We start from the raw sequence: 117,765 nt of genomic DNA on the forward strand, positions 1-117,765 counted from the left end.
CCAGTTTATTTATAAAGCACTTTACAAGACCCAGCACAGGAACAAAGTGCTGTACAGAAAGTACATTAAAACAATTGACTAGAAAGAAAACAGCAAAGATAAATAAAACACATGATACATAAAATTAAACTAGCCCTATATTAAAAATAAAAACTTGATAAAACTTGATAAAACCGCATTTGAATCACCTAAAACAGCTAAAATAAAATAAAAAATAGAAACCAACATCTCACAAGGTATTAAAAGCCAGGGTAAAGAGGTGTGTTTTCAGGAGTGCCTTAAAAGCAGATAAGGAACTGGCCTGTCTTATCTCTAAAGGAAGTTCGTTCCACAGTTTTGGGGCTGCAACAGCAAAAGCACGATCTCCTCTAAATTTACGCTCAGTCCTGGGTACAATCAGGAGCAGCTGATCAGCAGACCTGAGAGAGCGGGAGGGAGTGTAAGGCTGTATCAGATCAGAGAGATAAGAGGGGGCAAGGCCATGAAGACCTTTAAAAGCAAATAAAAGAATTTTAAAATGAATCCTAAAAGAAATGGGCAGCCAGTGAAGTGAAGCTAAAACAGGGGAAATGTGCTCAAACTTTCGAGTGCCAGTTAAAAGACGAGCTGCGGCATTTTGCACTCTCTGTAGCTGACTAATACATGATGCACTGACCCCAATGTAGAGTGCGTTACAGTAATCCAGCCGAGTGGTTACAACGGCGTGGATCACTGTCTCAAAGTGCTGCCGTGAAAGAATTGGCTTTATTTTTGCCAGCTGCCTGAGGTGAAAGAAGCCAGATTTTACCACCGCCTTAATCTGATGTTCAAACTTCAGATCACAGTCCACTTTGACCCCCAAGTTGGTGACAGTTGGTTTAACACACTGGGCCAAGGAATCTTGTCAGAATCAGTGTTGGTTTATTTAGATGATATAATCATCTACTCACCTGATTTCTCTACTCACCTGCAACAGTTGGAGAGTGTCCTGCAGAAACTGTGGCAACATAGGCTGAGACTGAGGTTGGACAAATGTAAGCTGCTTCAGCGGCAGGTAAAGTACCTCGGGCATCTTGTTGATCAACATGGGGTGAGACCAGATCCCGAGAAAATCCAGGCTGTCCAGGACTGGCCTGTTCCATCTACCACCCGTCAGGTCAGAGCCTTTTTAGGCCTAGCAGGTTATTACAGGTGATTTGTCCCCGGATTTGCCAAGTTGGCTCAACCTCTGCATGCCCTTCTAATAGGGCGTCCTTGCCATAAAAGATCAGACACGCAGATTCAGTGGTCCGCCAAATGTCAAGAAGCATTCGAAATTTTGAAGGCTGCCCTCGTGAGACCCCCCATTTTGGCCTATGCTGATTTCTCCAAGCCGTTTGTACTTTACACTGATGCTAGTAACCAAGGTTTGGGCGCTGTGTTAGCCCAGGTACGAGATGGCAAGGAACATGTGGTTGCATATGCCAGTAGGAGTCTACACCCCACAGAGCGGAATGACGCCAACTACAGCTCGTTCAAATTGGAACTTTTAGCCCTAAAATGGGCAATTACAGAGAAGTTCAAGGACTATTTGACAGGGGCAAAGTTTGTGGCGTATACAGATAACAATCCAGTTGCCCACATCCATACTGCCAGACTGGGGGCAGCAGAACAACGCTGGGTGGCACAACTGGCTTCCTTTGATTTTGAAATCAAGTACAGGGCGGGAAAAGAAAATATTAATGCTGATGCCCTTTCCAGGTTTCCAGCAGATTGCCAAGCAGCCCGTGCAACCACCTGTAACGCCCTCTCAAGTGAGCGACAGGAGCCTTTGCCACAGATGGATGACTGGAAGGACGCTCAAGAACAAGATGGGGAACTACAAATACTGAAGCAGTACGTGGTTCAGGAGACACTCCCTGATGCGGGGGTGAGAAGACCGCTGCCCAAGTGCAGAAGTGGTTGCACCAGTGGAGAAGGCTTCGGCTTCGTGGGGAAGTGCTCTGTAGGGAGGTAATGGACACCAACACCAATGAAACATTGTTCCAAGTCCTCTGCCCTGTAGGAAAGCGGGAAGAGGTGTGGAGGAAATACCATGAGGCGGCTGCACATGCAGGTGTGGAGAAGACGCTGTCCAGAATATGTTGTTTCTTTTTCTGGCCCGGCATGGAGAATGAGGTGCGTGGGTTCCATCTAGGTTGTGCTGCCTGTAGCCTGCGAAATAGAGATCAGCCTAGAGCCCCACTAAAGCCTATTGTGGTCTCGTATCCTCTGGAGGTTGTGGCCCTGGACTACCTCACATTAGGGAGGCCCACAGACCGATATCAGAACATTTTGGTTATGACTGATCTTTTCACACACTATGCTTGGGCAGTTCCCACTAAAGATCAGACCGCACAGACGACAGTACATGCCCTATGAACTCATGTGATCCAGCCTTTTGGCTGTCCTGCCAGGCTACATTCAGATAGAGGGGCTAGTTTTGAGTCTGCACTAATGTATCAGTTATGCAGGTGTTATGGCATCACAAAGAGTAAAACCACACCATATCATCCTGCTGGAAATGGAGGGGTTGAACGACTGAACCAGACACTACTGCATATGTTGCGTTCACTTGAGGCAGAGAGACAGCAGAGGTGGCCAGAACTCCTCCCCGAGCTGTTGCAGGCATACAATAACACAGTTCATAGCGCCACAGGGTACGCTCCATCATACTTAATGTTTGGGCGGCATTTGAGACAGCCAGTGGATGTTAACCTAGGAGTGGAACAGGGATCACTTTGTAATGATCTTGGAGGATGGGTTAGAGACCACCACCAAAAATTGTCTTTTGCTTATGAAACAGCAAGGAAAAATATGGCAGCTGCTGTCAACCAAAACAAGAAGGTCTATGACAAAAGGGCACAGGCTCTGCCATTAGCACCAGGAGAGAGGGTTTGGATTAGGGACAGGAACAGGCAGGGGCAAGGAAAGTTGCACCCAGGTTAGGCCTCAGAACCACATGTTGTAGTGGAAAGAGTCGGGGATACAGGTGTGGTGTATAAAGTGCAGCCAGAGAAAGGGGCAAGAGAGAGAGTCCTTCACCGAAATGCATTAAAGTTATGCACCACCCCAGCAGTGGACAGTATCCAACCGATAGATGAGGTAGGCCCAGGGGTTGAAACGGTAATTGAGCCTCCATTCTATTGTGTTATGCCCAACGTGCCTATTTTGCAGCCTGAAGGACTGCCAGAACTTCGGCGTTCCGCAAGGTCTAACCTTGGTCAGCCACCAGCACGTTATCGGCCACTGGAGTGATGTATCAGGGACTGTCACAGTTAAAATGTGGGGGGATGTCACACAGTGGAATGTGTGTTTTTCTGTTGCTTTAAATTCTTTTATTAATTGTTGGAATTTCTTAACAGTTTTGTGTTATTGCATGATTTTGTCGTGTGTTGTTGGTTTTATGTGCCTGTTTAGTTTAGATTGTTTTTGCCACTGTTGACATGACAGTCACCTGAAGAGGTGGGCGTGACTGGGAGAGCGCACCAGGTGCGCATAGTTAGCGGGCTGATAAAGGGACGAAGCTGCAGAACTGCAGGAGGACAGAGGAAAAAGAGACCAAAGAAACCTGAAGGCAGAGGGACTGGACTAATAGGTGGACGTAGCACGGAACGCGTTGGATCGCAGGAGGACCGGTTCATCCCTGGCGTGCAGCGACAACGAGTGGGAGCAACGCCTTTGAATGACAGCAGGGCAGAGGTTGGACCTCTGCCTGCATCCGTGAGTAAACGGCTTCCTCTGTTGTAGGCTGGGTGACGCGCCGTATGGGCCGATCCTACGAGAAAGAGATTGCACTGCGCCAGTACAGACAAAAGTTCTGCCCCAGTGTTCTGTCCTTGTCAGGGAGGAGCGGCGAGAGCCCCCGGGAGAGCACGCCTGAGACGAGTGCTTGCTGAGAGCGGGACCAGAGACTGCTGGAGTCGGACGCTGAAGCCGGGATGCCGCCTTTCCCATCCTGTTCGTGACGTTGTGGATCTGGGAGGAGCCCAACTATCTTTTGGGGTCTTTTTGAAGAACGTTTTAAACTGTTTTTATGGACTCAAACTTTTAGTTGTATATTTTTAGACGGACTTTTATTTAGTTAATAAAAGAGATTGCAGGCAAACTTCTGCTCTCTGGTGTCTCTGTCCCTCTGGTTTTGCACCCTCGCTCCCCACCTGTGTCGTTGTGAACCCCTGTGTGACGCTGGAGCTCTGCCGCTCCGGCGTTGCCTAGGTTACATCTGCTCTAAAACTAGTATTGATTTAATTTTTACTAATATGGCTGAATTGTGTTCTGAGGCAATTTCTGTTCCAGTTGGTTGCAGTGACCATAATTTGGTTGCTATTAAAAGAAAAGTCAAGGTGCCAAAAGGTCAACAATTTATATATAAAAGAATTTTTTAAAACTTTAAAGATTGATTTTGTAGAAGAAATAAGAAACATAGATAGGAAAGATGTAACAAAGGAGCAGGATCCGGGTAAAGCTGTAGAGATCTTTGACAGTTTGTTAACAAAGGTGATTGCTCGCCTCGCAATCGGAAGGTTGCAGGTTCGAGCCCCGCTCAGTCTGTCGCTGTCGTTGTGTCCTTGGGCAAGGCACTTAACCCACCTTGCCTGCTGGTGGTGGTCGGAGGGACCGGTGGCGCCAGTGCTCGGCAGCCTCGCCTCTGTCAGTGCGCCCCAGGGCAGCTGTGGCTACATTGTAGCTCATCCCCACCTGTGTGTGAATGTGTGTGTGAATGGATGAATGACTGATTGTGTTGTAAAGCGCCTTGGGGGGGTTCCAGGACTCTAGAAGGCGCTATATCAAATACAGGCCATTTACCATAAATAAACATGCACCGATGAGGAAACAGGCAGTAAGAAATGTAGCTTCTCCATGGCTGGATAAAGAACTTCAGGAACGTATACGAGGCAGAGGGACAAATTAAAATTAGAAGCAATAAAAACCAATCAGTTGGAAACATGGTGCGAATATCGCAAAATAAGGAACATTGTAACCAAACTGAATAAAAACAAAAAACAATTATATTATCATGGAAGAATCATAGAAGCTAAATTCGATAATGCAAAGGTGTGGGGTACATTAAACAAACTTATGGGGGTTACAAAGAGGAAGGCACCTACTGTTCTAGAGGCAGATGGAGTTTTTTTTAACCAAACCAAAAGAAATAGCTGATTATTTAAAACTGCTTCTTATCAATAAAATTAAAACATTGAATAATACCAGGGAGGAGAGAAAAGATGAAAATACATCTTATCAAAGAATTAAGGATGATATAATGCAAATGAAAGACTGAGTTTAAGTTTATGGAGGTGTCAGAGGATGACATTAAAACATTAATCTTAAATAGTAAATATAACCCCCTGGAATGGACAATATTGACATAAGATTGCTAAAATTGGTGGTAGATTATATTTTACTGCCAGTTTCACATATTATTAACATAAGTTTTAATCAAAGTATTTTTCCAGCCCAATGGAAAAAGGCAAAAGTAATTCCATTAATCAAAAATAACAGAACCACTGTCTGGTAAAAATAGTCGGCCAATAAGTTTGTTACCAGCATTAAGCAAAATTTTGGAAAGAGTAGCATATGAACAAATACAAGAATATTTTATAACTAATAGATTAAACACAATTTATCAACATGCATAGAAGGCGGGTCACTCCACTACTACTGCACTTGCTCAGATTACTGATCATTGGTGAGAAGAAATAGATGATAAAAAGTTAGTTGGTACTATATTTTTAGATTTGAGCGCAGCTTTTGATGTGATTGATCATAAAATCTTATTAAAAAAATTAGAACGTTATAGATTTCAGTCGTCCGCCATTAAGTGGACAGAAAGTTATTTAACAAATCTAAATTCAACTTCTATTTTAATGGCAGTTATTCTGAAACAGGTCAGTTAGATTGTGGAGTGCCACAGGGCAGTTGTTTGGGCCCTCTTTTGTTTTCTATTTTTATTAATGACTTACCTTTGATTTTAAAACATTCAACCATGGCTATATATGCAGATGACACTACATTATTTGCATCAGAGAAAACAGAGGCCAATGAAATGATATTTTTAAAAAGGAGTTGGATTTAGTTACACAATGGATTCGAATGAACAAACTAGAAATCAATGCAGAAAAACTAAATGCATGATAGTTGGAAATACATATACACTACAGATGACACCTAGACTGCATTTGAAGCTAGGTAACATAGAGATAGATCAGGTAGAAGAAGCAAGATTGTTGGGGGTAATTGTGGATTCTAGATTGTCATGGACTAGTCACATAAATACTGTCCTGCTGAAACTTGGAAGAAGTATGGGCACAATCAAATATTGTTGTAAATTTATTCCGCATTTGCAGATAAAAACTTTAGTTCAAGCATTAGTACTGTCTCATTTAGATTATGCATCAGTTATTTGGTCTAATATAAGTGAAATGAATTTAAATAAGTTACAAGTGGCACAAAATAAAGCTGCACGAATTGTTCTGGGTTGTAATTATAGAACAAATGTAAGTATGATGCACGATAGGTTGGCCTGGTTAACAGTGAAATGTAGATTAAAGTATTCACTGATCACATTTATACGAAACATAATAACTACAAAAATACCTAAAATAATTTATGACAAATTATCATTTTTTTCGGACAATCATGATTACATGACGAGACAGACAAGTGACATAAGTTGCGCACTACCGCGCTGCAGAACTAATCAAAGGCAATGAGCGGTTTATTACAGAGCCATGGTTGCATGGAATGCCATACCGAGATTTTTGTTATTAGAGAATAACAGATGTTTTCAAAAGAAGTTAAAGCTTTTTTTGTTTACACAACAGTAAGTTTTGCACAGTGAATTGTAAATGTGACTGATAAGACAGCTTCTATAATTTTTGTTTGTTATGGATGTGATGTGATGTGATTTTTGATTCTTGGATATAGTTATTTATCGCTCTGTGTAAACTCTCTGTATTTACTTATTTAGATTTTTCATGAACGCTGAAGTGTGTGGTAACTTACTGGTATATCATTATTGCAATTGAGCTGGTATGATTATAATGAGCTCCTGGAGTTTGTTGTTGTTGGGTGTGTGTGTGTGTGTGTGGGGGGGGGGGGGGGTGTTTGTAAAATATTTGTAATGAAATTGAAAGAGACCTCAGGAAGAATAGCTCCACACTATGGTGGGAGCTAATGAGGTTCTCAATAAATAAAATAAAAATAAATAAAATGATCCTGTGTTCTTCATTAATGCTACTTACAAATCCACGAGTCTGTAGAATTGCCTTGTCCTTTTAGTTAAACTCCTGATTAACAGTAACAAACTATAAAACTAAACTAGCTGCAAGGCATCTTCCATCTGCTTAACTAGCACCTAACAAAAAACCTTGTCTTCAGCAGGAGGCACTTTCTTCTTCAAAATATGTTGCATATAAAATGGTAAAGGTATATAACATATAATGTAAAAAATATATAGTAATAGGTCAAATTATATTAAGTGTAGGGCTGCACAATGTAGCCACAGCTGCCCTAGGGCACACTGACAGACCGTTTCCTCTTATTGTATCCCAGTCACTATTGTAGTTGTTTCACTCATATGAGGACTCCAGAAATGATAGGCCAGTGATTAGTTCCATACCATGATTCCCTCTAGGGCCACTTAGTGGATTAAACTGTGCTACAACTTGCTCCATGACATCATCCTCCACAGTATATTCAATGTTTGGCACAGTAATTCTCTCTGGCCAGTCAACAAGCAATGCCAAGTCATCTGTCCCATGAACACCTCCACCAGCAGCAGCCTTTAGACCTCCACCAGCAGCAGCGTTTAGACCTCCACCAGCAGAAGCGTTTAGACCTCCACCAGCAGCAGCGTTTAGACCTCCACCAGCAGAAGCGTTTAGACCTCCACCAGCAGCAGCGTTTAGACCTCCACCAGCAGAAGCGTTTAGACCTCCACCAGCAGCAGCGTTTAGACCTCCACCAGCAGCAGCGTTTACACCTCCACCAGCAGCAGCAGCATTTAGACCTCCACCAGCAGCAGCAGCGTTTAGACCTCCACCAGCAGAAGCGTTTAGACCTCCACCAGCAGCAGCATTTACACCTCCACCACCAGCAGCGTTTAGACCTCCACCACCAGCAGCAGCAGCGTTTACACTCCACCAGCAGAAGCGTTTAGACCTCCACCAGCAGCAGCGTTTAGACCTCCACCAGCAGCAGCGTTTACACCTCCACCAGCAGCAGCAGCATTTAGACCTCCACCAGCAGCAGCAGCATTTAGACCTCCACCAGCAGCAGCAGCATTTAGACCTCCACCAGCAGCAGCAGTCTTTAGACCTCCACCAGCAGCAGCAGCATTTAGACCTCCACCAGCACCACCAGCAGCAGCAGTCTTTAGACCTCCACCAGCAGCAGCAGTCTTTAGACCTCCACCAGCAGCAGCGTTTAGACCTCCACCAGCAGCGGCAGCGTTTAGACCTCCACCAGCAGCAGCAGTCTTTAGACCTCCACCAGCAGCAGCAGCATTTAGACCTCCACCAGCAGCAGCGTTTAGACCTCCACCAGCAGCAGCAGCATTTAGACCTCCACCAGCAGCAGCGTTTAGACCTCCACCAGCAGCAGCAACATTTAGACCTCCAACAGCACCACCAGCAGCAGCAGTCTTTAGACCTCCACCAGCAGCAGCAGTCTTTAGACCTCCACCAGCACCACCAGCAGCAGCAGTCTTTAGACCTCCACCAGCAGCAGCAGCGTTTAGACCTCCACCAGCAGCAGCAGTCTTTAGACCTCCACCAGCAGCAGCAGTCTTTAGACCTCCACCAGCAGCAGCAGTCTTTAGACCTCCACCAGCAGCAGCAGCGTTTAGACCTCCACCAGCACCACCAGCAGCAGCAGTCTTTAGACCTCCACCAGAAGCAGCAGTCTTTAGACCTCCACCAGCAGCAGCAGCGTTTAGACCTCCACCAGCACCACCAGCAGCAGCGTTTAGACCTCCAGCAGCAGCATGTGAGTGGAACACTCATTCACTTTACAATGTATTCCTTCTGCATGCATGTGTCTATGTGTCAAATCCAGATTCTGATTTTCTAATGTCTCAAACATTTTACCTGGTAAAATAATGGTTGAAGACAGTCTTTTTTACTTTACAATTAAAAGATCTAAGATTAGTTAAGTTTTTCTCTGTTATTAAATCTCATCGTCAGTACATAAGATGATCATATTAAATGTGATATATGTATAAAATTAAACTGCACGTATACTTTGTATGACCAATATTTATTTTGGTTAAAATTGAAGTTCGTGAAATCTTTTTGCTTGTTTACCTCATCAGCTTGTGATTTCCTTCAATGTGCCATAATGAGTTAGGGTCAGCCACCCGATATGACCTTCGTTCAGGTCACCGCATAACTGCTCTAAGTGCAGCTGCTCCAGGATTTATCCGTAGCATGCTCGCTCGAACCCTCCTTCTTTGTACACTTAGTCCTTGTGCTCGAAGGGATGCTCTGACAGCCTCTGGTCCAGCTAGTTCATTGCCAGCAACAATGTCCTGCACAACCGCATCCAAGGCACTGTCTGTCATTTCAGCATATGTTGATGCACGAGTCAGGTGAAACTGTCTGAAGAAAAATAAATTCACAAAAACAAATACATTTAAACACCTACACAAATACACACACGCACACGTGCACAAGCGTGTGTGTCCACATCTAGACCTTTGCGATATAATTATATAGTGTGTTATAGTGTCCCTCCCTGGGCTGCCACCTTACCGTGGTGGAGGGGTTTGAGTATCCAAATGATCCTAGGAGCTAAGTTATGTGAGGCTTTATGCCTCTGGTAGGGCTACCCATGGCAAACAGGTCCTAGGTGAGGGGTCAGACAAAGAGCAGCACAAATACAGTGGGGCAAAAAAGTATTTAGTCAGCCACCGATTGTGCAAGTTCTCCCACTTAAAATGATGACAGAGGTCAGTAATTTACATCATAGGTACACTTCAACTGTGAGAGACAGAATGTGAAAAAAAATCCGTGAATTCACATGGCAGGATTTTTAAAGAATTTATTTGTAAATCAGGGTGGAAAATAAGTATTTGGTCAATAACAAAAATTCAACTCAATACTTTGTAACATATCCTTTGGTTGCAATAACAGAGGTCAAACGATTGCTATAGGTCTTTACCAGGTTTGCACACACAGTAGCTGGTATTTTGGCCCATTCCTCCATGCAGATCTTCTCGAGAGCAGTGATGTTTTGGGGCTGTCGCCGAGCAACACAGACTTTCAACTCCCTCCACAGATTTTCTATGGGGTTGAGGTCTGGAGACTGGCTAGGCCACTCCAGGACTTTCAAATGCTTCTTACGGAGCCACTCCTTTGTTGCCCGGGCGGTGTGTTTGGGATCATTGTCGTGTTGGAAGACCCAGCCATGTTTCATCTTCAAATCTCTCACTGATGGAAGGAGGTTTTGGCTCAGAATCTCACGATACATGGCCCCATTCATTCTGTCCTTAACACGGATCAGTCGTCCTGTCCCCTTAGCAGAAAAACAGCCCCAAAGCATGATGTTCCCACCCCCATGTTTCGCAGTAGGTATGGTGTTCTTGAGATGCAACTCAGTATTCTTCCTTCAAACACGACGAGTTGAGTTCATACCAAAAGGTTCTACTTTGACCACATGACATTCTCCCAATCCTCTGCTGTATCATCCATGTGCTCCTGGCAAACATCAGACGGGCCTGGACATGCACTGGCTTCAGCAGCGGAACACGTCTGGCACTGCAGGATTTGATTGCCTGCCGTTGTAGTGTGTTACTGATGGTGACCTTTGTTACTGTGGTCCCAGCTCTCTGCAGGTCATTCACCAGGTCCCCCCGTGTGGTTCTGGGATTCTTGCTCACCGTTCTCATGATCATTTTGACCCCACAGGATGAGATCTTGCGTGGAGCCCCAGATCGAGGGAGATTATCAGTGGTCTTGTATGTCTTCCATTTTCTGATAATTGCTCCCACAGTTGATTTTTTCACACCAAACTGCTTGCCTATTGTAGATTCACTCTTCCCAGTCTGGTGCAGGTCTACAATTCTTTTCCTGGTGTCCTTAGAAAGCTCTTTGGTCTTGGCCATAGTGGAGTTTGGAGTCTGACTGTTTGAGGCTGTGGACAGGTGTCTTTTATTCAATTCAATTCAAGTTTATTTATATACCGCCAAATCACGACAAGAGTCGTCTCAAGGCACTTCACATAATAAACATTCCAATTCAGGTCAGTTCATTAAGCCAATCAGAAATTATGTTTCCTATATATGGAACCCAGCAAATTGCATCAAGTTACAGCAATCCTCATACTAAGCAAGCATAAAGAGACAGTGGAGAGGAAAACTCCCTTTTAACAGGAAGAAACCTCCAGATGATCCTGGCTCAGTATAAGCAGCCATCCTCCACGACTCACTGGGGATCGAGAAGACAGAGCAGGCAGACACACACACACACACAAAGACAAGTAATGTGTCTATAGTTACATTGTGATTTCTTAGTAAATATTCTATTTGGTGAGAGATAAACTTTATTGTATTTATCCTAGTGGATCTATAATTAAACGACTAAACTAGTATTAGCACATCCAACGTCAAGGAAAGCAAAAGTTATTATCAGGAGAGAGAGAATGTATTAGTGGTTAGCAGCAGTGTGCTAGTCGATGGCCCCCTCCATGAGGCCACCACAGCTCAGCAGAACATCGTTGTAGCTTCTTCTGGGGAGAAAAACACTTAGAGAAAAAAAAGTTAACAGCTGAAATAGCAGGAAATAGTACAGTTAAAGAGCAGATTGTAGAAGAAAGCAGTAGAGTGTGAAAAGTGGTCAGTGTATCCTCCAGCAGTCTAAGCCTATAGCAGCATAACTACAGAGAAAACTCAGGATAATCTATCCTAATTAGATGGAGGCATGTTGGAGGCAGGGCAAGGGAGAGCCGTCTTTACCGACTGTACACTCCACCTCCCTGTACTGCCCAACTTGTCCAGATTTAGGCTAACATCAGATTTTAACCATAGGCCCTATCAAATAAAAATGTTTTAAGCCTATTCTTAAAAGTAGACGAAGTGTCTGCCTCACGGACTAAGGCTGGGATCTGGTTCCACAGGAGAGGAGCCTGATAACTAAAAGATCTGCCTCCCATCCTAAATTTAGATGTTCTGGGAACCACCAGTAGACCTGCAGTCTGAGAGCGAAGTGCTCGGTTAGGAACATATGGAACAATCTGATCACTGATGTATGATGGCGCTTGATTATTAAGAGCTTTATATGTGAGAAGAAGGATCTTAAAATCTATTCTGAATTTAACAGGTAGCCAATGTAGGGAAGCTAAGACAGGAGAGATATGATCTCTCTTTTTAATTCTTATCAGAACTCTAGCTGCAGCATTTTGGACAAGCTGAAGACTTTTAACTACATTCTGTGGACTTCCTGAGAGTAATGAATTACAGTAATGCAGTCTTGATGTAATAAAAGCATGAACTAGTTTTTCAGCATCACTCCTGGAAAGGATGCTTCTAATCTTAGCAATATTCCGAAGGTGGAAAAAAGAAATCCTACAAACTTGTGAAACCTGGGATTTGAATGACATGTCCTGGTCAAAAATAACACCAAGGTTCCTTACTTTGTTCTCAGAGATTAATGTAATGCCATTCAGGTCAAGTGACTGGCTAAGCATGGTGGCGCAGTGGTTAGCACTGTTGCCTCGCAGCAGGAAGGTCGCAGGTTCGAAACTCGGCTGTAGCCTTTCTGCGTGGAGTTGTGTGTTCTCCCCATGCATGCGTGGGTTTCCTCCAGGTACTCCGGTTTCCTCCACAGATCACAACATGCCCTATAGGTTATAAATTGTAAGTCGCTTTGGATAAAAGCGTCTGCCAAATGAATAAACATAAGCAATTTCCTTTTCTGGATTTCTGGTCCAAAGATGAGAACTTCCGTCTTGTCTTGATTTAAAAGCAAAAAGTTTAGAGTCATCCAATTTTTTATATCCTCAAGACAAGCCTGTAATCTACCCAACCGATTAGGTTCATCAGGGTTAATGGATAAATATAACTGAGTATCATCAGCATAACAGTGAAAGTTTATCCCATGCTGTCTAATGATTTTACCAATTGGGAGCATATATATAGTAAAAAGAATTGGTCCAAGCACTGAACCCTGTGGTACTCCACAAGTAACCCTGGAGTATGAAGAAGATTTGTCATGTACATTTACAAAATGAAATCTGTCAGACAGGTAGGATTTAAACCAGCCTAACGCTGCTCCTTTGATCCCTACAACATGTTCAAGTCTTTCTACAAGAACATTGTGATCAACTGTGTCAAAGGCAGCACTGAGATCTAACAAGACTAGAACAGACACAAGATTCTTATCTGAGGCCATGAGAATATCATTTGTAACTCTCACTAACACAGTTTCAGTGCTGTGATACTCTCTAAAACCAGACTGAAATTCCTCAAACAGAGCATTAGTATTTAAATGCTCACATATTTGGATGGCCACTATTTTCTCCAGGACTTTGGATAAAAATGGAAGGTTAGATATTGGTCTATAATTCATTGGGTCATCTGGATCCAGAGAAGGCTTCTTAAGTGAAGGATTGATTACAGCAAACTTAAAATCCTGTGGTACATACCCATTTACTAAGGATAGATTGATTATATCTAGAATGGGGGCAGTAACCAAAGGAAATGTTTCTTTAAATAATTTGGTTGGGATTGGATCCAAAATGCAAGTTGAAGGTTTAGATGAAGCTAATATTTTTGATAAATCTGAAAGCTCAACTGGATCAAAACGGTTCAAGCACAGATGAGGTTCTACAGTTACCTCTGATGCTGCCTCACTTACTGAGGAAGAAGAAATCACATTAGGGAGGATGCTAAAGATTTTGTTTCTAATATAATTAATTTTACTTGTAAAAAATCCCATTAAGTCATTGCTGCTGAGGGCTAAGGGAATAGATGGCTCAGAGCTATGATTCTGTGTAAGTTTAGCAACTGTACTGAAAAGAAATTTAGGATTATTCTTATTCTCCTCAATTAATGCTGAGAAATAAGCAGTTCTAGTTTATACAGATAATGAGTTCAAACAGGTGCCATTAATACAGGTAATGAGTAGAGGACAGAAAAGCTTCTTAAAGAAGACGTTACAGGTCTGTGAGAGCCAGAGATTTTCCTTGTTTGAAGTGACCAAATACTTATTTTCCACCCTGATTTACAAATAAATTCTTTAAAAATCCTGCCATGTGAATTCATGGATTTTTTTTCACATTCTCTCAAAGTTGAAGTGTACCTATGATGTAAATTACTGACCTCTGTCATCATTTTAAGTGGGAGAACTTGCACAATCTGTGGCTGATTAAATACTTTTTTGCCCCACTGTGCGCCTTGTGACAAGTACCAAATATGAATACAGTGTTCCCTCGCCCAGACGTGGGTCACCAGGGCACACCTCTGGAGCCAGGCCTGGAGTTGTGGCATGTTGCCGAGAACCTGGTGGCCGGGCTGTCAGCCATGGAGCCCAACTGGACACAGCCTGATTGGGGGGGGGGGGGGGGGGGGGGGGGGGGCATACTATTTGCTCCCCATATTGATGCCTCCATATTGGAGTTTACCCCGGTGAATGAGAGGGTAGCCTCCCTTCGCCTATGTGTCGGGGAACGCGTCCTGACTGTGATTTGTGCTTATTCACCAAACTGCAGCTCAGACTACCCACCCTTTTTGGAGACCTTGGAGGGGGTGCTGGAGAGCGCTCCTTCTGGGGACTCCATCATTCTTCTGGGGGACATTAACACTTATGTAGGCAACGACAGAGAGACCTGGAGAGGTGTGGTGGGGAGGAATACCCCCCCGATCTGAATCTGAGCAGTGTTTTGTTATTGGACTTCTTGTCATGGGTTGGCCATAATGAACACCATGTTCAGGCAAAAGGCTGCATGTTTCTGCCGATGAAACAACTATTTATTCGCTCAAATGATCTAGTAAATATCTAGCAATGAACTAGTTAGACTAGAGGCGCTCAAATGATCACTTAATCTGGAGGTCCCGTTTGTGTACACAAATCTGGGGAAAAAAAGAGCTTTCGTTCACTTAGCTCCTTCTACATGGAACAAGCTTCAAAAAGATTGGACTTTAACTGAATTAATTTCACTGAATGCTTTCACATCCAGAGTGAGAGCATTCCAGTCGAACTCCTTACATTTTAATTGTTTTTCATGATGTGTATGTAATAGAATTTGAAACTGTTTTGCTGCCTCTTGGCCAGGACTCCGTTGGAACAGAGGTTTTTAATCTCAGCAGAACCATTCCTAGTTAAATTAAAACAATAATAATATGTGCTCTTGGCACCAGGATACCTTGGGCCGCAGCTCGATGATCAAGTTCATTGTCGACTCATCTGATCTGGGGCTGTATGCCTTGGACACTTGGGGGAAGAGAGGGGTGGAGCTGTCAACTAACCACTACCTGGTGATGATTTGGCTTCAATGGTAGGGGAGGACCGGTCAGGCCTAAATATGTTGTGAGCCAGTTGAGTTGGCTCTGGCATTAAGACAGGAAGCCTCCTGGACGCCTCCCTGGTGAGGATTTCCAGGCACGTCCAACCGGGAGGACACCCAAGACACATTGGAGGGACCATATTTCACAGCTGGCAAAGGAACGTCTTGGGAGGAGCTGGCCCAAGTGGCTGGGTAGACGGAACTCTGGGCCTCTCTACTTAGGTTGCTGCCCGCACAACCCAACACCGGATAAGCGGATGAGAATGGATGGATGGTTTTTATACAGTATGTATCTAAAATACCTATTGCAAAAAAATGCTTTGCAAGATATAGTTAGACAGATTTCTAAAGTCTCGTACCTCAGACATCTTTGGATTGTATGCACAGAAACCTTCAGAATGTCAGCTATCTGAGGTGCAGAGAAGCCACAAGATTTCAGAAATGGCAGCTGTTCCAGAGTTATACTGTAATGCGATTGACCCCTCCCTCTGCTTGAAACTAGCAGAATAATACTGTCTGAAATACAGTATTATTGTTATTTCCAGCAAGTGGTTTAAGGCATTATCCAAACTTGGATTAGCATTTTGATGAGCTAAATAATCATCAGAATAGGTGCTCACCTTGTTGGCCATGCTGAGTAGACCGTCTGATCTCTTGACTCAAATCATCCAAGTCAGTAATAAGTTCATCTGCTGCAGTCACTTCAAGCAATCTTCGTCTTGCCCAATGAAGGCTTCTCTGCACTGTTTGCAACCTAAGAACATTAAGCAGTTGTACTTTCTTAAAGTTATATTTTAAGGTCATTAGGCAAGACCACACAATTATTTAAGAATAACCATTGAAAATGTTGCTGTACTTTGTGTAATCATTTATCATGTTCTAAAGTGTTTTTGCAGTGCTTCAACTTATGCTAGAAATTATTGTGACGTAGAAAAATTTCAACATTCGAATTTTTAGCCAAAAAAAAAAACAAGCAAAACCTCCTGCAACACTTCCAACTTCTGATAAGCCTCCATAAAAAAAACTGACTTATGTTTACATTTTAGTGGACAATAACAAATTAGCCTGAACGATGTTTAGAACGAGGGAAGAAGCTAGAGAATAAAGAAATGAACGGAGATTACTGTTCACAAGCTGAGCCTGTTGTCTCTCATCAGTTTTTTATCTGAACTGAAGAAAATATGGAAAAGTATTGCTCTCAGTATGGAGAAATAACTAAATGTGATATTGTGGCTGTGGTGATAATATTTTAGGTGATATTACCCTCCCCGCCACCAGGAGGCAGGAGAGATGGCCCAGTGGATACGATGGATCAGCGTTGCCAGATGTACGATAATTATCGTATTTGTACCATAATTTTGGGCTCTGTACGATGTACGATCAATAGTTTCAAAAATCCTCAAATGTACGATAATTTCACATTGCATCTAGCAACACCGTCTTTTGCTGTGGCTTTCCCAAGTCAATTACATAATTTTAAACTGTTCTGAAGTCAGATTTCACCTCAGTTCTTACAGGTATATGCTATTGTGTCTATTACAAAAACTGACTCTGGATCTGTACAATGAATAGCCCAATCACATCGATAGGGCCTACTCTCGCGAGAAACTGTAAGTTTATATAATGTGGCAGTGTCCCGCCAGTTTTTGCTGTTTGCCCGCGAGCGCGCCGAGTTAAGTCTAATCTAGGAGGACAGAGCGACGAGACAATGGCTTCTAATCTTAAAAGAAAAACCAGAGAAGGGACGAATGAAGGTAAAGCAAAAGCAACACCGGACACAAGTTTATCCTCCTGCGTGGGAGTTGGACCCTATTTTCAAAGGATGGCTTGCACCTGCAGTGTTTCCCCTAGGAATTTTTCCAGCTGTGGTGGAGGTGGTCTTGGCGGGGGGGGGGGGGGGGGGCTATGACACGTCTCACCTTTATGTTAATATTGTTTTATTTGATGCACTCCACTTTGAACTGCACCAATCCAGCGACTGCTGCATTGTAATAACTAGTATTAAAGGTGAGTAAACCAATATTTGCACAATAATAATTTCTGTTTTAAACTCTCAGTGACACACTTTTTTGAGCAGATTTTCCACTCGTGCGAGAATCCACGACATTGGGGCGAGTTTTGCGCCGAGCGGTCGTGTAGTGTACAGGGGGTTACGAGAGGCGATTAACACCACGTGACCAGCTGCCGATCAGCAATCGTGAGGTCGCACGGACTTCTGGTGTGTTTAATATTTCGCTCGTCCCTCGTGAGGGTATCGCACTGTTGAAGCAGCGCTGCGAGCAGCTACGATCTAAAAAGTATCAGAACCACTCGCGGCGCATGCGCGCGCAATCCTGCATCAACGTTGGTCGCTCGCTATTTCCCTAATAACACACGCTGTTCGTTTTTGTTTCTACACGTTTTTTTACTCACAAAGATTGTCAAGAAAGCGTGTTTGTCGTGTTCATGTCAAATTAAACTGATCACTAAACACAGATTTACTCTATTTATTTCGTTTTCCTCATCCAACCCCCATAAATCCCTGTGTGTCCTCCTGCAGCACTCCCGAAGGACAACAGGCAAAACAAGACAAAGAAGTCTGATGTGTTGAGTAAAAACTGCTATTTTTAGCACATTTTTAGGGCCGACGTGTTGCTACCAGACGTACAGTGTGAGCAGTCAGGTCGCATGCGAGACCTGGGTCGTACAGTGTGAGCACACGACTCGTGAGATCTGCTCTGAGAGGAAGTCGTACAGTTTGAGCTGAAGCTGAACGCTGCGAGTGAAAAAGTCGCACAGTGTACGCCCGGCTTTACTGTCTGTGTGTGTGCGTTGATGCCTGGGCCGAGCTGACAGAGCTCCCGGCTGCAGTTTTGCGTGTAGGGAGGGGCGGGCGCTCTATCTGACTGGCCAATCACAGAGCGTGAAGACCGTCAGTTACCCAATGAGGATTTCATTCAGCACGATTACAGATATTTTCGAGTTTTACACTCGTTTCATGCTCGTATTCGTCAAAAATGCTTTATCCGTACGCTCATAGCTGTAACCACCCTGCCCTGCCTCCTCCTCCTTGCTACCTGCCAGCTGTGATCACAAGCAACAACACAGTAGTTACCGCTGCTTCTTAGGGAAACGGCGCAACAACAAAAAAAAACATCAATAAAACTTGGGATGTTGTAGGCGTGGCGGTGGGATTTCAGCCGTGGCGGCTCGCCACAGCTACGCCTATGTAAGGGAAACCCTGACCTGTTATGGGGAACGAAACCAAGGCTTTCTGTCGTTGCTGCAACATCTAGATGGTATCAGAAATCACGTTCTCAAGAATCACGCAAAGGGAGGAGTGGTGCCGACACACTCTGCACGTTTATAGGCATTATATTACTGGTTTTATAGATGTTTATTTAAACAGGGCAATATAAAACACCTTCTTTGTTATATTATATTGGAGTGAGAAGTCGTTTATAGAACGTTGTTATCAAATTTATAATGTACGATAATTTGTACTGAAAAACGATAATTTAGGCCTCTCTGTACGATATTGTGGGATTTTGGATCTGGCAACACTGCGATGGATAAACATATTCTAGAAATAAACTAACAAAAGTTCCACACCCTGCTTCAAGTTGATTTATTGTGATAGTGAAGATATAACAGATGATAATAATTATAGATTTGTAGCTTTTGTAACCTGGTAGAGCTGTATCACACTCGTGTGTGTGTGTGTGTAATTGATTTTTTTCTTACACAATTTAGTAAAAAATATTTTTTTACCATACATGTTTAGCTAGTCGTTCTAGCCATACTCAGAGATAGTCGATGACGGAAAAATACGGTAAAAAATGAATTACGGACAAAACTCACAGTGTGAATGCACAAAAGGTTAAATGTATGTCGTTTCACACGGCAGCCTGGCCTCTTCAGCACAGGGAGCCGGCTCTGCCCTGCAGCACCCAGGAACCAACCCCTCAGCTCCTCTTTGCTGCTGAGGGAGAACAGCTGATCTCACTCCTGTTTATGAGACAAACGAGAATAAAGGAGTGAGTCTGTCAGCAGCTGAGGAGACAACAGGGAGATAAATGGAGAGACCCAGAGAGACAACAGATTCTGGTTTTGTTCTTTAAACCTTGGTGTACGCGGTGGTAAATGATATTTGGACTTTGATTAAATCCCTTTCATTTGTTAACCGTGTTAACTCGTGGATCCTAGGGTGGTCCTGGTGAAAACTCAGTTCCCTGTTCAAGATTTTTAAGATCTTGGTAGCATAGGCGTCATTTTAACCGGGGATGCCGGGGACATGTCCCCGGCAAAATTTGTGATTGGCAGCTGTGTCCCCCCCACTTTCAAAAACGCCTGCTGATGAGGATTTTTGTTTTACCAGCTCAGATCTTATGGGTCGGCAACCTGTTCCCATCAAATAGCCATTATTACCCATTTCCCACAGTAATTTTGGACGGACCTTAATAAGCAGCGACTTAAGTGAAGCAGGCAGGTCGCGCTAGAAAATTTCATTTAAAAAGACGTCATAAATGTGTTCCCCCGTCCTTTTTATTTATAAAATATGAAGTAAAAACTCACAATTTAATTTACATTCATTTGTCATTAATATGTAGTCTACACCCGTGCGTTAAGTGGACCATCTTCCAGTAAACGCAAAGCATCCAGCCCACCTCTCCAAATGCGTAAAATGTGCATCACAGTCGTTAGGCGCGCCGCGCGCACCATCAGCGACGTCAGCCCAGACAAGAGCAGAGCAAATAGTCTAGAGAAAGAATAGAGGATAATTGTGTCTGGATGTGGATGGAGATTACATTTTACAGCAGCCTGATCATCATTTAAACACTAAACCATCACCTGTCTTCTAGTCCACGCTGTCAGCATTATTTTAATTGGTGTGTGTGTGTGTGTGTGTGTGTGTGTGTGTGTGTGTGTGTTTTCCACTTCAAACACTGGTCTAACAAACCAGACCAGCGTGTCCAGTAACACATTAATGTTACAATTAAACAGTTACACTTCATGTAGGCTAGGAACGTTTCACCTGCCGTGGCCCGACCGCTTCTGCTCCACATGAACTTTGTGCGTGATCAAATGTCTCTACGCGTCATGCGTCTCCATATTAGAGACGGGAACAAGCGCTGTTCAGCCAAAGTTTCATAATTTCATAAAAAGAACATTTTTCCAAGTGACACATCCCTCAGAGAGACCGGGTTTCCAGACTGTTTCAGTGGGAGGAAATCTTATCGCATGCGCCGTTCTGCACTGCGCTGCGAACCCCTCAGATCTTCATCCCACTGTCCACCGTGGGCGCTCCGAGCCGCGCTGAACACAGTGTCCAGTATAAAGCTCTGATGTTCTGATGGGAATATTTTACCTCCGCGATGTGCGTTAACGATTAAAATGTCAGCTCATCCATGCGCATCAGTGTGCGTCGGGGTGATTCTTTCAAACCAAGCAACATCCTTGAGTTCATCTGTCAAAATAAACAGTCAAATGGAAATATATGTAACCTGCCGTTTAACTGTTTTGCCTTCCTGTGAAGATTGTTGCAACGAGAAACAATTAAACTTGTTTAACCCCAGAGCCACCCAGAGCGCATGCGGGAAGATTCCTCCCACTGAAGCGAGTGTTTTCCAAACCCTGTCTCTCAGAGAGACTTGTCACTTAGAAAATGTTCCCTGATTATGAAACTTTGGCTGAATAGTGCTTGTTCCCGTCTCCAATGTGGCGACACATCCAGGAGCCATCTGAGGAGAATCCCAGAATCTCACATCCTCTTCAGCTCAGAAAGTGCCTATGATTACGCACAAGCGTGACGCGCCAACCCGGTCTCACAGTAAGACCGGGTTGGAACTGTTCAGGTTTACGCAGACAATCTTTACATTTAGAATTGGCTTACAGATGTAAAATTAATGCAGTAAAATATAAAGCATTTTATTTAAATATCCATTCATTATTTTACAAACAGAGAGCCGCATCAGATGGATGGAAGAGCCGCATGCGGCTCCAGAGCCGCGGGGTGCCGACCCCTGTGCTAGCCTACTTTATTGTCCCCAGAAATTTTTAAACCCCACCCAAGTGTATGGTTATTGTCCCCAGCAATTCTGAAAACAAACTGACGCCCTTGCTTGGTAGAGATGGACTGTGGCTGGTTAAGTATTGCCCTTTGGTTTTTGGTAACATTTGTTGTGGAATCCTTTTGGTTATCATTTTTATTTCATTTTAGACTGAAGGAAAAATAATCCCTTGTTGGAGGTTACTTAATATTTTTGTTTTTAAAGGTCACAATACAGACAATGGCTTCGTTCCACCTGCAGACATTTGTGGAGGCCCCATCCTGCAAGGCACAGAGGAGTTGCTGGAAAGCTTATCTGCTGCAAGTGGCCGACCACTTTGATATAGTTGGCCCCAAGCGAGTAATGAAGAATAATTAAAAGAATTAGTTATTGATTACCTGGTAGCCCAGAGTGTGCTCACTCTGCCTTAGAACCAGGCCAAAACAGAGCTACAAGACCAAAAAAAACTGATGACTAGTATTAGGTGTAATGTTGAATAAACAGTATGTTGGGTTAAGTAAATTGCTTTAAGAGCTATTTATTACTATTAACACTACTTGAGGCCAATAAGCTGTAATACTCTATATAGGATATCACCTTGCCTGGTCTTTGTTTGTTTTAGTCAGAAGATTCTAGGATTCTTTTATTCATTAAGGGGTCGCACACAACTCGTATGATTCAAGAAACAGTCAGGTTTCTAAAAATTAAGAATTTATTTTACAAACAGTAAAGACTTGACAAAATGTTTAAACTTATTTACTGTGAGTGTATGCAAACTAAAGGATGGTGTATGGAACTTATGTGTGAATATAATGTAATCAGAATCTCCGTATCTCAGAGAGCTGAGTTCTGGACATAAAAGAATTTGGTTTGCAAATAAGCTAAGTTGTTATTATCTAAACCACATACAGACGCTATCTCGCTGTGCTCTACCTCACCCGTTCTGGAGACCCCCGTTGGATCCGAGATGTCAAGGAGCCGACGACCCCACTGCACGTGGTTCGCAGAGAAACCTCGATGTGACCAAACCAGTCCTGAGATGTCTCCGGGTCACAACTATAGATGAAACCGAGCGTCTTAAAAATAACTCTGAAGGAGTTTGCGTCAGCTTGGTACTGCAGGTACTATCTTGTTGTTTCAGCTTTGCAGGTGCAAAAAGGTTTTGACAACGTGTCAAAATCTTTGCGGGTTAACGAGGCTTTCGCTCAGATGGCCGGTCTGAAGCTTTTCTCTAGAACCCTCGAACTGTTGAACTGTTCGAACTCTGAGGGAAAAACCAGAGTTACAGTTTTAATGGATTGATGTTATGAATTGGTTAGCCAACCAAAAGTTGACAAGTCTGAGGATATTACCACGCATCTCAGAGACACACCCTCTTTGATCTGGAGACTCTGAATCTGGGCAAAGGGTTATGTCATGCGTTAACTTTACTCTGTCTTTGTATGAGTGCAAATGGTGATGACCACATCCAGTAAACATGCTAAGCACATATCATTAAGCACAGATCAATGAACATTTAATTGCTTTATAATTATAAAATCTTCTTTCTTCTTCTGGGAATAAAAGAGTTTATTTTATGAGTTCCTCTGTAAAGGGGACCTTAGTAGGAGAGAATGTTATTGTTTATCTTTTATTATCTCTCAGAGCTGCAGTCCAGTTGGTGTGAGGAAGGCAGGCTCTGATTAAAGGGACTACGTGCAGCCTTCCAGTCTCCTGTGAGGGGAAAATATTGTAGGTTGTGTCAAAGCCAGGAGTAAGTTGACCTGGCTGTGGATCTGACCTGTGGGATCTCAAAATCAGGCCATTTGCGACGTTACGTATAGGCTCTCCAGAGGGATTTTATCATTACAACCATCATCTGATGCTTGGCACCTCGCTTCATGGTGTCAATCCCACCGAGCTCTCGAGCTACCCAGACCCACAGTTCACCTTCAGTTCTGCCCATGAAGAGTTCATCCAGAACCAGCAGGCTTTATCACCACCGCCACCACCCATCAGCCACCCCAAACATGAGGTGAACTCACCTGGACTGAAGGAGGAGGGAAGTCATTTGGGCACGTGGCTGTTTTGGAATGAAATTCTTTCAGAGCTGCAAAGTAAGCACCTGAGCCAGCATTTGGGAAAGGCCAAAGTCATGGCTGGAGCTTCAAGAGGAGCAGAGTAAGAGGAGAAAGAAACCAGAGGAGGGAGGAAAGGTCACAGAGGTTCTTATTCTGATTCAGAATCTGTTTCAGGCTCATCCTCAGAGCGGTCAGATAGCAGCTACGACAGTGAAGACAGTTGAGGACCTAGAAGGAGGTAGGTTTAAAAAAAAAGTTCATTAACAAAAACCAAATGTGTAGCTAAAGTTTGACTTTTCTTTCTTCCAGGAGGTATGAAGGGAGTTGAGGATGAAGATAACAGTTTACTCTCCATGACTCTTCAGGAGAGTATACCTGAACATGAAAAAAAGTCTCCTACACCAAACTTCTGCATTAACTTCTTATTGAAAATGGATGGAGAAACTTTAGAACTGGAATATTCTGAGAGATCTACGTCACACTGTCACTTAACAGTCATGGACTCACCTATCTTGACTCATGACAAGGAGGGCTGTTGGTCCAGAAAACAGCAGAGAACATCTAAGCTTGTAGAAGCTAACCGTTAGCATTAGCAACTCCACCACACAGCACTCCTTCGGGCTTGTGTTTGTGGAGAGGAGTGGAGTGGCGTAGCGCCACGGTTGATCCTATAGGGGCAACACTGCTGCTATAGACCACTGCACATGTATTGATGAAACATTTTCCACACCCTTAATGATGAACGGCTAACTCGGTTTTGTTGCTGTCTATGGACTGTGTGCTAATCAACCGCCTGAATAGTTAATGTCCTCTAGTGCTGACAGGTCAGTGGCCATTGGGGCGGTCTGAAGCTCAGGTTTACCCAGGCTAAGAGCTTGATGAAGAGATGTCCTACAGCAGGGTGATCTATAAACCCAGCAGCGCACCTAGCATCCTTGGAATGGATAGAGTTTACAGTAAAACTCCTCAAGGTAATCAAACCATAAAAAAATTGAGTTCATGCATTTATTACATCAAGACTGGATTACTGTAATTCATTACTCTCAGGAAGTCCACAGAATGTAGTTAAAAGTCTTCAGCTTGTCCAAAATGCTGCAGCTAGAGTTCTGATGAGAATTAAAAAGAGAGATCATATCTCTCCTGTCTTAGCTTCCCTACATTGGCTACCTGTTAAATTCAGAATAGATTTTAAGATCCTTCTGTCAGGCTGATCAGACTGGATGAAGGAGACGAACAAGGTGAGACGTTTAATAGTTTTATTAGTTCTCTGGTCGTATCTCTGTGAGGAAGAAACGATGACTGAGATGAGAAGCCGGTCACGGCGTCTTCCATATATAGCCTTGCTTGGCTGTGACGTGGAGGGAATCCCCGCAAGGAGCACGCTGGGAGCTCCCCACGAGGAGCATGTCGGGAGTTGTGGTCCGAAGGTCAGCCGGGAGATACCTGAGTCCTGACAGGACCCCCCGGTCCAGGGACGGCTCCAGAAGTCCCAGCGCGACCCCGGCAGACCCAGAAGTCGGAGATCAGGGAAGGGTCCAGGATGGACCGAGCCGGCTCCCAGGAGCGTTCCTCGGGGCCATAGTCCTTCCAGTCCACCAGGTACTGCCAGCCCCGACCCCTGCGGCGAGCGTCCAGGATGCGCCGGACGGTGTAGATAGGATCACCGTCGAGGAAGCGGGCAGGAGGCGGCGCCGGAGCCGGAGGCAGGAGAAGGGAGGACTCCACGTAGGGCTTGAGCCGGGAGGTATGGAAGGTGGGATGGATGCGGAGAGTAGCCGGCAGCCGCAACCGGTACGTGACCGGGTTGATGACCCTTTGGATGGGGTATGGGCCGAGGAACCGAGGGGCGAGTTTCTTGGACCCGGCACGGACCCGAAGGTCAGCCGTGGACACCCAGACCTTGTCCCCAGGAGCATAGGAGGGACCAGGACGGTGTCGACGGAGATGCTGGTGAGCATAGCTGGTGTTAGCTCTGGCTATGGAGGCTCGTGCTTTGATCCAGGCGTTCTTGCAGCGTCTCACCATGGCTTCCGCTGCCGGAACGGCTACCTCGGGTTCTTGGTGGGCAAAGACCGGGGGCTGGAAGCCATAGCAGACCTCGAAAGGGGACAGCCGAGTGGCAGATGAGGTGTGAAGATTGTGGGACAGCTCCGCCCAGAGGAGGTATTTAGGCCACTGCGAGGGTTGAGCCGAGACAAAACAACGAAGGTACCGACCCAGCTGTTGGTTAGCCCGCTCCGTCTGGCCATTGGTCTGCGGGTGGTAGCCTGAAGATAGACTGACCGATGCTCCCATCAGCCGACAGAAAGCTTTCCAAAACCGGGCCGTGAACTGGGGCCCCCGATCCGAGACCACGTCGACTGGGAACCCGTGGAGGCGCACCACGTTCTCCAGGAACAGTTCCGCTGTGCGTTGGGCTGAGGGGAGACCCGGAAGGGCGATGAAATGGACAGACTTGGAAAAGCGGTCCGTAACCGTCATGACAGTGTTGAGGTTATTGACCGGCGGGAGACCCGTGACGAAGTCCAGCCCCACGTGGGACCAGGGGCGGCTGGGCACCGGAAGAGGTCGGAGGGCACCAGCCGAGGCCTGGTTGGGGTTCTTGGAGCGGGCACAGACATCACAGGCGCTGGTGTATTCTTTCACATCCCTCGCCATGCCTGGCCACCAGAGGGCTCGCTGGAGGAATTTAAGAGTTCTGGAGAAACCAGCGTGGCCAGACAGGCGTGATGAGTGGGCCCAGGACAACGCCTCGCTGCGACAGGCCGTGGGGACATAGAGGCGACCCGCGGGGGTCTCTGGAGGCGCGGGGTCGTCCCGGAGGGCGTTCTGGATAGCTTCCTCCAACGGCCACCTCAGTTGGCCCAGGAAACGGTGTTCCGGGAGGATTGGCGCTGGCTCGGACGAGGGCGTGGAGTGGGTGAATTGACGGGAGAGGGCGTCCGCCTTCTGGTTCTTGGCTCCCGGGCGGTAGGCGAGATGGAAGTCGTAGGGTTCAAAGAAGAGGGCCCAGCGAGCCTGGCGAGGATTAAGCTGCTTGGCAGATTTAATGTGGGTCAGGTTCTGATGGTCAGTCCAGATCGTGAAAGGCCGAGTGGTGCGCAGAAGCCACTGCCTCCATTCCTCCAATGCCCATTTTATGGCCAGTAACTCACGGTCGCCCACACCGTACTTCTGCTGGGTGGTGGAAAACTTCCTGGAGAAGTAGGCGCAGGGATGGAGCCTGTCGTCGGGCCCGCCTTGAGACAGGATGGCGCCGGCGCCGACGTCAGAGGCGTCGACCTCGACCACAAAGGGAACTGCAGGATCTGGATGGCGGAGGATCGGGGCTGAGGTAAAGCGGGTGACCAGGTGGCGGAAGGCCCAAATGGCGTCTGGAGTTAGACGAAACAGCTGGCCAGGGGAGCCTGGTCGAGTGAGAGAAGTGAGAGGGGCTACGAGGGTGCTATAGTTCTTTATGAAACGGCGGTAAAAGTTGCAGAAACCCAGAAAACTCTGCAGTTGTTTCAGGCTGGTTGGCAAGGGCCAGTCCTTCACCGCCTGGATTTTCTGAGGGTCCATGGTTATGCCTTCATCCGAGATCATGTAGCCCAGGAAGGATATGGACTGCTGATGGAAGGAGCATTTCTCGGGTTTACAGTACAGGTTGTGGTCCAGGAGCCGGGTCAGGACGGCGCGAACATGATGGATGTGTTCGGCCTCGGATTTGGAGTAGATCAGTATATCGTCCAGATAGGCGAACACCCACCGTCCCAGCATGTCGCGGAGGACATCATTAATGAGACGTTGGAAGACAGCAGGGCTATTGCATAGTCCGAAGGGCATAACCAGGTACTCCCAGTGGCCGGTGGGTGTTATGAACGCGGTCTTCCACTCATCCCCGGCCTTTATACGGACCAGATTGTAGGCGCTCCGGAGATCCAGTTTCGTGAAGATCCGTGCCTGGGAGATGGCATCCAGAGCGGTAGTGAGGAGCGGCAGAGGATGGCGGTCCTTGACCGTGATCTTGTTCAGACCCCGATAGTCTATGCAGGGGCAAAGATTGCCTTCCTTTTTCTTCACGAAGAAGAAGCCAGCGGCACCCGGAGAGGAGGAGGGTCGGATGAACCCCTGCTGGAGGGCCTGGGCGATGTATTCTTCCATCGCTTTGGTCTCGGGAGGCGCGAGAGAGAAAAGGCGCCCGCGGGGAGGACTGGTTCCGGGTAGCAGCTTGATCTCCATATCATATGGCCGGTGAGGTGGCAGGGAGGTGGCGCGCCGCTTGTCGAACACCGCGGCCAGGTCCCGATAGGGCAGCGGCAGGTGGGGCGGTGTGGAGCCGGGGCCCCCGTCTGGAAGACCCGCCGAGGATGGAGGAGGAACGAGGTGGGTCTGGCACGAGGTCCCCCAGCCCAGCAGGCGGTTCTGGGACCAGGAAATATGAGGGTCGTGGAGACGGAGCCAGGGGTACCCCAGGATTAGAGGAGAAGAGGGAGCAGAAATGACCAGGAAATGGAGGGTCTCCTGGTGGCCTTGGGTGAGCATACGGAGTGACTGGGTTCGGTCTCGGACTGGGTAGGGTTGGAGAGGCCTACCGTCCACCGAGGTCACTGGTATAACTCTCTCCAGGGGTTGTAGGGGGATCCGTAGGCGTTTTGCCAGACCTAGGTCCATGAAATTGTCTGCGGCCCCTGAGTCCACCAATGCGTTTATGTGGAGTGAGGCCTCACCATGGAGGAGGGTGACAGGAATAAGGAGACGGTTAGTAGCGACAGGGGTAGAAGAAGACCCAGACTGAGCAACCCCAATACTCAGTGGGGCCCCCCGTTTCCCGATCGTAGCGGGCAGTCCAGGCGTCGGTGGTCGGGAAAGCCACAGTAGGCACAGAGGCCCTCGCGCCACCGTCGTTGTCTCTCCTCGGGGGGAAGGTGGCCGAGCTGCATGGGCTCCTCCGCCCGCATGGGTACAGGAGCTGGCGTGGGTGAACGAGGGCGAGGCACCGGCGTCCTGGGTGGACGTGTGGATAACTTGGGTCGAACCAGAACCCGCTGGTCGATGCGCAGCGCCAGATCAACCACCTCATCCAGGGTCTGAGGCAGCTCCCTTCCCGCCAACTCATCACGGATGTAGGGTGCCAGCCCCTCCAGGAAGGCGGCCCGCAGAGCGGAGTCATTCCACTGCAGCTTGGCGGAGATGGTGCGAAACTCCGACGCATAAGCGCACACCGAGCGCTCTCGCTGACGGAGTTTGAGAAGGCGTGTCTCTGCTCCCACTTCGCTGCTGGGGGGAACAAAGGTCTTCCGGAGAGCGGACACAAACGCAGCATAGTCGTTGCAGGCAGGGGATTTGGAATTGTAAAGCGCAGCAGCCCACTCCGCGGCGCGTCCGGAGAGCAGGGAGGTGAGATGCGCCACTCGGGAGCGCGCAGATGGGTAGCGTCCAGGTTGGCACTCGAACTGCATGTCCAGCGTGGCGAGCAGACCATCGGGGCTCCCCGTCTCTCCGTTCCACCTCTCCGGCAGGCTGAAGTGGGGCTCCTCCCTAGGAGCAGAGCGGGTTGGCTGCTGGAGCGCAGCGATCTGTTGCTGCTGATCGTTTGCCTGTTGTTGGAGAGCCGTGAGAGCCGTGGATAGACGCAGGGTGTGGTCGGACAAGGAGTTCACCTTGGTGTTGAGCTGATCTACCATGGAACGCAGCTGCACGTTCTCGTGGCGGAGACGATCGATCTCCGCCGAATCTATTCGGATCTCAGTCATCCTGTCAGGCTGATCAGACTGGATGAAGGAGACGAACAAGGTGAGACGTTTAATAGTTTTATTAGTTCTCTGGTCGTATCTCTGTGAGGAAGAAACGATGACTGAGATGAGAAGCCGGTCACGGCGTCTTCCATATATAGCCTTGCTTGGCTGTGACGTGGAGGGAATCCCCGCGAGGAGCACGCTGGGAGCTCCCCACGAGGAGCATGTCGGGAGTTGTGGTCCGAAGGTCAGCCGGGAGATACCTGAGTCCTGACACCTTCTCACATATAAAGCTCTTAATAATCAAGCTCCATCATACATCAGTGACCCGATTGTTCCATACGTTCCTAACCGAGTGTCATACCCTGTCCTGTCTCCCCACTCTGTTCAGTCCTGTGTCCTCTGATTACTCCCACCTGCCTCTCGTTTTCCAATCACCCAAGCTCCCAGCCCTCATGTATTTAAACCCTCTCAGTTCTGTGTGTCTTGTCGATTCATTGTTTCTATGTCCAGCATGCTCCTTATTAATAAAACCTTTAAAACGTTCCTGTCTACTTGTCTGCCTTCTTACCCTGCGCTTGGATCCTCACCACCGCTTCACTCACCTGCATCCTGTAACACAGAGCACTTTGCTCTCAGACTGCAGGTTTACTGGTGGTTCCCAGAATATCTAAAAATAGGATGGGAGGCAGATCTTTTAGCTATCAGGCTCCTCTCTTGTGGAACCAGCTCCCAGCTTTAGTCCGTGAGGCAGAAACCTTGTCTACTTTTAGGACTAGGCTTAAATTATTTTAGTTGATAAAGCCTATGGTTAAATTCTAATGTTAGCCCAGATCTGGGTGACTGGTGTAGGAGGTGGAGTGTACAGCAGGAAATTAAAATGCAGAGAACAAATTTCACCACTAATAAGACTTTAATCTCCTCCTTGAACCGTCACCTTATTGTGGTGGAGGAGTTTGAGCTCCCTAGGAGCTAGGTTGGTAGGGTCTCCCATGACAAATTGGTCTTAGGTGAAGGGTGAGACAAAGAACGGTTCAGAGGATCTTTCATGGATGTACAATCGAAGAGTCGGAGTACCCGGCCCGGAGGGTTACCGGAGTCCCACCCTGGAGTCAGGCCTGGGTTTGGGGCCCGTGGGCGAGCGCCTGGTGGCCAGGCTTTCGCTCATGGGGTCCGGCCGGACACAGCCCGAACCGGATAAATTGGCTCATCCAAATGTGGACCCACCACCCGCAAGAGGAACATGAAGGGTCCAGTGCAGTGTGGATGGGGTGGCAGACCGAGGCGGGAGCCTTGGAAGGCCGATCCCCAGACAAGGAAACTAGTTTTTGGGACATGGAACGTCACCTCGCTGGCGAGGAAGGAGCAGGAGCTTGTGGAAGAGGTTGAGCGGTACCGGCTAGATATAGTCGGACTCACCTCGACACATAGCATTGCCTCTGGAACCCAAGTCCTTGAGAGGGGTTGGACACTCTCCTTTGCTGGAGTTGCTCCGGGTGAGAGGCGGAGGGCTGGGGTTGGCTTTTTGTTAGCCCCAAGACTCTCTGCCTGTGTGTTGGGGTTTACCCCGGGGGACCAGAGGGTAGCTTCCCTGCGCCTTCGGGTCGGGGAACGGGTCCTGACTGTTGTTTGCGCTTATGGGCCAAATATCAGTTCAGAGTACCCACCCTTTTTGGAGTCCCTGGGACGAGTGCTAGATAGTGTTCCATCAGGGGACTCCATTGTCCTGCTGGGGGACTTCAATGCTCACGTGGGCAATGACAGCATGACCTGGAGGGGTGTGATTGGGAGGAACGGCCCGCCTGATCTGAACTCGAGTGGTGTTTTGTTATTGGACTTCTGTGCAAGCTGCAGTTTGGCCATAACGAACACCATGTTCGAACATAAGGATGCCCATCGGTACACTTGGTACCAGGGCAGCCTAGGTCGCAGGTCGATGATAGACTTTGTAGTCGTATCATCTGAGTGGCAGACTGGGGTGGTGGTCCCCATCTTTAAGAAGGGTGACCTGAAGGTGTGTTCCAACTATAGGGGGATCACACTACTCAGCCTCCCTGGAAAGGTCTACTCCAAGATACTGGAGAGGAGGGTCCCATCGATAGTTGAATCTCAGATAGAGGAGGAGCAATGTGGTTTTCGTCCTGGCCGTGGAACTGTGGACCAGCTCTATACCCTTGCAAGGGTGATGGAGGTGGCATGGGAGTTTGGGACATGTGTTTTGTGGATTTGGAGAAGGCTTATGACCGTGTCCCCAGGGGCACCCTGTGGAGGACGCTCCAGGAGTATGGGGTGGGTGGCTTTCTGTTAAGGGCCATTCAGTCCCTTTACCACAGGAGCGTGAGTTTGGTTGGACTGAGGTCTGTCGGACCGGTTCCCGGTGAGGGTTGGACTCCGCCAGGGCTGCCCTTTGTCACCGGCTCTGTTCATTACCTTTATGGACAGAATTTCTAGGCGCAGCCATGGTGTGGAGTGTGTCGAGTTTGGTGGCAGGAAAATCTCGTCTCTGCTTTATGTGGATGATGTGGTCCTCCTAGCTTCATCCAGCTTTGACCTTCAGCTTTTGCTGGGTTGGTTCGCGGCCGAGTGTGAAGCGGCTGGGATGAGGATCAGCACCTTCAAATCTGAGACCATGGTTCTCGACCGGAAAAGGGTGGCTTGCCAACTCCGGGTCGGGAAAGAGGTCCTACCTCAAGTGGAGGAGTTTAAGTATCTCGGGGTCTTGTTCACGAGTGAGGGTAGGAGGGATCGGGAGATCGACAGGCGGATTGGTTCAGCGTCTGCAGTGCTGCGGACGTTGAGCCGATCTGTCGTGGTGAAGAGGGAGCTGAGCCAGAAAGCTAGGCTCTCGATTTACCGGTCGATCTACGTCCCAATCCTCACCTATGGTCATGAGCTTTGGGTAATGACCGAAAGAACGAGATCGCGGTTACAAGCGGCCAAAATGAGTTCCCTCCGTAGGGTGGCCGGGCTCAGCCTTAGAGATAGGGTGAGGAGCTCGGACATTCGGGAGGGACTCAGAGTAGAACCGCTGCTCCTCCGGATCAAAAGGAGTCAGTTGAGGTTGTTTGGGCATCTGGTCAGGATGCTTCCTGGACGCCTCCCTGGGGAGGTGTTTCGGGCATGTCCTGCTGGCAGGAGGCCCCCGGGTCGACCCAGGACACGTTGGGGAGGTTACATCTCCAGTCTGGTCCGGGAACGCCTTGGGGTCCTACCAGAGGAGCTGGCGGAGAAGGCCGGGGAGAAGACAGTCTGGAGCTCCCTAGTTGGGATGCTGCCCCCGCGACCCGGACCCGGATAAGTGGAGGAAGACGAAGACGACGAGACGAAGACGACGATGAATAAGACTTGAATTTTAAATCTTATTTCATCTTCTCACTTATGACTTGATTTTCAGAATAAAAGTTTGTGTTAAACCAGGTTTAGTTGTGAGAAATCCTCTGCTAATGTTGCAGGCTGATTGTGTGTGCATAAGTTCAGTCATGTTTCAGAGGAAAATGAAAGTTTAAAATAAAGCAGTGTCTTTTTATTTTTCTTAAATGTGTAGAAAAGGCATTATTTCCTGTTTTCATAAACTGCTTCTATGTTGTACACGAGAATGAGCTGTCACCTTTGGTGTGTGTGTGTGTGTGTGTGTGTGTGTGTGTGTGTGTGTGTGTGTGTGTGTGTGTGTGTGTGTGTGTGTGTGTGTGTGTGTGTGTGTGTGTGTGTGTGTGTGTGTGTGTGAGAAAGAGAGAGAGATGTGTGAGATCTGATAAGTGGAGTAAAATGTGGTTACATAAGTTTGCACACCCTTAAAATAATACTTTGAAGCATATTTTAGATGTTAGTATCTAAAAGCACTCAGTCTTAAGGGTATGAGTCTATCAGCATGACACATTTTCTCTTTGGAAGATTTGCCCACTCTTGTTTGCAGAAACACTCCAAATCTGTCAAACTGCATGAAGGGCATCTCTTGTGTACAGCCCTCTTCAGGTCACCCCACAGATTTTCTATCGGATTCAGGTCTGGGTTCTGGCTGGGCCATTCCAAAACTAAAACCCAAATCCAAAATCATCTTCTGGTGAAGCCATTCCTTTACTGATTTGGATGTATACTTTGGACTGTTGTCATACTGAAAGATGAAGTTCCTCCTCATGTTCAGTTTTCTAGCAGAAGCCTGAAGGTTTTTAGCCAATACTGACTGGTATTTGGAACTGTTCCAAATTCCCTCTATCTTAATAAAGACCCCAGTTCAAGCTGAAGAAAAACAGCCCCATGACAGCATGATACTGCCACCACCATGCTTCACTGCAGCTACGGAGTTCTTTTGGTGATGTGCAGTATTGTTTTTGCGCCCAACATATTTTTTTGGAATTATGGCCAAAATGTTCCATCTTGGTTTCAGACCATAACGCTTTTCCCCATATGCTTTTGGGAGACTTCAAATGTGTTTTTGCAAGACGAAGCCTGGCTTGGATGTTTTTCTTTGTGAGAAAAGGCTTTCATTTTGCCTGGAGCCTCCAATATGTGCGAAAAACCCTCGTTAGTGGGCACCAACCCGTGGCTTCAAAAATTCCCTCCAAGATAACCTCTAAGTTGCTCTGGATCCAGCTCCCACAGTGGACTCTTCACATCAATATTGTGCTTTATGACTTGAGGCTCCGCAAGAAAAAGTCAGTCTGACCCATTTTTGTATCCGAGGTCAACCTCTGTCTTCCCAAGAGGAAGAAACTCTCCCTCAGCGGTCTGGCGTGTCTTGATTAACTTGGCTCTGACTTTTGCATTCACCATGTGGCTTTCTCTCAAGTCCCCCAGGCAAAGCATTAAGCACAGCCGGTCATCACGATTGGAAATGACACAAGTGTGACTGAAAAGAAGAGTCTCGGCTCGCTTCTTAGGCCGGATTATTTTCACAAACCTGCAACCCACCATGAGAGCGTCTTTCATGGAGCCAGCAATGCACTGCATCATGACCAGAAGCACACCCTTGTGACAGATGGGAGACACGGTGCGTGACCCATAACCGATCATACGTTGTGTCTCCACGGAGAAGAGAGGAGCAGAAATGAAGCCATCTATTCCAAAGTAACAGTGCTTTGGTTCTGCTCTGCTAGGTGGTTTTCTGCTGTGCCCAGAGGTAGCTCTTGTCCCAGGTCGCCTCGGAAATAAGCATTAGTGTAGTAGAGCCCAGCAAACAAGAACCAGGTGATGGTGTAGCACCGCATGAATACAAATAAAACCAGCGGTATCGGAGGTCCACAAAAGAGGTAAATATATCAGACAAAAAAAACGCCCCCTTTCATCAATGTGGCGCAGGTCAACACGACACTTTCCATCCTTGGACACATAGCGAAGCTGCTCTCTGGTTTCAGGGGAAATCTGGGGGTTTGGTGGGTTTCCCTCTCCAGGAGTTTGCTTCTGGCTTTGGCAAGCTTCTCCAGTTCCCTACCAGGGCTCGATATTTTGCTGTGCGCAGGTGAGAGGTGGCTGCTGTTCGTGAAAAGAAGGGGACTGGAGGAGCCCATGTTGGGAACACTGAGGGCATGGCGTCAGAAGCTTGAAACATGGCTGTTCTCTCTCAATGAGCAACAACGCCAAAGGTTTTGGTCTCTGTGAGCTCAGGACCGCATGGCGGGAGTAGCCAAGTGTTGCCTGGGCAAGAATTATCTGCTGTGCTTTTGTGGGATTTCCTGGATACTGCAACGTCAGCAGAAGTCTTTGGTATGTTTTCAATTAGTGGTGATACTTCTGCATCTGTCTGGGGGAAAGGACTTGGCATTGCTCCTTAGACAAACAACTAAAAGTTGATTTTTGTTCATGAACTGCTGTAATTCTGAACTTCTCAAGTGTGTTATCACATGTATTTCATACAGTTTATCTTAGATTGCAACTGGCCTGGTGACAAATATTTTAAAGACTTCCTGTAACCAGAATCCACAGAACATTTAAGCTTTTAGAAGTAAATACCAAAGCGATGAGAGCTGACTCTGTCATTCGTTTGTTTTCCTGATTGTTGAAACGAGAATGACTAACTATGTATTTGTTTACTCACACTCATTAGGTTTTCAGTTTACAATGGGAAACAAACACACTGCTGCAAGATTTAAAAACAAATGAACCTAAATAATGTTTTTAGTAGAAGACATCTTTACAACTTACATTTAAAGGGTAACTCTCACTGAATCTTCTCCTCTGAGGGTGTAGACCGGACCACCATGGTGGACTGTGGTTGATTACAAACGCGTTTTTATTTATTTTTTTGTCATTTTCTGTTGTTCCTGGGCCATAAATGGGGGGGCACCTCTCTTGAACCCACATACACCAAAGAAGGATAAACTCCAGCAACAGGATGCTAGCCTGGCAAGCCAGACAAAATAAATGTATTTTTGCAAAGCAAGAATTTGGTCTAGTTCTCTAGGCTAACAGGATGCAGCAATAATTGTTCTTCTTAGGGTTCTTGCTTTGATAAAAAAATCTAAAAACAAGGAAAGCCTGTCACACAACATGTGGAGGATCTCAGTGGGTGTAGTAAATAATCATATTCAAACTTGGTAAAGGAAATAACTTTAAAACCAAAACACTTTTCTATTATCACACCAAATATCACCTACTAACCTGGAGGAGGCGCCATCCTTCTTTGCAGAGTGGAGGAAGGCTTTAGAGAAATGACCTCTTCAGCTGGAGCTAAGCTCTTTCGTCCTGCTGCTTCAGCAGTAATGCCTCTGTACCCTTTAGAGTAGAACAGAGACCTAAACTATCCTGTCTGCTTTCATTTGTAACCAATAACTTACATGAATTCAAATATTCTAACTTCAGAAGGGATTGGCATTCCAGTGATTTGCAGTTGTAACCATAATTAATCATTGCAAATGTGCTTGTAACGGTCTAAATAAAAACTAAACACAGATCTTGCCCCAGTAAGTTCCAGTCAGTCCATCCATCCATCCATTTTCATCTGCTTATCCAGAGTCGGGTCGCGGTGGCAGTAGCCTAAGACGAGAGGCCCAGACGTCCCTCTCCCCAGGCACTTGGACCAGCTCCTCCGGGGGAATCCCAAGGTGTTCCCTGGCCAAGTGAGAGACATAGTCCCTCCACCGTGTCCTGGGTCTACCTTTAGGTCTTTTCCCGGTTGGACGTGCCCGGAAATCCTCACCAGGGAGGCATCCAGGAGGCATCCTGATCAGATGCCCGAGTCACCTCAACTGGCTCCTCTCGATGTGGAGGAGCAGCGGGTCTACTCTGAGCCCCTCCCAAATGTCCGAGCTTCCTACCCTATCTCTAATGGAGAGCCCAGCCACTCTTCAGAGATAACTTATTTCGGCCGCTTGTATCCGTGATCTCGTTCTTTCGGTCACTACCTAAAGCTCATGACCATAGGTGAGGGTAGGAACGTAGATCGACCGGTAAATCGAGAGCTTAGCCTTCTGACTCAGCTCTTGCTTCACCTCGACAGATCGGTACAACGCCCGCATCACTGCAGATGCAGCACCAATCCACCTATTGATCTCATGCCCTATCTTTCCCTCACTCTTGACCCCGAGATACTTAAACCCCTCCACTTGGGGCAGGACCTCATCCCTGACTCGGAGAAGGCATTCTACCCTTTTCCGAATCAAGACCATGGTCTCAGATTTAGAGGAGCTGATTCTCATCCCAACTGCTTCACACTCGGCTGTGAACCGCTCCAGCGAAAGCTGAAGATCACGTTCTGAAGAAGCCAACAGGACCACATCATCTGCAAAAAGCCGAGACCTCATCCTCAGGCCACCAAAACGGATACCCTCCACACCTTGGCTGCGCCTAGAAATCCTGTCCATAAAGGTTATGAACAGAATCGGTGACAGAGGGCAGCCTTGGCGGAGTCCAACTGTCACTGGGAACGAGCCTGACTTACTGCCGGCATTATGGACCAAGCTCTGACACCGGTCATACAGGGACCTAACAGCCCGTATCAGAGGGCCTGGTACCCCATACTCCCGGAGTACCCCCCACAGGGCCCCCCGAGGGACGCGGTCAAACGCCTTCTTCAAATCCACAAAACACATGTAGACTGGTTGGGCAAATTCCCACGCACCCTCCAGGATCCCCCTAAGGGTATAGAGCTGGTCCAGTGTTCCACAGCCAGGACGAGGACCACATTGCTCCTCATGAATCTGAGGTTCTACAATCCGACGGACCCTCCTCTCCAGAATCCCCAAATAGACCTTACCAGGAAGGCTCAGGAGTGTGATCCCCCGTAGTTGGAACACACCCTGCAGTCCCCCTCCTTAAATAAGGGGACCACCACCCCGGTCTGCCAGTCCAGTGGGACTGCCCCCGATGTCCACGCGATATTGCAGAGCCGCGTCAGCCAACACAGCCCCACAACATCCAGAGCCTTAAGGAACTCCGGGCGGATCTCATCCACCACTGGAGCCTTGCCACAGAGGAGTTTTTAACCACCTCAGTGACCTTAGCACCAGAGATTTGAGAGGCCAACCCAAAGTTCCCAGACTCTGCTTCCTCACTGGAAGACGTGTCGGTGGGATTGAGGAGGTCTTCGAAGTATTCTGCCCACCAATCCAGTATGAGTAAATGATAGATCATGTTGTAGTTACTGATAATTCCAGAGAGACCGTGGTTATGGATGATTCTTGAGCACTAATGCCAGTGAGACATCAGTAAATCATACTTTTGAAGCATGTTGACCACAGGCTCGGACTGGCCACAACAAAACTCCTCCAGGCCCATGACTGGAATATTTGCTTTGGTGTAGTCATCCAGCTCTGATGGCTTCTGCCCAAAAAGATGATTACTTGCTTTTAGCTTCCACTTGTGTTCTGTCAGGACGTTTAGCAAAATACGATCAATACTTCTTTCACAAAGTTAACAACAGATCCTTCTGCTGTCATCTCAGACACTTAAACTGCAGAACAGTTTTTCTATTCCGATTATTACCCCCAACCCCTTCTGATACTTCAGCTGGAAGGTTTCAGTAATTCATACACGACATGATCTAACCTGAACTACTATATGTATTAAATTCTCAGTGATGACTCTTGATTTTTCCGTACCCTCGTCACTTGAGCAGATGTGACAGGAACACAATCACTTCCTGTGCTATTCGTGGCTCATGCTGTCAGCGGCTGACATCTTTGATTTCTTCTTTGTACATTTAACTATTGAAACAGGGTGTGGAATTTTGAAAGCCACGTTTTTACCACTAATGTTTAAACATAAATCCAAAGAACAATGTTAAAAGTTATGTTTACAATCAGATCTAAAAAATACAGTTGCTTTGATGTTAAAGGAACTAGACTTTTTCACATTCTTAAACCATTTTCTTAAGTCCGTAGGTGCTTAAATGACCCTGTCCAGAGTGAATGATTGAAATACCACATTTGCAACTTGAGCCTCTCCAGACCTGAAGTCTTTCAAAGTCACGTATATTGCCAAAAGCAGTTATGCTTTTATGGTAATCCATGCAGGTTCATAAAGGCGAAGCCTCCAAAGAAACAGAGAGAATTTTTGTCCGATGAAGCTAGAGAGAGAGAATATCCAACCAAAGTAAGAGAAAAACAAAATTTAAAATCAGGAGCTCTCTGAACTGTGAGAACTCGGTGACAAATAATCATTCAAACTGGATGCAGATCCAGTGGCACCCCCAAGGGGTGGCCATGTCCAGCCCTAGAAAAATGCTGGCCACCCCCAGAGAAGAGCAGTGTTCTTTACTAAGTCATATTGATGCTCGCTCGCACAAACAATACATTTATTTATGTTTTTTTTTTTACGAAAATGAATTAAGGAGCATTTATTGCATCCGTACAGTCCAGTGGCGTAGCCAAAAACTCATTTGTGGGTGGGCCTAAGAAAAAAATGGGTGAGCCCAATAAATGCGATTGAAAACAAATATATTTTACCTTATATATATATATATATATATATATATATATATATATATATATATATATATATATATATATATATATATATACCTCTTGAAGCTCATCGCCTCTGTCAGTGCACCCCAGGGCAGCTGTGGCTACAGTGTAGCTCATCACCATCAGTATGTGAATGTGTGTGTGAATGGATGAATGATTGGGTTGCCTCGGGGGGTGGACTACTGGCGGTTGTGCGTGGGGCCCCCTAGGGGGTCTTGGCGGTGGCCTTGGGTTTCTGCCTAGTGGCTGCATTGCCCCTGGGTAGTTCTGGGTGGGGGCCTGGGGGCTCAGGGTGTGGGGGGGGGGGGCGGCCCCATGTGGGGATCTGGGCGGGGCCTTGGGGGTCGGGTCCTGACATGTATGCTGCCGGGAAGAAGGCGGGAACATGCGTCAGTGCCTGGCTCAGGGGCCTCGGGTAGACCTTGGCTCCTCTGCTGTTCCATCACAAGGGAGGGGGATGTCCAGGAGGGGGAGGACCCAAACTTACCTGGATGTCCTATGTCTTATATATTCTGGAAGCTGTGCAAATGCAGGGATGGGAGTAGATATTCTGCTGGGGTGGGGCTGGGTTGGTTCCCTCAGACTCTGTGGAGCTCTGCAATGCTGCTGCTTTGGGCCCTGGCAAGATGGGCTGGTGTCTCCATGACCTGGGTGGCATTTTGGCAACAGAGGTGCCAATTGGGGCCAGTGGGGGAGCTGGCTCCCTGGAGGGCTTAAGTCCAGCCAGCCATTCCTCCCCATCCCCACACATTTTTCTACTCCTGCTCCCTCACATCATCACACAAACATACACATAGGACATTGGGGGTGGATAAGTCAGGGGTGCGGGCCGGGTATGGACCCCATTTCTGCATTCCTGTGGCAACCTGCCCCCCAATTTTATTTGCACCTTAAACACTTCCACCAATGACATTCCAAATAAACACACATTTAGGGCCTTGGGAGTGAGCACATTCAACTGCATTTGGCAGGGGTATTTCTCAGCCTCCTCCCGAGTGCCGGTGCCCACTTCCAATTTTAAACTGCACTTAGACACTGAGGGTTGTGGGGGGAAGAGGGGTGGAGTGGTGGCATCAGCTGGCATCGGCCAGACGATACCCGCACTGCCCGCTCACCACAGCCATGGAATACACCTCATCAACACACACTAACACTATATTGGAGCAGGTGGATGGAGACTAGGGGTCTTAGCACACCTCTGTTGTCGCTTGGCCTCCTGGGGCTGGAGGCTAGGAGGGAGATCCGGCCATCTGGTTGGGGTCTGGGGTGGTGGATTGCTGTGCTCAGCGTTGGGCGGGGAGGCCTGCTCATCAGCACCCAAGCAGAAAGGGTCGAACTCTGGGAACCGGTAATGGTTGTACCCCATGTGCAGCAGTACCGGGACCAGAGTGAACAGGGTGTGTATGGGGAGCATGAATGGATGTCCGGCGTGTATTTTTGTAAGTCTTTGGTTGTATGTGTATGTGTGAGCATGAGGGAGGGAGTGTGTGACTGTGTTTGTGTATGACTGTATATGTCAGGTGGGGCCTTTGACTCCTCCCTTCTCCTGGGACTTCTTTTGATGATATAGATCTTCGCTTCCCCTCCCCCCTGCCACACTTGGCCCTATATATATATATATATACACTCAACAAAAATAAAAATGCAACACCTTTGTTTCTGCTCCAATTTCTGACCCTCATTTACACCAGGTGCAGACTGGATCAGGGTTGTTGATTGTGGCCTGTGGAATGTTGGTCCACTCCTCTTTGATAGCTGGGCGAAGTTGTTGATGCTGTCATATGTACCAATCCAGAGCATCCCAAATCTGCTCAAAGGGTGACATGTGCAGTGGGTATGCTGGCCATGCAAGAACTGGAATGTTTCCAGAATTTGTGTACAGTCTCACATAAACTACAAATTAAAAACCAAAGATAAGCTGAGAAGCTCGGATATCGTCTAATTCTCTCTCTCTCTCTCTCTCTCTCTCTCTCTCTCTCTCTCTCTCTCTCTCTGTGTGTGTGTGTGTGTGAGAGAGAGAGAGCGTGTTTATGTGGGAGTTAGAATAGAAAAAAACTCACACTACGCACTACAAGCTCTGAGATCGCTCTGCAGAAATGGTGTACTCAGAAATGTGTGGGAATTCCTCCACCTACTGGAATGGAAAGGAGTGTGTTCCATGTGATGTAAAGCCAGGTATGATTATATTATACTCATTTTGTTGATATTTATTAAGTAATATTTTGATTGCGTTATTTTTCTATTTTCATGAAATAGGGCATGATGTCACCCCTAATTGTGGCCGCAATGACCACGGTGGGTATCATGATGACGCTCACACAAAATGCAAACCCAACACTTTTAATGATGGCTCCGGTCCTTATTGTCGAAACTGCTCCTCGTGCAAACCTGGGAATTTCATCGAGAAAAACTGCACGACAACTACTGACACTGTGTGCTCTGAGTTAAGGTAAGCTGGTGATACTCTTCTGGAGAAAACACAGCTGAGATACGTACATTTCATTTATTTTTACTTGATGTTCACTCTCTTTCCTCTCCCGGGGTTTTCTGCAGAACCACAACGATTCCTGTCACAGTGAGTATTTTACAAAGATGATTAATATGTCATTGCACTCTTTTTTACGTTTGTTAAAACCAACAGTCAAACATGTTTCACCTATTGCATCAGTTAGTTATTTTCAGACGTGTGTGTGTGTGTGTGTGTGTGTGTGTGTGTGTGTGTGTGTGTGTGTGTGTGTGTGTGTGTGTGTGTGTGTGTGTGTGTGTGTGTGTGTGTGTGTGTGTGTGTGTGTGTGTGTGTGTGTGTGTGTGTGTGTGTGTGTGTGTGTGTGTGGTAGATGCACAGCGATAAGTATTTTGTCAGCTCTGTAAAGAGGAAATTCAAACACCTACGTGGGACTTTTCTAGCGTCTTGCACTCTGACATTTCTGACATTGAACTTATCTTTTCCCTCCAGTAGAAACTAAATACCCTACATTTAAAAACACAGCAGTAGATGCATTAGTTGTGGTTGTAATTAGATTTTTATTCAGAATCAAGGAGGCTGATTTAACAGCATGAAGATGGAAGGCTCAGATGTTTAAAGAAATAACACCTGAACTAGTTTTCTGTCTTCATTTCAGACTCAGACACACCAGAGCTTCCTGACATCGCAACAAGATAATGCGTCTCCAAAAGTTTCTGTTGCTTTTTGTGAGAAAACGGCATTTTGCATTGAGTTGTTTTTTTCTTCTTAGGTGTGCACTTATTGATCTGTGTGCTTTTACAGGGGCCTTACCTGTTGTTTTCTTCATGCTGCTCATCACATGTACGCTGTTAATCCTCAGAATGAAAGGAAAAAGAGGTTTGTATTCTACCTGTTGGAATGTGAGCCTGTAAAATGAAACGTGATATTGTAAATAATCGCATGGTTCTGTTTATTAAAGGTCAGTGCACAAAGATGTGCTTTAAAAAAAGACCCTCTTTTGCAAATCAAGCTTTCCATCCCATCGCCTTTGCAGCGGGGGACAATGATCTGGAAGACCTTCTCAGTAGGTGGAAACGGACCTTTCTCTATTCTCACCCAAACTTTTGGTTTAGTCTAAAACTTTTCTCCAGCTGGAAAACCCAGACTGCTTACCCAGGTTTAAAACAGTCAGACCTTGCTTATCTCGCAAATATCCATTTGTAAATGTTCACGTTTGAATTCACGTTTCACCATCTTATATATGCAGATTTCACTTTTTTCACTCAGATCGTTTTCAGTGACTTTACGGAGAAATAAATCATGTTTGAGAGTTTAGATGTTAGTCATGACGCTTTGTGGTCAAAGTCTCCGTTTCACAGCAAAGAAGAGCTGCAGCTTTATCCGCGTCTTCTCACTGGTCTATTCTAGAAAAGTTACTCTGAAATGGAGCATTTTTTCCTCCCAGTTCTGCAGCCATATTTGAATCGAACACATCCCTATGTTGTCCTTTAGATGAGAACATCCGGTCAGCACCTTTACAGACTGTGCTGGACAATCTGGATGTGCTGGAAGAGCTGGTGATTTTATTGGATCCAGACACTCGAGGACTGAAGAACACGAAGCACCTGGCCTCCCACTGCTCCTTCCCCTCCACTTGGATCACTTACACCTACTCTATGAAGGACAGTAAGAGCCCCCTGAGGGCTGTGCTGGAGGGGCTCACCAGCAGGAACCCTGACTGGACGGTGGGCCACCTGGCCAAGCTGCTCAGACAAATAGATCGCAATGACGCTGTTGTGGTTCTTGCCAAACTCAAGCCCAGTCCACATGTGCAACTGGTTCTTTAGAAGTTGTTTGCCCTCTCCCTATATCCAGGTAAAAGTTACGGGCTCTTTCCTTTTTTCTTTTACAAACTGCAGTGTTCAAAAGTACGTGACAAGTAAAATTCCCTTGCATGCGAGGTGGCAGCTAGTCGACGATCCTGTATGTGCTACTTTCACAGCCGGTTGTGCTTTGATTTCCATCACTGCCGCTTCCAGCTAAGTCAGCGAATGGCTTCACAAGAGCGTGCAGATGAACAAAGCTCCTTCAATGATAGAAGCAGAGCAGATTTATTTCTGCAGGCTGTCCATGATAAAAACATTAGTGCTACACATGGAGTGCTAAGAGTTTGGCCAAATGACTGTTGATACGGTGAAAAACAAGAAAGACTCAAAAGTTTAAACTCAATCAGTGGAAAAGGAAACATCCTGACCTGATAAGAAGAGACGCCCTGTTGGCTGTCCTGTCTAGTCTCGGTGGGAGGGTGAGATGGTTGTGGAAGCATGCTGCAGCCACTCGAAGAACAAACAAAAACAAAGTCGTATCGCACCAAAGATTAGAAACTTGAAATTGCTGGCAATTTGAAAAGTGGAAAAAAAAAACATTTCATTGGAAGAAAAGTATTTTAAGAGCCTGTGTGTGTTAAAAGTAACCATTAGATGACTTTTGTATTATGCAGAGGACACTCACTCAGAAATGAAATAAAGAATTTGACATATTAGCCAAAGGTTTTCATATTCATACATTTAATGGAATTTTTTGTCATCTAAATAATGACTTAAAATGTAAAAAAAAAAACTTGAGTTATAATGGGTTGTGTGTGTTTTATTACTTCTAAACTGTAGCAGTGACAGATCTCAAGTTGGCATTTTCCATGTTAATGAAAATACATGAAATGGCTTTTTTTTGTCTGATGGCATCAACAGCCTTCCATACATGACATGCAGTGAGAAATATTTTTCTCCTACACACACACACACACACACACACAGAAAGGTATGTTTTATATGTATGTTGCTTCCACCTCAGCAAAACAACCAAAGGGATCACATAATGTGAAAAGTTGATTTTTCCTCCACTGTGAAAGAGTATAAAGTATTATGCATACAGTATTATTTCAGGTTCTTGGTGCCTTTGTGTTTATCTAATTCCAACATGTTTGTTTTTACAGAATATTGCAAAGTTTTTATTGTCTTTTTAATTTTTTACAAATGTAAAAAGAACAAAACATTTTGTTCATAAAACTCTTCAGCAGTTTGATGACATGTTTGCTGTTTTGGCAGCACGAGGCTTCAGTAAATACCGGCGGTTACAGATGTTAACAGCTAGTGTAGGAGCTAAAAGCAGTGTTTTGTGTACGTGCATGTTGACATGTTGCTCATCAATGCCAGCCGGTTATCAGGCAGCCCAGCTGCTGAGTACATGCTCCAAAAACATGTTGATCTGCCCAGCTTATGTAAGTTTCAACTACTTTTGACCATATTAGGATGTGGAAGTAGCACCCCATCATTTCTCAGAATCAAAAGGGAGGTGGGGGTTGAATAGTATAACTGATGCTGCGTGGTGTAGGAGAGTGGGCTTTTGCAGAAGGATCTCCAGCCGAGGTGTTTAGATCGAAGCTGGACGCTGTCCCCTGTGAAGTGTTGGTGATGTATGGATGAGTTGTGTAAATAAATGCCCCCCGCTGAGTTTGGACAAAACCTGTCTCTTTCTTGTTTTTGATAAGGAAAAAGAACCACATTTGGCGACCACGAAGCGGGAAGTAGAGGTGTGCTCTTCGGATCGTTTCGCAGCCCACGGAATAAACTTCTGGGCCCTAGGTAAGAACAGTTTTTGTTCAATTTTGGAGTTATTCCGTGGACTGAGAACTGGTCTGAGAGAAAAAACATGCCCTTCTCATAAATTAGAAGTTATAATAACAAGAAGAGGCATTTGTCCAGAGCAGCGGTGAAATTATTCACACATGTGTGAAGTCAGCTGAGTCATTTTGATGACGGACAAAGTTTAAAGTGACAAATTAAAAGCTGGGACAGCGAGAATTGGAATAGAATTTGACAGCTGATAAAAAAAGTCCAGGGAGGACAAGTAATAGGTCGACAATTGAGATCCAGTATGCCCCGGTGAGGCCGGGATAAGATTGGGATCTGAGAAAAAGCGCTGAAGTTGTGACAGATAAGCTTGCCAGTAATTCGGTTGAATCCTCGGGGATTGGTAAATTTCATGAGTTTTTGGCAAAGATATGTTTGACGTCAGAGTTTGCAGCAAAGTGGCTGTAAACAACTCTAGAGCTCAGAAATTGTTTGTTTGTGTGAGTGTGTTTGTGAGAGAAGTTTTGTGGGTGGGACAGGCGTGTGAGATAAGCGTGTGTGTGTGGAGGAGATAAGAGTGTGTGCGAGTTGAGAAGTGGGTGCGTGAGTTGAGAAGGTGTGTCAGGCGCCAGAGAATTAGAGGAAAAAAGAAAAACAAAGGAGTAATACAGATCAATATTGTTCACTGCAGTGCTATATTTTGATGTTTAATGTTATACAAATTTCAAAGTCTGTGATCTTGTTCTGATTAGTCTTTAAACAGAAAACCAGAAGTTAAAATAATTAGTTTTAGAGTGACATATATATAAATAAAAATATATGCTGAAGTGCACAAGCATGATAACTATTTTTACCAGCTGGGTAATGTGAAATATGAGAAATATAGATTATGATTAATAAATAAATAATAATGTTTATGCGTGTTGAGTGTGTGGCATAAAATGATGCTTCGGTGTCAAATTGCTTTGAAGTGTGTTTTTCTTATCTCTATGCAAGTGTGAAAGCTTTGCTGTGTGTGGTTGTTTTACTCGTGAAAGGTCAAATACTCTGATCTTGTTAGGGCTGTTGCTTGGATGAACTGGAGAGAAGCTGATTCTTCTTCTGCTGATTCGGTCTCTCTTGTGGTTGACTTTTTCCTGTGTTGTGATGCTATAAAGCTGTATGAGAGTTGCTAAAATCTGAAGGCTGAATGCTCTTGGGTGTCGTCAGCGTGTTCGTTTCTCCGTAGACACCCTGAGCTGTCAGACCCAAGTTTAGACTGAGCAGAGGGGCCAGTCCAGAAGCGCAAAGCTCCACCTACAAGCTGTCCTCTCCATACACACGCACAGACACAGAAGTACAGAGGCGATCCCGCCTCTGACTCCACCTCTGTGTGTGGATAGGTTGGTGAGCCAGAGGGCGTAGAGAAACCCCACCCTGTGGGCTGAGTTTTGCTCACACACAAGCTTGAGATTCAGCATAAGGCTATTTTTAGCCTCCACCGTGTCCTGGGTCTACCTTTAGGTCTTTTCCCGGTTGGACGTGCCCGGAAATCCTCACCAGGGAGGCATCCAGGAGGCATCCTGATCAGATGCCCGAGTCACCTCAACTGGCTCCTCTCGATGTGGAGGAGCAGCGGGTCTACTCTGAGCCCCTCCCAAATGTCCGAGCTTCCTACCCTATCTCTAATGGAGAGCCCAGCCACTCTTCAGAGATAACTTATTTCGGCCGCTTGTATCCGTGATCTCGTTCTTTCGGTCACTACCTAAAGCTCATGACCATAGGTGAGGGTAGGAACGTAGATCGACCGGTAAATCGAGAGCTTAGCCTTCTGACTCAGCTCTTGCTTCACCTCGACAGATCGGTACAACGCCCGCATCACTGCAGATGCAGCACCAATCCACCTATTGATCTCATGCCCTATCTTTCCCTCACTCTTGACCCCGAGATACTTAAACCCCTCCACTTGGGGCAGGACCTCATCCCTGACTCGGAGAAGGCATTCTACCCTTTTCCGAATCAAGACCATGGTCTCAGATTTAGAGGAGCTGATTCTCATCCCAACTGCTTCACACTCGGCTGTGAACCGCTCCAGCGAAAGCTGAAGATCACGTTCTGAAGAAGCCAACAGGACCACATCATCTGCAAAAAGCCGAGACCTCATCCTCAGGCCACCAAAACGGATACCCTCCACACCTTGGCTGCGCCTAGAAATCCTGTCCATAAAGGTTATGAACAGAATCGGTGACAGAGGGCAGCCTTGGCGGAGTCCAACTGTCACTGGGAACGAGCCTGACTTACTGCCGGCATTATGGACCAAGCTCTGACACCGGTCATACAGGGACCTAACAGCCCGTATCAGAGGGCCTGGTACCCCATACTCCCGGAGTACCCCCCACAGGGCCCCCCGAGGGACGCGGTCAAACGCCTTCTTCAAATCCACAAAACACATGTAGACTGGTTGGGCAAATTCCCACGCACCCTCCAGGATCCCCCTAAGGGTATAGAGCTGGTCCAGTGTTCCACAGCCAGGACGAGGACCACATTGCTCCTCATGAATCTGAGGTTCTACAATCCGACGGACCCTCCTCTCCAGAATCCCCAAATAGACCTTACCAGGAAGGCTCAGGAGTGTGATCCCCCGTAGTTGGAACACACCCTGCAGTCCCCCTCCTTAAATAAGGGGACCACCACCCCGGTCTGCCAGTCCAGTGGGACTGCCCCCGATGTCCACGCGATATTGCAGAGCCGCGTCAGCCAACACAGCCCCACAACATCCAGAGCCTTAAGGAACTCCGGGCGGATCTCATCCACCACTGGAGCCTTGCCACAGAGGAGTTTTTAACCACCTCAGTGACCTTAGCACCAGAGATTTGAGAGGCCAACCCAAAGTTCCCAGACTCTGCTTCCTCACTGGAAGACGTGTCGGTGGGATTGAGGAGGTCTTCGAAGTATTCTGCCCACCAATCCAGTATGAGTAAATGATAGATCATGTTGTAGTTACTGATAATTCCAGAGAGACCGTGGTTATGGATGATTCTTGAGCACTAATGCCAGTGAGACATCAGTAAATCATACTTTTGAAGCATGTTGACCACAGGCTCGGACTGGCCACAACAAAACTCCTCCAGGCCCATGACTGGAATATTTGCTTTGGTGTAGTCATCCAGCTCTGATGGCTTCTGCCCAAAAAGATGATTACTTGCTTTTAGCTTCCACTTGTGTTCTGTCAGGACGTTTAGCAAAATACGATCAATACTTCTTTCACAAAGTTAACAACAGATCCTTCTGCTGTCATCTCAGACACTTAAACTGCAGAACAGTTTTTCTATTCCGATTATTACCCCCAACCCCTTCTGATACTTCAGCTGGAAGGTTTCAGTAATTCATACACGACATGATCTAACCTGAACTACTATATGTATTAAATTCTCAGTGATGACTCTTGATTTTTCCGTACCCTCGTCACTTGAGCAGATGTGACAGGAACACAATCACTTCCTGTGCTATTCGTGGCTCATGCTGTCAGCGGCTGACATCTTTGATTTCTTCTTTGTACATTTAACTATTGAAACAGGGTGTGGAATTTTGAAAGCCACGTTTTTACCACTAATGTTTAAACATAAATCCAAAGAACAATGTTAAAAGTTATGTTTACAATCAGATCTAAAAAATACAGTTGCTTTGATGTTAAAGGAACTAGACTTTTTCACATTCTTAAACCATTTTCTTAAGTCCGTAGGTGCTTAAATGACCCTGTCCAGAGTGAATGATTGAAATACCACATTTGCAACTTGAGCCTCTCCAGACCTGAAGTCTTTCAAAGTCACGTATATTGCCAAAAGCAGTTATGCTTTTATGGTAATCCATGCAGGTTCATAAAGGCGAAGCCTCCAAAGAAACAGAGAGAATTTTTGTCCGATGAAGCTAGAGAGAGAGAATATCCAACCAAAGTAAGAGAAAAACAAAATTTAAAATCAGGAGCTCTCTGAACTGTGAGAACTCGGTTACAAATAATCATTCAAACTGGATGCAGATCCAGTGGCACCCCCAAGGGGTGGCCATGTCCAGCCCTAGAAAAATGCTGGCCACCCCCAGAGAAGAGCAGTGTTCTTTACTAAGTCATATTGATGCTCGCTCGCACAAACAATACATTTATTTATGTTTTTTTTTTTACGAAAATGAATTAAGGAGCATTTATTGCATCCGTACAGTCCAGTGGCGTAGCCAAAAACTCATTTGTGGGTGGGCCTAAGAAAAAAATGGGTGAGCCCAATAAATGCGATTGAAAACAAATATATTTTACCTTATATATATATATATATATATATATATATATATATATATATATATATATATATATATATATATATATATATATATATATATACCTCTTGAAGCTCATCGCCTCTGTCAGTGCACCCCAGGGCAGCTGTGGCTACAGTGTAGCTCATCACCATCAGTATGTGAATGTGTGTGTGAATGGATGAATGATTGGGTTGCCTCGGGGGGTGGACTACTGGCGGTTGTGCGTGGGGCCCCCTAGGGGGTCTTGGCGGTGGCCTTGGGTTTCTGCCTAGTGGCTGCATTGCCCCTGGGTAGTTCTGGGTGGGGGCCTGGGGGCTCAGGGTGTGGGGGGGGGGGCGGCCCCATGTGGGGATCTGGGCGGGGCCTTGGGGGTCGGGTCCTGACATGTATGCTGCCGGGAAGAAGGCGGGAACATGCGTCAGTGCCTGGCTCAGGGGCCTCGGGTAGACCTTGGCTCCTCTGCTGTTCCATCACAAGGGAGGGGGATGTCCAGGAGGGGGAGGACCCAAACTTACCTGGATGTCCTATGTCTTATATATTCTGGAAGCTGTGCAAATGCAGGGATGGGAGTAGATATTCTGCTGGGGTGGGGCTGGGTTGGTTCCCTCAGACTCTGTGGAGCTCTGCAATGCTGCTGCTTTGGGCCCTGGCAAGATGGGCTGGTGTCTCCATGACCTGGGTGGCATTTTGGCAACAGAGGTGCCAATTGGGGCCAGTGGGGGAGCTGGCTCCCTGGAGGGCTTAAGTCCAGCCAGCCATTCCTCCCCATCCCCACACATTTTTCTACTCCTGCTCCCTCACATCATCACACAAACATACACATAGGACATTGGGGGTGGATAAGTCAGGGGTGCGGGCCGGGTATGGACCCCATTTCTGCATTCCTGTGGCAACCTGCCCCCCAATTTTATTTGCACCTTAAACACTTCCACCAATGACATTCCAAATAAACACACATTTAGGGCCTTGGGAGTGAGCACATTCAACTGCATTTGGCAGGGGTATTTCTCAGCCTCCTCCCGAGTGCCGGTGCCCACTTCCAATTTTAAACTGCACTTAGACACTGAGGGTTGTGGGGGGAAGAGGGGTGGAGTGGTGGCATCAGCTGGCATCGGCCAGACGATACCCGCACTGCCCGCTCACCACAGCCATGGAATACACCTCATCAACACACACTAACACTATATTGGAGCAGGTGGATGGAGACTAGGGGTCTTAGCACACCTCTGTTGTCGCTTGGCCTCCTGGGGCTGGAGGCTAGGAGGGAGATCCGGCCATCTGGTTGGGGTCTGGGGTGGTGGATTGCTGTGCTCAGCGTTGGGCGGGGAGGCCTGCTCATCAGCACCCAAGCAGAAAGGGTCGAACTCTGGGAACCGGTAATGGTTGTACCCCATGTGCAGCAGTACCGGGACCAGAGTGAACAGGGTGTGTATGGGGAGCATGAATGGATGTCCGGCGTGTATTTTTGTAAGTCTTTGGTTGTATGTGTATGTGTGAGCATGAGGGAGGGAGTGTGTGACTGTGTTTGTGTATGACTGTATATGTCAGGTGGGGCCTTTGACTCCTCCCTTCTCCTGGGACTTCTTTTGATGATATAGATCTTCGCTTCCCCTCCCCCCTGCCACACTTGGCCCTATATATATATATATATACACTCAACAAAAATAAAAATGCAACACCTTTGTTTCTGCTCCAATTTCTGACCCTCATTTACACCAGGTGCAGACTGGATCAGGGTTGTTGATTGTGGCCTGTGGAATGTTGGTCCACTCCTCTTTGATAGCTGGGCGAAGTTGTTGATGCTGTCATATGTACCAATCCAGAGCATCCCAAATCTGCTCAAAGGGTGACATGTGCAGTGGGTATGCTGGCCATGCAAGAACTGGAATGTTTCCAGAATTTGTGTACAGTCTCACATAAACTACAAATTAAAAACCAAAGATAAGCTGAGAAGCTCGGATATCGTCTAATTCTCTCTCTCTCTCTCTCTCTCTCTCTCTCTCTCTCTCTCTCTCTCTCTCTCTCTGTGTGTGTGTGTGTGTGAGAGAGAGAGAGCGTGTTTATGTGGGAGTTAGAATAGAAAAAAACTCACACTACGCACTACAAGCTCTGAGATCGCTCTGCAGAAATGGTGTACTCAGAAATGTGTGGGAATTCCTCCACCTACTGGAATGGAAAGGAGTGTGTTCCATGTGATGTAAAGCCAGGTATGATTATATTATACTCATTTTGTTGATATTTATTAAGTAATATTTTGATTGCGTTATTTTTCTATTTTCATGAAATAGGGCATGATGTCACCCCTAATTGTGGCCGCAATGACCACGGTGGGTATCATGATGACGCTCACACAAAATGCAAACCCAACACTTTTAATGATGGCTCCGGTCCTTATTGTCGAAACTGCTCCTCGTGCAAACCTGGGAATTTCATCGAGAAAAACTGCACGACAACTACTGACACTGTGTGCTCTGAGTTAAGGTAAGCTGGTGATACTCTTCTGGAGAAAACACAGCTGAGATACGTACATTTCATTTATTTTTACTTGATGTTCACTCTCTTTCCTCTCCCGGGGTTTTCTGCAGAACCACAACGATTCCTGTCACAGTGAGTATTTTACAAAGATGATTAATATGTCATTGCACTCTTTTTTACGTTTGTTAAAACCAACAGTCAAACATGTTTCACCTATTGCATCAGTTAGTTATTTTCAGACGTGTGTGTGTGTGTGTGTGTGTGTGTGTGTGTGTGTGTGTGTGTGTGTGTGTGTGTGTGTGTGTGTGTGTGTGTGTGTGTGTGTGTGTGTGTGTGTGTGTGTGTGTGTGTGTGTGTGTGTGGTAGATGCACAGCGATAAGTATTTTGTCAGCTCTGTAAAGAGGAAATTCAAACACCTACGTGGGACTTTTCTAGCGTCTTGCACTCTGACATTTCTGACATTGAACTTATCTTTTCCCTCCAGTAGAAACTAAATACCCTACATTTAAAAACACAGCAGTAGATGCATTAGTTGTGGTTGTAATTAGATTTTTATTCAGAATCAAGGAGGCTGATTTAACAGCATGAAGATGGAAGGCTCAGATGTTTAAAGAAATAACACCTGAACTAGTTTTCTGTCTTCATTTCAGACTCAGACACACCAGAGCTTCCTGACATCGCAACAAGATAATGCGTCTCCAAAAGTTTCTGTTGCTTTTTGTGAGAAAACGGCATTTTGCATTGAGTTGTTTTTTTCTTCTTAGGTGTGCACTTATTGATCTGTGTGCTTTTACAGGGGCCTTACCTGTTGTTTTCTTCATGCTGCTCATCACATGTACGCTGTTAATCCTCAGAATGAAAGGAAAAAGAGGTTTGTATTCTACCTGTTGGAATGTGAGCCTGTAAAATGAAACGTGATATTGTAAATAATCGCATGGTTCTGTTTATTAAAGGTCAGTGCACAAAGATGTGCTTTAAAAAAAGACCCTCTTTTGCAAATCAAGCTTTCCATCCCATCGCCTTTGCAGCGGGGGACAATGATCTGGAAGACCTTCTCAGTAGGTGGAAACGGACCTTTCTCTATTCTCACCCAAACTTTTGGTTTAGTCTAAAACTTTTCTCCAGCTGGAAAACCCAGACTGCTTACCCAGGTTTAAAACAGTCAGACCTTGCTTATCTCGCAAATATCCATTTGTAAATGTTCACGTTTGAATTCACGTTTCACCATCTTATATATGCAGATTTCACTTTTTTCACTCAGATCGTTTTCAGTGACTTTACGGAGAAATAAATCATGTTTGAGAGTTTAGATGTTAGTCATGACGCTTTGTGGTCAAAGTCTCCGTTTCACAGCAAAGAAGAGCTGCAGCTTTATCCGCGTCTTCTCACTGGTCTATTCTAGAAAAGTTACTCTGAAATGGAGCATTTTTTCCTCCCAGTTCTGCAGCCATATTTGAATCGAACACATCCCTATGTTGTCCTTTAGATGAGAACATCCGGTCAGCACCTTTACAGACTGTGCTGGACAATCTGGATGTGCTGGAAGAGCTGGTGATTTTATTGGATCCAGACACTCGAGGACTGAAGAACACGAAGCACCTGGCCTCCCACTGCTCCTTCCCCTCCACTTGGATCACTTACACCTACTCTATGAAGGACAGTAAGAGCCCCCTGAGGGCTGTGCTGGAGGGGCTCACCAGCAGGAACCCTGACTGGACGGTGGGCCACCTGGCCAAGCTGCTCAGACAAATAGATCGCAATGACGCTGTTGTGGTTCTTGCCAAACTCAAGCCCAGTCCACATGTGCAACTGGTTCTTTAGAAGTTGTTTGCCCTCTCCCTATATCCAGGTAAAAGTTACGGGCTCTTTCCTTTTTTCTTTTACAAACTGCAGTGTTCAAAAGTACGTGACAAGTAAAATTCCCTTGCATGCGAGGTGGCAGCTAGTCGACGATCCTGTATGTGCTACTTTCACAGCCGGTTGTGCTTTGATTTCCATCACTGCCGCTTCCAGCTAAGTCAGCGAATGGCTTCACAAGAGCGTGCAGATGAACAAAGCTCCTTCAATGATAGAAGCAGAGCAGATTTATTTCTGCAGGCTGTCCATGATAAAAACATTAGTGCTACACATGGAGTGCTAAGAGTTTGGCCAAATGACTGTTGATACGGTGAAAAACAAGAAAGACTCAAAAGTTTAAACTCAATCAGTGGAAAAGGAAACATCCTGACCTGATAAGAAGAGACGCCCTGTTGGCTGTCCTGTCTAGTCTCGGTGGGAGGGTGAGATGGTTGTGGAAGCATGCTGCAGCCACTCGAAGAACAAACAAAAACAAAGTCGTATCGCACCAAAGATTAGAAACTTGAAATTGCTGGCAATTTGAAAAGTGGAAAAAAAAAACATTTCATTGGAAGAAAAGTATTTTAAGAGCCTGTGTGTGTTAAAAGTAACCATTAGATGACTTTTGTATTATGCAGAGGACACTCACTCAGAAATGAAATAAAGAATTTGACATATTAGCCAAAGGTTTTCATATTCATACATTTAATGGAATTTTTTGTCATCTAAATAATGACTTAAAATGTAAAAAAAAAAACTTGAGTTATAATGGGTTGTGTGTGTTTTATTACTTCTAAACTGTAGCAGTGACAGATCTCAAGTTGGCATTTTCCATGTTAATGAAAATACATGAAATGGCTTTTTTTTGTCTGATGGCATCAACAGCCTTCCATACATGACATGCAGTGAGAAATATTTTTCTCCTACACACACACACACACACACACACAGAAAGGTATGTTTTATATGTATGTTGCTTCCACCTCAGCAAAACAACCAAAGGGATCACATAATGTGAAAAGTTGATTTTTCCTCCACTGTGAAAGAGTATAAAGTATTATGCATACAGTATTATTTCAGGTTCTTGGTGCCTTTGTGTTTATCTAATTCCAACATGTTTGTTTTTACAGAATATTGCAAAGTTTTTATTGTCTTTTTAATTTTTTACAAATGTAAAAAGAACAAAACATTTTGTTCATAAAACTCTTCAGCAGTTTGATGACATGTTTGCTGTTTTGGCAGCACGAGGCTTCAGTAAATACCGGCGGTTACAGATGTTAACAGCTAGCGGTTTGTTAGAGGAAACATCGGTTTTTGGTTCCTCCCTCTGCCTCTGTTGTTGATGACTGAGTGAAACAACAAGAGTGCCTCTGTTGTTTTTATACTGACATCCTTGTAACTGGCACAATTCCTACAAAAATGTAAAACTTACTTAAAGGGACTATAAGGAAGTTTGACAGCCAAAACATGTATAGAAATAATAAATGTCTTCTTCATACATTCTCCTGCAATGCCCTGGTCCTGTAGAATGAGCCCTGGCATTTTTACTGCGATTGCCTGTTTTTCTGTAAAATCACAGAAAAAGAGAGATGCTCGGGTCGAGCAGGCTGCTTCATGCGCGTTCACGCTCAGGCATAGCCCGTAGCATTTGCTATCCGTAGCTTTAGCAGCAGAGAGAGAAGCAGTGCCACTTTGTCGCTGTTTCTAACGCCTAGTGACAAACCTAGCTACATTTCTGAGGACCCTTAGCTTCTTTCTGTAGAACTTTCTTCTAGATGTTTCCTGCAAATTAGCAACAAAATAGCCATTTTCGCTCAGAACCGTTCTTTGGTTTGACGTTGTTTCAGCTGTCATCAAGGAAATAAATGTTACAGATACAGAAAATGTTGTTGGTTCTATAGCTCACCTCGTAAGATGGTTGACTCTTGTGCAGGAGACCTGGGTTCGTTTCTGGATGCAAAAATAGTTTATTTAGTTTCTTTTTTACATTAATGGTTTTTTTTTTACAGTAAGATGCCCACATTTTTATTTGAGACTCGCCGAACGGCATTGAATTCACAGATAAAAAAGATGTGGGTTCAACTTTCATTTTGGAACAATTTTTCAAGCAAGGAAAGGGAATGATCTGAGCATGCAGGAGGACTGACCCATCTTAAACCTTTGTCGGCTGTGCTGAAGAGAAAGGTACAGAACCAAATTATTTAATTAATTAGCTGCGCATTCTCCTGTCCTCTGTCCTCCGGGCCACACACACACACACATGACTGTCTCAGCCGTTATTTTCGTTAAGGAGTGTGCACGTACAGCATGCGCGCCTCGTGCACGAGCCTACTATTGAAGCTGCCGTTACGCTTTTGGCCTGAGAGGGCAATCGCGAGCATAAAAATTCAAAACTCCGTAAAGTCCCTTTAATATTCCAGTCAACAACATTCATCACGTCGGTTATCTTCTACTCCCAAGTGATTACAATAAACAATCAACTTTGTTCAAACATCTTAACGTCTTTATTGAGCAACATCATAAATAAAAAAGTGCATAGAAAATTAAACAGGTTTAGAAATATATATACAAATATTTACAAACCCAAGGTTTTTTTTTACACGGTAACAAAGACTTAAATTTAAAGAGCACATTTCTCATTTGGATGTCTTACACTTACTTTAAAATAACCCTATTTATATATATATATTTATATCTATATATATATATGGTTGTGTGTGTGTATATATAACATACAGCTTTCTTTTAACAAATCCTGGGAGAGATGGTCATGATAACTTGTGTTTGTCTAGTGCATCCAACACACACACACACACACACACACACACACACACACACACACACACACACACACACACGCGCGCACACACACACACACACACACGGATATTAAAACTGAGCGATTTTTAAATCTTCAAAGTCTCTTTTTGCATCAGTATCCCCAAACATCTGTGTGAACAGCTGAGGTAGAATCCTTGCTAGGAGCTGGAAGTGACTCTGCTCTTGTGATTGACACGAACTGCCGGGGGGGGGGGGGGGGGGGGGGGGGGGTGTGTGTGTCAATTTGCTGTATGAACTTTGAAGAGACGATGATGGGCTTGAATAGGCAAACAGTGCTCACTTTACCCCATGGCTAATTCTAAGACCTTCAGTACTTTATAATTATAAAATATTATTAAAAATGTAAAAAAAAAAGAAAAAAATACCTGCTTCAAAACCAGTCCTGTCACAAAGGCTTAAATGTCTGACACAACAGTCCAGAAAGAAATTTCAAGTAAATAAGTGAAAAAAGGACATCGTCTGTAAACAAAACAAAAGATGTCAACGGGGGAATCTACAGACACACTAGACCGCCACCAGTTAGCCACAACACGGGCGTTAACCGTTAAAATAGAAAATCAAAACATGAATAAATACAACTCCCAGTAGGAACAGTGTGTGATTTGAACTCGCCTCATCACTAACAGCACTGAATGTCCACTCACAACATCAAACATCATTTAAAGGTGCTGAATGTTCTCAGTAGCAATGATTTTTTTCATCAGCCCCCAGCGTGCTCCCTGATTTAAATAAAGTGTAGCAGGTGTGGTTTCTGTGTTGGATGATCATTCATGTGTAGGGCGGCGCAAGAGTCTTATTGCAATAGGTAATAAGCATCTGTCGAGAGAATAAAACAAGAAATTTAACGTTATTTCCTCCACAAATCTTCACTTTGGGCTTGGGTAGTGTTTGCTACATACTCTGTACACTGAGCAAAAACTGTCTTTTAAGACACTTTTTTTTGTTTTTCCTTTTTTAAAGAATGAAACTTTACTGATTGAAACCATAACTTGGAAGCAAATGGACGAAAACTCGGCTATTTGGTGCTAAACGTAAAACTTAGCACAGGTAATGTTAACAGAGCTGCATAAGTTTACCAGCGTAATCTCAGCAGGGGGGAGATGCAGCCAGACAATTTCCTGATTTGTGAGATTTTAGTCCAGCTAAAGAAAAAAAAAAGCTTTCAAAGCTTAGCACCATGGTTTGCTTCGTTATTAACAAAATGTACATTTAAAAATGAGAGGAAACAGTTGAATGAAAGCAAAGGTTCGGGTGAATGTATGGTTCACAAGCGGACTTCACCACTGCACAGATGGCGCTACGATGCACCGCCACGAGAGCCTGGAGCGCTCAAAAACAGAGAATCCCTCCCAGACAACAAAACGATAAAATCTAAATGTTCAGCAATGATCCAAACATATAAGGCTTGGCGAGTGTGTCAGAATTCTTTTGTTGGCGTTTGTCTAGAAATCCTGTTTCCTCTTCACCACCTCAGTTGCTATAGATAACACACCACTTCTGCAGCACAGGCGAGTGTTCTCACATGGAAAAGTACGCTGCAGAAGGTGTTTTACCGGGCTTGCGTTACATTTCTGCAACAATTTTGAGTTGCTTGTTGCAGTTTGTCTCGTCTGAGGTCGTGACGAGATCGTGCCGATGAAGCAGCTTTTACAAACTCACAAAACACTTCGGTTAGTCGATGTTAACTCGCCGAGGACTTAGGATGGAAAACAAATTCTCGGGTTTGTTGAATGTTCAAAAACCTTTCTCAATAAAAGTGAACGAAAGTGTTTTCCCCCTCGTGAACCAAGCCAGTGTCATAGTGGCTCATCCCCCAAGCCCAGCGCAGCACTGCCTTCGTTTAAGGTTTCATAGTAAACAGGAAACCCCTCCTTTTCCTTCTCAGTTGAGGAATCGCCGACAACGCCGGGCTCCGCAGTTGCAGCCCAGTTTGTTGCTGGCATCTTCAATTGGGAACTTGTAGTCGTAGGTGAGCTCCTCCCCTCTGTAGATCTTCCTGAGAGCGAAGATGACGATGTGCTTCCGACCTTCCACGTTGATCACCCGCGAGTAGCAGTTGGGTTCGCACGAGTGGTTGATGAATCTAGCTGCGTTGCCGTGCATGGTCGCGTCCACCACGTCAAAGTCATCGATGCGGAACATGTAACAGCCGATACCCTGGAAAACATTACCGTCTCAGCTCAGACTCCTGATAATCACATCTCATATGAAACAAGGCCGAGCTAAAACACAGCAGGGGCGACGAACCTTTCCGTCGTAGTATTTTTCCCTTTTATCAGTGAGCACTGCTCGAATGACGATGCCGGCGTACTCGATGACCATCTCTCCAGCTTCGATGTTCCTCTTACAAAACAGACCGCGCCCATGAATGGCAGACCTGCAGCAAAGCGTGTGAAAAGGTAAAAAGGGAGTCTCAAGCAGTTACCTGGAATCCTAAAAGAAACCAAAGACATTGTAATGGGAGTCTGACAGATTAGAGCGCTGGTTCTCTCACTTGTATCCAGCACGTTTGGGCCTTAACCCTGTTCCAACGCACCTGATTTAATCAGCGGGTGATTAACAGGCGTGTGCGTGAGCTGCTGCACAGCAGATTCACACGCTAAATCGGGTGTGACGGAGCAGAGAAACCACTAAAACCCGCTGGACACCGGCCCTCCAGGACCAGGCTAGAGAACCACTGGATTAGAGCGGCACATCCAGCTCAATGCTCCGCCCCCTTCTGGGTGAAAACCACCACTCCGCTAAGGTGCCTGCTGGTGACGGTGAGATGAAGCCTTGTGAGGAACTGAAGCTTTCCACTGGGCGACTCGTGATTCCAGAAACAGATGATTCATTTGCTCTACTGCGCCCTCAAGTGGACGATTTAAGTAAAAGAGGCACAGTGATTCTAGTCATGTGACGAGTGAATCTTATAACTGAAAAAGTAAATGTTTGTGATGTCAATAACCGCCCATCCATTTTCTTCCGCCTATCCGGAGTCGGGTCTAAGTCGAGAGAGCCCAGACACCCTGCGGAGAAAGCTCATTTCGGCCGCTTGTATCCGCGATCTCGTTCTTTCGGTCACTACCCAGAGCTCGTGACCGTAGGTGAGGGTAGGAACGTGGATCGACCAGCAAATCCATGCCAATATTTAAATTCTGAATATTGCCTTAATCTGCCTTTTAACATAATGCAATACAACTCCACAACAAAATCAGCTGTTTTAATGCCCATTTATTAGGAATGCTGTGTGGTCTGGAGGCGGGGCCTCGAACGTCACCGTATACGTAATCAAAACCAGCCTTCTGTGTCGGGTCATCTCCCCAGATAACACGACACACAGGACACGTCACTAGTGCTGGCTAGTAAAACAGCATCGCAGGACTACAGGTGTGATTTGGAGGTTTTAGTAGTCTAGGAGAAGAACCCCTACGACACGCTGGAAGCATCAGTGGAGCGGAAAGGCAGCGAAAAGGTTTCCTCGCAGCAATGGCTGCACTTCAGTCCAAACCGGGAGAGCCTCAGCCGTGAAGCAGCTTCTCTGCTGAGCTCCTCACTCGACTCACGAGATATCACAAAATCCCTCGAGTTTATGCCGTCTGCCATTAAACCAAAAAGAAGGAAATCACGTTTGATGTCATGTATGATGTTGTTCCTCTCCACTGTCACAATTAAAGCCATGAAAACGCACTGCTGCACTTCTGGAATGATGCAGGAAGTAAATCAGCCATTAGGTCGCTAGTATTGGTGTGATCTACACAGACAGGAAATCGCATCACTGCATACTTTTATTTTGAAAATTACTGGGGTTTTTACACCGAGGCCATGTGTGACTTCCTGTCTAGCCCTATATTAACTGCAAAATTTGTCGTGTCCCAGAAGCGGCTCGCGTCAATAACACCACCCCCGTAGACTCTAATGACGTTCCGCACCGCTGATGCTTCCCGTGTGCAGTTGGCTTAAGCCCATCAATAAAACTGGCTGTGGAGCAATAATGCCACCACAGCCCCATCTAGTGGAGAACACTTGTTTTGTGTGTATGAGTAGTTGTGTATTTGTCGTTATCAAGGTGAGCCGCTACTGATTTAACGCTATATCGCCCAGCTCTAATTGTGTAGTTGATGTAAAAAGTCATAAACAGATTAAATGACTATTTTACAGGTTTTTAAAACTAACCGGTCTAAATATGTGCTTCTTTCTAAAACTTATCTGGATATCAGAAACTTTGAGCTCATCCACATCGAGTTTCAGTTGAATTTGCTGGTTTTATGTGAAACTGGTCTTAATTTTATCCAGACTAAATCAGTTTATGAAAGCATGTTCCTTCTTTTATTGTGTTAGGACAAGATTGACCAGAAACTGTACGAAAGACAGAAAAACACTGTATGTACACAAAGTGTTGGGCAGCTGTGGGGTGTTTATAACAAAAGGGCACACAGATGTTTCCTTTTACTTCTAATAACAGGAAGATCGATGCCTTTCGTTTGGTTTGTGAGCTTGTTTTTAACGCTGGCACCACTATGCCATAGACCTAAAGAGGTTTGGCTGTTAAAGGAAGCTCCTAAAGAGCTTTGCATTTGCAGCGGACCTGTACACCCCCACAGCCTCCTTAGACGTCCTCTCCAGGTGTCTGAAACGCATGGCCATAGGCAGCTCCAAGCTGGTGGCTCGTCTGAGAAAAGAGAAACAGCAAAACACATCTCAACTGTGGCAATAACAAACGTGTTTTTGCTTGGAAAACAGTCAAGTTGTGAGTTCTGATGGAAAAAACATGTGGCTTTATGAAGCCTGAGCTGAAACCCAGAACCATCATGATGTCACAAGTTGTTGCTGGTGCTGATCGTTGTGTATTTTTCCCCCAGCATGTTTACAGAGACTCATTTTGACGTTCATTCTGTGTTCATTTGTTACTAAAACTGTGTAAGAAAAGAACAAAAATGCATGTTTACTGCAGTTTTCTGCTGTTTACTCAGATGCACCCCAGCACGCCAACATCTAGCCACGTTTCTCACCAGGCTGACGGAAGTTTAAAGGCTTGTTAAAACGTATCTGCACACACATTTCATCACAACGGCAAGGAGGTGAAAAGGAGAATGAAGTTATGAGTCATTAAGTTGAAAGATAAATTCTGTTATTAATCATCACTAAGAGAGCAGAACGACGTAAACACTGGTTCAAACGCAACAGCTGGTGATAATCAGACCACAGTCTGGCTCTCTAGGTACGTTTCTGTCACAAAATGGTGAAGCTGACACGGAGATCGTAGTGAGAACCTACGAAGCAAGTTCTGGCTCATGTAACAGATGTATACATTTTCCACATCAATATTATTGATGTGATTGAAAAAGGCAAGAGTCATGAGTGAAAATGTAGGTCTCCATGTAGCGAACCAGTTATAAACACAACAGACGGCTGAGAGAGATGGGTGTTGTGCTAAAAAGCAAAAATAGAAAATAAACATTCTCCCTCCTCTGATAAGAAGTAGGGATGTCCCGATAAAACTTTTTCACTTCCGATACGATACCGATATTGCAGTTTTTGGTATTTATCAATCCGATACAATATCAGCAAAAATCCCACATACATACTTTTACCTACTTCGTAGTGCAGAACGTTTAAATGTTAAATGACCCGCACTTGTATAGCGCCTCTCAGAGTAAGGACTCCAAAACGCTTTCCACTACAGTGTATCATTCATCCATTCACACACACATTCACACACTGATGGTGATGAGCTACAATGTAGCCACAGCTGCCCTGGGGCGCACTGACAGAGGCGAGGCTGCCGAGCACATGCGCCACCGGTTTACTGTGTGAAGCGCCTTGAGACGACTCTTGTCGTGATTTGGTGCTATGTAAATAAACTTGAATGTATGAAAAGTTTGATCAAGTGATATTATTCAATCGGAGAACAAGATCCAATAACATTAAGTATGAAAAAATAAAGATTTTTTTTAACCATTGGTTGCAAAAACGTGAACCTTAGACTGCTTATTTTGGAGCTTTTTGATGCGGTCCGATACAGTGAATTACTTTTGATATCGATATCGGAACGGGGCATCCCTGATAACATTTAACTTTCTTTGACATGGAATGTGCTACTACTAGTTTACCTGTTGGATTAATTATAGATTCACTAGGATAAATACAATAAAGGTTATCTCTCACTAAATACAATATTTACTAAGAAATCATAATGTAACCGTGTGTGTGTGTGTCTGCTCTGTCTTCTCCATCCCCAGTGAGTCGTGGAGGATGGCTGCTTATACTGAGCCAGGATTCTCTGGAGGTTTCTTCCTGTTAAAAGGGAGTTTTCCTCTCCACTATCGCTGCATGCTTGCTTAGTATGAGGATTGCTGTAAGGACTCTGACACTAGTCAGTGACTCGATGCAACCTGCTGGGTTCCTTATACAGGAAACATTTTACTGATTGGCTTAATGAACTGACCTGTATTGGAATGTTTATTATGTGAAGGTCCTTGAGACGACTCTTGTCGTGATTTGGCGCTTTATAAATAAACTTGAATTGAATTGAAACTCTAGGATTTGAACAGCCGGACAGATCTATGTCACGCTGCCACTTAACATTCATGGACTCATCCATCTTGGTTCACAACAGGGAAGGCTGTTGTTGATTTAGCATCCAGGAAACAGCGGGGAATGTCTTGGCTAGTAGATGCTAACTGTTAGCATTAGCAACTCCACCACACGGCAACGCAAACAAAGGAGTCAGTGGTTGAGTCGCGTTGCTCTCAGCCAATAAGAGGTGAAATGTCTGGTTCAGGAAATGATAGAGTAGGACTCCACATGCAGCCGTTTTCTGCTCCCCTCTCCACCGACTAACTGCTACTTCCTGAAATAAGGAACTCCCAGAGGTCACTGCTAATGTAAACAAAAACAGTAAACTTGGTCTTTAACTTTGGGCATCAGAGGTGAGCCACATCAGAGTTGAGCTTCAGATCTGCAGTCTTATTTCCTGATTTGAACATCTTGCCTCTGATTGGCTAACAGCAACACAACTCTAGCACAACCTCTGTTTACTTTGCAACATTGATGTTTTATCTCCACAAATAACACAAGCATGAAGGACTTCTACTATGTGGTGGAGTTGATAACGCTAACATTTAACTTCTACTAGTCGAGACGTTCTCTGAGGTTTCCTGGACGCTAAACCAACAGCAGCCTACCCCGTCACAAGTCAGTGGGTGAGTCCACGAAGGTTATGCGACAGTGTGACGTAGATCTGTCAGGATTTTCCAATCCGAGAGTTTATTATCTATCAGAAGCTAATGAAGGGGATAAGTGTAGGAGACTATTTTCATGTTCAGCCTGCATGAAAAACGCTGAGTGACTGATTATAATCAGAAGTAAGACTTTAAAACTGTTTTTTTTCTCAGTGTTCCACACTTTAAACACGTTTCAGCCCGTGTAAACACAGTTCATATGTGAGGTAAACAGTTTAGTTCAAATATAAGCAGCTCAGACATCAGGCTACAAAAAAGTAAATAATAAACATAAACAGCAGTCACAGAAAAATATTAGCTGATGTTAAAGAACATACAGGAAAAGAACCAACATCGTCGGCTTGGCTAAATGAACACATGCTGACCCAAACACAGATGGCTGTAATAATCAGGCCCGACCTTGTGGACTTCAAAAGAACTTCATCTTCCTCATCATCATACGGGCTGATATCAGGAAGCTGTCTGTGCTGAGAAGCCAGAAAGTTGAACATATCAAATGTAGACTTCCTAAAAACAGGAAATAACAAGAGTTAGGTTCGGATCAGTTTAGTCTCTTTTTCTTTAGCTAACTTTAGAAACAGTCCGCTCTAAACTGGCTCTGCCAACATCCCAAGGTTTAAGAAACCAGCTAGTTATTCACATTAGTCTCTCACCCCGGACAGAGTTTCATCAGGATCTCTCAAAATTGAGCTGTGCGTCGTGTCTCGTCTAAAAAGTACACTAAGCAGTTTTGTCATATTTTTAAATCATTTCTAAGGCAATAAACGACAAATGCTCTATACTAATTAGTAGGGATGTCCCGATGCAACCTTTTCACTTCCTACACGATACCGATATTGCAGCTTTTGGTATTAACCGATACCGATACCAATCTAACACGACATCAGCACGAGTCATACACACTTTTAGCTATTTGGTAGTGTGGAATGTATGAAAGGCTTGATGAAGTGATATTACTCGATCGGAGAACAAAAGCCAATAACAGTAAGTATGAAAATAAATCACTACTTGTTTGTTAACCATTGGCTGCATAAATGTGAACCTTAAACATGAAGTATGACAAATGAATAAAAAATAAGGAATAAAATAAAATCCTCATGCAGTGTTTGTGAGGTTGGACATAAAAAACGGACCTGGTCCGGTTCCGCCATCGGAAACTTGCGCACGGCCAATGTTGCACTGAGCCACCCGACTTGCCACACGGTTGACATTGCTCCTTTGCTTGCACGCACTGTTGTGATCACGTGGGATTTGCATGCTAGAGCTGGGCGCTGATGGAACGAACTTTTATATCGGACATTTTTGATGCGGTCTGACATAATCCGATAGTGTTTCTGCGCTGATATCGAAAGACTTCCGATAACGATATTGGAACGGGACATCCCTACTAATAGGTGCTAAATGACCCTTTACAGGCTGGAAGAATCTGTTCTTGTGGGCAGAATACTACATCTGCAACTTTAGTCTCTCCAGATCGGTGACCTGAAGTCATGCCGAGTCACATGTCTCCTAGAAGCTTTATGGTAATCCATGCTTATACCTCAGAACCATAGCTGCCGAGTCTCCCATTTTAGCTGAGACGCTCCCATATTTTATCCATTTCCCATGGTCTTCCTGTGGTAGTTTTCCCCAGAAATTTCCCATATTATGTTGATTTGTTATCTTTTTCTATGCTTTAGTGCTTGTTTAAAGTCCTTGTTACCACTAACGACATGAAAACTTACCTCACATAGAGCTCAGATCGAGCACAACCACTGGGATTCACAGGGAGATCGTCTTCCTGGCTGAACTGCTTGAAGAAACGGAAAGAATGCCTCTGGCAGCGATTAGCCCCTTCAAGTTGTTCCAGTAAATACACAACAGCATCGTGAACCAGTCCAAGCATCTGGGCGCCCGTGATCTTCTGAAAGGTCAGCGGCCGAAGCCTCGCTATGGCTCGTGCCTCCTGCACGCCGTGTATCACCGCTTTCCAAGCCACTGAAGGAAGAAATAAATTAGATTTAGCTGAATAGTTTCAGTCATTTTGAAGCAAAAAGAGAAACATGTCTGACTTACCCTCGATGCTGTCTGCCTCTACACTGAAACCATCATCGCTGGTGATCTCGAACCTCAAGTGTGGCTGCTCTTTGTTAGTTGGACATACTTCATCATCCTCAAATGATGATGTCTCATCGTCAGTTGTAGAAGCAGCGCCTAACAAACACAACGTTTTAACCGCAACGATAAACACAAAGATTAAGCAAACACCCACAGACTTTGCATGGATCGCAAATCTTTACCAACCACTGCAAATCACCTACAACCCCCTAGACCAACTTCACTGTTTTAAAGTCAAGCTTGTAAGACCAAAGCCTGTTGGACACCAGAGGGCTGCGTTGGCCTGTTGTTACCTTTGAAGTAAAATGATCAATTTCCCTAAATATTAAATGATAAAACGGAGTTCACAGCATGGAACATCGAGCTCCTGGGAGAAAACTTTGTAATGAGATTACAAAGTGGCTTTCATGTCACCAAACAGGATGCTGCTGAAACTTCATGACAAACGATCCAACTAAACACATTTTCAGCCTTGGTGCACACAGGATGAAAGGTCATGTTGTGTCGTGCTGCAGCCAATGACTGTAGAGATAATGGACAAACCCTCCACGCCATCAACCGTAGGTTTCTGAAGAGTGGCAGTTCCCACCACCGCCATCTTGGGAAAGTCATACATCTCACCACCAGACAATAAAAAAATGGAGCTGAGAGCGAGGCTCTGAGGGTGGGTGCTGATGAATGACACTCATCAAACTATGAGATGGTGTAGCTACGAGCTAACTGAGCTAACTAAAGCCTGATTTGTGCTTCTCCGTCTGCGTCAGTGCGGAGACACGCAACACCATTATCCGTCCTTGCGTAGGGCTCCGGCAGGCACACAAGTACGTACGGAGTCGAGCCCGCTTTTTTAAACATCCGTAGAACGAGACGGATTAGGCAAGCTTGTGATTGGTCAGGATGCCGCTGTTGTTTACAGCGCCGCCATTGCAAAGAGAGCCGAGGATAACTAGCGGCAGACACGGAGAAACTTGAAGAATACCTCGCAAAAAAACTCTACAAATATGAATGTTTAATCCTCCCGCGACTGGAGGAGTGAAAAGATGCGCAGCAAGCGTTTTATTTGTGGACGGAAATGACAGGAAACGTGGGTTTAGAGGTGGGGAGCGCATGAAGCGGTGGGAGAATGAGAGACAAATGTGTCCGTGTTAAAAGTCTCCTATATACACAAAAAACACAATATAAACGACCGATACATGACAGGATACCACAGAACAGCGCTACGCCCTCTGTGGTCCTGCCGGGCAATTGCTTTGCAACACTCTCCAGGAGATGGAGAAGTAAAAGAGCAAAACGCTTCCGTCAATCTGTGCGTGTCTGTCCCTTGCGGAGCTGACGGAGAAGCATAAACCAGGCTTAAAGCGGACATGGCCAGAAACCCATGGCTGAGTGACTCTGCTATCCTCTGCTCTCTAGTCTGTAGCACTTTCAACAAACGAGACCTTCCCTGGAGCAAGCAGGGAGGGAAGTCGCTAGAGCTGACGTCTCATCTGCTACCTGTCAATCAAAAGGACACGCCCAGTTATTCATGTTTTCAAGCTTAAGTTACATCTAAACCGATCAGTTCCAAACAATTCACCCTCCTCTAAAGCCGGGCGTACACTGTGCGACTTTTTCACTTTTTTGAGCCGATTTTCCAGTCGTGCGAGAATCCACGACATCGGGGCGAGTTTTGCGCTGAGCGTCGTGTAGTGTACAGGGGGTTACGAGAGGCGATTAACACCACGTGACCAGCTACCGATCAGCAGTCGTGAGGTCGCACGGACTTCTGGCGTGTTTAATATTTTGCTCGCCCCTCGTGAGGGTATCGCACTGTTGAAGCGGCGCTGCGAGCAGCTGCGACCCAAAATGTATCAGAACCGCTCACGGCGCATGCGCAATCCTGCATCAACGCCGCTCGCCCGCTATTTCCCTAATAACACACGCTGTTCGTTTTTGTTTCTACACGTTTTTTTACTCACAAAGATTGTCAAGAAAGCGTGTTTGTCATGTTCATGTCAAATTAAACTGATCACAAAACACAGATTTACTTTCTTTATTTTGTTTTCCTCATCCAACCCCCATAAATCCCTGTGTGTCCTCCTGCAGCACTCCCGAAGGACAACAGGCAAGACAAAAAAGTCTGACGTGTTGTGTAAAAACTGCTATTTTTAGCATATTTTTAGGGCCGACATGTTGCTACCAGACGTACAGTGTGAGCAGTCAGGTCGCATCCGAGAACTGGGTCATACAGTGTGAGCGCCTGACTCGTGAGATCTGCTCTGCGCGGAAGTCGTACAGTTTGAGCTGAAGCTGAGTGCTACGAGTGAAAAAGTTGCACAGTGTACGCCCAGCTTAAGTTGATATGACTGTAGACTTAGCCTATTAAACCTAGAATGACTTTTTAACCAGGCTGTAAACACGATTGTTTCTGCTACGAAGCTGGCATTTTTAACATGAGAGGCAATGGAAACTCGATCCTTTCTGGATCTAGCTCCTAGAGCCGTGGTTCCCAACCTTCTTTCATGAGGACCCCCTTTCCTGTGTGCCAGACAAGCCATGATGACAAGATGGGAACCACTGTCCCAGAGGATGAGAGGGGAGCTGCCCTTCTTGCCACTTCTGCTTGGCTTCACTTTGCTCCTCGGTTGCAGCCCTCAACTCAATTTTTTTTTTTAGGAATATTAATCGGCAATGACTTTATTGTATTGAATAAAACTTCCCGTATCGGTGAAAAATGATTATCCGAGTATCTTGTGTATTCCAGATGTGCATAAGCATGAGCTACAATAAATGCACTTTTACATACCTTTCCTTTCCTTCAGAAGAACCTTTCATTAATGATAAATGGTCTGTACTTATTTAGTGCCTTCTAGGGTTCTACAACCCCCCAAGGCACCTTACAATACACCAGTCATTTACACACTCACACTACCAAGCACAGGCGCCCCTGGTCCCTCCGACCACCACCAGAGTTGGTGACTATTCTCATGTAGAAGTCAGAAAAACACGAGAACAATAATTGTGAAACGACGTGTTTGCTGGCTAGAGGTGCACGTTCACAAACGGGAGGCGTTTTGACCGTAAATATGGAAATGATGAGAACGTCTTAAGGTGTTTGTCAGCCACTAGATGTTGCCGTCGGAGAAAAAATACCCTGGAATACAACTCTCAATATCTTGCTACAAAAAAACAGCAACCCTAACCCTAACCCTGGCATCCAGAGATGATGTTGTCCATGTCTTTGTGTCTGTTAGGGTTGGGCATAGTTAGTATGAATTTGAACGATTCCGGTTCCAATTCCTTGTTTCGAGTCCAGTTCCCATCAGCCCTTGTTACAACACACACCGTGCGTGCCAGCAAATCAGTGTAATATTACTGCAACGGTGTGTTTTATAAATGTGCCACGCCGGCATGGCGATGCGTAAATTTTGCGTAATAATGTGATAACGGTCAGTCTCACAAACGGCGATTGCACCTTGATGCAACAGAGGAAGGTGTCATGATCACGAGGGGAGTAGCCGCCGAGCTCCTGGGTCTCTGCTCGCTGCAAAGTAGAAGCGACAGACAGGTTGTGTGATTGTCTCTAAAAGGCATTGATCCAAATTTGAAGGTCACATTTTTTTCCCCACGGAGATCAGCCGCGGATTGTTCTTATGGTCAGTGGCCTGGGAATCAAAACTAGGAATCGAAAATAAAGATTTGAACGATTCCGGAAAAAACTGACAGTCAGTACCGGTCTCGATCGATGTCTAACCCTAGTGTTGTACTAGTTTATGGTTTTGTCTAGAGAATTTGCCATTTCCTCTGCAGAAGGTCCTAACCCACACCAACACAAGTCCTCATGTTTCCTGGCTCCGGATCACTTTTGGCACTCCTTATAAAATTCTGCTGATTACTTTTAGAGCCCTGAATGGCCAGGTTCCTTCCTACATTAGAGACTTCTATCCCTGCGTTCCCTCTCGAAGGTTGAGGTAGATGGACCAGAATCTACATATGGTTCCTCATCACTGGCTCCAGGACCCGTGGACTGGTCCAGGCTGTTGAACCAAGACTCTGGAATGATCTCTCAACCACAGTAGACCGAGGTCTGTTTACGACCATCTTGTTTTTCTCTCTGACTACTAAATGCATTTTCTCGTGTACTTAATTGTTCTTTTGTGAAGGACTTTGTGACATCAAATGTGCAATAAAAATAAAACTCGCTTTCCTACTTAAATTTTCATCCGTGGCTTCTGAGACGAAACTCTCTGCTGTGCAGAACACTTTCATATTTAGTCTGTCAAGAATTGTGAGAATTTGTCTGTAACTTATCTTTCTGGTGAAGCTGAATGTGTCACTCAGCACATTGCAAAGTTATTATGTGATCAGGCCTTTTAGGCTGCAACAATCCTGAAGGGACTCATTAAAGCAGAGAGTTTGTGTCACATCATACGTGCCGGACTTGGACAGATGAGAAAAGTAATACAATTAGACAGTCGAACTTGTGATTACCAGAGTATTTCTTCCAGTCGGTCAGGTTGTTGTGTCCCACTGGTTCCCATGCAGGCTGTTTGCCTTGCTCGCCCTGAGATAAGTAATTCCAAGGCTCCGATCTGCAAAATATGATCAAAACAAGCCAAGATTTACACATTTATCATTAGCAACATTTGATTTTGCTTTCTAATTGTAATACTTGATATAGGCTTTTTTACCAATACACCGATATTGTTTAACTCTTAATTTTCGATACTGATTTGAACCAATGCAGACATATGCAGGGGGGCCCAATCATAAAAAAGAAAAACAGAATAATTTCAGCTTATCAACATTACACGTTTCATCATGCATGTTGATCTGTGCAAAAGGACTACTACTTCAACTTAAAGTGACAGTGTGTATTTTTCCTGGTGATAGGGGGCAGTAGACACCTGAATTGTTGCAAGCAAGCTGTATTTTTGTGTTGGAGTAAGACCTTACCGACGGAGGCCCATTAGGATCAAAAATCCCTGAGGAGTGCAAACTTCAGCTAAATGACAAGCGCATTAGACTCCCTTTCATCAGTGGCAATGAGTGAAGAGGTAAATGTGTAAAACAAGTATGTTTATGCATGGTGAAAGTTTAGTAACCACTTGTTACAAATCAGTAAATGCATTTTGTCCTCAAGGGCTCCCGTAGAAGGAAACACGGCATCTAATATGGAGTCGTCCTGAGTCTTAAGCCTGGTTCACGCTTCTCCGTCAGCTCCGCAAGGGACAGACACGCACGGATTGACGGAAGCGTTTTGCTCTCATACTTCTCCGTCTCCTGGAGAGTGTTGCAAAGCAATCGCCCAGCAGGACAACAGAGGGCGTAGCGCTGTTCTGTGGTATCCTGTCATGTATCGGTCCAAGATCGTGTGTTTATATTGTGTTTTTTGTGTATATAAGAGACTTTTAACACGGACACATTTGTCTCTCATTCTCCCACATCTTCATGCGCTCCCCACCTCTAAACCCACGTTTCCTGTCATTTCTGTCCACAAATAAAACGCTTGCTGCGCATCTTTTCACTCCTCCAGTCACGGGAGAATTAAACGTTCATATTTTTAGAGTTTTTTCGCGAGGTATTCTTCAAGCTTCTCCGTGTCTGCCGCTAGTTATCCTCGGCTCTCTTTGCAGTGGCGGCGCTGTAAACAACAGCGGCGTCCTGACCAATCACAAGCTTGCGTAATCCGTCTCGTTCAACGGATGTTTAAAAAAGTGGGCTCGACTCCGTACGTACTTGCGTGCCCTACGTAAGGACGGATAATGGCGTTGCGTGTCTACGCACTGACGCAGACGGAGAAGCATAAATCAGGCTTTAGACCCACTCACGTGTATTTTAGACCTGATTTTTATGGTTATGTGTTAAGAAGCTGCCAATATTTTTCAACAACTGGGCATCATTTCATTAATTTTCAACACAATTTTGATGGATGTTTCCAGAGATTAATGATAAAAACCACACATTGTCCCTTTAAGTTAGGAAAAAGTGCCGTGTTTCGTTTGCATCCAGCAGCAGCTGAGTGACATTTTCCCTGAGGTAATCCTCCTGACAAATGCTCTGTGATGCCTTTTGCTACAAGTTAATTAGTGATAAAAGCTTTCAAATGTTTTCATATGGAGAATGGATCAAAGTAAGACATCCCAGTTACAAACCACCTTTGTTGTACATTATTTTTTTCCTAAATGTGAGAAAGAGAAGGCTTTGACCTCAGACCCATCTTTGATTTGTTTTTCTCCAATCACGTGACTTGTTTATTGGTGTTTAGGCAAAAACGAGAGACTAAACATATCACGCTGAATGTGCTTCATACGTTTGTGCCTCGAAGAACATTTTTTATTGTAACCATCAATGTGTTTAGGGAATGTTTGGACATGTTTTAAAGTTATTTAGTTGATAACATGTAAGCGGTGTACATGTTCTAAGCTAATTGCAAAGCATGATGTTAAAAGATGTGTGCCTTTGTCAGAAACGTATGTTTTCTTATTAAGTTAGCTGAGGTTTGGACGAGTGGGGGAGTAGAGGGAGGTGGAGTTTACAGCCTGCCTCCCACATCTCCGTCTAGGTTATCCTGAGTTAGCGCTGTTATGCTGCTATAGGCTTAGACTGCTGGAGGACATACTGATCACTTTCCACACTCTACTTTCTATCACTGCTCTCTAATTGCATCATATTAGCTGGTAACTTTCCTCTCAAAGTGTTTTTCTCCTCAGAAGAAGCGACATCGGCGTTCTGCTGAGCTGTGGTGGCCTCACGGAGGGGGCCGTCGTCCTACTAGTTCATCTGTTGAATTCATATCTGAGTGATAGATTCACTCAGATAAAGCAATAGTTTAAATCTTATTAAACAGATGATTTACTAAGAAATCACAATGCACCAATAGAAACACTACTTGGTATACATGTTGTTTGTGTGCGTGTCTGCTCCGTCTTCTCAATGACCAGTGAGTTGTGGCGAATGGCTGCTCATACTGACTGTTGTTCTTTGTGATCTTTCTTTCTGTGATGAGTGTTATATACAGGGTATCTGCAGGCTTAAGGGGGCCAAATGAAGACTTTTTAAGACCTTTTTTAAGGCCACTTTGACCAAATTTACGCTATAATTTCCAGCTATTGCCTGGAACCGGTGCGAACCACGCCATCCAGTTACCATTAAACTTGCACTTCCCTATGGCACAAGCTCCCACTAGCTTAACCAGCTAATTTGCTCATCTAAAAATAGCCCCCTTTCACAACCAACTGAATGTGTACGGTTCCGCTTACGCCAATGTCGTACACAAAAAAGCTGAACACTAACTAGAAATTCATGAAAATTTTATAGAAATAAAAGAAACTTGTTTATTGGGTCTTTGGTCATTGAAGACCTTTGGAAACTGTATTTAAGGATTATTTGTCATTTTTAAGGATTTTTAAGACCTTAAATTTGGAAAAGCTAATTTAAGACTTTTTAAGGACCCGCGGATACCCTGTATATAAATACACTTTACTTACTGATAATTACATTCTTACCCACTGCTTAGCTTCCTGAACGGCTTCTGTTTAGAGAAAAGGCATTTACATTCTATACACTGGCTCTCCGCTAATGCCCGAGAAGTGCTCCAACATTTGCTGATGCATCATTTCATGCATTTTCACACCACTGTCAATTTTGAGTTATGCAAGTATTCACACACAGTTCTATTTCTTTCCAAAATAATCATGTAACACCAAAACGATGGCAGAACAAAGGCTTAAAAATGACTTTCAAAGAACTGCTGAGAAATGTAGGAAACTGAAGCTGTTTAAAGATGGCAACTATGGTTCTGGTCGTATATGGATGAGCTGTGAACTCATCAACCCAGCAGTACATAAGCTCTAATTCTGCTAACTGCTGTCCAGAAAGCCAGGTACAATGGAAATCATTCATGCTTCACTAAAACAAAACTCTACATTGGTCATAAAAGTCTTAATTTTTCTCCTTTTCCTCCTTAAATGACAGAAAGCAGACATGATTGGCATATAAATAAATCATAGCCCAATCTACCTACCCAGAGCTCTCTGAATCACTCATGTGCTCCTCCTTCAGCTCATCCAGGTTTAGGATTCCTTTCACGGTTGGAGTTTTGATGCGAACTCCCGAGGCCCTGCTGGAGATGCTCAGGAAAGCAGGTTTCCGAAGCTGCTGCTCCTCCTCCTCCTCCTCCTCACTGACGACTTCTGGAGGCAGGAAGTCAACTTTAGACTTCTTGGTGATGATGCGATCTGAAAGGGAAGACACTCTTTTCATGCGGACGTGGCTGCGAGGTCGAGGTGCGGGGGCTGGTGTCGGTGAAGGAGAACGTGGCACCACCGGAGGTTCTGGTTCAATCAAAAGGCCTGGTGGCAGAACCAGAGAAGAAGGACTCATAGTCCGTAGCCCGGTCCATTTGGGGGTGTAGTTGCTAGCCATTGCTTGGTTAATAATTGCTTGGGCACTCTCAGCAGGAGACACGGGAGGATTCTCTGATAACACGACAGTCTGTCCCGTCACCATGGAGGACTTTGCTTTCTTGGATGAACTGGATTCCTTCTTCTTCTTTGGTTTTTTCATCTCGGGGATTGTTTCCTCTTTTGGTGCTTTCGTATTCTTCTTGGACTTTTTCACATGAGATGATGCCATGGCACCATTGGTGTTGTTGGTGAGCAGCTGTGTGACTGTACTTGGACTCTGAACTGCAGGACTGACTGATGCAGGAACTGCAGCCATGTTGGCCCCTAACGGCGCAGTGGTCAGATTACCAGCTGCTGCCAGAGTGGCCGAAAGTGCGTTACTCTGTAGAAGACTGGCAATCTGGGTAACACAGTTATACGAGGGGGAGTTTGGAGTGGGCAGCTGGAAAGTGTTGCTTTCAGGGTTCTTCACAAAGATCTGCCCAAGGCGGTTCACCAGTAGAACATGTGGTGTAGGGTCCACGTTTGGACCTCCTACCTCCTTCACAGTGAGGATAGCGTGACCGGGTAACGCCTGGGGCAGCACAGGCTGCTGAGGCTCCATAGCTGGCCTCGGTGCAGAGAAGTTGATGGAAATTGTATGACCAGATGTGGCTTCCTTCTGCAGTAACGAGGAGCCATACCCGTTTAGGATCATAGGGGCGGAGGTGGTTTGTAACGGTGCTGACGTGGCCGCACAGGGCGTCGATACCGAAGCTGAAGAAGAAACGATGGTGAGTGATGCAGAACTGAACGGCTGTGTTTGTGTGGAGTACATGGGAACCGAAACAATGGCACACGTTTCAGGTGGGGGGCAAGCCCCCAGGATTGCTGGTAACCCTGGATTGGTTTGATTTGCAACATTTAGCTGCATCTGCGACACATCTTCCACTGGAGTGAGGGTCGTTAGCTTACTGGAGAAAGGCTCGGTGGATGGGTAGCCTGCCAATTCCTGCACAGCCGTCACCGGCTGAAGTGTGATACTCGTTTGAGGAGACTGACTGAAGCCTGGTAAACAAGAAAACATATCGAGAGAATCGTCAAGGCATTGAGAGGGGTTTCGTGCATCATCCGCAGGCATTAAAGGTGAAGGCTCAAGCAGGCCCAGCAGAGAGCCCTGGGTACCATCAACTGAACATTGTAATGACGGTTCCATCACATCAGGTGTTAAGTGGTTTATCACAACAGCAGATCCCTCAGTTGATGCTGCAAAGATGTTGGGGTCAGAGTTCAGGGTTTTGCATGTTTCAGACGGGAGAGGAGTGCCTTGTAGCACAGGAAGCAGTTCTGTGAAACGCGGGCCACTGTCGCATTCCTGAAGAACAAGAGGTGTTCCTGTGGCAAAGCCTAAACTGGAACCGACCAATGGATGTGACGACTCAGGCACCTTTGTGAGTAAATCTGGAAGACGGTCAGCAGGGGAAGTTGCAGGTTTCTGACCTACTGAAGAGTTCTTGTCGACATTGCTGGACGAAAGTGGACATTTATTGGAAGCAGCCATGGCAACAGATGAAGACTCTGCCTGCTTGTTGTCTGATGAACCAAGGGCCTCTGTGCTGTTTGGGTTTCTGCTTTGAATCGGATTTTTGCAGAACCCACCGACCTTCTGAGGATCATCAGTAGTTACTACACTTGCATCGCTCTCTGTACCGTCATCTATACCATCCAACTGAGCCAAGGGCCGCGAGGAAGATGAGCAAGGGGACTTGGACCGATCTTTTGATATTGGGCAGCTAACTATTGTTCGTGAGAAATCAAAATAGTGCTCCACGTCGTCATCAGAGGAAGTGTTTCCCAAGTCTTCCTTGTTTGAGGCTGCAGACCGAGGAAGGCTCGCAACAAGGGATTTCTTTTTATGTACCTCCTGGGTTCTCCCCCAGTACTCCTCCTGATCATCACCTTCCACCACTATCTGGCCCCCGCAGTTCATAGCCACCCCCTCATTCAGGAGCGTTTCTTCAATCTCAAGTTCTGCTCGCATCTCTTCGCCCAGACTTATAGAGGAATCCCTGTTGAATGAGTTGTATGGAAACTCCTCACCGTGTTTGTCCATGTCCACATGAGGTGATGTGCCATTCGTTGGGGAGATATCTTCAGGTTCGGGCGAAGCCAAGAAGTTGTGTGGCACCTCAACAGAATCGGACTGACTCAGATCAAACGACAAGCGATTTCTAGGTAAATGTTGCATGGATGACGAGAAAGGCAGACTTACAGAGGCTACACTGTCCTGCCAGTGAGACTGAGGAAAGAACGACGGAGTGCAGTGTGTTAACGTGTTGCCAGGGCAACGGGCTTTGGAGGCGTTTCGACTTCCTACAGAGCGGGACGACGGGCAGTTCACAGAGTGGTCTGAAAGGGGATATAGTGGGGAAGTAGGCAGGGAAGGTTTGCTAGAACGAAGGGTAGCTGATCCGGCTAGAGGAGCCAGTGGGGGTGGGGACATCCGACTGCGAAGTCCTGATGTCTGGGAGTGTGGGCTGTGGCGACGAGCTCTCCGAGTCTCTTCTAAATCGCTTACAGTCAGAATGTGGTGGGGTTTCGTCTCGGCTATGCCTAAAAGTAAGAGAGTAAAAGATTACAACTACTGAAGTCATGCGTAGAAATGAACACAGTAAAGAAAATATACTCAACCTGGACACGGCAGAGGGCGGGACATTCCTCCAGCGGGCCTTCTGGGCAGAGGATGGCTGGAAACTTTAGGCCTTGCGAAGTGATCCGACTTGGAGGGAAGACCTGTGACAAAGCCTTCTTCTGCTGGGGGTTGGCTTTCTGACACATCCGTGTCTTGGGCTTCCAATTCTGAAGATGAATAAAAGAGGTTTAAAAAACTGTCTTTTCGTTACTTCCTTATAAGAAAATGATATTTATTAAATAAACGGCTCACCAGGCTGAAAGGGGCTGTGAGCAATGGTGTGATTCTCGCCTCGGTCGGGCATCTCCTCCGCAGGCTTCTCTGGAATAACGGGTCGAACTTCCCGGATTGTACACGTGTATCTGCACCGCCTCAGCGGATTAACTGTGCTCCAGTACCACCGAGAACACCTGGGTCAGGAAAAGGAATATTCCTGAAGAAACTTTTTTTTAAATAAAGCTATTCATAAAATAAATGAATATATTTGTATTTACTCTTTTGCTTGGCATTTATTCCTGGGCTCTAATACCAAAGGACATACGTACTCCATTCCACTAACATAGATGCAAACACGAGACACTATGGATGGGCAATAAATAAGAAATGTATCGTCATCAAACTGATATCGCTTTTCCCATGTCAACAAATTCAATAATAAAACTACGCGAGTGGGTTGTCGACTAGAGGTGTGAATCTTCACTTGTCTCCCGATTCGATTACGATTATTGGGTCAACGATTCAATTCGATTCGATATCCCGATGCATGACGATTATTTCATATTGATTTGTTTTCATCGATAAATAGAAGATGTCAGATAATTGCTTTTTATTTTTTTTTATCTAAAACGTAATTGACACAACCTGCCAGCCCTCAAAAGCTCTCCATTCACAACAGGTTAGGACAAAACATTTAAGAAGATTTAACAAAGTAAAACAATCTGTTTCCTGGTTCAACACCACGCCTCAGGCTGAGAAAAACACACTTTGCAAAAACTCACAAAATCTAAAAAAGTACTGAAAACCTACAGGACACATAATGTAATAATAAAATACATAATGGGTTCATATATGAGTGTTCAATGTCTCTGAGCAGCTCTAGAGTCAAATATTTATGCCGCAGTTGAAGGGTGTCAGAAATAACACCAAATGAAATGTTTGACTTCGTTTATTTTATTTGAACCCAGTGGTTCATTTGTGATATGTTGGAGAATGAATCAAGTTCTGTTTGATGCAGAAAATAATAAAACATAAAACAAATTCTACACTTCCAATAATATTTAAGATGTGTGTTTTATTCTTTCTGATAATAACACCAGCAGAAGGCTGTGGGCTGGATTAGGATTAAATTACCCAGCTGATGGATCTCTTTCACTAACCAGCTAACTACAAACCTTTCCACTAACCTGTCCTGTGTAACCCTCACCATGTGACCCTCATGTCCTTCCTGTCTCTGGAGAAGCAGATAGGAGACAAGACCTCCTGTAACCTAAAATGAACCAAAGCTTCCTCCCAGCTTCTCTTTAAGCTGAATTTAACATCAGTTTATCATCATGAAACAAAAGAATAAAGTGGAACAAGAACTTCTATCTTCTATTTCTCTCTCCTTTTAGCTTCTCCGTGTCCTTAAATAAAAGAGACAGACGATCACGCTGCAGCCGCCGTCACTGACCCCGCCCCCTCCCCAAGACCGGATCTCCCAGCATCACAACACTCGGTCTGACTGAGCGCTTCCAGGAGAAATAATAATTAAATTATGAAAATAATAACGCGTGTTTGGAGCATCGGTTTGGAGGAGCGTCCTCCGATCGTCTCTCTTGTGTGAGCAGACAGTCTCTCTCTCTCTCTGTCGCTGATCGAGCGAGCGGAGCGCGCAGCACGACAACCCGCTCAATTAACATAATTCACGGCCCAAATCCAACAGAACCGGTCGGGTTGATTCGGTTCCGGTTTGGTCTCGGGTGACAACTCTAGCGCTCAGCCCTGCAGTACCACATTAAGGCGGAGGTAAATGTGGAGGATGCTCACTCTGACAGATTTGGACGCAGCGCTGGTGCCGCCGTAAAAAAAAAAAAAAAAATACATTCCATTATAATCGATTATGGCGTACTCTTCTACGATGCAGAATCGTTTATGTCCGCATCCCGATGCATCGATTATTTGATTATTTTCCTCAGCTCTATTGTCGACGGTCATGTCCGTTCAAGAAGACGTACCGCCTCGAGTCACATGACAGCGAGTGACACACGCATACATGTAGTCATCGTCCATTCATCGTTATCAAGGTGAACCCCTCATATATACCATGATACTGACTTTAGGCCACATCGCCCAGCCCTCCTGGATTTACAAAAGAAGTTTAAATTTGAGAAAAATATTTATTTATAAATTTTTTTTAATAAAAAACAGATTAAAAAGGAAAAAAGCTACTTACTGAAAACCCACAGGAAACAATTTGCCCTTTAAAGCAGAAATTTCAGTTAACACTCCCAACTTGTCGATCTGCAAGGATCCTGCAAGGAGAAATCGAGAACAACAGGATATTAGTTCAAATTAGGGCTGCACGATATTAGGAAAACCTGCGATATTCGATAGCAGTGCTTAATATTGCGAAATCGATATTACTCGCGATAAATGAACAAATACTAAAATATGCAGTGTTGATGTCATCTGGCGTGTGACGTCTGCTCTGGGTTCAAAGCAAACAAAACTAATGCATGAATTCCATTACAACATAACATTTTTATTGCAGAAATATGCAGCTGCACCTGCTACTGTATTAGCAGCTGCACCCGCTACTGCATTAGCAGCTGCACCCGCTACTGTATTAGCAGCTGCACCCGCTACTGCATTAGCAGCTGCACCCGCTACTGTATTAGCAGCTGCACCCGCTACTGTATTAGCAGCTGCACCCGCTACTGTATTAGCAGCTGCTACTGTATTAGCAGCTGCTGCTACTGTATTAGCAGCTGCACCCGCTACTGCATTAGCAGCTGCACCCGCTACTGCATTAGCAGCTGCACCCGCTACTGCATTAGCAGCTGCACCCGCTACTGCATTAGCAGCTGCACCCGCTACTGTATTAGCAGCTGCACCCGCTACTGTATTAGCAGCTGCTACTGTATTAGCAGCTGCTGCTACTGTATTAGCAGCTGCTACTGTATTAGCAGCTGCACCCGCTACTGCATTAGCAGCTGCACCCGCTACTGTATTAGCAGCTGCACCCGCTACTGTATTAGCAGCTGCACCCGCTACTGTATTAGCAGCTGCACCTGCTACTGCATTAGCAGCTGCACCTGCTACTGCATTAGCAGCTGCACCCGCTTCTGTATTAGCAGCTGCACCCGCTACTGTATTAGCAGCTGCACCTGCTACTGTATTAGCAGCTGCACCCGCTACTGTATTAGCAGCTGCACCTGCTACTGTATTAGCAGCTGCACCCGCTACTGTATTAGCAGCTGCACCCGCTACTGTATTAGCAGCTGCACCCGCTACTGTATTAGCAGCTGCACCTGCTACTGTATTAGCAGCTGCACCTGCTACTGCATTAGCAGCTGCACCCGCTACTGTATTAGCAGCTGCACCCGCTACTGTATTAGCAGCTGCACCCGCTACTGTATTAGCAACTGCATCCGCTACTGTATTAGCAGCTGCACCCGCTACTGTATTAGCAGCTGCACCCGCTACTGTATTAGCAGCTGCACCCGCTACTGTATTAGCAGCTGCACCCGCTACTGTATTAGCAGCTGCACCCGCTACTGTATTAGCAGCTGCACCCGCTACTGTATTAGCAGCTGCACCCGCTACTGTATTAGCAACTGCATCCGCTACTGTATTAGCAGCTGCACCTGCTACTGTATTAGCAGCTGCACCCGCTACTGTATTAGCAGCTGCACCTGCTACTGCATTAGCAGCTGCACCCGCTACTGTATTAGCAGCTGCACCCGCTACTGTATTAGCAACTGCACCCGCTACTGTATTAGCAGCTGCACCTGCTACTGTATTAACAGCAAAACAACAAACTGCATGCATGCAGTTTCTCAGTGACTTTAAAACATCACCTCCACCATAAAACTTTTTCTGATGCTCCAAATACAGAAAAACATCCCTTACCAGGGTTTTCTGAATAAATAAAAAAAAACAGAAAATAAGTTTAAATGTTAAATAATAGTTAACGTCACTTAAATGCAACAGCAAATTCTCTCATTGCTACTGAGCATTTTCTCCACTTATGTGGTTATGATATAAGGCTGTTGCTGCAATTGGGAAGTGAACTGTGCTGGGCCAAACTAGGAGAATATTAAGATTTTCTGAGGGAAAGAGAAAAACAATTGTCTACCTTTCAGAAGAGGAACTGGCAAAAAACTACATGGAAAATATGTGAAAACGTTTGTTTTTAACCCCAAATTGAACAAGTTTACCTAGATCTTAAAAAGCAGCTCAGATGATGAAACTGCAACTATGATTCTGATAACAAGCTAACAAATTGAACTAGCTCCTCTAAGATAACCGGCTAGCAGAACTTCTGACTGACAGTTTATGTGCAGCAGCAAATCAATTATCCTGATTAACAAGGTTATAAATGAAAAATCACTTTGATGTGTGGGGGAACTTTTCCAGGCCCTCCTTAGCAGGGTGGGACTGGGAGGAGAGTGCTGTAGCCTTTTAGCTGGAAGCTAACCGGAGCCTGGGGCTAACGTCACCACCCGGTGGAACACTAGCAACATGGAGGTAGGTGGGTTGGTTCACCAGCACGTGTCGGAGTCAGCCCGGTTATTATCAGCTGCTTAACGACACCGAGCGGACTCACGTTCACGTTTGAAAGCAGCGCTGATTCCTGAAACATCAGCACAAAGTGTGTTCGTTGCTCTGAGCCAGCATGACGAACAAGGGAACGGCGTCGCTAACACTGTTCAGGTGTTGCTTTCCATCCTTAAAGGGTCTATGTAGGGGCGGGCGTATTACGTGAACAGAACCATCTGATTGGCCGCATATCAGAAGGGCTACATTTGATTGGTCAAAAAATACTTCCGCGTAAAAAACAGAGCTGGTTTACAAAAAGTAGATGTATGACACAGATGGAAATGTTTGAACCAAACATTTATCGCTGTTTTTGACGTGTTTTGCGTTGGGCCTATCGCACGTCCCGTTATCGCGATAACGATCATTTTTCGATATATTGTGCAGCCCTAGTTCAAACCCCACCAAACCATTAAAGGAGGAAACAAAAGCAGCCGTGTAGAACAAAAACACAGCTTACCGATCATCAAGTTAATCAGGTCGGGCTCCACGCCAGTCAGGAACTTCCTGCGAAGGCTGATCCCTTCAAAGTCCACATACACTCTGCGGTTTACTTCAAACTCCTGACCTGTTGTCATCTTTAGAACAAAGGACAAGTCAGTGAGAGGGTGACTATCAAAGTCTAAACGTCTAGATTGCAACAACACAGAAGGAGCAGATCTTACCCTGCCACTGATGAGATGCCGATGTTTGTAGCAATAGACCTTTTTGTCATCCTGGAACACACACTGCCGAGAGCGGGCGCACATGAAGTGGTAGTTACTTTGACAAGATGTCAAACAGCAGCCCACGGTGGCACCGGTGTGATTACAGCGTTCACATCGCTGGTGGCAAAGGACAAGAAACCAATGAGGATGTCACCGGTGAGTAAAACCAGACATTTTCACCATCTTAGTTGGTTTCTGCATAAAAACTACCAAGATTTTAGATCTTATCCACAGAAGGTGGCTCCCTGAATGGCCTCAGTTTGGAGAAAATCTGCTCTTTATACCCTACCCTAATAACAAAGATTTGCAAGTGCTGGTTTATAAACTTTCACATCACCATCGGTCACGAATCCCCTAAAAGTATATATATTTTAATAGAAAGTGTAATTTATGTAATTGGTCCCAGAGTCTGGAAATTATTCAAATTCTGTCATCAGTGATGTAATGCATCACTCCCAATAATATTACCTATTAATAATGCATTCATGCTAAATATAATGTAGTTTAAATATTCTAAATGGTGTAACGGAATGAAATGACGGTTTTCCACCTAAAAGTCAGTTCCCCCTCTCCTCAGCAAGAACTAATCTGCATGAGATCTGGCCTCAAGGTCTCATGCATTTGCTCCAAACTGTTTTCCTTTCCAGCCCAAGAGAAGAATGAAGACAAAGGACTCGTCCTTTTTAATAAATCAAAGAACTCTATTTTTAATAAGCTAATCAAACAAAGTGTTAGTCAATAATAAAATGTGAACCAATCTGTGAAATGAAAATATTAATTACTTTATTATAATCCTATAGAATATCATAAGTAATATAACTTTAAATGTTTCCGTTAGAGACTGATCACATGTAGCGTCAAGAGACGACACATGGCCTTCACTGACCCAATCAGAATCTGCCAGATCTGACGGAGGCGTGGTTTTGGTGGTGCTTGGTAAATCTGTTGTCTTTTCATTCGACCATAAACCAAAACATCCGAAGTATAAAACTATGCCCACGTCATCTTTAATCCCAGTTCAAAGCGTTCTAGAGAAGTTGTCGGAGTGGCCAATCCGTAACTTTCCTCTTCAGCCGAAAGAACCAACGACAAGCTGGATAACATCTGTTGCTGTTCCACCTGCTGCAATGGTTCCTTTCAGAATAAAAGCTGAACTCATTGACCCTCCGGGTCCATCTGACGCTGTCAACCAACTGTCGCTTTTTACCTGGAGACAATCCAAAGACTAGTCTGTCGTACTGCTGACGCTGTTTCATCGGCTCCGGACCGAAAGAGGGGTTCGAGGACCTGGCAGCCTGGGTCTGTACGGAGGTCTCATTCTAAGGGTATGTGTGGAGCGACAAGTTGGCGTCTTATGTGTTTATGAATCTCCGAATCAAAGCTTAGAGCGAAGACATCACCTTCACTCCCATCAGAACTTATCGTTTCTCCGGATTTGCTGGTTCTGAACAACATTCCACATTACACCATTCTCCGTCTCACTTCACCTTAGTTACACCATACATTTAGTGTTTAAACTTAGTCTAGTTTAATTTGTTTAGTGATAAATCTTTAAACTTATTAAACTTGGCTTTCTCTTCTGTTGTCTCTGAGTTAATACGAAGTGTTACATAATCCCTGCAATAAAAAGTTCCAATCTTCTGGTTAAAAGTACCCAAAGATCCATAAGGTTGATTTCCTATTTCCTATGGAATCTCATGTCTCATGGTTCATTAAATAACACATAAATTAACCCTTTACAATGCAACGGTCACATGACCCAACATTAAACATGAAAGATTAAAACTGTTTAGGACGGCAGCAATCGGCCTTAATGTCTAAGTCGCCTTTCACCATCATCTCATCAGTTTTCTCAGACCTAATCACTATTTCTGCAAACAGAGGCCCTTCTACTGAAATATTCTGCTCATTTAAGTATCAAACGTTGGTTTTAAATAAACGCTAATCTCTACTGATGTGTTAGAGTTGGATTTGTTAACAGATACATTTCAGAATAATGAACCAACCATCAAGCGCCCCCTTGTGACAGCACTGTGCACATGCAGCAGAGAGCCGTTGTCCTCCTCGAACACCTCCGCCGACCACAGGCAGCAGTTGACATGTGCCCACTCGTTCTGGCCCAGGTACAGCAGGCGCCCCGCCTCCTGCAGAGCAGCGGTGAGTCACTAATCAAGACCTGGTGGGTCGCATCTCCACGTTTACTGTAAAACTTACGTTGGGTTTCAGGTCTCCGTATTTCTGGCACAGAGAGCACTGCCTTTCATCCTCTTTAGTCCATCCTGTGTCCAGATCTGCTTTGGAAAGTCTGCCTCTTTTACCTTTAGAAGATAATAAATGTAAACACTAACCTCCAAGCATCAAGATTACTTTGAAAGCAAAAATAATATTTGTATTTTTTCCACAAATGACCTTTGATTCTGAGAGTTCTGCTAGTTCTGAAATGATTACGGCTTGTCGGATCGCCCGACATCGGAGAAACCGCCTCCTCCTCCTTTATGTCCAAGCTCTGTCCGTTGTCCTCTAGCAGGAGACCCAGCGGAGGCCTGGACAGAAGCTGCCTCCTCTCCTGCCACTGGGCGTAAACGTGCTCGGTGTTGGGAGGATGAACAGCGTGGGACAGCATCCCCCTGAAGGAGGACCACGAGAGTATGACGGCTAATAACTTGTGTGAGTTACACTGACTAAATCGCTCTAATTAAAAGTCTCTTTCACTCACATGGGCAAGTCTTTGGTAGAAAGGGTCCACAACTTTGGGTCCTGACCGTTGAACCAGTTAAACACCTCCTCCAGGAGCTAAATGGTAAAATAATGAAATCTGTGTTTGGCTCTGAAACCGTTTATTGTTCATGACACTTTAACAGCAGCTCACTTTGGGTGTTGCTGTACCTTTAAGTAGTAAGAGCGTGCTAGGGCAGTAGGCCTCTGCTCCTCTGGGAGGTGCTCTTCCAGCTCCAGCTTCCTTCGCACCACCTGGACCACATCTTCATGGAACTTTTTCTGTTAGAAAAGAAACAAAAACAAGGAGCTAGAATTAAAAAACAATAACTACAGGCAATCCTGAGAACTACTGATCACTTGAGTCCAACCTGGCCGTGAAGATCCTGCGTGTTGCTGAGAATACGCTAACCACATGCTTCTTTCTGGGAATTCTTCTACTCAAATAACCCCACCCCCTGAGCCAATTAGCGCTGAGCAGCGTACGTCACACACCGCAACGCTGAGTTTCTCATAAACTATGAAGACGGCATCTCGAGCGGCTCTTTCCTCTGATCTAAATGACTTGGACTTGTCTTTACAACCAAAACAAGTAGAAGCTCTAAAAAACGTTCTAAAGAAAGATGTTTGCGCCATCACCAGACGCCATTTTTGACTACAGCTAAAAAACGACAGCTTTAGTCGGCATTTCCGCCTTTGTTCTGATTGGTTATTTTTGAGCTGGCTAGTCCCGCCCCTCACGTGCCTCTCTGCCTGCGAGTAACCAGACTGGTTCTCTGTGCAGAATTAAACAGAGGACTGGCAGCCTGGCTACAAACGATTAGAGGAGACTTCTGGAACAACATCCAGATGGATGAAGGTCAACATGGAGGACGTGTTCACTAAAAACCAAACATCACCCCATCTAATTATTCAAACAATGTCATGCACGGAGCTGGAGAGCTGGAGGGGCGTGCCAATTCTGCAGCTACAGGACCTGATCAGCTTTCAGCCGCGAGAGAAAGCACAACTGTGTTCCAAAGTCATCAAGAACAAGAGCCGTTTCTCTGGGTGACGTCTGAAGGCCAAAGCCGGGTCATTTAACAGAACCAGTACACAGACTGGCTAAAGAGGTGATGTGGCGATCCCAATTTAAACATCAAACAGAAACTTTCACACAGATGTGAAAATGATGCTTTAAAAGAGTGTAGGGAACGTTTTACATACTGAGAGGGAATCATTAAAGTTACTAATTCCTGGCTAACAGATTTCTCAAATTAGTTTTGGAGAAAACATTTGTGTTTTTTATGAAATCATTTCTGTTATTCCTGTTAAATGAGTCAAAGAGCTAGTCACCACAAGTCTTACTCCACACACACTTCCTGTTTGAATATTCTGACCACAGACCGGGGCTGGGTGACCTTTCATTAACCCAGTAAAGGGTCATTTTAGCACGTACTTGCTGAAGAAATTGATTTAAAAATATGAAAAAGTCGCCACGTCTCCCTTTAACACCCTTAAGCCGGGCGTACACTGTGCGACTTTTTCACTCGCAGCGTTCAGCTTCAGCTCAAACTGTACGACTTCCTCGCAGAGCAGATCTCACGAGTCATGTGCTCACACTGCACGACCCAATTCTCGCATGCGACCTGACTGCTCACACTGTACGTCTGGTAGCAACACGTCGGCCCTAAAAATGTGCTAAAAATAGCAGTTTTTACTCAACACGTCAGACTTTTTTGTCTTGCCTGTTGTCCTTCGGGAGTGCTGCAGGAGGACACACAGGGATTTATGGGGGTTGGATGAGGAAAACGAAATAAAGAAAGTAAATCTGTGTTTTGTGATCAGTTTAATTTGACATGAACACGACAAACACACTTTGTTGACAATCTTTGTGGGTAAAAAAAACGTGTAGAAACAAAAACGAACAGCGTGTGTTATTAGGGAAATAGCGAGCGACCGGCCGGCGTTGATGCAGGATTGCGCATGCGCCGTGAGCGGTTCTGATACTTTTTGGATCGTAGCTGCTCGCAGCGCCGCTTCAACAGTGCGATACCCTCACGAGGGACGAGCGAAATATTAAACACACCAGAAGTCCGTGCGACCTCACGATTGCTGATCGGCTGCTGGTCACGTGGTGTTAATCGCCTCTCGTAACCCCCTGTACACTACACGACCGCTCGGCGCAAAACTCGCCCCGATGTCGTGGCTTCTCGCACGACTGGAAAATCGGCTCAAAAAAGTGAAAAAGTCGCACAGTGTACGCCCGGCTTTAGTGTTGACATCAAATAGCTCAGAGCTCACCAGTGACGTATACAGGCCTTTGTCGAACTTCTTGCCGACTGCTCGAAGGTCACAGGCTGGCTGACCTTCAGTTCCACCATCGGGGTCAACCAACGTCTCACACTAAAACAAAACCAGCGTGTGTTTGATCATGTCAGTTTTAAATTCCAGGGCAAACCCCCTCACCAACCAATCAACTGCTTTCAGTGACAACAAACGTTCAAATGCAAAAGTCTGCGTTTCCAACCTGTGAGCAGGTAACAAGATGCTGGGTGAGGGTGGAGGACAGTAAGCACGCCAGCACCTTCTCCACCCCGGCCCTGAGCTCGATGTAAAGCAGCTCCCTCCAGGCGCTTGGCTGGGTCACGCTGCACGGCCGGCACGAATAGACCACGCTCTCTGGCAGGCTGGACAGGATCTCATACAGCTCGTCTGAAATCAGTCAAGCGGTGATATTAAAATCAGGAAAATGTGACGAAGGCTTTAACAAGCACTAAAACACGCCGTCACGCGGGGAAACCAGCAGGACTCACCTGTTAGATCCTCGCATCGGGCATGCACCCAGTGGTTGCACGTGCCACACTGCATCATCTGACTATCATAGTCGTTATCTTCATAGCACTTGAAGCAGATTGGACAGTAATTTCCTAAGAAAATGTACAAAGACTACTTTAGCCAACTTGTTGGACAATAAACAAAGACAGGGTGGTAAGGAGTCTCTACCCTGGTCGTAGAGTTTTGAACAGTCTGGACAGAGGCCTTTACTGTGGTTCCAGTCGGTGTCCCAAGTCTTCCCCGGAGTGACACCACAGCTTTTACACCTGATGCATGTCATACACACCTGCAGAGACACGGCCATGTTAGTAGAACATACACCTCCCTGGTTTTGTGTTTTCTGATAATCCTACCCAGGTTTTCCTCTTCTTGGGTTGTTTTGGATAGTTTGGTCCCAGACAGGAAGCATGGTAACAGTTTTGGCACCGTTCACACTCCATTAGAGGCTGGAGGAGGACATGTAAGGGTGCAAATGTGAGTCTGGGGGAAGTTTTATCCCAAGGACCAAAACCAAGTCTAATTGCCTCTCCTTACCCTGGAGAGCTTGTTTTTTCTCCCACACACATGACAGAATTTGCAGCGCCTGCAGCACCAATTTTCCTTATTCTCCTCCGAGGGACGTTCAGCAGGTTCAAGGCAGAACCGGTGGAAGGGTTCGCAGCATACTTGGCAGTATAACATCTGTATGAAAACCCCACAGACGACAAATACGATTTAAATATGATGATGCAACCGTTATACGCTGATTAACTTTAAACAGCAGAGAGCACTGAGCAGTCACCTCGTGTTGGCCTTTACTGGCACAAAGGAAGCAAACGTAGGGAGGCATGAGCGGCGCAGAGGTCAACACGCTTAAACCACCCAGGTTCCACACGTTCTCTGGAGTACAGTCCTCCTGAAGATCAGACAACAACCGATCCGTCACAGGCCAGAGCCCACAGACTAACCTCTGGGAGGGTATAATGTGTTTATCCTTCTTGTGTCATGATAAATAAAGATTTTACTTTTAGTTCAAACTTGACCAAATAAAAGACTGACCCCTAGTGGCCAAAAATGTGTGGCACATAAAGGATCCTAAAGGGTTTTTTAATGAGTTTTATTATGAAATCTGATTAAAAAAGGGACAAACTGTCCATTAATTCACTCATTAAAACGAGTTTACAGTGAAAAGAAAAACGCGTCCTACCTTGAAGTCGACCCTGATTTTGTGAGTCGGTTTAGAAGACTCCACGTCTCGCTGCTCAAAGCCATGAGCCAGAGCAGCAAGGACGCTGGGGGGGGTCTGCTCCAAAGGACTCTGAGACGACAGAACCTGAGAGACATGTCCACAACTTGTTTTTTCTTCACATGACAGGTTCCTAGAATTAAACTAGTAAACAATAATCTAACACATCAGCACTGCAACCGTCTCATCAACAACGATGGCCTCCTTATGTTTTCTGCTACCCACCTAATGTCAAAGCTACACAGCAAAATGCTTTGGGCTTTAAAACACATTTGCTTAAAAGGATTAAATCAAAAGATTGTCAGAAAAATCCTCAGATCCAACAAGGGATCTCCGTATGAGGTCACCCACCTTCTCGGGTTTCCGCCGACCCTGCGGTACCCGATGTGAACTAGATTTGCGATGCCTGACTTCATCGTCTGAAAAGTCTTCCCAGAACCCATCCAGAGACACAAAATCTTCAGGACAAGAGAAAAAATAACTAATCTCCACAAACTTTGTGACTAAAATATTACAGGTGAAGAAATGTGGTTGGTTGTTCTGTCTCGTATGCAGAAATCACCTTGGCCGAAACGAGGTCCGGCACCCCGTCTCTTCGCCGGTGAGGCCGAGTTGCACAAAGCTTTCTCGTCCAGATCCGAGTCATAATCCACCAGGTCGAAATACACGCGAGGTTTCACCACACGCTTTGGCTGCTTCCTCACTGATGGACTGTGGCCGTCGGTCTGGAGGCCAGATGGCGAGTCGCCGGCACCCTCCATCCCTTCGTCGTTACTCGAGTGACCCACGCTGAGAGATGGCCGCCTACGCTTATTGGATCCTTAACACAGAAAAGAACTGGATTATTAAAACTGTTTTAGAGAAAAACACTAAATGTAAGAGAGAAGCAGAAAAATACCTTTGGGTACCGTCCTCCCACTAAGTCTGCGAGCTTTTCTCTCTTCAATTTGATCACATCTCTTATAGCTGGTGGTGAACGAGAGCCGGGATGAATCAGGTGCGTCGCACTTCACAGTTAAACTAACTTAGCAGAGGACATGAACTTACACGCAACACTGACGCTTGGTGTTTGGACCGCCAAACTTGGGTTTGTCCAGGCAGTTTATGCAGTCGCCACAGTCGTCCTCGTGGTTGCAGCCCTTGCACACGCCACACCTCCGTGAGCGGTACCCAAACGGGCCGAGTCCTTTCCTCTTCGCAAAATTCGATGTCTTCTTTGATTTTGTTGCCTTTGAATCTGAAAGTCCTGGGCTGTCCGGCTCCGACTGAGACCCAACATCTGTGATGGAGAGACACCGGAGTAATTTCTCCGAACCTTTGTGAGGATAAAACATTAAAGCCGTTTCCCAGGTAAAGATCTTGATAAAAAAGTAGCATGTTCATATAAAATAACTGGGTTTGAGACTGTTTTTAACTGAACTCTAATGATCAAACCAAATAAATATGTTCATCCTGATCATAACGACCTTGAGTGACAGCTGATGGGGAAATGCCGGATCTCTCATGCAGCGGCAAGGCGCTTAGTCTGGGAATGTCATCAGGAACGAGGGCCCGAGGCTGCCCCAGCACCACGGAGGCAGCGCGGCACACGTGCTTGATTCGTGGACCTCCTGCTCTGCGGAACTCCTGACAGAGTGGGGAAATGAGCTGCGGCTAAAAGACAAGACAAACAACTTTTACTTTAACTAAAATGACACAGGCTAGGTTCACCGACTGGATCTACTTTTCTGGGATTTGTCAAAAACAGACAAAAAGAGATTTGAGCTTGGATCGATGACTCCTCCTCTCGGGCGTATTGATCCAACCACTCACTTGTCCTTGAAGAGGCTCGGTCTTGACTGGAACATCAGGATAACGCCGCAGCCTCTGCTTCCTCCTCTGTCTCTTTGAGGTGAGATCTTGAGACCTGGCTCCGGCTGGACCCGATAAAAGCTACAAGTGTAGAGTAATGACACGTCACTGTCTAAAGTCTGAGAAAAACCTCATTGGTCTTTACAAATACTCCCTTCACAACATTAAGAGAACAAATCAGCTACAACAGCAAGGTCTGATTAACAGACAAAAGGCATGACTAATCTGATCACGGCGTCTTGACCTTACCCCAGAGGACTTCAGCTGTTTCTGCTGGTCGATTTTAATGAGCTGAACCTTGGCTTTCCGCAGGAGATTCAACATTCTTTTGTTTGCACCAGTGAGGCGAGCTCGCTGTGGAGCTCCTTTCTCCACAGAACCTACATGAACACCTCTGCTTGCGCCCGAGTTCTGTGCAGGCTTCGGCTCTCCTGCAAAGGAAGCAGTTTGTTTTGTTCCACCTGCATCAGAAACGGATCACCTGTCATTTAGCACTAATAAACAGATTGGTTTCAACACTGGTACCTGAGGCTAGGACGGTGTTTCCTGCTAAAGCTTCTCCTCCACGTTGTTGAAGTGCGATGGAGTTGGTCCCCCGGACACACACGGAAACCTTCCTCACTACCCCTGGAGAATCAAGGTCCTCTATCTTCAGCTTAGACTTGGCCTTTTCTGTGCTCGTGTCCCGTTGTCTCAAACTGATGCTCATCACCTCGTCATCCAGTCCTTCTGCTAAATCCACCGGAGGCGCGGCAGGTTTGCTCGCAGGCTCGAGCTCCTGCGTGGCTTTGCTCTTAGGAAGTCCCGTGTGCGGCTTCTTTAATCTCTGGTAAATCTTGAGTTGAGCTGCTTGCTTGTTAAACTTGGGCGAACTTTTCTTTCTCAGAAAGTCCATAAGGTCTGACGAAGGTTCTGGCGGTTTATCCACGGATAAAAACAGATTCTCACATTTGCCCACTGGGCTTGTGTCCAGTGTGTACACCCCCTCGTCGGGCTCCTCTGAAAGATGCCACTTGAAGCTGGAGTTCTTTAAAAAGGGCTCCTTCATTTCATTCTTGTTGGATTTTCTGTCACAAAACAGGCTATCAGCTAGGTCAAGGTCATCATCCAGGTCCTGAGCTGAAAACAGATCAACATCCAGCTGAGCTTCATTAAGGATGTCCTCCTCGTTGATAGGAAAGATGGGGGAGATGGCTCTTTCTGCTTCGTCGTCTTGCCTCTTTCCGGAGCGTACCTGCAGGCCCAGCTGCAAACCCTTCTTGGGAGAGTTTCTGCGAGGCAACACCGACATTCCAGCATCATCCATGAATCTCTGCGGGGTCTTGATGACACGGGAAGATCTAGCGCTTACAACGGGCATAATGAAGTGTTTGATGTTTTTTACAAACTTGGACTTTCCAGGCTGGGGGTTAGCAACACTCGTTTGTCCCGAGTCGACTGGGGTGTCTGCTTCTTCCTGCTTTAAACTTCCCTGTCCTAACCCCATTTCCATCAGTGTAGAGATGATTTTCGATGTTGATTTAGGCCTTTTGGATCCCATAAAATGAAATCCTTTCCGCTTCTTTTTGTACTTTTTCTGTACTCCGATGAGTTTAGAGCCCAGGTATGAAGCAGGGGTTGCATGGGAGTAATTATCATCCACCTCATCGACACTTTGACTTTCGGATAATGTAAGTGGAGCAAATTTCCCATCTCTGTCTCTGTGCCTGTGTTTGGGACGTGGTCCAGTTAAGCTTTTGCGTGTCTTCTTTAGTTTCTTGTGAGATTTTTTGAAAGTTTTTGGCTTATTTGCGAGACTTTCCGGCACCTCTGAAGGCGGAGTGTCGATCAGCTGCATGTGTGGTTCTTCCTTCACCGGCGACTCTTTCTGCTCCTCTTCCACTGACGTAGGGTCCTGTTTGGTCTCTGGTGCTTCGTCCTGCTGTGTGACCTCTTTCACCTCAGGCTGACTGACCTCTACAACTAAGGGTTGCACATCTTCTGTTTGGACAGGTTCTGCAGCAGTCGAGTCGATTGCAACAGGAGCCGTGTCTACAGTGGCATCTGGTGAAACCATGGCCTTTTTCTTCTTTTTGACTAGTTTATTATTTCTAGGTTTCCTAGGTTTGGAAGGCACAGGTAGTGGTTTGATCTCTTCAGTCTGTGGTTCTGCCTCTTTCTCCACCTTCAGTGGACAAACTTCCCCTGCCGACTGTGAAGAACCGTCATTAACCTCTAAAGTATCCTTCTCAAGAACGTCCAACGAGTTCAGGCTGGCATCTTGTGGTGGATCTGGCAAAATTTGGCAAGAGTTTGTGGGAAGAGCTTGAGAGGTGGGATCTTCAGTTGAGACCTGAGGGGGAACTTCTACCTGTGGAGTCCCTTTCTCTTGGATTTTTCGTAATATTCGTTTGTGAGTGGCCGCTGGCTTCTGGCTGACAGATCTGGTGTTTGCTGAATCAACACTAGGCGTCCTTCTCCTTAATGTCCTAGTAGGAGCAGCCTCGCCATCTGGAGAAGATGGCTTCTCTTCGTGAGCTTCAGCTGGATCTTTCTGAACGTCCTCCTTCTTTTCAGGGCTAACCTGCTGGATTAAAAATGACGGCTTTGAGCTTTTATGCTTCTTCCCAGGAGAAGAAACCTTCTTGATCTGAAGAGGCGGTACAACCTTCCCACTGTCGGTCTTAATGGTTTCTTGCGTAGGTGTTTCAACTTCAGCTTGTAAACTAGAGTTTTCCGAGGCAGGCTCGTTTTGGAGATCATTCCTGGTGACTGCCACGCTCTCCTTGGGGGCTGCGCTCTCTGGTTTGGATCTTCTACCCTGTCCTTTTGTGTTCTTGTTGACGCTGGTGTCACATGGAGCAGGCTGATCCACCGTCTCTGCTGGTACTTTGGTCGTGTTTTCAGGCCCAGGTGGTTGAATTCTTCCCTTCACTAATGTCAAAGTCCAAATATATTTTCTTCGCTTTTTCTTCCGAGCCGAAGTCTTCCCGTGGTTCTGCGGATCGTATTTGGGATTTTTGATTTTTATTAACTTTAGGCTTGGGACCCTCTCTTCCTCATTTGTAAAGGGTAAACTCTCCTTGTTTTTTGTGTCTAACTTATCGGGCTCTGGAGATGATGAGCCGCAATTTTCTGGCACTGAAACATCTTTATTTAACCTTTTGCTTTGCCGTCGTCGTTCTCTAGCAGCTGGAGGTTTAGCCTCGACAATGTCTGAAAGCTCTGACTTGGGCACAGTCAGAGCAGGAGTGGTTTTATTGGAGCTGTCAGTTTCAGACACACCGCCCGTGGCCTTTTTAGAGGCTGGGTTAGTAACTCTGTTGCTCCGACGAGTTACTTGTTTAGCGGCAGAAACCCGAGGTGCCGCTGCTTTCTTCGTTACTTCCTTTGCTCTCGGTTTGGGCTCCACGGGCTCGATGTCATTTCCCGTGTCAGCCACTTCTTTCTCTTTTGATTTTTGGTCACCAACCACAACTTTGGCAGTAGTCTGGCTTACAGGTTCTGCTTCCTTCATGGCAGATCTCCCACGCCTCCTTGTAGGTATGCTTCTTGCTCCTTTATCCTCGGAGCCTTGTTCCTCCACAAATGTTTCGGTTTTTACTTTAATGTGTGCGCTTAAAATCTGGTCGTCCTGAATGTCTTTAACGTCGGGTCGGTCCTGCGCTTCTTTCGTCTTCAGCGTCTTCACTGATCTTTTCTGAGGCTCGTTTACCGTTTTCTTTTTGGCCACTAACTTTATCGTAATCCTCGGCGCCGCTGCAGGAGCTCTGCTTTTAGTGGACTGCCGGTCCATAGTGTTTTTTCCTTTCAAATTTTTCTTCAAATCCTTTGCTGGCTTTGCGTCCACGGCTGCGTTGTCCTCCACAGCTTTAACAGGAACAGGTGGGATAGCTGCATCTTTTGCTGGGGTTTTCTGTGGCAGCTTCTCAATTCTTCGTTTAGATTTTGTCTTGAGAACATCACCTAAAAAACACACGACATAAAATCAAACGTCTACTTCAAAGTTTATTACACCAAATACAAAAGTGGAATGAATTTAGATTTGTTTAAAGGTATTTCCATGGATAAACCAACGTTTAACTCGGATCTTACTAGAGCGTCTCATTAAATATCTCCTGTGATAAAATTACAGCTTCTTTACCTTTGGAAGAATTTTGGTGAGACATCGTGGGTTCTTGCAAACGTTTTCTGTCAGATTCAAATCCTTTGAAATCATCACCCTTGGGAGGACCAAAAAAAACAAAAGGTCAGGAGTTGTTTAGCAGAACCATGAGAATAAAATTATAGCTGCAACAGAAAAGTAACATTTTTGGAGGAACACTTTTCTTTCCTAATCTAACTGTGCCTGTTATGTGCCAAAGTGCAATGGACTGTGGGTAATAATGCACAATAAAAGAAAATGGAAAATAAAAACATTGTTCAAATCTTTGTTAGTTGATCAGAGGCACTGTGGGCTCTTCATTCATGTTATTTAGGTTGCAATGAATAAGGCATATGCTTGATAACAAAAATGACAACCAAATGAATAACTTGAGGAAATAAAAAATTAGCTTTTTTAATGCAGGTTTTTCATTGTTAAGAGTTTGAAATTAACTTCAGTACAGATTATTATTGATCAAGAATGTTGTTACCTCAGAAGATTTCCAATGAATATGCTGCATTAAATTGTTAAAACGAAAATTATGAATAATCTTTTAACCTACGGAAGTTAAAATTGGCAACAAACGCCAATTTTACTCTGCACAACTTTTGTCCCAGGTGTGATCTGCACAGCTGCAGAGTGTGTTGTTAAAGCTAAATGTGATGATCTAATTTTAAATTACTCTTTGAAGGTACAAAAGTCGGTCACTACAGCTCTGGTGATAATGACGGGGATACAAAAAGCAAGAGCAACAGTATGCTTTCCTGCTCTTTGGTAATAAGATCAACTATACACTTTTGTAGAGAATCCCAAGATTCTCTACAAAACACTAAACTCTGTTCTGGTGTATCAGGAGCCCAGCTCCATGTCTCCTACAGCTGCTGGAAACTCTGAAGATTTTCACAGATTCTTTGTTCATAAAGTATCGGGCATTAGAGCAGATATTTCCGGTAACTTTATTGACACTGTTCCAGTTCCTCCATCACCACCCACCCTGAGCTCCCTCAATACCGTTTCATACTCTGAGCTGAGTAAGCTTGTTGCGAGGCAGAAGCCATCTGACTCTCCACTTGATGTTCTGCTGCCTCGTCTCTGGAAGGCTGCCTTTCCGTGCCTTGGCCGTTCACTTGGTCAGATTATCAATGGGAGCCTCAGCACAGGTGTTGTCCCAGCTGCTTTGAAAGCAGCAGTTATCCGGTCGACCCTGAAGAAACCTGGTGCTGATGTCTCTGTGATCGAAAATTACAGGCCTATCTCTACCCTGCCCTTTACATCTAAACTGCTTGAGAAAGTCGTTTATCAGCAGCTGATCTCACATTTAGCTGACTCTGATCTGTTTGAGGTTTTCCAATCAGGGTTCAGGTCTGGCCATAGCACAGAGTCAGCTCTACTGTGGGTCCTAAATGATATCTATCTATCACTAGATCAGGGTACATCTGTGGTGCTTCTGTTGTTAGACCTGACAGCAGCCTTCGACACGGTTGACCACGCGATTCTACTCGATCGCTTGGAACGATGGGTTGGGATCAAGGGGTCTGCTCTGGATTGGTTTAGATCGTATCTCCACAACAGGACATTCTACGTTAAACTGGGTGATGTTTTTTCTTCTTGGGAGGGGCTCCGCTGGGGGGTCCCGCAGGGATCGATCCTTGGCCCTCTTTTGTTTGCCATTTATCTGCTACCTCTGGGGTCAATCTTTCGTAAACATGGCCTATCATTCCATCTCTATGCTGACGATTGCCAGATTTACTCTCCATTGTGTCAGGAGAAAGGTCACTCTATCCAGTCCTTTGTGTCCTGTATTAACGAGGTGAAGTCTTGGCTAATGGCCAACGTTTTGCATCTGAATGAGGGAAAGACAGAACTCATTGTTTTTCACCCCAACAGCAGGAATGTGGGTTGTTATGTTGATCTTGGCCCTCTTTCTCCCTTCTCAAAACCAGTTGTTACCAGTTTGGGGGTAAAAATTGATGCTGGACTTAAATTTGATGCTCACATCAACTCAGTGATCCGGTCCAGTTTCTTTCACCTGAGACGCCTAGCAAAAATCAAGCCTATGCTGTCGAGAGCCCACCTGGAGCGGGTACTGCATGCATTTGTAATTTCTAGGCTTGATTACTGCAGCTCTCTATATGCAGGTTTGTGTCAGTCATCACTGCGTCGCTACAGGTTGTGCAGAACATCGCAGCCAGGTTCCTGACTGGGACCAGGAAACGGGACCACATCAGTCCAGTTCTGGCCTCCCTGCACTGGCTTCCGGTTTGCTATCGTGCACAATTCAAAATCCTTGTCTTTGTTTACAATTTCTTCCAGGGTGGTGGTCCTCCCTATCTAGCCTCACTCCTGAACAAACATTCCCCATCACGCGCTCTGCGCTCCTCTGACCAAGGCCTGCTCGCTGTCCCTCGTTCTAGGTGTCGTACTCGCGGGGGCCGGGCTTTCTCAGTCCTAGCGCCGTCACTCTGGAACCAGTTGCCACCCTCAGTTAGGCTGTCCCCATCTCTGCCAGTCTTTAAGAGTCGCCTAAAAACCCACCTCCTCCGCTTGGCGTTTCCTGAACATGTTTGATTCAGCCCTCTTTTACGTTGAATTTCTTTCACAGTTTTCATTGGTTCACTCTATCCCTTGTTTTACCCATCTGTCCTGTACTAGAATGTTTCACCTTTTTTTGTAATTTGTATTCTGTAATTTGAATTGCTTTTATTTTTTATTTATTCTCTATATTTGTACTTCTACTGTACCATGTTCAGCGCCTTGGGCTTCCTGACAGGGTTGCGCAAGGCGCTTTATAAATAAAGCTTTGATTGATTGACTTGTATTAATAACTGATCTGAGTTGGTTTATCTTTTAGTTAAAAAAACTCACTTAAAATGTGTGCAAAATTTGTATTGTGGCAGTGTGAGTGGTGGAGGTTAAGAAGTGTGAAACAGAAAAAGGAAATTCACAAATATGCAGATGAGATATTTGATATCTGATGACTTTTCTTGTCAGCACACCTGAATAAGCCAATAGTTATCACTCTATGACAGGCTGTGCAATGAAACGTGTCTGTTTAGTATAAAGTCATCCATAATAACCTAAAAGTGGTCAGTAGTAGTAGTAGTAATAATACATTTACTGATCAATACCTATGTCTAGTAAAGATGGTCTGCCATCCCATGCACGATCTGCTGTAGCTATAGAGAAATATACGTGTGTACTCATCTGCAGTTCCCTCAACACTTTTCATCTTCCTCCTACTAGAAACTCGGACCTCAAACCGCACACGGAACCAATAGTAAGTATTAGCCAGGCACTACTGAGTGCGTGTGACATTTACAATTTTAGTGTATACAACTAGCTTCTGCAGCACCATTTAAACCTATGTCGTGTTTGCTAACACAAGCTAACAGCTAGCGAAAGCATGATCTCATTCTAACTGCAAATGAGCTTCAAAAGTAGATAATAAAAGCTTACATAAATTCTTACGTGAACTTAATTAAAAAGCAACTATCAGATGCATTGTAATGAAGCTAATTTTAGACAGACAAGCGACAACGTATAAAAAGCAGAGCAGCTAGCCGCTAGTGCAGTCTGGAGCCTTTCCCCTCTTTGTGTTGGCTACCAGCAGGCTAGCTGATACGCTGGCCCGAAAACGAGTGGGCCGAAATAATTGCGGCGCATGTTTACAATTTGGTTTTTGTGCTTTTTGTGCTTAATAAAAGAGAAAAATGCAAGCGTATTCTACGTATCAGCTTTAAATATTTAAGGGATTTAATAGCAACTAAAAGCACAGTACTAACTCCACTTAATGCAGCTTTACTGTGTGGTTGAAGTGACGTTTCGTTACGACTCTTTATTAAATGTAATAGTAAGCTCAAGTGCGCTAACGCTGATTAACATGTGAAGCTAACGCTAGCCTGGCGATAGGATGTTGACGTTTCTCCATGGCACTAGTCACACTGCCGCGTAGAGCACTCATTCGTGTATATGTAGGATAACATAAAATGTCATAATAATAAATATAAATATGCTAACTCCTGGTACATTGTGGCACCTTACCTCCTCACTCCCACTAGAGCTATATCCAGCCTGGCCAAGGATCTTGTGGCTTGCCTCTATTCCAAGTAGGCGCAAGTGAGACTGGTCTTCGTTTAACGAAACAGCCAGGTTTGCGGGCCTTGGCCCTACGGTAGTCACATCATCAGCTTCTGAGTTTGATCGTCCGAGCTGCCAACGCTTTTCAGAACGCAAACGACTGCGCGAAGACCAAGGCCGACCGGGGAAACGACCTCTGGCTGTAGCGGTTCCACTCTGGCCTCCTACGGCAGCCGCGGTTGCTGATCCGCATCCCGCTGCCGCCATCATTGCTTCTACAACAACACACCGTCGGCTAGCAGTTTGAGGGGAGACAAGAGGGAAGGCGCGAGATGGGAGGGGGGAGCCGCGGTGGTCCATGGGAAAGTGAGTTCTCTCGGTGAAAGGTCACAAGGTTGTCGGAAGTGGCTGTTAATCATGTTGGCATATTCCTTAACACTAATAACAATTTTACATGATAACACTAATAACAATTTTACATGATAACTGTAGAAATAACATGGTCATAATTTATCCTAAATATTGTACACATTAATTAAAATTTTCATATTCGGATAACTATTTAAAAACACCTAATTTGCGTACACTTCTCTTCAATTATTTCATTTATTTTAATAACATATTTTTAAATGTGTAGAAACATTATTTTCTGCTACTTTGTCTGCTGTCTTGCTCTGTCCACTAGGTGGCAGTATAGAGTATAGGATAGCGTGTGCTAGCAAAAACAAAGACAAGGATGACGAAGAAAAAAGGGAAGGATTAGTGTACAATTAGAAGGCAACGATTGTTAATCGACTATTTTTGCTTTTCTTGTGTGGTCCAGTAAAAGTAAGAGACGTGTTATCGCACTAATGTTCAGTATATTGACTTTCGGTTAAAACATGTAATAGGATTAGACTACGAGACTTTCTGTTTGTCATTGCTAGATGTAGGAGGAACAACTCCGTTGTATTGCTAAGCTAAATGCTAACGTTAGCCTGAGGCAGATTTAGAGTCACCTGATCAAGTTGGTTAGTCATTCTAATGAAGAGACTGCCGCATTGCATGCTTTTGTTTTGAACAGTATTCATAAACGTACTTCGCATATTAGTAATTCGCTTAGTAATTTTCACATTAAAATAGAAAATGCGTTTGAAGTAAATCATATTATATCCAAATTTTGCATAGTTGGCTAAAGGTCCCACTGTGTCTGCATCTGTTGGTTTACAGCAGCAGGGCTCCTGCAACTTAACAATGAACCTGGAACGACTTCCCAACGAGGAGAAGCTTGGCCTCTGCAGAAAGTATTACCTATGTGAGAATACTCATTAAATCAACGCAGTTATTTTTAACCCTCTCAGGCTCAAAATAAGTTCTGATAAAAGGACGAACAACTAAGTCCTTCAGGGGAACTTCTGAGTTAAAAAATGCTCATGAAACACGTGTGGAGTTAAGGCTCAAATCTGCAACGCCTGCCTCCAGAGGGTGCTATGGGGAACATGAGTGGTGGTTTTGTGAACGAGAAATTAATGAAAATAATTAGTGCGTTGGATGTCTTTGATAACGTGTTTTTGTTATATTTTCCAGGTGGTTTTGCTTGTCTTCCATTTTTGTGGCTCGTGAATGTTGTTTGGTTTTTTAGAGAAGCCTTTAGGAAGCCAGCCTACACTGAACAGACACAAATGAAAACATGTGAGTACATATGAGTTTTGTGCAAATACAGCACAATTGAAATGTACCTTTTCCTAATACTTGCTGTAAGTTTGCTTAAATGCAATGTTCTGTTGGGTAACTCAGTCTTGTTTAAGCCACATCTAACATTTGCTTAATTTTCTGTTTTTCTAGATGTAAAGCGATCAGCGCTGGGGCTGTTGTTTTGGTTCACAGTTCTGACGACATGGATAACCATTTTCCAGCACTTCAGAGCACAGTGGGGGGCAGTGGGGGATTACCTATCTTTTACCATTCCACTGGGAACACCTTAAGATGTTCTTAAAAGACATGTCTTTACCCATAACTTGTGGTCCACTGTCATGGACCAAATAGTGCTGCTTCTAACTGAGTGAACGATGTTGGTCTCTTTGTAATCCCACGTCCATAAAGCTTTACTGCACATTGATGTTTTGTTGTATATTATTCCCCTCAAGGCATCTTTGTCTATAGAGTTTGGGTTTGTGATTTTGATGATGCACATTCAAATTTGTTAAAAGAAATCCACTACCCTTGCTTTTTTTACTTTAAATTGAAAGATGATCGTGTGATTGTAGATGCTAAACTCTTAACTTGCAGCTGAGGAATAAAAAGGCTTCATCTTTTGATCTATGAAAACAAATGTCTAGTCTTAAGTCTTACACACACACACACACACACACACACACGTGTATATATGTATGTATAATTTGTGTGTAATTTGTTTTTGGAAACTGATCTAATCTATTTCCATCATGTAAATTCCTTGCTGATCCTTGTTTCATAAAGCCCAGACAACCGCTGGCGCCTGTTGTGAAACCCAATAACGTAATCCCTTCAAACGTCTGCTGTTCCTTCTCATCCTGTGTGAGTCATAACACGATCAGTGCCAGTTTTAGTCCCTGCTGCAGCTAAAGTGACAGGTTGAGCATTGCTAACGGGAGACATGTGCACATACCTGCTACATGCACACAGTGCAGGACAGGACGTATCAGACCGGCAGCATGCTTTTCACAAGGCAGGAGACCATCCAGGGTGCTGTTAATTACTGAAATTCTATTTTACATCAGGAACCCAGTCAATGTTTAACAAAATCAAACCATTTTTAAATTATTTAGATTTAAAGTTACATTTAAAAGCTGACATCCAAATATAAATGTGGATTTGAAGTAAATGTTTAAATAACATGCAGATTCAGACTGAAATTAAACGAAAACAAACCAAGATGGAAGTGAGGTGAGGATATCGTCTACGATAAGTGTCCCACTTATGGTGAGATCATTTTAACCACGGATCTATCACCAATGTTCCTATTTGGGTTCTCCGCAAATGATTCATGGTTCTAAAACTCACTATTGTACCATCGAAGGGACTATGGGAAAAGTCCAACGCGTTTTTATTTTGAGGCTACAGTGAATTTGGGTTAACACTGATTTACACTTGATTAGTTTAGACTTTAAATATTCAGACTGGACTTCCAATATGCAGATTTAACTTGAAATGTTTTAAGTTTGATTTTATAAATTCATTTGATGCAAATGATTTATTTAACTCTCTGTAAGTGTGTTACATTTCCACCCAGCCCTACAGCACATGCTGACATGGAGAGCTCTGCCTAGAGACCGCTCACGGACGGCAGACAGTCGTTGAACTTATTTTTGGAAAGACCTTCCATGACAACCAGCCTGTAACAGCTCTGATAATTGCACAAGTAATCACTCATATTGTGTCTTCGACCAATAATGAAAAGAACAACTGCACGACGTGGATTATAAACACGCTAATCCTAGAACAGCTGTGTCACCCATCCCCTAAACCTCTCATCTGCACGTGCCAGAACACCCGAGGGGTCTCAGGCTGACCTGACAGAGGCAAGGTGAATTACCCACTCATTATGTAACTCCAGTTAAAAACAGACTGACAGCCACTGGGGGGGGGGGAATCATTCCCAACATTCCCTGTGCCTCATTCAGGAGGAGCGGGAACAGAAAGCATTTAAAGACCAGGAGCTGTCCTCTTCCAGCAGACAGGAGCCACCCGACTCAGAGCCTCGGCTGCACTCTGAACACTCCGTTTGTTGTTTTCCTGCTTTTGGAAATGGACTTTATTGTGCCACCCACCATGTCCACTGCTGGCATCCCATGGGAGAAGGTTTTACCACCTCTTGTTCCTTGCCTGAATGGAACTCGAGGTTTCTACAACTGGTCTCCAACGTTTCTAATCCCAGATACTGACAACGCCAGCTCAGCAGAGGTAGGTCTTTACAACTTTAACTTGCTCCTGCTCAAGCAGGGCAAACGTAATAGTTGGGATGTGTACATCCCTCTGACCTCTGCTGACAGGTCTGCTGTGACGACGGTGGATTCACAGTTCAAGTTGATGTGAAACAGTTCAACCCCAAAGACCTTCTGGTCAAAGTGGTGGGAGATTTTGTGGAAGTGCAAGGAAAACACAAAGAGAAAAAGGTTTGTATGCTGCAAGGATCACGATCCGTATTTGTAGATTGTTGAGTAAGAATGATCTTCTTTTGTTAGGACGGTCCAGGTTTTACGACTCTGCAGTTCAGCCGTCGCTACAGAATCCCAAAGGGAGTGGACGTCATGGCTCTGGAGTCGGCCGTCTCCCCGGATGGCCGACTTGTCATATCTGCTCCAATGCTGCGAACTAGCAGCACCCGATCTGACTTAATGCTGTTTTAACCACAGAAACGTACACATGCACACATCAGGCTGTTCTGATCCCATCAACACAACACGTGTGCCCAGGTCTCACTGTCCTCGCCGGCGCCGCTGCCTTTTCCCAGCTGCTCGGCCGTTACTCACCAGTCTGTAAATATTCTGTTTGTAGTTGAAGTTATTTTTGGTGCAACTTGTATGAACACTGTATTGTGATCATTGAACAGACATTTTCTAACGTATTATTGTGAAAACCCAACATAAATAAACTTTATTTCTTTATAAAATAGGAATAAAAAAGTGTTTAAGTGAGATGTTGCTCCTGCGGGAGTTCACCGAGCATCAGGTCCACCTCACTAAGAGAGAAAAGAAAAACACCATTTTGTAGATGATTTTTAAGCAAATGTACAATTAAAAGACTTTTAATAATAATACAGATTTACCCGATCTGGTCTCTGACCCATTTTCTCTGCTGGCGAAGGACTTTTAACAGAGGATCATCTTCAAACTCGTGTTCATCCGAATCTGAAACACAGCGCTAAAGTAAAAAGAGTGCTCACATTAAACCCCGACAACAAGTTTTAGCTTGGACGACGCATCAGGCAGCAGAGAAATACACTGTATATCACAGTTTAGGGCTGGCTGAAGGATTCATTCATATCTTGGAGTTCATACGTTATTATAGCATACATGTAGACGCTTATCCAGAGTCACTTTAGTGTAACTTCATCTAAATAACCTGGATAATTTAAATATGACAGTATACTGGGGCTGAGGAAGGAGGTTTGTTTCTACTCCAGGGTCAAGATTAAAGTTCCAAAGGGAAAAGAATAGAAGTGACAACAATAAAGTTGTTGTTCTGAGATTAAAAAGGAACAAAACCTAAAGCAGCACAGGAGCAAAGATCAACCATACCCAATGACCTCAAACTAAAAAAGTCCTCCTCGTTTGTTTTGAGAGGCTCTACTTTGCCATCAAAGTCAGGAAGAGCAGCGATGCTGCAGAAAAACAGAGCCAGGGTGTATTTTCTAGGTCAGAGGTCAGAACTCACCTTCAGCCTCTTGAAGAAGCTGGGAAATGACCTCTAGAGAGTTCTGTGCAGCTCCTGAAGGAGGAGGGGAGTGCGAGGCAGTGGGAACCGTGTGAGGCAGAGACACTCGGATCTTCTGCGCTGGAGATGAATCGGCCACAGGAAACAAAACTTCTGAGACTGCCTGTTCCACCCAAAAGAGAACAAGTTCGATCATGGTTTTCAGCTGGTGGGTTGATCTAAAACGGCCTCTAAGCAGGTGGAAGTGAGGAAAATGTGCATCTAATCCACTCTGACCTGTCCTAATGCAGCGTGGACAGGAGAGGGAAGAGCTTCAGGATCTCCGTTTTCACATGAAACCTCTCGACTTCCTTCCTGTTGATGCTGCTCTCTCAGCGGTGTGACTTTCTCTGAACATCTGTGATGTAAGGAAGCCCTGGTAACACAGAAACATCCAGAAAGACGTTACGTTTAGGTAAAACTGGATTAAACTACACTTCAGGCTTCAGCACCTTGATGCTTTCCTCTGCTTCCTATCGGCCTCCCTTGAACTTTTGCTCTTCTCAGAAACTTTTTGGGGCCAGCGTGCTTCTCCCTCTACAGTTCCAGGTGACACGTGTGGTGAGGAGCTCCCGTTTTCTCCACGCGACGACCTTTCAGGGACTTGGACTTCTTTATGAATGACTTTAGTTTGAGGTTCATCCAATCTTTGGGGCATGTTTAGCTTCTCTTGAGCATGGGATGAGTGGATGGGGCAGGGAAGGATGTCGCAGAGCAGATGCCTGTGGGCAGGAACGTGGGGTTGAGATGGGGGAGAGGTGGAGATGACAACAGACGGGATCGGTAGAGGACTTGAATCTGGGTCCCTCTGTCTGTGGACGTTGGTGATTTCAGATTGGGGAGCAGGGATGTGTGGAGGAGCATCTCTCTGAGGAAACTGGAGACGCTGAGAGAAGAAGAAGAAAAGTCATGCCACAGAGTAACAAAGACTACAACTCAAAGGATTTTATTCCAACCGTGTGAGGCTGTCCACTGGTTGTAGGCTGGATTAAAGTGGGAGCCTGCCAGTTGAAGGCAGGGTCTTGAAGATTGGAGCGTGGGATGAACCAGGACCGATCTCTGGCTTGCTCCATTTTTCTCCGTAAACGCCACTGGAACAAAATGTCCTCCTCGGGACGAGTGGGAGGTCCCAAAACATGGACGGTAGATTTCTGGGAGGATGCAGCATGAACGGAGTCTGAGCTGACTGTGAACACATAAATACGCTTGTTATGATCTTAGCTTCTGAAACAGAAAGAAGTTGGATCTTCAACACTCAGCTCACCAGCAAAAGGTTTCATCAAAGGTCGTCGCACCGGCTCGTCAGCGGTAACTGGAGAGGAAACATCTGAGCATCCCAGACCGTCAGAGCTGACAGGAACAGATCCATCGCTCTGAGCACTGTTCATCACAAGATCACGGGTTCATTTCAACTCAAGAAGGACGGAACAATGATGTCTCCTAGTGATCTTTATACCCTCTCAGCAGAAGTGTTCTGGCCTTCTCCTGAAGTCGTAGTATTTCTGTGTCATCAAACACCCCCTGAGACGAGTCAGACAAAATCTAAAGTAGAAAAACCAAAAGACAGAGGTCCACAAGGTTCTTCCATGGACACAAACTGTCTCCGGCATTCAGATGAAGTTAGCATAAACTAGGACACGCTGTAAACTTATAGCCTACACAATTTTTCTTTTATGATTATTCAAAAACTAAACACATTTATTTATAAAACATTTCACAAACAAGTCACCAACACAGAGTGGAAAGAACACAACAGGTCAAGGAGGATCCCAGTGAACTCACGCTGATGGATCTGTCACCATGATGCGGTCCAGCTGGGCTGCCGTCTTTCAGAGGGAGGACACGTTCGGGCATGGGAAAGGATCCAGCGGAAAGTTTGTCACAGAAATTTTACACAACCCACGAGCTTGTAATATTTACTGTGTCGTGTGACTAAACACAGCAGAAGTTAAAAATAATACCACTGTTTGATGCTTTAGTAGGAGTTGAACTGTGGACTGATGAGTTAAACATCCACCCAAACGGCATCTGCTCTTCTCCAGCCACCTGCTGCCGTTTCTGAGGCTGACTGTGGCCAAAGCGCTCGATGTGTCTGTAACAAAAACACGTCATGGCTTTGTGAGGCCCACAAATTCAATCATCTCTACGGTGAAAAAACACCAGCAGATTTACTTTGCCATCACGGAATCATCCTGAACTCCTGAGGAAACTGTTGATGTCTCTGGTCTGGCAGGCAGATCGCACGCCAGCATTTCAGGAGAGGACCTGTAGTCAGTGGTGGGCCAGATTTCTGTAAAAACATCTCCACCATCGTGACTCTCCTGTAGCTGTTGGCTTCCTCCATTCTGGGAGTGACACTGTTTCCTAGAGCTCTGGCTGGGATGCACAGGACTCTGCAAAGAGCATAATAATAATAATAATAATAATACTAAAATAAAATAAATCACGTCCCAAATGCTGGACTAAAAAACACAAACATGAGTAAAGGTAAGAAATGTTGGCAAAGCTGACATACATCTGTCTTTGGCAGGGATTGCTTGCGGGATGGATGATGAGCTCTTCTCACAGAGGATGCAGGTGTGAAGGGATTCTTCCTTGCAAACACAGATCCACTATAAAAACAACCATTAGAGATAAAACTATTGTTTATGGTGGTATAAAAAGGAGCTTGTTGGATCTTACCTGGATTTCATAACTATTGAAGAACGGAAAATGTTCTCTTCCTTGTTTTAACCCTAGTGTTCTCACTAGGCGTCGTGAGTTACCATGGACTCCAACGCTACAAATCACCTTTAAGTTAGGAAATTAAAACAGCTACACGCAGCCGCATCTACTACAGACTCAGATTTCCTAAGTTTATAAAACTATAAAAAGGGTGACAAAACACAAAAGCGTCACGCTTTTTTGGTGTTTGCCACACCACTCAGCCAATAAAATCCTCGCTAAAATGGCGCACATGTCATTTGTCCAATCACAGTGGTTTGAACAAGCACCAATCAGCTATTCGGGTGTTACATCAAGATGTGTTCCCCGCCGGAAGTGTTTTCTTTCCCTGCGTCACTCATTTTTATATTTAATCTCTGGTCTTTAAAGCAACGTTATTTTAAGAAAATAGCCAGATAATATCTTAGTAATCTATTATGTTATTTTTGTGCATTCCAGCACGGCAAACAAATCATCAGGGCAGGAGGGGAAAAACTCTGTGTTTAGGTGAGACATAAGCTCGCGGTTACGCCACTCATAAAACTGACTCACTAATTCATAAAATAGACATCCCTTGTGTTTTTATTATGTATCTCGGAAAAAAGTACACATTTTACCGGGAGATGGCTAAAACACTACCAAGTGGGAACGGTTTTCAACCAGGGAACACATTTCGGGGTAACACCTGTTACGCGGAAGTTTGTAGAAGCAAGCTGAAGTTACATTAGCAACTATAGCTGAGCTAATACCTTCCACAGTTCGAATAATAAAACCAGTTGTCTGTACTATTTGAAGCAAATTATTGAAAGTTGTTTTGTCTAAATCATTAGGATAAAATAATATTTTTGCCATAGAATTTCTTCACTTTTTCTTTTACGAATAATCAGTTGGTTAAGCGCTGCTATGTAAGTCAGCTAATGGTGCTGTTGGCAAACAGCCGTTGCAGCCAGGATACCAGGACCCTTTGTTAGAGATCAAACAAGAATTAATTTCAACATTAAAAAAGGTTACAAAAGTGCTGAAAAGAAGACAATGCACCACATCAAGATAAAGACTGAACGGCTAGGTGAGATATACCCACAATATAACATTGGTTATAATTTCGTTCGCTATTTGTGCTTGCTTTAAAGATACAATATACATAACATTAGAGCCCAAAAACGAGAGACCTAGCTCTAAATCGATCTGCTTTTTATGTTACCTAGATGCAGAGAACACCGCTGCACGCAGCAAGTTGGATGCTGTGTTAAAGGGTCTTGTAGAGAAGAGCGAAAATGAGAGGTTAGTAAAACACACTTGACCATAGCTATGCTTTCAAATGATTAAATGCTTTTAATTGTACTCTCATCAGAGAACCAAATGAGGGTGATCCAGGAAAATTATCAGTGGACTCCTTGCACAAGTATGGATTAGTTTTTTTGTGATTTTATCTTTTTATTATGAAGAAGGATTCACACTTTATTTTTAAACAGCTGTAACAGTGTTTCAGTGCAATCATGGAATGCTCTTGTTATCTCTAGGGATTTGTCTCCATCTTCTGCTGGAAAGAGGTAATAATCAGTACTATGTTCTGTAAATGCGCAATAAATGTGCAATACCCAGAGATGCACATTTATATGTGTCTTTTATGCTTTTTCTCCTTGAAAACAGTTATGAATTTTCTATTTTATTCTGTTTTTATGCATTTATTTTGTTGCTGAAGGTTATGGTAATAGCCCAATACTCTTGTGTGTTTACCTGTATTATATTTTCCTATGTCTGTGTGTATGTGCTGCCCTAACAAGTAAATTTCCTCACTGTGGGATCAGTAAAGTCTATTCAAATACCTCATACAATTCTAAATACCTCATACACATACTTGATTTTCTTGTTTTTTTTATTGCAGCATAATTTTTTATCTGCACACATCGTTATATGAATTCAGTTATTTAGTACAGAAAATATTTCAGTTTTTTAAGCCTTTTTGCAAGTCCTCATGTTTGTTTTCATTTTATTTTCAGACCTTCAGCAAGATTTCCACAGCATCGAAGGAAGAAACGGAAGGAGATGGATGAGGGCATACCAGAAACCAATCCGCATAAACAAAGTAAACTCAACTCACATTCCATTAAATGACACGGTAGTATTATTTACCCTGATGTGTGTTTCCTTTGCCTTTGTTCTAGATGCTTATGTTATTAAGTTGTTTGATCGCAGTGTTGATTTGGCTCAGTTTAACACCAGCACCCCTTTATATCCAATTTGCCGTGCCTGGATGAGAAACAACCCTTCTGTTCGAGAGCCAACAGCTTCCCCAAACTCCCCACACAGCATGTTGGAGGAAGAAGTAAGGCTGCACATTCCTGTCATCATTATTTAATTGATTTAATTTTGTTTAAAGGAAATGAAAGCAAAACAACCATAAGAGAAAAAGTGTGTATAGTTTACAAAATATTTCTTCTAATTTAATTGTTTAAAATAAGTTTCATTGTACACAATTTGTGTGAAAATAATATTTGTCTCCTACCCCTCTTCACAATTAAATTATTATTATTATTGTAATTGTTGTTTACCAAGTTATGAACTTTATTTAATTGTAAATTTAACTTGTGATTGTCAGTCTGCATGTTTGTGTAATTTCCTTGAAAAGTTAATGGTTTTTAAGTGCATCGAGTTTGAAAAGCAGTGTAATATATTAATGAAACTTACAAACTGTGTGTTTTTTCATTGCCTAAAACAAATTTATGAATTTTGAAATGAGTCGAGATTTTACCAGTAAGTCCCCTAAAGATGGCAGTATTGCACCATCTCTTTAGCCATCATACCTGAGCTCTCTGTTATTTGTGTTCTATCCTTGCCCCAGGTAACAGACATGATAAACGGCAAAGGTCAGAATGTGTACCGACTCCCCCCTCCTGCTCCCAGCCCAGTTAGCCCTTCAGGTGAACCCATCAATCTCAGGATTCAACAAATTGAAAAACCCATCGTTACAAAGGTGCTTGAACGTTACATTTTTTTTCTCTTCGTTTTGTGTGTGTGTGTGTGAGAGAGAGAAATAGAATTGTACAAATCTTCAGATGTATAAAAATGGTGAATAAGGTTACTCTTTTCACAGTCAAGTGATGCTCCTGTGTCAGAATCCCTAATAAGTGACCACTTGGAACGCTGGAAAATGATAAGGCAGAAGTAAGTTCTTAGGAAAAATTTTATTTAATAAAAACTTTTGTTGCTCAGAATTCACCGTATCACTCAGGAGATAACATGCAAAAATAAAGCAGTAGCTGAATACTGATGTGTGGTAGTAGATAGATGTGTAACTATATATAACTACACATTTATATTTTTGACAGCTCTACGCATTAGTTAAGCTGCTGTTGGTTTACACAGAAATATATTCACATTTAGCCAGGGGTGGTCCCCCCCCCCCCCCCCCCACACACACACACACACATTCAGCGTCGCAGAGTACGCAAGCGGCAAGGGGTGCCCCCCCCCCCCCCCCCCCCCCCACACACACACACATTCAGAGCCTAGTCCGCGATCTTCAAACACAACACCAAGCCCCCCCCCCCACACACACACACACACACACACACATTTCTCAAACGTTAAAACGTGTTTACTCATGAGAGAAAAAAGCAAGTGCATCATCACCCACAGTTACTAAAAGCTACTTGTTTATGTAAAAAACAAACAATTTTTAAAGAGAATTTGTTCTAAAATGTGATGCTGCATAGTTTATATTTATCACCATGAGTCGTGTTTTTCAGGCGGAAGGAGTGCTCCAATAAGAACCAGTTGAGATACAGTGAGAGCATCAAGATTCTGAAGGAGATGAAGGACCTTTATGATCAATAACCCGTCACCTCGTAGCTCTTCACAACAACGTGAACTTGCTTCAGATAGAAAGGACTTCACTTATTCTGTCATACCCACGTTCTACACAGTTGGACTTGTAGTAAAAAAATAAGAAAACGTTGGGTCCTAGAAGACCTTAATTTGTTTGTATTACAGTCAAAAGTTGGTTTTGTGGGTCACCACGGTGATGTGAAACTTTTTATTAAATCAAATTGTGTGAATAAAAGTTTTTTATGTAGTATTTCTGGACACAGTGACTTTTTTCACCAGAATAATGTCTTCTAACCTCAGGCTCCAGAGTAATAAGCAGCCATGATAAATGAGGTTTAAAAGAAACTGGTTGAGTTATTGAATCCAAAAGATGAATTCAGTTTTTACTATTTCTGTTAAAACTTTTTGACACAAGTACATCATTGTAGGTTATTTCCTGTTTGATTCTCACCAGGAATTAATGTCTCCAAACAAAGTAAGAAGTCATTTAATCAATAATGACTCCGGCCGGATATGAGTTCCAGAAATCTCAGAGGGGTGAGTGGTTTGTGGAATGATGGTGTTCCTTTGAAATATGGCAACAGGCCTTTCATAAATGAAACAACGTGAGGTTACATGGTGAATGTTGCTTACACATGGAAGGGAAGTGGTGCACAATAACTGACTTCCTATCTCTGGTTCCTTCAAAGGCAGTTTGAAATCTGGGTGTTGTGATTGATGAACACCTGACCTTTAAAGATCATGTTGCCTCTGTTGCTCGTTCATGCCGCTTTGCGCTGTATAACATACGAAAGATCAGACCATACCTAACACAAGTAAGTAAGTAAAACTTTATTTATATAGCACTTTTCACAGATGAAATCACAAAGTGCTTCACGACATACATAAAAAGGCAAAACAGGACAGGAGCACAAGGTCAACTTACACAAAAGCTTGTCTAAATAAAAGTGTCTTCAGCTGCTTTTTAAAAGAATCAACAGTCGGCCACACGAAGAAACAAGGGCAGGGCATTCCAAAGTCTGGGAGCTACAGCTTGAAAGGACAGGTCCCCTCTAGTTTTAAATCTGGTCTTAGGGACCTTCAGTAGGTTTTGACCTGAGGACCGTAGAGTGCGGCCAGAAGAGTGAGGGATTAAAAGGTTTGATAAATATTGTGGAGCTCGTCCATTAAGTGCTCTAAAAGTCAAAACAAAAATTTTAAAATCTATTCTAAACTTGACCGGTAGCCAATGTAAAGAAGATAAAACCGGTGTTATGTGAGCCCTTCTATTGGTTCCTGTTAAAAGCTTTGCTGCAGCGTTCTGGACCAACTGGAGACGACTGACATCTGATTTGTTAAAACAAGTAAAGATAGAATTACAATAATCTAAACGAGAGGAAATAAAAGCATGGATAATTCAAATTCAATTCAATTCAAAAATACTTTATTAATCCCAGAGGGAAATTGATTGCTGTAGTAGCTCAGAATAATAATAATAATAATCAAGTCATCAAAGAGTTATTGTATATTACAATGGCTGTTGGCAGGAAGGATCTCCAGTAGCGGTCAGTGTTGCAGCGAAACTGAAGAAGCCTCTGACTGAAGACACTTCCGTTGTCGGACAGTCTTGTGAAGAGAATGCTCAGGGTTGTCCATCATTTTCTTGATTCTCTGGAGAATCCTTCTTTGCATTATCTCCTCCAGTGGTTCCACAGTCATCCCCAGAACAGAACCAGCCTTTTTTATTAGGCTGTTGAGCCTTTTCTGGTCCCTGCTTCTGATGCTACTACCCCAACAGACGATGGCTGAAGAGATTACACTCTCAACAACAGACTTGTAGAAGATCTGCAGCATCTTGCTACAGACATTGAAGGACCTGAGCGTCCTCAAGAAGTGCAGTCTGCTGTGTCCCTTCTTGTAAACGGCTTCGCTGTTCTTTCTCCAGTCCAGTCTGTTGTCCAGGTGAACTCCAAGGTATTTGTATTCCTCAACCACCTCCACTTCTTCTCCCATGATGGAAACAGTGTTTGACTCCACCCTGTTTCTTCTGAAGTCTAAAATCATCTCCTTTGTTTTGTTCACGTTCAAGGTCAGATGATTGTTTCCACACCATGCCACAAAGCGCTCCACCAGCTCTCTGTACTCAGCTTCCTGTCCATCTCTGATACACCCGACAACTGCAGAGTCATCTGAGTATTTCTGTAGATGACAGGTCTCTGATTTGTACTGGAAGTCTGAGGTGTACAGGGTGAAAAGGAATGGTGAGAGTACAGTCCCCTGTGGTGCTCCAATGTTACTGATCACCTGGTTTGATGTGCAGTTCTTCAGCCTCACAAACTGTGGTCTGTTTGTCAGGTAGTCTTTAATCCAGGTGATAGTTGAGGCCCCCACCTGTGTCTTCTGGGGTTTCTGGGAAAGTACATCAGGCTGGATTGTGTTAAATACACTGGAGAAATCAAAGAACATGACCCTCACAGTGCTGCCTGCTTTGTCCAGATGACAGTGGGTTGGTTGAAGCAGCTGGATGATGGCATCTTCAACTCCAACACCATGGCGATAAGCAAACTGCAGCGGGTCCTGATATGTTCTAGTTTGCTTATTCATGTGGACCAACAGGAGTCTCTCCAGGACCTTCATGATGTGGGATGTCAGGGCAACCGGTCTGTAGTCGTCATTGACTGATGGGCGAGTTTTCTTTGGAACTGGAACAAGGCAGGATGTCTTCCACAGGACTGGAACCTTCTCCTGGGCCAGGCTGAGGTTGAAGAGGTGCTGCAGAATCCCACAGAGCTGCTCCGCACAGGCCTTCAGTACCCTGGGGCTGACACCATCTGGACCTGCAGCCTTGTTCCTGTTCAGTCTCTCCAGCTGCCTCTTCACCTGACTTCTAGAGACAGATAGGTGGGAGGGGGAGGTAAATGGGGCAGCAGCATCTCCTGACTTGGTTGAAGACAGATTTATAGAACCAGAAGAGTCCATGACTATGTTAGAGGACAAAAGAGCTGGCATGTGACAGGAAAATGTTGGATCAGAGGAGGATGGGGTGTCTGATTGGCTGGGGACAAGTGAGGAGGATGCTGGGTTTGTTCCTGAACTGAACCTATTGAAGAACTTGTTCAGTTCATTGGCTGTGTCCAGGCTGCCATCTGTGCATTCATTCTTCTGCTTGAAGCCTGTGATCTTCTTCATCCCTGACCAGGCATCTCTGATATTGTTCCTCTGCAGTATGTTCTCCAGCTTCTTCCTGTATGCCTCCTTGCTGTCTCTGATCTTGATCTTCAGTTGTTTCTGTATACTCCTCAATAATTCACTGTCTCTCTCCTTGAAGGCTCTTTTTTTCTCATTTAGCAGATTCTTCAGTTCACTGGTGATCCAGGGTTTGTTATTAGCGAAGCATCTCACAGTTCTGGTGGGTATGATATTGTCCACACAGAAGTTTATATAGTCAGTGACACATCCAGTCATGGCATTGATGTCCTCTTCATATCCTTGGCAGAGAGTCATGCAGTCTGTGGTCTCAAAACAACTCTGCAGGGCTTCTTCAGCATCCTGTGACTATTTTCTCACAGTTCTTGTCACAGGTTGCCTCTGAACAAGTGGTTTGTATTCTGAGCAGAGAAAAACAAGATTGTGATCTGATTGTCCCAGAGGAGGTCTTGTTTTGGACATGTATGCATTCTTTACATTTGCATAACACAAATCCAATGTCTTGTTTTCTCTGGTGGAGCAGCTGACAAACTGTTGAAATGTTGGAAGTGTAGCAGAGAGCGAGGCATGATTAAAATCACCAGATATAGCCACAAATGCATTGGGGTGCTGGGTTTGTAGCTTAAGCCTGATTCATGCTTCTCCGTCTGCGTCAGTGCGGAGACACGCAACGTCCCTGCGGGCCTGCCGGAGAGCTCCGCAAGGACGGACGGAGTCGAGCTCTCTTTTCTAAACATCCGTCAGTCGAGACGGACAACGCAAGCTTGTGATTGGTCAGGACGCCGCTGTTGTTTACAGCGCCGCCATTGCGCCCTCAAAAACATAAAGAGTGCCGAGGATAACAAGCGACAGACACGGAGAAGCTTGAAGAATACCTCGCGAAAAAACTCTAAAAACATGAACGTTTAATTTCCCGTGACTGGAGGAGTGAAAAGATGTGCAGCAAGCGTTTTATTTGTGGACAGAAATGACAGGAAACGTGGGTTTGGAGGTGGTGAGCGCATGAAGAGGTGGAGGAGGATGAGAGACAAATATGTCCGTGTTAAAAAGTCTCTTATATACAAAAAAACACAATATAATCACACTATCTTGGACCAATACACGACAGGATACCACAGAACAGCGCTACACCCTCTGCTGTCCTGCCGGGCAATTGCTTTGCAACGCTCTCCAGGAGACGGAGAAGTATGAGATCAAAACGCTTCCGTCAATCCGTGCGTGTCTGTCCCTTGCGAAGCTGAAGGAGAAGCATGAACCAGGCTTTAGCGACAACAGAACTGATGGCATCACATGCATTTTCAGCAATGGCTGAAGGTGGAATATAAACGGTTGCCAAGACAAAACTGGTGAACTCTCTTGGCAAATAATATGGGCGACAACTTACTGCCAAGAGTTCAACATCTAGGCTGCAGAGACGACATTTCACTGAAACATGACCTGGATGGCACCATCTGTTGTTGACAAGCACTGCCACTCCACCTCCTTTTCTTTTCCCGCTCCTCTTCAGATCTCTGTCTGCTCGTACAGTCAGGAATCCTGGCAGAGAGATACTGGAATTGCGGATATGGTCCTGCAGCCACGTCTCACTGAAACACATAACACTACATTGCCGATGCCCTGGCTGAGTCCTTGAAAGGGCTTGGAGTTCATTCATCTTGTTGGCCAGTGATCTCACATTGCCCATTATGATCGATGGAAGAGATGGTTTGAATTTCCTCTTTCTATGTCTCCGTTTTGCTCCCGCTCTGCACCCACGCTTCTTGCGTTTTAGCTCATTTGGGATTTGTGGCTTCAGTTGAGGTATTATTTCAGCCTTCCCAATGTTAATCAGCTGCTCCCAATTGTAAACCAGCTTGTTGCCATGGTTACATATCATAACAAATGCTCAAAAAGTGAAAAAGTGAAAAAATAGCTGTAAAAATCCTCCAAGCTTCACAGCACCAGAAACAGAAAAGTAAAATGTCCAAAAAAACACTGTTCTTCCCAAGAAACCAGAAGAAAAAATGTCCAAGAAAAGGCAAAACTTACATATAGTCAACAGAGCTACTCCAACATGCTGCCACCCAGAGCAGCGCAGTTCCGGTCAGTCTCCAAGTCAGGTTTTGAAGTAAAAGCTCTCAATTTGGAAATGTTTTGCAAATGATAAAAGCAGTTCTTTACTAAATGTTTTGACTGGCAGCTCAAACACATGGACTGGTCAAAAAGAACACCAAGGTTTCTGAGACTGGTCTGGACTGAGGAGCTCAGGGAACCGAGGTGTTGTTTGATTAAAAGCACTTTCTGTTCAGGAGCAATGATCAGTGTTTCAGTCTTGGTTGAGTTCAACTGAAGACAGTTACTGGCTAGCCAGTCTTTAATACGTGCAACGCAATCAAGTAGGTTAGCTAACTTATTAAACTCTGTGTCCTTGAAAGAGCAGTACAGTTGAATGTCATCCGCATATAAATGGTAGGACACATTAGTAAAGCTTTTAATAATCTCCCCAAGAGGGCAAATATATAAAAGAAACAAAGTTGGGCCAAGGACCGAGTCCTGGGGAACACCGTGTAGCAAATATATGACTTCAGACCTAATCTTGTTTACACATAAAGAAAATGTTCTGTTATTTAAATAGAAATAAAACCACTTCAGAACCGTACCAGAAAATCTTAAGTCATTGTGAAGTTGATGTACAGTAACAGAATTTTATGGTCAACAGTGTCAAAAGCTGAAGACAAACCCAATAAAACTAGTACAGTATATTGGCCAGAGTCTGCCGCCATCAGTACATCATTAGATACCCTTAACAGAGCTGTTTCGGTGGAATGCATCTTACGAAAGCCTGATTGGAACTTAGTAGTCAGCTGCCCTGCCACCAACTTCTCCAGAACTTTAGCCAAAAAGGGAGTTTTGAAATTGCCCTATAGTTGCCAGGTTCCGATGGGTCCAAATTGGGCTTTTTCAAAGTAGGGCTTAAGGCTGCTTGTTTGAAGTAGCTTGGAACTGACCCAGTAGAAAGCGAAATGTTAAAAAGTTTGGCGATGTGTGGGCCAACAACATCCCAAACTTTCAAGAGCAGTGATGAGGGGACTACATCTAATGGGCAGGAAGAAGGCCTCATCTTTTCCATAGCAGCTTTTATGTCCTCCACAGTAACAGGAATAAATGAGGACCACAAGCTATCCGAGTGACCAATATTAAGAGTTTAAGACAGGGGTTTTCTTG

The 117,765-nt window shown here is 44.9% G+C and overlaps 8 protein-coding genes across 13 annotated transcripts; 5 read left to right on the forward strand and 3 right to left on the reverse strand.

Moving 5' to 3' along the window:
- Positions 1-33,852: 33,852 nt before the first annotated feature.
- On the reverse strand, positions 33,853-38,016 carry kcnj20 (potassium inwardly rectifying channel subfamily J member 20). Its single transcript, XM_070551916.1, is given in 13 exon segments — positions 33,853-34,380; positions 34,383-34,522; positions 34,525-34,573; positions 34,576-34,661; positions 34,664-34,897; positions 34,900-35,044; positions 35,446-35,464; positions 35,466-35,509; positions 35,957-36,015; positions 36,659-36,760; positions 36,992-37,095; positions 37,781-37,882; positions 37,958-38,016. Coding segments are annotated over 13 exon segments (1,671 nt in total).
- A 1,538-nt stretch (positions 38,017-39,554) lies between these two features.
- On the forward strand, positions 39,555-44,194 carry igflr1 (IGF-like family receptor 1). The gene is made up of 7 exons (XM_070551652.1): positions 39,555-41,381; positions 41,463-41,655; positions 41,760-41,781; positions 42,329-42,398; positions 42,475-42,549; positions 42,632-42,736; positions 43,165-44,194. The coding sequence occupies exons 1-7, from the start codon at positions 41,303-41,305 to the stop codon at positions 43,497-43,499; spliced, it is 879 nt and encodes a 292-aa protein (XP_070407753.1). The 5' UTR covers positions 39,555-41,302; the 3' UTR covers positions 43,500-44,194.
- Positions 44,195-45,169: 975 nt separating this feature from the next.
- LOC107372443 (IGF-like family receptor 1) lies at positions 45,170-55,383 on the forward strand. The gene is made up of 8 exons (XM_070551653.1): positions 45,170-45,293; positions 51,644-51,775; positions 51,857-52,049; positions 52,154-52,175; positions 52,695-52,764; positions 52,841-52,915; positions 52,998-53,102; positions 53,531-55,383. The coding sequence occupies exons 2-8, from the start codon at positions 51,697-51,699 to the stop codon at positions 53,863-53,865; spliced, it is 879 nt and encodes a 292-aa protein (XP_070407754.1). The 5' UTR covers positions 45,170-45,293; positions 51,644-51,696; the 3' UTR covers positions 53,866-55,383.
- Positions 55,384-56,677: 1,294 nt separating this feature from the next.
- On the reverse strand, positions 56,678-99,786 carry kmt2bb (lysine (K)-specific methyltransferase 2Bb). Its single transcript, XM_054741311.2, has 36 exons — positions 99,376-99,786; positions 95,335-95,413; positions 91,737-95,156; positions 91,461-91,642; positions 91,173-91,292; positions 90,827-91,013; positions 90,408-90,639; positions 90,259-90,326; positions 89,923-90,180; positions 89,712-89,818; positions 89,322-89,447; positions 88,917-89,030; positions 88,670-88,816; positions 88,489-88,581; positions 88,304-88,421; positions 88,114-88,227; positions 87,828-88,012; positions 87,602-87,703; positions 85,490-85,600; positions 85,320-85,396; positions 85,013-85,230; positions 84,818-84,921; positions 84,610-84,747; positions 82,562-82,720; positions 82,357-82,474; positions 79,531-79,609; positions 77,352-77,509; positions 77,099-77,266; positions 74,047-77,020; positions 70,512-70,612; positions 66,000-66,137; positions 65,669-65,921; positions 64,344-64,451; positions 61,289-61,372; positions 58,969-59,098; positions 56,678-58,878 (listed from the first exon to the last, which is right to left on the reverse strand). Exons 1-36 carry the CDS (start codon positions 99,769-99,771, stop codon positions 58,603-58,605), a joined length of 11,442 nt encoding a protein of 3,813 aa, XP_054597286.2. The 5' UTR covers positions 99,772-99,786; the 3' UTR covers positions 56,678-58,602.
- A 315-nt stretch (positions 99,787-100,101) lies between these two features.
- psenen (presenilin enhancer, gamma-secretase subunit) lies at positions 100,102-101,718 on the forward strand. 2 transcript variants are annotated; one of them, XM_015940688.3, is made up of 4 exons: positions 100,102-100,239; positions 100,621-100,705; positions 100,978-101,082; positions 101,236-101,718. In XM_015940688.3, exons 2-4 carry the CDS (start codon positions 100,645-100,647, stop codon positions 101,373-101,375), a joined length of 306 nt encoding a protein of 101 aa, XP_015796174.1. In that variant the 5' UTR covers positions 100,102-100,239; positions 100,621-100,644; the 3' UTR covers positions 101,376-101,718. The 2 variants fall into 2 exon arrangements, with proteins under 2 accessions (XP_015796174.1, XP_054597301.1); XM_054741326.2 differs by having other exon boundaries at positions 100,103-100,239; positions 100,624-100,705.
- A 1,351-nt stretch (positions 101,719-103,069) lies between these two features.
- hspb6 (heat shock protein, alpha-crystallin-related, b6) lies at positions 103,070-104,186 on the forward strand. The gene is made up of 3 exons (XM_015940687.3): positions 103,070-103,332; positions 103,422-103,544; positions 103,614-104,186. The coding sequence occupies exons 1-3, from the start codon at positions 103,177-103,179 to the stop codon at positions 103,776-103,778; spliced, it is 444 nt and encodes a 147-aa protein (XP_015796173.1). The 5' UTR covers positions 103,070-103,176; the 3' UTR covers positions 103,779-104,186.
- Positions 103,985-107,796, reverse strand: proser3 (proline and serine rich 3). Of its 4 annotated transcripts, none has more exons than XM_054741313.2 (13): positions 107,527-107,796; positions 107,360-107,456; positions 107,017-107,237; positions 106,809-106,936; positions 106,627-106,670; positions 106,301-106,365; positions 106,109-106,224; positions 105,801-106,030; positions 105,297-105,730; positions 105,082-105,220; positions 104,806-104,968; positions 104,198-104,279; positions 103,985-104,110 (listed from the first exon to the last, which is right to left on the reverse strand). In XM_054741313.2, exons 1-13 carry the CDS (start codon positions 107,535-107,537, stop codon positions 104,059-104,061), a joined length of 1,782 nt encoding a protein of 593 aa, XP_054597288.2. In that variant the 5' UTR covers positions 107,538-107,796; the 3' UTR covers positions 103,985-104,058. The 4 variants fall into 4 exon arrangements, with proteins under 4 accessions (XP_054597288.2, XP_015796169.3, XP_015796171.3 ...); XM_015940683.3 differs by having other exon boundaries at positions 106,301-106,386; XM_015940685.3 differs by having other exon boundaries at positions 106,806-106,936.
- Positions 107,797-107,926: 130 nt separating this feature from the next.
- Positions 107,927-111,625, forward strand: lin37 (lin-37 DREAM MuvB core complex component). Of its 2 annotated transcripts, none has more exons than XM_070551655.1 (9): positions 107,927-108,613; positions 108,753-108,828; positions 108,899-108,949; positions 109,068-109,097; positions 109,548-109,633; positions 109,713-109,873; positions 110,390-110,521; positions 110,642-110,712; positions 111,297-111,625. In XM_070551655.1, exons 1-9 carry the CDS (start codon positions 108,580-108,582, stop codon positions 111,382-111,384), a joined length of 729 nt encoding a protein of 242 aa, XP_070407756.1. In that variant the 5' UTR covers positions 107,927-108,579; the 3' UTR covers positions 111,385-111,625. The 2 variants fall into 2 exon arrangements, with proteins under 2 accessions (XP_070407756.1, XP_054597298.2); XM_054741323.2 differs by having other exon boundaries at positions 107,927-108,609; positions 108,749-108,828.
- Positions 111,626-117,765: the final 6,140 nt, after the last annotated feature.

The sequence above is a fragment of the Nothobranchius furzeri genome, chromosome 5 (assembly GCF_043380555.1).
Source record: "Nothobranchius furzeri strain GRZ-AD chromosome 5, NfurGRZ-RIMD1, whole genome shotgun sequence".
Classification (NCBI taxonomy): Eukaryota; Metazoa; Chordata; class Actinopteri; order Cyprinodontiformes; family Nothobranchiidae; genus Nothobranchius; species Nothobranchius furzeri.

Coding starts and splice junctions, on each gene's coding strand:
- proser3 (XM_015940682.3), bottom strand. Junction 106,937..107,016: donor GATGATTCCGTGATGGCAAA/GTAAATCTGCTG, acceptor TTTTTGTTACAG/ACACATCGAGCGCTTTGGCC. Junction 105,221..105,296: donor AAGCAGAGGAAAGCATCAAG/GTGCTGAAGCCT, acceptor CTGTGTTACCAG/GGCTTCCTTACATCACAGAT.
- igflr1 (XM_070551652.1), top strand. CDS start 41,303: ATGGTGTACTCAGAAATGTGTGGGAATTCCTCCACCTACTGGAATGGA. Junction 42,550..42,631: donor CAGAATGAAAGGAAAAAGAG/GTTTGTATTCTA, acceptor TGTTTATTAAAG/GTCAGTGCACAAAGATGTGC. Junction 42,737..43,164: donor TGATCTGGAAGACCTTCTCA/GTAGGTGGAAAC, acceptor GTTGTCCTTTAG/ATGAGAACATCCGGTCAGCA.
- hspb6 (XM_015940687.3), top strand. CDS start 103,177: ATGGACTTTATTGTGCCACCCACCATGTCCACTGCTGGCATCCCATGG. Junction 103,333..103,421: donor ACAACGCCAGCTCAGCAGAG/GTAGGTCTTTAC, acceptor CTCTGCTGACAG/GTCTGCTGTGACGACGGTGG. Junction 103,545..103,613: donor GAAAACACAAAGAGAAAAAG/GTTTGTATGCTG, acceptor TTCTTTTGTTAG/GACGGTCCAGGTTTTACGAC.
- lin37 (XM_070551655.1), top strand. CDS start 108,580: ATGCACCACATCAAGATAAAGACTGAACGGCTAG. Junction 108,829..108,898: donor GAGAAGAGCGAAAATGAGAG/GTTAGTAAAACA, acceptor TACTCTCATCAG/AGAACCAAATGAGGGTGATC. Junction 108,950..109,067: donor TCAGTGGACTCCTTGCACAA/GTATGGATTAGT, acceptor TGTTATCTCTAG/GGATTTGTCTCCATCTTCTG.
- LOC107372443 (XM_070551653.1), top strand. CDS start 51,697: ATGGTGTACTCAGAAATGTGTGGGAATTCCTCCACCTACTGGAATGGA. Junction 51,776..51,856: donor TCCATGTGATGTAAAGCCAG/GTATGATTATAT, acceptor TTCATGAAATAG/GGCATGATGTCACCCCTAAT. Junction 52,765..52,840: donor AAAAGTTTCTGTTGCTTTTT/GTGAGAAAACGG, acceptor GTGCTTTTACAG/GGGCCTTACCTGTTGTTTTC.
- psenen (XM_015940688.3), top strand. CDS start 100,645: ATGAACCTGGAACGACTTCCCAACGAGGAGAAGCTTGGCCTCTGCAGA. Junction 100,706..100,977: donor CTGCAGAAAGTATTACCTAT/GTGAGAATACTC, acceptor TATATTTTCCAG/GTGGTTTTGCTTGTCTTCCA. Junction 101,083..101,235: donor ACAGACACAAATGAAAACAT/GTGAGTACATAT, acceptor CTGTTTTTCTAG/ATGTAAAGCGATCAGCGCTG.
- kmt2bb (XM_054741311.2), bottom strand. CDS start 99,771: ATGGACCACCGCGGCTCCCCCCTCCCATCTCGCGCCTTCCCTCTTGTC. Junction 91,014..91,172: donor CCGAGCCTCTTCAAGGACAA/GTGAGTGGTTGG, acceptor CTTGTCTTTTAG/CCGCAGCTCATTTCCCCACT. Junction 88,422..88,488: donor CCAAGAAGAGGAAAACCTGG/GTAGGATTATCA, acceptor GTGTCTCTGCAG/GTGTGTATGACATGCATCAG.